Source organism: Cydia amplana, chromosome Z (genome assembly GCF_948474715.1).
Source record: "Cydia amplana chromosome Z, ilCydAmpl1.1, whole genome shotgun sequence".
Classification (NCBI taxonomy): Eukaryota; Metazoa; Arthropoda; class Insecta; order Lepidoptera; family Tortricidae; genus Cydia; species Cydia amplana.
In genome coordinates, this window is record NC_086096.1 from 3,325,040 (window position 1) to 3,453,766 (window position 128,727).

The 128,727-nt window shown below is 37.6% G+C and overlaps 2 protein-coding genes across 2 annotated transcripts; both read left to right on the forward strand.

Annotated features, from left to right (window-relative positions):
- Positions 1 to 5,396: 5,396 nt before the first annotated feature.
- LOC134661734 (titin homolog) lies at positions 5,397 to 94,562 on the forward strand. Its single transcript, XM_063517914.1, has 38 exons — positions 5,397 to 5,526; positions 19,930 to 20,044; positions 20,451 to 20,618; positions 24,677 to 24,857; positions 25,834 to 25,958; positions 26,156 to 26,325; positions 26,806 to 26,964; positions 27,808 to 27,950; positions 28,602 to 28,769; positions 28,879 to 29,091; positions 29,275 to 34,920; positions 36,727 to 37,419; positions 37,516 to 37,596; positions 38,217 to 39,488; positions 40,037 to 40,711; positions 41,475 to 42,371; positions 43,023 to 51,245; positions 54,288 to 54,635; positions 54,839 to 55,174; positions 55,476 to 58,855; positions 59,281 to 62,050; positions 66,565 to 66,813; positions 69,884 to 70,357; positions 70,687 to 70,859; positions 74,952 to 75,045; positions 75,480 to 76,098; positions 76,381 to 76,547; positions 76,798 to 77,007; positions 77,188 to 77,408; positions 78,288 to 78,355; positions 78,943 to 79,075; positions 79,321 to 79,489; positions 82,436 to 82,475; positions 84,715 to 84,847; positions 87,979 to 88,135; positions 91,913 to 92,032; positions 92,816 to 93,241; positions 94,387 to 94,562. Exons 1-37 carry the CDS (start codon positions 5,405 to 5,407, stop codon positions 93,232 to 93,234), a joined length of 29,331 nt encoding a protein of 9,776 aa, XP_063373984.1. The 5' UTR covers positions 5,397 to 5,404; the 3' UTR covers positions 93,235 to 93,241; positions 94,387 to 94,562.
- A 17,913-nt stretch (positions 94,563 to 112,475) lies between these two features.
- Positions 112,476 to 114,184, forward strand: LOC134661735 (KIF-binding protein-like). Its single transcript, XM_063517915.1, has one exon. The coding sequence runs from the start codon at positions 112,565 to 112,567 to the stop codon at positions 114,182 to 114,184; it is 1,620 nt and encodes a 539-aa protein (XP_063373985.1). The 5' UTR covers positions 112,476 to 112,564.
- Positions 114,185 to 128,727: the final 14,543 nt, after the last annotated feature.

The window sequence follows — 128,727 nt, forward strand, 5'->3', positions numbered from 1 at the left end:
AGTTATTTGTACAACAAGAGAGAAGTTTGATATTTCTTCGAGTGCTTATTTTGAGTCCCGTGCAAGCGAAAGATTCTATAGTAGATATAATTTAGAATCTTGAGCGTAGTAAGGGACTCAAAAGCGCACGAGATGTAAATAACTTTGATCTCGTGTAGTTCACAAAACTTTTCACCTCTGCAGTGAGAACGTATTAGACAACCTGAAAAATGTAATGTTTTTTTTAAGATATACTAACAATTAAGATTAACTCAATCAAACACAACACAAAACTTAATAAATTTTAGTAAAATAGGAAACAACAACCATCAATTGATTGACACTTCAATCCACAACTTTTTTTTGTAAAAAAAAAAACATTGTAAGATACGGTCCGAATTGCGGATACTTTTACTATTTGTAAACTATAGTAGAGATTCTTAAAAGTATAATTATTAATTTTACGTGATATTCTGTGTATTTTTTGAGTTCGTTATTTTAATCGTACAATAAATTACGTAAATATAGTGTTATTATCAGTTTTTATCAAATCTTAAATTTTATTTTCATTAATTACCTAATCATTAAGAATTCATACTCGTACGTGTTTTGGAACAATGCGTTCTGACGTTTTTCGGGGGTCTATTATATACCGTTAACATACCGTTGAATGTCGTTTGAACTTTTTTGTCTCTTTCTTTTTGCTAACGACGTGAAAGGGACAGAGATAATAGAATCCAAGTATTTAGAACTTTTATTAGACCCCGCATGTTAAAATGACATTTGAATATTAAGGTCACTTGAATGTCATTTTGTCTCACTTAGTGAGCAAAATGCGATTTTGTTCACTGTTTTTAAGTATCAATCGAGCTGCTGAGGTGAAAACATTATTTTTAATTTTTCATGCTCTGAAAGTGGGTCGTTGTAACGTTGTTCTAAAAAGTGTGCAGAAAATGATAATCCTACCAAAAACATTTTCATGTAAAATGTTGCCAAGACGAAACCATAAAGCTCGCACTGACAAAAAGTTATCAGATCTCTTGTAGAGCCAAGCTTCTAACTCTACAAGCCCTAGATATGAGCGCCGCGCCGGCGCGCCGCCGCCGCCGACAATATTTTCGCGCCGCCGCCGCCGACGCTGCGCTATCGGCGTGGCATCGGCGTGACCTTGGTAATTACTACTACTTTCGGAATCAGATAATATATTTTTAATCGAGTTTACATCATTAACGGCGCCACTTCGAATAGTTTACAGGCATTCAAAAGGTATTTTAGGCCCATATAATTAAAAAATATCGAAGGCAAATGCAAACTTATCTGTCTAGTAAGCGCGCTACTAGTCTTGGGGAAACGAAATTATTTAATATCAATTTTAACATCAATATGCTTGTAATAAACATACTGATTTCCTTCCATTTTTATTGTGGAACGTTCCACATTACAATTTATAGATTGTATATATACACTAGACATATGTCAATCACAATGAAAAAATTAACTGTGATCAACTCTGGCTAACGTGAGACTCGAACCCACATCTTTGGATTACCGATCCAATGCATAACTAATTTTTCCAGCTAACCATCCGTCATTTACCGCGAATTTAACCATTGCAAGCATGGTTAAACGTCTTTAAAAGGTATTAAATGTGGTTAATTTTGAGATATTAAGCGTTTCCACGTCCAAATATCCGGCCGTTGGCTTCGCAAGTTCGCACGGAAGGGCGTCAGAATCGGGTCTCAATTAAACTTGGCCACTGTTCAAATTTCAAGCTTTGCTCTCTCGCAGCTCAATCTTTGGCCTTGCATCGCTCGCATGGAATTAAGCCGCTATCGGAACCTGCAAGTTTTTAGCACTGTTTGGAGCTCAACTTTCGGCCTGTTTTAAAACGCTTGAGCATAGGTCCTTATCCGATCTTAGCTCCATTGCGGCCTTTGGCGTCGCACGAATGCGCCTGCAGGAAAAATCCAGATCTTTAACACTATGGCTTCAGTCTTTATCGGCCCGCACCCTCGCTCTGCTCTCTTGCAGCTCGGCCTCGCACAGAAGCGCGCCGCAATCGGCGCTCCAGGCGTTCGGCCGTCAGCCAAGCTTACACTTGGCGTTCGATTCTTAGCTGTATGCTTACCTGCAGCTCATCCTCTGGCCTCGCATTGGGAGGCGTCGAAATCAAGTCTTCGGTGTTACATGGAGCTCGGCGTTGGGCCTCACTTTTTGACATAAATCGGTTTTGTTGAATCGATATTGGTTAATGACGGAGCTCGATTTTCTTTGGACTGTCGACAAGACGTTTCCCTGATACAGTCAATCCGCAATTTTTTAACTTAGCACAAAAGATAAGGGCCCCGCTAAGATCTTCCGGCCAGAGCCTCGCCAAGATTAAGACCGCCTCTGATGCCGCGCGATTACCTTACCTACCTATTCCTTACCATTACCTATTCAATAAATTATCCTAGAAAATAAAAAATGCATTTATTTCATAACTTTCTTACAGCAAAAACATGTTTTTTCGGTAAAATTTTGGTTTGGATTCTTCTTTCATTAATCGAAGGTGTTTCAAGGTCACGCCGCCGATTCGCCGCCGCCGCCGACCAATTTTGACCGGCGCGCCGCCGCCGGCTATATGCCCATCGGCGCTCATATCTAACAAGCCCTAACTTCACAAACTCTACACCTTAGTCAAAATATGTGGCTTGACCGTTTTGCTACTGTCACATGGACGTAAGGTGAAAAATGTATTCACTATTCATTATTTTTTATACTACAATAGTTCTTGGAGTAACGAAACGGCCAAGCCACATATTTTGACTAAGGTGTAAAGTTTGTGAGGTTAGGGCTTGTAGAGTTAGAAGCTTGGCTCTACAAGAGATCTGATAACTTTTTGTCAGTGCGAGCTTTATGGTTTCGTCTTGGCAACATTTTACATGAAAATGTTTTTGGTGGGATTTCACTTCTTTTTGTAAGTTGCTTCCATCCCCTAATTTAAAGGGTTGCGCGTGTGATTTAAGGTATTATTAAAAATCTTGAAATACGTACCTCGGGGCATCTTTTATACAATCTGCTTTTTACTGATTCCCCATACAAACTTCAACCCTCCTTTTACCCTAACGCCCCTTTCCACCCCCTTTTCACCCTTACTGGGTGATTTTGGGGTTGAAAACTATTCAATGCCATTCCCCATTACAAAAACTATCTACATACCAAATTTCAACTAAATCGGTTCAGCGGTTATTGATTTCCCATACAAAATTCCACCCCCCTTTTCCCCCCCTTAGGGGCAAAAAATTTCAAGTTTTTGAATTATTTTGTTGTTTGTGTACTAATACTATCTTACATACCAAATTTCAGCTTCCTAGGACTTCAGGAAGTACCCTAGAGGTTTTGATGATCAACAGTGAGTGAGTGAGTCAGTGACGAAATTGGGGTTTTTTAGATATGAATAAAATCTTAAGTATAAGAGCTATGCAATTGAAATTTTTTTTGTTTAATAAGTCCACTATTGACATCATATCCCGCGAATTTTGTTTATCTGGTATAATCCAAACCCAAGTTATGAGAGTTCAAAAAAACGACGAAGCGCTTCGAGAAAAGGTAGGTAGTGCCCTCGCGCTTCGCTTTGCTCGTCTTGGCGGATTTTCTGCTCTGGAGCACTGTTCTTTAAGTTGTTTTTACAATAAAAAATTTGGTTTTTCAAATGGATTTGTACAGTTTCCATTCTGATAAAATTAACACTCATTCCATAAATAACGATATTTTTGCAGAAATTGTTTGGTAGGTACATAATTGAAAGTATGTACCCTCAAGAAATACTAACTGAAGTTTATACCTAGCCGTGTTTTCAAAATGAACTATATATTTTACTTTCCTCGTATTCGAAATGAAACTAGTGTTTAACTCTGGTGAAAGGCACCATTTCAGTCTCGATCTATTGCTAAACTGCCTCGACAGAGACGTGCCTTTGATACCTTGGACAACGCGAGGAAGATGATGAGTAGTCAATTATGTAGCCACAGTAAATTTACTGTCATCTTTCGACAGAAGATTAAAACTGTTAGAACGCCATTTTACTTGGATCCTTATTCTTTCACTGACATGTGTCTATTTGTTAAATGTCAAATAATAAAGCTTTCTCGTAAGTGAAATCACATAGCCCCCCTCCCCTTTCCTTTATCAATGCACCCATTCCTAACACTTTCTTCACTATCGCTAACTATACTACTACTAATCGCTCACTCTAAACTATGACATCATCCAAGGTTCCCGTCTTCCCGTTTAACCAAAAATAAACGTGTTCTCTATTAAACAGCGCCATCTAGTTTCATCAGCCGGTATACCGAAACAGCGCCGTCTGTTGATAAACGTGTAAACAACCAACTGTTTATCTTTAGCCTATTGGTTGTAGAGAATGCCTTACGGCTCGGCCACGACATTGCGCGACTAGCGGAACAATTCACTTTAATTTGTCACAGACCAACCCCTAGGCGGTTTTCTGTGTTTACATTTCACTCTAGTTCCCTTTAATCTATCACGAGAAAAACGACCTAAGCGTCACCGACAACGGTGCCTCATTGTACGTTTTTCCTCTGAGCCTGTTATCTCTCTCATCGGCTGATAAACAGCCTATAAGTATCATGTTTTTTCTCGCGTTATCCCGGCATTTATGCCACGGCTCTCATGGGAGCTATGGGGTCCGCCCAGGCTCCCATGAGCCGTTGTGAGCCCGCACGTCCTGATTTGATCGGACAATTTAATCAGATTGGCGAAAAATTGTTTTCGTCTGGACACGCCTTTAAAGTTCACTAGAAAAATGATCTCAGCGTCTACCAAAAAAGTTGATCTTTCCTCTAAGCCTGTTGTCTCTAACACCAGCTAATAAACATACTAAGTATCCACTGGGTTATTGGCATTTCAAACTTTACCATTTCACGACAGTTCCTTTTAAAAGTTCACTAGAAAAACGACCTTAGCGTCAGCGTCAACCAAAAACCTTGACGCTTAGCACGTCTTTCCTCTGACCCTGCTATCTGTAACATCAGCTAATAAACATCGTAAGTATTCACTACATTATTAACATTTCAAAGTTTTCCGTCTCACGTTAGTTTAAAAACGTTCACTGGAAAAACGACCTAAGCGTCCATCAAAAACCTAGACGCTTAGCACGTCTTTCCTCTGTGCCTGCTATCTGTACCATCAGCTAATAAACAGCCTAAGTATTCACTACGTTATTGGCATTTCAAACTTTTCCATCTCACGTTAGTTTTCTTTAAACGTTCACGAGAAACACGTCCTAAACGTCCAACGTTTTTGGTCGAAATACGACTTTTTTACTTTGAGAGCTCAGCTGCGTCCGCGCAAGCCCGAGGCATCTTCAAAAATAAACTAGTCTGTCGTCTGCCGAGGCAGCAGAAGCTCGCGATGCGCTACCATGGGTAGCAATTGCTGTAAGGCGGACTCCGGTCGAGTGGTCCGTGGCTCGTCAATATACACCAGGTACCTGGTACTAATACTACAAGAGTTGTTCGGGGTTGTTTGGGTGCTCAGAATATCGTACGTGCAGTGAAGTGTCAAAGTGTTGGTGTGCAGGTAGTAACTAACGAAGTTCCGAGCTGTGTCATATCATTATTAATTGTTTAGATTTTAGTAGCGAATGCCTGTTACATCATTTTGTATTTTATGTTTAGTCTTATTAGCATTTTGGTGGCGTAGCGTACTTATATGATTCCTTGCAATTTTATGAGAAAATTAAGGTATAAGTAGCTTTAACTTTAGCACATGTAATTTTAAACTAAAAATTTCCAATGAAATCGGGTTTATTGGATCCTTAATTATATTTATATATTATCACTTAAATGCTACCAAATTACCAGTATAGTTAACAAAAGAAAAATGTAATTATATTGCAACATCGATATTAAACTTTCGTGAGACATATTTTAAACTGCGACAATAGCGACTAAAAATTAAAGTGAGTGAAACCGTTGTCGTATAAACAGTTTATATTGCACCATTCACGAAAAGAGGCAAAAAACATATTTTGCGCTTTCAATGATTATAAATCAGTAAAATCGTAATTAAAGCTACTCAGTAATAGTGATGTCAGATAATTCGTCTCCTACAGCCTACAGCGTATTTTTCAATACCTAGTTTTGATTTTGCATGGAGTAAACTATAGTTCGCTTATGAAAGCAAATGAATGTAAATAATAGTATATGATTCATTAATCATAATTGTTACATATTTGCCGTGACTTTATTTTCAAAAGTGTTTTTCAATAAAAAGACACGTCAAGATTGTTTACCTTTTTTCTAATGCTAAAAAAACGTACTATACCTACTTACATGTTTCGGGCCGAAACTTTCAGCAGAACGGTTGAGGTGATGGATTGCACACAGTAGTACATACAGCAAGTACAATTGCACAAAAGTACTGAATGAATGAATGGGTGAATGTGATTTAGGTGTGTGAAATTTAAGCTGTCAGTTCATTGGCTCTCGAATTTGTTACGGCATCTATCGGTATGAAAAAAGAACACTGTAAACTCTCGCGGCGAATGATGGTTCCTATTCCTATGACTATAATCACTAGAGTCTGTGCGGAAAGAGAAGAGTCGTGCAATGTATTGGGCCCCATACAATATATGCCACGACTCTTCTCTTTCCGTACAGACTCTACATAGTATAAAACAAAATCGCTTCCCGTTGTCTGTCTGTCCCTAATGTCCCTATGTATGCTTAGATCTTTAAAACTACGCAACGGATTTTGATGCGGGTTTTTTTTAAATAGATAGAGTGATTCAAGAGGAAGGTTTATTTACCTACCTATAATTTGTTAACCCGTGCGAAGCCGGGGCGAGTCGCTAGTTATAACTATAACACAGCGTCTTCAAGAGGCTAGGTCAGCATTTCCCAAATTATGGGTCCCACCAATGGGTCGCGAGCAAATATTGGCTGGGCCCTGAAACTATTTCCCCAATTTGGATTTTGTGTTTATTCCGACCAGAATAAGGAGCTTTTCAAACCTACCAATTTTAATCGAAATTCGACAAAAAGATGGCCCATATATTCTTATAATAGCATCAAACCTTCCGGCCGTTTTCACAACTGCGATTCGCAACCAGGTGTGAATAAACAATATTTATTTTTTGTTCACAACCAGTTGAGAACCAAGAGAACTTTTTCTTTTATCGGAACTTGGTTGCGAATAAGAACTTTTTAAACTTATCAGAGCGTAAGGTTGTCACTGTACTTATGTACTTTGTCTTTGCTACATATCCGAGCTACATATTTACCTTACCTGCATGTTATTCTCAATGATATAGTTGAGTATAGGCGAATAGAGGACTAGGGTGTCTAGGGTTGACTTGCAATTTCGCAGCTCACTGTACAGTCACCACACGGGATTGTTTACGCCATTTATGCTCCTAGCTAAATTGGCCGTTCCGTACTTACGCTATGGAATCTCCAATTTAACTAGAAACTAGAACCCTACATGGCCTAACAATCACGGAGCGTGACTGACTGACTGTACTTTTTATGCCGGTTTCTCACAAGCCATTCGCTAAGCGATAGCAACACGGGGTCTTAACTTAAGTACCACAACAAAGGTTCACTGACAATAGAGTTTATTTCCGCCCGAAGACGCAAACAGTGGGGGCAGTCACTACACACTAGGTACAGTCAGCAGCAGAAGTTGATAAGCGGGCGAGGTGTTCAAAATTACCTTGACTCGCTCTTATTCTCTTAACAATAAAGTCGCGTCAAGATCTTTTTGAACACCTCGCCCGCTTAGCTACTTCTGCGGATGCGGATGCGGATGTGTAGATAATACCATAAAAAACGTCAAATATTAGATTTTAGTAATTTTTATTTAAAAAAAGCGGCCAAGTGCGAGTCGGACTCGCGTTCCAAGGTTCCGTACATTAAGTCCCACTCACGCTTTACTGCTCATTTCTAATAGGTTTTTTTGGTTAATGACTAAATTACCTAGCAGTCTATAGCACTTACGCCGATGCTAAGACGTTCCTGTACCGACCTGTTCCACATCCGCATCCGCATTAAATCCGCATCGATTTTATGCGGATGCGGATGCGGATGTTGAAAATAATGCGGAAGTTCCGCGGATGCGGATGCGGATATACGCAACATCCCTGATTGTGACTGATGTTGGGAGTGGCGCCCCCAACGCAGAATATTCCCTATTTGCGGCTGTCATGTATATTGCAGACGTCACACCCGTACAATTCCAACTTTCATTGACTAACACACAATACGTTTTGCCACCAACGTGAAAAATCTTTGGCTCACAAGCCCAATGACCATGAAACCGATAAATATAGGTCGCCGGTTTTTATGAAAGCTCGCCCAAGGCTCGGGCACAAACATATTAATCATTCGAATACGTTTATCCAGAAATAAGAATCGTGTGGAATGTCAGTTGCGAATAGTACAGTCAGCAGCAGAAGTGGCTGAGCGGGCTAGAAGTTCATAATTACTTTGACGCGCTCTTATTCTCTTAACAATAAAGTCGCGTCAAGATTATTTTGAACACCTCGCCCGCTTAGCAACTATGGCTGCTGACCAGTGGGGAGACACTCCTGACTTCGGGCAAACTCGGCTCCGTTCGGCTCAGCATTGCTCCGAGCAACACTACTTGACGTCCCTTTGCGTGCACCACAGATAAGATAATGGCTTGAATTTTGACAACCCTATATAGCCGAAAGGGTTAGTGCCATAAGTTAGGAATCGCTGGTGGCCTAGCGGTAAGAGCGTGCGACTTTCAATCCGGAGATCGCGGGTTCAATTCAAACCCCGGCTTATACCAATGAATTTTTTGGAACTCACGTACGAAATATCATTTGATATTTAACAGTCGCTTTTCGGTAAAGGGAAACATCGTGAGGAAACCTAATAAGGCCTAATTTCCCCTCTGGGTTGGAAGGTCAGATGGCAGTCGCTTTCGTAAAAACTAGTGCCTACTTATGTCAATTCTTAGGATTAGTCGTCAAGCGGACCCAAGGCTCCTATGAGCCGTGGCAATATGCCGGGATAACGCGAGGAAGATGATGATGATGGTTAGTGCCATAAGTTAGAAAGGGGTATCATGATTCGACCCTGAATTCCTGTCAAACTTCGGTTTTGTAGGAAGTGTCCTTTCTGCACGCTAGTACTATTACTTATTCTGTGGCCAAGGTGCTCACAAATATCTGAACACGCCTCTATTGTCAAGGCGTTAGAGTGCGTGTTCAGATATTTATGACCTCTGCCGCTCCGATATATCTGATTTCGACTGTTTGTTATCTACTTGCTTGTTTCTGTTGACGGTATAGTCGAGTTCACAAACATCTTTACAAGCCAACGTTCTAAAAATAATTATATTTTCACCACACCAGCTCGGAAAGGCTTACTTTGCACTTCAAAAACTGATAGCAAAGTTGCATTTTATTCACATGTGAGGCAAAGTAATCAAATGCAAATTTTGAGTTGTTTTCTTATGTTTGCCGGTATAATTGACTTTTAAATGATGATTTTGGATGATAAATATTGATTAACATTCATTTGAATTTGATTTGGTTTGATTTTGTTTGATATTTTACATTTTATATTTGCTTCGGGTTGGTGTGGTGAAAATTTTGTGTTTCACTCGGGGGCAAATTTTGTTTAACCCTCGTGCTTTGAAACCCTCGCAACGCTGAAGATTCCAATTTTCGAAGCACTCGCTACGCTCGTGGTTTAATTTTGGAATCTTTTCTAGCTCGGTTATCAATATTAGCACGAGCGGTTAAACAACAACTTTGCCCCCTTGTAAAACAAATAAGCCGTACCGTTTGTGAAATTGAAAAGATAAGGTATTAATAACATTCTTATTCCGAATGGTCACGTTTGATAGTAGTCTGGTTATTGACCTATTTTCCTAGCCCGTCATCACGCGCGCTATCTAGCGCATTTGCGCAACTTTCGATGAACGCTGGGCAGCCGCCCAAGGCATATGTAGTGCCAATAATGCATACAGTGTACGAGTAATAAATAATACACAAATCGCTTTGGGATCGGAATTGTTACGCCATCCGATTGAGAAATTTTCCCGCGATAGCAATAAAGGTATTTTCACTCAATGAAACATTTTTTTTATATGCCTATACCACAGAGAAAAAAATACATAGAGTGCTCACTCCATACATCAGTTTTAGTACCAAAAAGACTATTAGCATCTAGCATCGAGTAGCGGAACTATCAGTACTGCTACTTGACAATAGATGTAGCAGTACTGATAGTTCCGCTACTCGATGCTAGATGTAGACACTGAAATTAATAGTCTGAACTGATGTATGGAGTGAGCACTCTATGATTTTTTTCTCTATGCCTACACTCTAAAAAAAATTTGGTTGGCCCTATCAATATCTTGATAGTCGTAATCAAGCATCTTGATTCCATACGAGCCTAACAAGAACTTAGACACATCAAATAAGGTAATTCTGATTGCTATTACTATATCTATGTAACTGAACCAATTAAGATCTTGTTCAATATTTACACGAAAAATAATTATGCTAACTAATTGATCCTAGCAAGATCAACTAAGGGCTTGATAATTATTATCATCATAAGTTACTGTACCAACTAATACAAACAAGTCAGTTTAACTAAGATGTAGGTCAGTATTAACATGAAGAATTACTGTATTAACTATTTGACCCAAATAAGTTCAACTAAGAACATGATTACCTCGACTAATGCACCTTATTAGCCTGAACTAAGATATTGTTAAATTTGAATCTCAATTGTTTAATCATTTCAACTAAGATTTAAATCAATGTTAACATGAAGAATTACTGTATCAACTATTTGACCCTAATAAGTTCAACTAAGAACATGATTGCATCGACTTATGCATCTTATTAGCCAGAACTAAGAAATTGTTAAATTTGAATCTCAATTGTTTAATCAGTTCAACTATGAAGCTTGTCTAGTACAATATACCATTCTTCATCAATTGTACTAGTACAATAAAACACAACAACAAACAACAAGCTTCATAGTTGAACTGATTAAACAATTGAGATTCAAATTTAACAAAGTAAAGTTTTATGAAAAGGGGGTAAATGAATAAAACAAAAAAAATATATAATAAGATGTTATTTATTCATCTAAACATTCAGAAAACTAAACGTTTTACATTTAAAAATAGAACTTTCTTTTACATACCTTACATATATATTATAATTAACATTTAAAACGGGCTACAAATATAATGACCGTTTGGCGTACAACCGTCGATTTCCCCCTTATGGGTACCCGTTGGCGGCAGGCTCGGGGACGTCTGTCGCCTACACGAGGGTCCCTGGGATGGCAAATGCGCAAAAAATGGCGCACTCTTAGAGAAGTAAAGGGAAACAGTTCCTCCGAAGTCGAGTCCGCAGTTCGGACAGCCGCTGGCGGGGTTTCGGAAGCATGCTCCCGATCGTTTCCCGTGCCTCGCCTTAAAGCCTTGAGGCGGCCAACAGGGGTTTTACTGGGTAGACCTGGGGTCTCATTAGTCCACAACAGGGATTCCCACATAACCATCCCGGCCCGTCCCCGCGCCTTTTATTCCCGTCGCCGCGATTATCACTTGCTCCATGTTGCACATACACTATTATACATTAGGTACACAAAGCAAAGGTAACACGTTCACTGTTCCAGGCTTGCCGTGAAATAAAGGCACAAGTAAAGTTTATTTCGTTGACGCGTTGACGCTTGAATGACTAAGTAGTTGAATGTTGAACGTCGAGGCTGAGCTGGCTGAGACTGACTCCCCACTCGCACGGTCACAGGCGCCGCAGGGGCGCGGGCGGGGAGGACCGCGGGTGCACCGGCGCCCCCCTACTTATCTCTTGATTGAACGGATTAACTGATTATTTAATTTAATTATGAAGAAAATCGATTTAACAAATAATTCTTAATAGAATGGAATATTAGTTTCGTAATTAATACAATAACTTGATCATAATGGGATTGAATGTTTTATCTTCGTTGTTCTAAATATTATATGTTTAGTTGATTAAAATACCAAGTCTTATGTAAATCAACAAAGAGAAAATAATCACATAAACTATTAAAATGTTCATAACTATTAACATATTTATCTGTTTTAATTAATTTGTTAAGGATTGAATCAACCTACGTTACATAATTATGCCAACAAGTTAATGATAGATGCAAAGTATACAATTGTTAGGATTAATAACATACCTACTTTATTAGTTCAATCACAGATACACTTATTGTTTTAAGTAATCAGGTTTCTTTGATTTATATAAGATCGTTATTGTTATAATTAACTTAACGTCAACTAAGAGAAAACTGCTCTTAGTTGGTCTTCATTTTTTAGAGTGTATACAAACACTTTGTTGCATATACAATGTATATATAGTGACATAATTGTATTCCATCGTATTTTTTCGGAAACGTTCGTACCTATTTGTTATGCTACTTCAGTCAACTTCTGTACTTTTCGTACCGTGACTGACTGAAATAGCATTAAGACATACGTTTGTACGTTTCCGTGAAAATACGCTGGAAAATAATTAGGTATGCTCTACATCTGTACCTACGTACAGTCCGTGGCTTTTATGTACTAACAGAACGGTTGTAAACTAGAACACCAACAAACACCATCGAAACCATACGAGCACAGAAAACTCAACTGTATATACTTTACAGCGACACGGTTTCAAACACGTTGTTATGACATACGTCAATGTACCGTCATATACACGGAAAACTGACATACGGTCAACCTTATTGCGAAGGCATAAGATCCATTATTGAGCAGTATACGTTTCTCTTATAATTAGACCCGGATATTTATCTGTGCTGACGACTTCCCCGTCCGATTTTCCGGACCGCCTGAGACATCAAACAGTTCTGGGGATAGCTGAATTTTTATGCGTGGAAAAGAGGAGTTTTTTTATATTATTCGCATACAGAGCGATGGTGACCTAAATTACATTGAAATAAATAATTAGCTGTACTCAATGAGTAATTAAACAATTATATACACATCAGTATTCTAATTCACTTTTTGCTAACCGACCCGTGGGCCGGTGTAACGCAAGTCCCAATTATGGGTTCACTAGTCAGACTTCCATAGAGCTTTGCTCGGAAAACATATGAAAACTCAAAAATGCGCGATTACCCAGAGATATGACCTAGCTAGATCGATTTTACGCCCCCAAAAACCCTCATATAACAAATTTCATCGACATCGTTAGAGCCGTTTCCGAGATCCCCGAAATATATAGGTAAATATATATACAAGGACTGCTCGTTCATAGGTATAAGATATTATAAGATTAACCTAATCACTCCACTTTGTCAACCAACGACTTTACAGTCAAGTGGTTACCCAAAGAAATATTAAAAGGTTGCCGAACTTTCTCAAAATAACTTTCTGAATTCAGCCCGGGTTTAATAGATAAATTATAGACGGAAACATTTGGGATTAACAGACAACACATCTGGCTATTATATTAGGAGAAAACAGTCATAAGAAAATCCTTGTGTTATTATAGGTTCAGCGGTCATAATGTCATATGTCATTTTAGGGATACTTTTGATTATTTACAGTACATATGCTGCTACTTTACCGCCCTAGTGTGGTAATAAGCACAATACGTGCTTATGTGGAAAATTTAAAGAGCCATATGTACTGTAAAACGTTGTACAATGTACAATACACGTGCGAAAAGGTAATTCGCGACTCGTATCGATTTAAAACACTCCGGTCGTGTTTCAATTTATCGCCACTCGTTGCGAATTTTCTACTTTTCGCACTTGTATCGTAATGTACCTATTAAATTGGATAAGATGAACTTTGTCACAGAATTTTCTGTTGAGCTGTTAGACATTTGGTTTACTATTTCTTGATAATTTGAATATTTTCGTACCGTATGGAAGTTTTCTGCTTCGTAGGCAAGTTCCCTGCCGGCTAGGCTAGTAGGTAGGTACCCGTACTTACCATGAGTCACTGACAGTGTCAAAACTGACATACGCTAACGTCTGCTTAATTTACTTTCTATTCATCTCGCTCGCACTAATATGTCAGTACGAGCGAGATGCGTGATGTTCATACTAGCGTTTCTGTCAGTGCCATCTGGTGGTAACTCAGAGCAACCGAACATGCCCGAAGAGTGAAGCCATGAATCTAGTATTTTAACTGGATAGGGCATGAGTGGTGGGTATCCCCACACAGTTATCACTGACAGAACGAGATAGTCTTATGTATTTTTCACTAGGAGTAGCAGAGAAAGCGCTATTATTGTTTGTCCTTGTCACAGTCTCACATTTTTTTTATTTCCCACCGTAAATTTAGTATGGATTATGGTGGGCAGTAAAAAAAAACGACCAATCATAGCGTCGCATTGCTTATGTTTTGTCCCTCACGGAGGCACGCGTAGACCACTTCTATAGGATCCTACTTTCTATGAGTGAAGCCTAGTATTAGAGCGAGCAAGTTATATATAGTGGTGATGTGATGACAACAATGAATGGACTCTGTTGGCATGTGTCGTATTTAATTTATTACGCATGCGAATATATATATGCTCCATTGATCTCTGCTGCCGACTCTGCCTATAACTATTGAAACTGTATTTTAATTAAAATTAACCTTCAAGAGGTAAAGCCAAAAAATTAGAAGGAAACATAACATGCGACGGAAGATATGGCCGTCGAGCGGGCTCGCTACGCTCGTGAATCTAGTATAGAATCTTTCTCTTGCACGGGACTCAAAATAAGCACTCGAAGAAATATCAAGCTTTGATCTCTTGTTGTACAAATAACTATTGCTCTTGTTAGGTATGACTTCGATTTTGTTTATAATTTTAGCTGTTAGATGTTGTTTAAAAAAAGGCGCTGGTGGCCTAGCGGTAAGAGCGTGCGACTTGCAATCCGGAGGTCGCGGGTTCGAACCCCGGCTCGTACCAATGAGTTTTTCGGAACTTGTGTACGAAATATCATTTAATATTTACCAGTCGCTTTTCGGTGAAGGAAAACATCGTGAGGAAACCGGACTAATCCCAATACGGGCCTAGTTTACTCTCTGGGTTGGAAGGTCAGATGGCAGTCGCTTTCGTAAAAACTAGTGCCCACGCCAATTACTGGGATTAGTTGCCAAGCGGATCCCAGGCTCCCATGAGCCGTGGTTAAATGCCGGGATAACGCGAGGAAGATGAGTCAAATTCACCATGACCTTGAGTCAAATAACGTGGTGTAAATATACCCCGACCCGACCGACCGTCGCGCCAAGCGGGTTAGATGGTTATTGTTAGCTCTAGCCATAGAGAAATATAGTAAGACAAGAGTGCTCACTCCATACATCAGTTAGACTATTAATTTCAGTGTCTACATCTAGCATCGAGTAGTGGGACTATCAGTACTGCTACTTGACAATAGATGTAGCACCGACCGGAAAATCTTATCTCAACAGCATAAGACTTTCCGGTCGTAGCACTATCTCAAGATCTATTGTCAAGTAGCAGTACTGATAGTTCCCCTACTCGATGCTAGCTAGATGCTAATAGTCTTTTTGGCACTAAAACTGATGTATGGAGTGAGCAATCTATGCATTTTTTTCTCTATGCTCTAGCCGTGTTATTGCGAAATCATTTTACATCACCTATTCGGAAAAGGGATTTTTCTTCCCTGCTAGGAGGAATAAAAGTGGCGCTTTTTGAAAAGGGCTTTTTCTTTCCCTGCTAGGATTCAAAGTGGCTCTTTTTTACTTCTAAAAATTGCTTCCAGAAAATGGTTTGCTAACGTATTTTTTGCCAAATTGCATGAAAAAATTGGTTAAAAATAATGGTAATCTAGATAATATGTACTTGCCGAAATAAAAAAATATTGTTTTACCAATCATTATTATTTTTATTGATATTTTTAGTTTGTTTTCGTATAAATAACAAAGTTTTAACAATAAAAATAAAAATACGAGTAAACATGAGTTCGATAAAAAACAACATTACGCATATTTAGAAGTAATTTTCATGCTATTAGCTTTGGTGATGTTTGGTGCAAAAATAGTAACAATTTAACAATAGTAACATTTTAGGCCTTTGTTCGTGATTTTTTTCTATCGACCGATATTTGTTAACTATTAGTAATCAGGTTTAAACTGTTGATGTTACCATAGAAATGCTATCCATATTTATTGGAAACCGTATTATGTGTAGGGCTTGCAATTCGAATATTCGAATTTGTCGAATATTCGACCTGTTTTGATATTCGAATATTCGGCCGCTCAGGTTTCGAATATTCGAATATTTTTTATTACTATAAAAAAATCTATTTTATCCGCTGTAGTTACAGTTTCTGTGTGTTTTCCGGGTAGGTATTTACAGTGAATGAGGAACGGTAGGTACCCAAATATGAAGGTAATAATATTTTTACTGTATCGAGAGGAATACAGTAAAAATATTATTACCTTCGTATTCTTTCTATTAGACTTCGTGAATACAGTGAAACCTAACTCAATTTGAAAGAAAACGGAAATCAATAAGCATGTTATTTTTACGGTGCGTAAGTACATAAAGGGTCATTCTGTTTATTCAGTACAAGCGTACGTTATTCGAATTTTTGAAGTCTAAACCTTGCCACTTATCGCAATTCTCAAATTTGATCATACCAAACCTGCCCGACTAGGTAATCTAACCATGCACCTTTAGCTGACGAATAATTCACCCAGTAGTCAACTAACTTTTTCCCTTAAATATTCCAATATTATATAATTAGCCGACCATTAGGAATAAAAACTTGCCAAAACAAATAAAGTCAATAAAGATTCAAAATTCAATGGAATTAAAGGCCTTTTTACAGGCCTCTGAGTGACTACAAGTTAATTTAAATCGGAAAATAATTACCTAATAAAAAAAATTAACATACCTCAGGTGTTTGGATGGTTAAAGTTATATTATTTCACGCAACGACGCATTTATAATAAAAGTTTTATCTAGAAGTATTGAATACGTTTAATTTTGGCGTTTTACTTGTTTTTATAAAATGTGGGCATCTCATAGTAGGATGATAAAATCTAGTCAATTAAGTAGATTTCTGCAAAATATCTTTAGTTTTAGCAATATGTGAAAAAAGCTTTTGAATAAAACGATAATAAACCGATTTCTCGTTCCTTTTCTTATTTTTTATTATATTCGAATAATTATTCCAATATTCGAATATGTCGTCAGAAAAAGACGAATATTCGAATACCTGAAAGTTTCGAATATTTGCAACCCCTAATTATGTGTCACTTAACTTCAAACTCGGCTACAATTCGACCCTCTCAGCAAATATCTACCCTATTACCTTTTATTAATACCAAAATCGCATAATCTGATACCACCAAAAACATTTTCACGTAAAATATTGTCAAGACGGATCCATAAGGCTCGCACTGTCAAAAAGTTATCAGATCTCTTGTAGAGCCAAGCTTCTAACTCTACAAGCCCTAACTTCACTAACTCTACACTTTAGTCAAAATATGTGGCTTGGCCGTTTCACTACCGTCACACATGGGCGTGAGGTGAAAATGTATTCACAACTTATTCATTGTTTTGTATTATACAATAGTTCTTCTAGTAACACTAGAATTTACACAAGGGGTTCTGAACGCTCGTAACATTTACCATAGAGAAAAAAATACATAGATCGCTCACTCCATACATCAGTTTTGGTACCAAAAACCACATTTTTTTTCAACCGGAAAGTCTAATGCTCAACAACATCAGACTTTCCGGTCGGTGCTACATCTATTGTCAAGTAGTAGTGCTGATAATTCCGCTACTCGATGCTAGATGTCGACTGTGAAAATAATAGTCTTTTTGGTACCAAAAGTACTTATGGAGTGATCACTCTTGTCTTACTATATTTCTCTATGCTTTAACATAACACATAACTTAGTTTGTTTAAAAACATACTTATATCCTTTTATTATGCCCCTTTCAAAGTCTCATAACATCTAAGTCCTGCCCTAGTAGCACGGTCGCATTTTTATCATTTATCACCATGCCTGTCACGTTCTAACAAGTATGTAAGTGCGAAAGTGACGGGCTTAGTGATAGTGGATAAAAATGGATCCGTGCTGAGCCCGCTGTAATAATAGAAAAATGTACATAAACCTGTTTACTAAGAGTCGCCAGTAACCCGACACTATTGTCTGTCCCACGCTTGTCTGGCCCTTTGCTAAGTTCAGAGACTAGTGCAAGATAAGGACTGCCAACTGCATCAAACCTCTGACCACCTCAACGATAAGACGAAGTAAAGTCATCAGCAGAATTTGTTAAGCGGGCGAGGTGTTCAAAATGATCTTGACGCGACTTTATTGTTAAGAGAATAAGAGCGTGTCAAGGTAATTTTGAACACCTCGCCTGTCTTGCAACTTCTGCTGCTGACTGTACATAAGACAATCGATGTCACCACAAGTAAGCGCTCCCGTACAATTTAGTAGATATGGCAGCGCGACCGCTTACTTCAGTTGCGTCAACAATAAATTACGACCAGGGGCCCATTGCATAATAAAATACAAGCTATAAAAATATAAATAGTACCGTAAACCGGGGTGACTTTCAAATGTAGGGGCGACTTCGATATTTCAGTTTTTCAGCCGTTACATATTTTTATTCGGATTTTTTAGTAGTAGGTAAACAAGTATGTATAATAATCTAACTTGTTACATGAACAGTTCGAGAAAATAATGAATAATGATAATTTAGTGGCAGTTTTAAAACTATCAAAGTATCCCCAAAATTTCCTAAAGTCACCTCGTTTTACGGTATTAATAAGGATTATGTATGTTATATGGAGTTTGTCTAATGTTACATAATAATTGTCAGTCTATTTTGATTTTGAGTTGCGTATTGATTTCCGCTTCTAAGTATTTATTTATTTAAACTTTATTGCACATAAAAAAAGTACAACAAGGGGACTTAATGGCATTCTCTACCAGTCTACCATAGGGCACAAGGGCAAAACATAAATGCGTCAAATACGAAAAATATTGTATGGTATTGGCAGTCTTTATTATTGACATATCTTCTTTAACTTCAACTTAAAGGTGAAAAGAAGTACCGTCAGCGGGGTGAGTAGGGTCGGGAGGGGGTGAATAGCATCTATTATCTACAGTGGATTTAGATTTTCGAAGGTGTATTATTTAATATATAATGATATACATATATTTATTTACGTAGGAAATATATTTTATATTTTGTGTCATGTTTATTGTTTGTAAATTGCAAACGCACACAATACATGCATGAATGTTAGATTAGTATTATAGAATAGAATATATAGCAAATTATGATAATAAATGTATCATGAATTTATTACAGTACAGTCGGTTAAATACTATCTTGTACGGTCGAATTCACAAATACCTTTACAAGCCAACGTTCCAAGAATATTAGGTATTATTATGTATTACTTATGTTTAAGTCACCCTAGGCCCGTAAGTGGGATTTTCTCCCCGCTACGCGAGGAGTAAATCTCACTTCCTGGCCAAGGCAAGACGTAAAACTTTAGACAAACCACGGGCGGTAATTCGTAAAGCCCCAGATCGCATATTTATGGCCCTCACCTTCAGTTCGGGCCACAAACACCTGCCATCTGGGGCATTCACGAATTCACCTCCTCTACATACCTAGGTATGTAATGTAGTACCTACTATTACACGACCTTATTGTCAGTGTCTTTGAAATTTAAAATTTATTACAAAGATATGAAACGCTAGAAAGATGAAATTTGCATACCAGGCGCGAGTTCGCGCGAGTCCATATTACAGTCAGGTTACTATACATAATGTTTACAAGAGATAAGAAGCGATTTTGAGAAATTCAACCCCCAAGGGGGTTAAAAAGGCATTATAATTCTAAGCATCAAGCGTTAATATCATGTTATCTCCCTCTAACACGTACTGTATGTACAGGAGCAGAGCGGGAGCGTCCCTAGATTCCCGCTTCACCGTATCCGAGGGCGCGGGCGGTGTGCGGCTGACCGTCACCGCGGCGCGAGAGCAGGATGGCGGCATTTACACGCTGCAGGTGAGTGCCTTTCTAACTTATACGGGATGGGAGCGAACATCCAACTAAAAGCATATATAAGATTTAAGGGTTATATACCTAAGGGCCACTTGTACCATCCCATTAACCCAGGGTCAACCGGTTAAACCATTAACCCAGTGTCAAATTGTACTGGTAACCATGGTAACTCCAGGTAACCGGTTAACCCTGGGTTAGTAATTGGTGCAAGTGGCCCTAAGGGTAAAGATATAAACAAACACTAAAACTCGTTCTGGGTGGTTCTGGGTCCAAAGATCACACTATCAGCGTTACCCCGCTGTATGGCGATGGACTAGCTGTTGGACAAGCCATGACTCAGAACGGGGGTCATTCCCCTTCTCCCTTAGGCGCTTGCCACACACATTAATATTTGACGTTACTACTACAGGCTAGCAACGCAGCAGGCAGGGACACAGCTCGCGTGCGGCTCGAGGTGACCGACGAGACGAGCGGGGACGACCCGCCCACGTTCTTGCGAAGGCTGCAGGACCTCACAGTCAAAGTTGGCACCAGGACAAGGTTCCTTGTCGAGATCCTCAGCTCTACTGATTGCAAAGTAAGGGTGCTACTGAGCCTGCCGAAGCACTATGCGTCTGGCATGTTTGCCAAGGTGAGGGCGTACGACTGCAAAGTAAGTCGAGTCGAGTGCAAAGAGGGTAATCCTCAGGAGGTCCTCTGAACCATAGAGAAATATAGTAGTCTTTTTGGTACTAAAACTGATGGAGTGGAGTGAGCACTCTATGTATTTTTTTCTCTATGTCTGAACCATGTATAGGAACCTAAAACGTTTTTTAGCATAATCGACGTTCCAAGGATGCGTAAAGACTCTCAAATACTGAATTGATAATTAGTTATTTTTACACATCCAAATATAGAACACTTCACACACTCAAGAGGCACCTATTTAAAGACTACTTATACGAATAAACAACATACATAAACACATTCCAATTACTATAGCTGTAAGTATACTTATACATATATATGTCGGCGGCCGATCGTAAGATCAGGCAGATCGTAATGTTCCTGTGTAATGTTTTGACGATAGTGACATTAAACCAATATATAGGTAGGATAGGTTCGTTAGGTTGCTTTAGATGCCCGAAGGGCAAACTGCCCAGAAATAGGAGCCCCGCGTAGCGTAGCGGGGCTCTGTCGACTCAGGGAACGGGTCAAAGATTTTCACGTTTCACGATATGCCTAGGAATTTCACGATATGCCTGATCTTACGATCGGCCGCCGACATATAGATTGTATTCTCAAGACTCACTAGACTCACTAGCTTTTACCTAGTGTAAAAAAAAAACAGTAGCCTTACCACGAGCTTAATACCGACCTGACACTGACATATTCGCTGTGTGCGTAACTTACTCTTGTAATATGCATCTTGCTTGCATCGTACTGGCAATTAGTGCAAGCGAGATGTACCTATAGAAAGTAAGTATACGATAAGATACCGATCTGTCAGTGTCAAAAGTGACATATCTTCAACCAAAAACGTCTCTTTTGACACTGACGGATCGGTATCGTTACGCGGTGAAATCTTATAAGAATTGTTCGAATTAGGCCGTAAGCCTAAAAACTATGGCTTGACCGTTTAATAGATAAACTCACACTCGTATATTACTCGTATTAATGTTTTTCATTATGTAGCAGTGTGGAAAAAAAGTATAGTAAAGTACCCAACTAGCAAAAAGCGCTCTAACAACAGTCTCTAGACTACAATTTTTCGCTCTTATATTGATTTTATATCATCGACTAAGCCCGGATTTGGGCACAACTTATAAGAGTATTTATTTTAATATCGTTCTAATATCAGTCTAATTGAATGTTGTTTGCACTCACAGTAATCTTTTTCAAAACTAAATTAAGCTGCCTTAGGCTAATATCGCTTTTACGTAAGTATCTTGTAAGCCTATAACTACATAGGCTTATATTGGTCGAACGTAAGTATCTTGTAAGCCTACATATGTAGACTTATATTGGTCGAACGTAAGTATCTTGTAAGCCTACATAGGCTTAAGTTGGTCGAACGTAAGTATCTTGTAAGTCTACATAGGCTTATATTGATTTGTTTGTAAGGTCACACAGTCTCACACAGAGATTTGAAACATTCTATTTGTGATGTATAAAATATACGGGTGAAATTAACTGCAACGTGACAAACATATATTAGTGTAAGTGTTTATGAATTATGTTAACTATAATAACGTGCTGTTTATCATCGTGTGTTTATGTTATGGTAAGTATTCACATGGGAAAATTTTATTTACTGTCAAGTAGACCCTGTTTTACACTTCAAACTTCATGCGCCTAATCAAATATGGTATTTGAATATTTTTATAATTATTTTATTTCTTTATTTTGTATTGATAGTCAGCCATTGCTGTAGCTGTATTTTTCAAGAGCACTATTAGAGTCTTATAAGCATTCTGAATACAAATGATATGGCCATGTTGAATAAATTAAGGTTCCTTGCTTTACTTATACTTACAATAGTGTTCCCAAAAACGATTTAAGATCAAACCATCTTATATTGATCTTCACTTTTGTGATATAAGTGTCTTAATCCTATATCACTCCAAAATCTTACTAAAGTGCTGCTGTTGATCTTATTATAGCTTTGAATAAGATCAGAAAAGTACGTACTTACAGTGTTCTTATGCTATGCCGATATTAGTCTTACATTCTTACAATAGCATTTAGAAATCTAATATAAAATTAAATGAACTTAGAGAATGGGGATATAAGACCAGGTACTCTCAAGTTCAATGAGACTTCGTAAATGTTGTTGTAAGAGCAAGAGGATTAAAATAGTATTATGCCATGTTGATATTAGTGTTACATTCTTACAATAGCATTTAGAAAGTCTAATATAAGATCAAATGAACTTAGAGAATGGGGATATAAGACCAGGTACTCTCAAGTTCAATGAGACTTCGTAAATGTTATTATAAGAGCAAGAGGCTCATAATAATATTATACCATGCTGATATTAGTCGTACATTCTTATAATATCATTTAGAAAGTCTAATATAAGATCAAATGAACTTAGAGAATGTGGATATAAGACCAGGTACTCTCAAGTTCAATGAGACTTAGTAAATGTTATTGTAAGAGCGAGAGGCTCATAATAGTATTATGCCATGCTGATATTACTCTTACATTCTTATAATATCATTTAGAAAGTCTAATATAAGATCAAATGAACTAGCTTAGAGAATGTGGATATAAGACCAGGTACTCTCAAGTTCAATGAGACTTAGTAAATGTTATTGTAAGAGCGAGAGGCTCATAATAGTATTATACCATGTTGATATTAGTGTTACATTCTTATAATAGCATTTAGAAAGTCTAATATAAGATCAAATGAACTTTGAGAATGTGGATATAAGACCAGAACTACTCTTAAGTTCAATGAGACTTAGTAAATGTTATTGTAAGAGCGAGAGGCTCATAATAGTATTATGCCATGTTGATATTAGTCTTACATTCTTATAATAGCATTTAGAAAGTCTAATATAAGATCAAATGAACTTAGAGAATGTGGATATAAGACCAGGTATTCTCAAGTTCACTGAGACTTAGTAAATGTTATTGTAAGAGCGAGAGGCTCATAATAGTATTATGCCATGTTGATATTAGTCTTACATTCTTATAATAGCATTTAGAAAATCTAATATAAGATCAAATGAACTTAGAGAATGTGGATATAAAACCAGGTACTCTCAAGTTCAATGAGACTTAGTAAATGTTATTGTAAGAGCGACAGGCTTATAATGGTATTATAAAATGCTCTTATATACATATATAAGACTAGGTAATAAGACTAAACTTACTAAAGTGCGTATTAGCTTGTCTAAGACTAATATAAGAGCGATGATATGTTCAAAACAAAAATAAGAGCGCTATAAGCTCACTACTCTTATAAAGTGCGCAATCTGAGACTTTTTTGCTAGTTGGGTAATCAACTATCACTATATGTACTTTCCGTACACCCATCATTGTCTCTACACACACACACACTCACACGTGCATACCAAAATACCATTACGCTCGAATCACACAATAAACAACTCTACACCGATGACATAACGGTCACTTGCGCGCATTGTGATGTTTGTTCTTCAGTTTTCATGTGTCTTAACGGACGTGTGGAAATAGAATTATGTCATTCAGCTGAATTGGACATTCCTAATCCAAGGTCTGAGGGCCTACAGCGAACCACGAAGTTTTGCCTCTCTTTTGCACTTGTGAATTCGTACGTAAGTGCGACAAAGAGGCAATTAATAATTAAAAAATCCCATATAAATAGGTACTAATCGGTTCAAGTAATAAAAATCTTACCTACATCATCTTCCTCGAGTTGTCCCGGCATTTTTTGCCACGGATCGGGAGCCTGGGGTCCGTTTGGCAACGAATCCCAGGAATATTAGAAAGCGACTGCCATCTGACATTCCAACCCAGAGGGTAAACTAGGCCTTATTGGGATTAGCCCGGTTTCCTCACGATGTTTTCCTTCAACGAAACTGGTAAATATCAAATTATATTTCGTGCATAAGTTTCGAAAAACTCATTGGTACGCAAAATCTTACCTTATCTCATCTTTTTCAGGTAACATGGTACCGCAACGAACGGCGCCTACTCGAAGCGGAGCGGGTGTCTCTCGTGCGTGACGGAAACTTCTGGTGCTGTGACGTCGCTTGTGTCAGCGTGGACGATGCTGGACGCTGGACGTGCGCGGCCGAGAACAGAGGCGGGCGGGCGAGCTGCGCGGCGCATCTCAACGTGCTGGGTATACATGCCTCATATCATTATAGTCATTAATGTGATGGGTACATACTTCATGTATACCCTCGGTTTACTCGGAGCGGAGCGGGTGTCTCTTTCATGATGGCAGATTCTGCTGCTGCTACGTCGCTTGCGTCAGCGTGGACGATGCTGGACACTGGACGTGCGCGGCCGAGAACAGAGGCGCGGGCGGGCGAGCTGCGCGGCGCATCTCAACGTGCTGGGTACGTACCTCATATCATGCTGGGTACATACTTCATACATACCCTCGGTTTACTGATGCTGTGACGTTCTTGCGTCAGCGTGGACGATGCTGGACGCTGGACGTGCGCGGCCGAGAACAGAGGGGGGCGGGCGAGCTGCGCGGCGCATCTCAACGTGCTGGGTACGTACCTCATATCATGCTGGGTACATACTTCATACATACCCTCGGTTTACTGATGCTGTGACATCGCTTGCGTCAGCGTGGACGATGCTGGACGCTGGACGTGCGCGGCCGAGAACAGAGGCGGGCGGGCCAGCTGCGCGGCGCATCTCAACGTGCTGGGTACGTACTTCATATCATGCTGGGTACATACTTCATATATACCCTCGGTTTACTGATGCTGTGGCGTTCTTGCGTCAGCGTGGACGATGCTGGACGCTGGACGTGCGCGGCCGGGAACAGAGGCGGGCAGGCGAGCTGCGCGGCGCATCTCAACGTGCTGGGTACGTACCTCATATCATGCTGGGTACATACTACGTACATACCCTCTGTTTACTGGTGATGCGACGTCGCTTGTGTAAGCGTGGACGATGCTGGACGATGGACGTGCGCGGCCGAGAACAGAGGCGGGCGGGCGAGTTGCGCGGCGCATCTCATAATGTGCTGGGTACATACTTCATACATTTCTTACATCATATAAGGAAAATAGCTCACCCCCGCCGACCTCTGATCATTAGACGCGAGATTTAAGACTTAAATTAGGTTTTTGTTTCAGTGCCCAAGGCCTACAAGCGACCGGAGTTCGTGGAGGAACTACGGGCCATCCTGACTGAACAGGGGACTGTGTCATTAGAGTGTAAGGTGGTCGGCGTGCCCACACCGGTTCTGAGGTGGTTTAAGGTCAGTTAACAGTATACAAAAAAAAAACAACCAAATAAAAGAAAAGGTTCTGGTCGTGTCATACCAGAAGGTTAAATTCCGAAAAACTCATTGTACGAGCCGGGGTATAAACCTGCGACCTCCGGATTGCAAGTCGCACGCTCTTACCGCTAAGCCACCAGCGCTTTCACTCATTACTTTATTTCTTTCCCCAACAGGATAGCCGAGAAATCAAAGCGGGTGATGTGTTCGCGCTAACAGCAAGCGCAGAAGACCCCACTTCGCTCGGCACATACACTTGTGAGGCCGTCAATTGCATGGGCAGAGCCTACTCTTCATCTAAAGTGCACGTCACGAGAGGCCGCGATGAATCGAGACCGAGTTCTGCGTGAGTATTTTCTTCTATAAATGCGTAATGGTGCGCGCACGGCCGTCCACTCACTGCTCAGCGAGCGGCGTTCAGAGAAGGACCTGAACTCACTGCATCTTAATATCATCCCGAATAATACCTACCATTTCCCGCGTATTTAATACATGATGGGCCATCATACTGGCCCACTAGGATGGGCCAGCGTGTATAGACCAGTGGTGTTGGATGAATTTTGGCGCGGCGGGATGGCGATAGGATGGCCACACCGCGTCGGTTTTTCGTCCACACATCAAAGGTAGTGGGCCAGCGAAGGTGCGTACGCATCTACGTGGCCCATTCCATAGTGCGTGCTCTCAACCATCGCATCGCCATCTCGCTGGTCCAGCGCTGGGCCATCGGAGCCATAATACAATATCTTCACTTTAAAGTACAGTCTCCAATAAAAGTATTTTTTAAAATAACTTTCTTTGTCATGCTTGTAATAATTGTCTTCCACAGCGTCACTCCCGAGCCGCCTCCGATCTTCACCAAAGAGCTCGAAGACCAGTTCGTCAAGATCTGCGATCACCTCACACTGAGCTGTCACATTGTCGTACCGCCGTGGCCGAGGAGCGTCGTCTGGTATAATAAGGAGGGCAAAGTCGAGGCTGGAGAGAGGTAAGTAACAAAGTCGTGTCAAAGTAGGTATTTAAGGCTTAGAACGCACTGCGATTAATTTCTTGCCGTTTTAACATTATTTAATACGGTAGTATTACTGACTTAATATAAGAAAGTTCTTTATTCTATATCAATGGGTAGTATAGCCTGACCAGTAATATATGATAATTGTCAAGAGGGCGCTGTTATTCTCATGTTATAGGGTGACAATTCAGTGTAGTATGAAAAAATTAGTGAAATTCCGCAACATGGCGCACCCTCAATAGATCCTGGTTCACCTATATATACTTGGTCAACCAAATCTTGTCAGTAAAAAAAGGCGCGAAATTCAAATTTTCCATAGGACGATATCCCTTCGCGCCTACATTTTTCAAATTTGCCGCCTTTTTCTACTGACAAGATTTGGTTGACCATCTATAGTAATACAATTACGGTACAGATGCATTATTGTTGTCTATCGCATTTTCTCGAAAAAGTTCGTATTTGTCATGCTACTTCAGTCAACCTCTGTACTTTTTGTACCGAGACCGAGACTTACTGAAATAGTGAGACACGTTCGTACGTTTCCGTGAAAATACAATGAAAAATAATTATGCACTACATCTGTAAAAACATTTATTAAATTATTTTTTAAATTAAGCCCAACCAAAATATACTTGAAATTGTCATGGACCGTCTTCGACGCGAGAGGTATACTTATGGCGTTATTCATAAACGGCTGCTAACTTAATCAGTTGATTATCGTCGTTTGTCCCTATCTATCGCTATGCCATAGAGAGGGACAAACGACGATCATCAGCAGCTGATTAACTTATGAATAACGCCGTTTATCTTTATTTTCAGGTACCATGTAACAGAGGACGGTGTTGGCGGCTACCTGCTAGAAGTACAATCGGCTGAGTGGCCTGATGAGGGCGAGTGGAAGTGCGTGGCTACCTCGGCAGGGGGCAGGGTCGGCATATCCACCTGCCACGTCATCATGGATGGTAAGTGTTTGACGGCTGTCTTTGAATTTACTCTGTGTTTTTGTAAATTATTTCCTGAGAACTGGAACTTCGCAATGTAAGCACTCATCTCCAACCTTTTCCGCATATTCGAAAGCAAAAATTTACGATTCTTTGAGCGAAAATTCTTTGATACGATACGCTTCAATAGCATATGTCCGCTGCTCTGCTGACCAGCGATCCGATGTCTCCAATCAAACCGTTACTCACGAAACTAAATCTTCGTGTTCAAATATTATTTGAATTTGCAATCGGAAATCTGTCGTTTTACTCCCTTTATCACGGTGTAGGAACACTAGGAACTTATTTAATCTAGAGTCTGTGCGGAAAGAGAAGAGTCGTGGAATGTATGGGGTGCAATACTTTCCACGACTCGATTCTCTTTCCGTAGGTTGGCATACGGTTTAACTTTCATAATTGAGTCCAGTTAAAATACTTTACCAGCCATAACTGAAGAATTGAACCTTATCACTCGCCATTGGCAGAGTGTCCAACCTCATTTTTAGAATGCTTGGTGAATTGAAGCAGCTGATAAACACGATAAAATGATCGCAGGAACTTTGTAAAGAAGCACCTTATAGGATTAACTATTACTTGACTCATGTGTGATAATTTGATTATTTGTACCAACAGTCCCGAAGAACTACAGAAAGCCACGTTTCATGGAGAATCTCCAGGCGGTGCTCACTGAAGAGGGTCTGGTCTCCTTCGAGTGCAAGGTGGTCGGCTTCCCAACCCCAGTGTTGAGCTGGTTCAAGGATGGCCAGGAGTTGAAGCCAGGAGATGTTTACCAACTGACAGGTATATAAATTATCACCATATTTATCAATAGACGTATGTATGTGAAAGCGTTAGGTTCTTCCAAATGCAAATATGGCGTCAAACCCCTAACTGAAGTATTTTTTTCTAGGCACCAACTCCCTAGGCTCGTACTGCTGTATCGCCCGCAACTGCATGGGTCAGGCCAGCAGCTCGGCCGAGCTGACAGTGGAAGACATCCAGAACCAGCTAAACGAGGAGGAGAGGCTCCAGCTGTTCACGAAACACCAGGCGCCCAAGTTTGTCCAGGGCTTGCAGAGCTCTGAAGCGCGGATTGATGAGCCATTCCATTTTACTATTAAAGGTATGGGACTCTTCTTCGACAATATCCAACAATCGAATAGCTGCCACAAATTTACCATAATAACATTGTTTTTTGACGTTTGTAAGTTATTTACTTGAAATTTTCATTTTCTATGTAATCTTTACAAAAATAAAATATCATAAATCATACCAAAACCTGGTTTAAAAATCGCCATTGTTGCAGTTGCCATTCCACCCGAGCCGACGGTCCTGTGGTACCGAGACGACCAGCCCGTGGACGAGTCCCCCCGTTGCCACCTCGCCAAGGAGGACCGAGGCATCTTCACCCTCGACATCAAGAACTTGGAGTTCCTCGACCAGGCCGAGTGGAAGTGCGTCGCCATGAACGAATTCGGCCACAGCGTCACCTCCTGCTTCCTCAAACTGATCATCCCTAGACACTTTAAGAAACCAAGATTCTTGGAGAACCTTCAAGCTATTCTCTCTGAGGAAGGCGCTGTGAACTTAGAGTGCAAGGTTATTGGTGTACCACAACCTGTCCTCAAGTGGTATAAGGACGGTGAAGAGCTCAAGCCTGGGGATATACACAGAATCATATCTGGACAGGATGGTACTTGTTGTTTAGGCACATACACTTGTGAAGCGCAGAATTGTATGGGAATCGCCGCCAGCTCCGCCTCGCTTCTCGGCTTCGACGACTCAATGAAGGCCAAGAAGAAAATAGCAGACGAACAAGCATTGCAAAGAAATTTGTCGCTTAGTACGATACACGAAGAACGAACGTCGCAGATGTACGATACCCCGGTGGGAGATATAACTCTTGACGATAAAGGAGAGATTTCATTTTCGTTTGATGGAAAAGAAGTCTCCGTATCGTTGTATGAGACCCCGGATTTAACTGAAGAAGAAGCACTTCAAATAGTCGAGATGTATGCTGATCAGCTATCCGAGAATGTTACTGAACATAATGTAGTCGAGCTACCACCGCTTAGGTTTGTTAAAGAAACATCAACTTCAGGTAATCTGCTCATGGAAGCTATCATAATTGATGTGTCTCCTGAATATTTTGCATCGCCTGAAGAAGATTTAAGAACGGAAGCCGATGTAGAAGATATTTCAATAGCAGATGAAAATGGCGCACCTCAACTATCACTAGACACAGATTTAGGCGAAGACTATTTAGAAAAAACTATGGCTCTATTATCGGATGAAAAGTCTGATGTGCCTAAAAAGGTAGCTAGAAAGAAGTCAGATTCTCTAAGAAGTGGAGAAGATTTCTTCAGTTTATCTCGAGAACAATCAATCTCTGAAGATAAAAGAGATGACGATACGCAAGTTATGTCTGAAAGTGATTTGGCTAGTTTTGCCAGCGCCCGAAGTTACGGTAAACATAAATCTAAATCTTCTCGAAGATCAATTGATGATGGTAGAGAATCGTCAGAAACGAAGACCATTTTACATAAAGTTGATGTAGAAGAGGTTAGAGAAGTTAAATCAGAAATTAAAGAAATCAAGACCGAAATACAAGAAACTGAACAGAAAATAGCTGAGACGGAAACCCCTGTAATGAAGCCAAAGCGAGAACGACGAAGTAGTCGGGGGTCTCGACGTTCTAGCTCAGGTAGCGAGAAGTCTTATAGCAAGGCTAGAGAAGAGCTGTTACAAGTAAGGGCAGAGGTAGAATCCAAACCTAAAATGACGCATGAAGAATTCAAGAGCAAAGTAACTGAAGTTAGTTCAACAATATCTAAAGTTATTAATGATGTACAAATCATTGAACGAGATATAATATTGAAATCAGAGTTAATGTCATCTGCTGCCACAGCTTCAAGAAGTTTAGAGATCATAAGCAGTCTGATCACCCCTCTATCTGAAATACACAGTATATCAGAGGCTGCCAAGGAATCTCTGCAAGCTAAAGAAGTTACTACTATATTCAACAATCTTCCTTTATCGATGAAAGCATTACAACAATCCCTAACCATTGTAGAAAAATGTATCGATATGGAAGGCGAAAACAAGACTTTAGTAAAGAAAACATGTGTGGCATTTGTAGAGACGTGTGGAAACGAAATTCAGAAAGTTATGTCGGATATTAACTCCGTCACCTTGACAGACTATCTACAGGCAGACGAAAGCGTAATAAGAGAAATTCAAACTTTAACAAAAGAAATGACTAACGTTATAAAGTATTCATCAGATACTATTAAAACAAGAAATCTTTTAAGTGAAGCAAATGAAATAAAGACAGAAGAAACATCAACAGATGCAAAGCACCTTAAGGACACTCAAAAAGCTGTGTTTGAGTTAAGAACCCCCGTTAACTCCTTGCTATGCATAGCTGAGAGTGCAGAAAGTGGGAAAATTATAGATGTAACGAAAATAAAAAATAGTGAAGTAATACTCAATGACATGTCTGCCTCGATACAAGACTTACAAGTAGCTTTAGAGCAGATAGAGTCACTATCAGTTAAAGAATCCACGACCTCATTAAACAAGTACAATACGGAAATAATTGAAACCGTTATGGATTCCGTTCTAAAACTGAGGATGTCATTTGAACAGTTATCAACGGAAACAAGAAGTGAAGACGATAAACTAGTTTTGCAACAGGCTTTAACATCTATAAAACAGAATTTAAGTGAGATTTCAACACACATTGATAGAATAGAGAGTAATGTTGGAAGATTTGATATCCTACAAAGCGACAATAAACTGGAAGTCTTACAAAAAATGGCTCAAATACTTATAGCGTTAGAAAATAATTTACCTCGTCTTGAATCTTTACCAAATGTCAAGCTACATTTGGACGTATTCCATAAAAACCTTACGAAAGTTTTGGAAAATGTAATTGAAAGTAATGAAGCTAAGAAATATTTCTCTTTGACAGAAATATGTGATGTTGTTAACAGAGTTAACGCAGCCATCAAAACTATAGATTCGGACAGCATATTGTCTTTGGCAAGTCTTAATAATACGATGAGGATAGTCCAAGATCACTTTATTAATAATATATTTGATTCCGAGTTGAATTGTGCTATACTGAGCAATATTAGTGATGTATTGGTAAATATACAAGAATCTATTAATCAAGCTGATGAAGTCAGCTTACACATTGACTCGGAACACATTATTACACAAGATATTTCGTCGTACGAAACTGGTAAAGCAGTTGTTGCTTTAGAGCGTATAGAACACACCATAGCAGCTATAAATAAAGTTAAATCTCTTGAATGTGCACAAGAACTCAAAGACGCCATTACACCAGTTTTAGAAAATGTATGTCCAGCTTTAGAAGAGCTTAAGCGAAGTGTAGCGTCCATAGCCTCAGGACGGGTTGAACAGGATGAAAATGTTTCTGAAATGTCTGATGTGCAGTCAGTAGCGCAGACTTTAGCCACGCCTCTCTGTGAACTAAATGAAAATATTATGATTATAAATCAAACAATAGTAGAACATATTGAGAGCTTGAAGGAAAACAGTGAAGTATTTGTAACAGTGGCAGAACCACTACACGAATTGCACACAACACTTGAGACATTACAGCAAGTTGTTATATCACAATACGGAGAAGATGTGACGCCATATGCAGTAAGTGTGAATATGGCAAATGCTGTACAAAATCTTCACAGCTGTATTGTAATGATCCGCGAACAAGGTGGCATAGAAATTGCTGACGAAATGTCGACTCTAGAAGACATATCGGGCATAAAAACCACTGCTGATACTTTACCTTCAGACCGGTTAGTATTACCTGAAGCTGCAGAAATAACAGCCGAGCATGCAGTTAGTTCTTTACACCAAGACATTGTACCATCTGCTACAGCTCAAGCATTACAGTCTTTAAATGATCACATCACAGTTTTACAGAATCCTGATGTTATTGATGCTTTAGACACATTATCTGAAGTTAGCGATTACTCAAGCTTAAAATCTGTTGCGATAGGCTTAGGAGAGCTTCATTCTGGCATACAAGAGATCTTACATCCCTTTATTTTGGAGACTTCAGATGAAATGGCTCATTTAAATACGTCGAAGTTAATGGCCATTGCAGAACCTATGCAAGACTTACAGCAATGTTTGTCTGTACTAGATGTTACTAATATACCAATATACGAACACATTCTTGAAATGGCATCAGACAAAATACATTCCGTTTTTCAAAGTATCGCAGAATTCAAAGAAAATCTCGATAAATGTATTCATGCTGTATTCCCTGCGATGGAGACTGCCGATAAAACGATTGAAATATCAAACAAGGTAGAAAGTTTACGCGCTGTGTGTGAACATCTGAAGGATATAATTGAAAATACCAAGGCTATATCAACTGAAGCACCAGTTAAACAAGAAGTTATTGCTCTTGAGGAGACATTAAATAACTTACTAGATGCAACAGATGTGTCTAAGGGAATAAGGATAGAACAAGTCAAATCAGTTACTCAAGAACTGTATGAAAATGTAATGAATGTACAAGAGGAACTCATTCAGTTTACACCTCAGGCGCCAGAAAAATTAGCCCAGGAAGCAAACTTGATACAGGTTATGGATAAAGTTGAACGAAACATAGCAGTTTTAGAAGAATATGATTTTGTTGATTTATCAAGAGCTTCCGACATGTCGTGCGCTTCGCCCCAGATAGCTCTTGAGATAGAAACAGACGCACTGATGCAAATGGATGATATAGTACAATGTGCTGTCGGTATTATTCAAGATTCAAGTAATGAAACACCCGTAGCCGACTTGATGATGGTAGAAGACTTCTTCAAAAACTGTAAAAATGAGTTTTCTCTGCTTCGGTGTTTGTTGACTAAAAAGCTGAGCCATAAAAGGATCATACGGCTATTACAGGAATTTAATGCTTTAAAGCAAACTATCAACGATTTCAAAGTAAAACAAAGCGAACTCCACCTAGCTGAAGATATTAGTAACTCTCTTAATACATTTTTTGGCTATTGTAATGAATGCCTGAACAGCGTTCAAGACTCACTCATTAAGATAGTTGATTCGCAATTTGATTTACTTTTCAAGGCGCCTATTACTAAGCTTGATGCTACAAAAGAGGTTCTGAGTGAAATTCTTGTAAGCAGTAAATTTACACCTTTAGAAGATGTAGCCCAACGGTTTGTCAATATCATAGAAATTGCAAAGCCTTGTCTGCAGAGAGTCGAAACTGTTATCCACGAAGAAATTAAATTTAATGCAACAGTTGTTGAAGATAAAGCTTTACTGGCGGCGATGGACGATGCAGAAACATTTATAGAAGAACAAATACTAACCAAGTCTGAGATCACAGTAGAATCTAGAGAAATATTACAAAAAGTTTTAGACTGCATGCAGAAACACCACGATTATAAAGATGCCACAGGCACGGGTAAAACGCTCATACTCCTTAAGTGTCTTGCTGAGTGTTCTGATATTTTGCAAGAAAATATGTCGGAATCCAAACTAGAAATAAAAGAACACAAATTCGAAGATACAGCTTTAAAACATGTGCTAGCAGAAATGTTGATTCCTCTTCAAGCATTGCATCATCAACTCCTGAATATACAAGAGCAAGTATCAACTGGAATGGAAGATGAAGTGGTGTCAGTTGATCTGACCTCAACAGAATCATTTGCACAAGCTATGGGTGAAATACAACAAGATATAAAACAGTTAGAACAGCACGTGTCAGAGGGCACTGTAGTCGATAGCGCTGAAAAGACAATGATACTGGAACTGGATAAAGAAGTTCATACAATACAAGACAGTATAAAGTTAATTGAAAATGTTACAAGTGAAGACAAGGAAAAGGTTTCTAAGCCGATGGCGGAAATAGAAAATACTTTGAAAACATTGCTGGAGACGGAGAGTAAGGCAGCGGCAAAGGGTACGTATTATTTTATAAATATACTTAGTAAATCTCCTACTACAAACCTCTTGAACTATCTTCTAATTTATCCTTTGGAGCTCGTAGTTCTACCTTAATTATAATAAAAACGTTGGACAGAAAAATAATTACCTATATTTATGAGTCTGTGGGCTCAGCACGGTTCCACTTTATCGACTATCACTATGCCCGTCACTTTCGCACTTATATACTTGTTAGAACGTGACAGTGACAGCCATGGTGATAAACGATAAAAATGCGACCGTGCTACTAGGGCTGGTTTTGTAATGGTCGATAATGCATATTAAATAAATGTGTCTAAACTTTCTATTGTATTGCTATTTGTCAGTTATGAATTCGTCCTTATGATATGAAGCTAAAGCTAGGTATCAGTTTAACGGTAGGTCTTATTGTCGTATATATAAGGGTTAATAACTATCAAGTAGAAATTCATTCGCCGTGAATACTATATTGTTCATAGCATTGCCTCGACTAAAGGTTGACCCACGCACTAATTCCTTTGTCGAAAAATATATCATGCATACCGCGTTTAATATAATTAATTAATTACAAATTTATAACAACGTTTACGTATACCTACGTTTAAAACTTGATGCTTGATGGAGCAATTTGATATAATTTTATTGTATGTTTTACAATACCTTTCAATAACAAAATAATTATTTTAGTGTAAAAAAAGGCGTCTGGACAATTAATTGGCGAATTTTTAATGACACTGTGATATTTTATACGGTTTCTTTAGTTTCATACATACCTATCTCGTCAAATTGCATTATAATAACGTTCACGATTTAAAACTTGTGAGCAATATTCCGAACAAAATAACGACAACATAAAATATATTCGATATTTATCAAGTTATATTTAGTATCATTTAAAAAGGTGATATTAGTTTGACACTTCTTAACAAATAAATAAATAGACGGGACAGGGTAGCTTTTAAGTCCATATTATTAAGCTATGAACATTTTGGTAAGTTACTTACATTGGCCATGTTTTTTTATATACTAATTTATGTTGGTAAAAAGTTATAAGTACCATATCCCTTTAAAGTGTCATCCGACGAGGAAATAGTGCGGGGGCCTCCATACAACGACCCGTCAGACTGGCTTGTCGAACGTTTTTTTACATTGAAAGCATCTTGTCCTAATTACCAAAACTGGCTTACTTTGTAGATATAAATTCCAATATTGATTCATTGGAATGCGCCTTAGATCGGTTTTTGACCATTAAAAACGATCTTACCGACGCATTGACTTCAATAACTGGGCTTGACTTCAAAGAATTAGTTGATATTGCACAAACAATGAAATGCATTGAATCAAAAGACGACTATAAATTGATTGAAAATAAAACAGAGATCATATCCAAATTGATAACAATACTATCAAAATTTGATTGGCTCAATGAAAGTTCTAAAAATAACGATAATAGATTAAAAGATGTATTTTTGTCAATACACCAACTATTGAAATACTTACAAGTTGATAATGAAAAATACGAAGCGATTAAAAAAGGTAAAATAAGTGTTGCTTTGCAAAATGAGATCGGCTTCTACACATATGCTAGTAGCTTTTTGGGACTGATTTGATAGCGTTGAAAACTGAATACAACGTTTTGACAGATTTGGCTTTGTATATTTGGCATTTTCGCGTTTTTTACGAGAACTATACTGAAAATATGAAATCAATACCTATAATTTTTGAAAGAGCGGTTACAAAAGTCAATTCAAACCCCTAATTTTTGTAACTCTCATTGCAATATCTTAAACATTTTATCTTACAGATAAAACTTCTGATTTGGTGCAAAGTGTTGACAAGTGTATAGAACTCATTGAAATTGTTGAAGAAATATCAACCATCATGAAAATTGATAATGTTACTGAATCTGCAAAACTTGCTCAAGAATTACGTGAAAGTGTAATCAGTAGTCAAGTTGAACAACTGGATGCCACAAAGGAGCTTGGTGAAGAAAGTAAAGAGATAAGTATGCAACAAGCTAGTATAGCTATGAAATTAAAAGATGCGCTCACATCTATTCAAGTGCAAGTTATAGAGAGTACAAAGGAGTTAGAGCCTGAGCTTAAAAATCAGGTTGTACTTCGAATCGAGCAAGCTGCTGAACAGTTACAAGATTTAGTAACAATGGCAGAAGTTAAGGCCGAGCAACCAAAACCTATCGAGGTTTCTGCCGAATCAAATAAAACTGATACGGAAACAGGTAAACTTCCAGTTGAACAAAGTCAAACAAAAGTTATCGAAGATATAACTGAGACGACTGTGATTTCTGAAATAAAACAATTAGATGAACCTAAAGGAGTTGACGAAATGATTATGGAACAATTGGACAGTGAAAAAGCTCATCAAGTTGAAGAAGATACATCAAAGGAAGTATTGGAAAAGACCCAAGTGGCAGATGAAATAGAGGTATCTCAAAAATTGGACGCTGCAGAAGAAATTAAACCAGCGCCAGTGATTGGTGAGACGTTCGAAATTATAACGATAGAACAGCTTTCAACCATTGAAACTTGTGTTTCAATTATTGTTGAGGGTAAAATTGACCAACTTGTTACAGAGGCTGAGAAAGCTAAATTAGTTGAGGAAGAAGATAAAGCAGCTGCCATAAAAGAAAAGAAAACGGTGGTATCTGCAGTTGGTAAGTTACGAATTCTTTACCGAGTGGAGCCTGTAACAGAAGCAAATATTAAAAATGTAGGCTGTACTCCTGAAACAGATTAACATTTGCTTTTGAAACAGACAAAACAGACTTTTGATATAACTTGTGTTTTAATTTTTAGTACACTTTAAAGTTTATTCTAAGACGCAATGTATTGCGAATTTTGTTATGTTTAAAGCGTGACAAGCAACGTCAATTACAATGATGATAGCATTAATTGAAAATAATATTTAATTTGTATGAAAAATAGAGACTTCATAACTTTTATAAAAGTTATTGTACAAAAGTGTCATCTTTTGAGGAGTACAGTCTATGTTTTAATTATTTGCTTATGTTACAAGCTCCACCCAGTATAATGATATTAATTTAGTCGCGTGTTTGCATTTTTAAGTTAAGTCTACATATATAATTATTAAATTTTCCTTTTTTTTAATATGAATTAAATTTTTTGGCGTGGTTTGTAAACAATTTTGCCCTTTTCTTATTTTTTGATAACGGGACAGTGAAGTCGATGCACACGGAACTTTTGTCTTTTGAAATTAGCTTTAGTAACTGCATGCAAATGGGAACAAAGACTACAGGAAGTATTCCCATTACAGAACTTGTGCAACGCATCGATGAATATCTCACTCAAGATTTGGAAAAAACTGATCTGGCCGTGGACATTAATGAAAAAACTAAAATCGTTAACGTAGCTAACGAATTGCGAGAAATTTTAAGTATTGCTGAAACCAGTGAACAAGTGGAACTAATGAAAGAGCTCCATGATTTAGTTATTAAACAAACTGAACATGTATTGGCGTCAATAACTGACGTCAATGAGCAATCATCTAATGCTACAATACGCTTATGTGAAACTTTAACTAGTGTAATAAATGTTTGTCAAAAAGATATTGAAAAACAAGAAGAAATAACAGAGCTAACTAAGGAAGTAAGTAAAGACATTGGCAAGGAATTAAAAGGAACTATTCAAGAAGAAATATCTAAAGAAATGACCCAAGAAGAAGACGTATGTACGGAATCAGTTATTGAGAAAATTGACTATAGCTCTACTGAAGAAAGCCAACAAATAGTCGACGTAACTGTAGTTGATCAGGAACATAAAATCAAAGAAGTTGATGAAGAGGTAAAACCAGAACAAGGTCAAATTACTGAATCTCATGCAGCTGAAGTAAAATTGATGGAGCCCCCGATTGAAACACATGAGCTTGTATCACTAGAATTTGCATCAGAACAATTGACTGCAACTGTTGATTCGGAACAAAACAAATTAGAAAGCGCTAGCGCTAGTGAAAAAGTTATCACTGTTGTAGATGACAAAGAAGTCATCCAGCCAGAGGAATATGCTGAAACAAGTACTTCCTTCGTTGAATTAAAAAAAATTGATCCTGTTATAATTGAGGAAAAAGATAAGGTTATAGCAGAATCACTGAAACTAGAAACATCAATGGACAACCAAAACGAAGAAAACGAAATAAGTTCAGTTCAAGTCCAGCAAATCGAAGACAACTCCCAAGAACTCGGTGATATTTCCACAGTTGAGCCTATTCCAGAAGTGCAAGAAGCCATTTCAGCTCCTGTAGAAGTGGAAGACGATAAAGTAATAGCTTCTAAAGCTGCAGAAATTTCAGAAGTTGCTCCTGATGAAGTACATGATGAAGTTATGGAAACTAGAGAAGTTAAAATGCCGCAAACTATTGAGCCTATAGAAGTAACTGAAGTGGGCCTCGAAAAACCTGTTGTAATAGAAGCCCGTGAACTAGATACAAGCATTTTGCCAGAACTCCAAGTTGTAGAAGCATCGGAAGAAACCATACGAGATCTGGATGTATCTACTGTTGAAGATACTCAAGCGCTTGCAACGTCTATAGGTAATATTAACGTGACTACTCTCAATGTATCGTGACTAATTTTACTTTTTACAATGCGCACTTAAGTAAAACTTGTAAATATTATTGATTTCTCAAACATGCTCGGAAATTCCCATATTTAGTAGGTGAATAAAACACGGGAAGTGCCCAATATCTTTATACATTCTTATAATAAACAAATGAAAATCCATTATTGGCCGTGGCGCATAGATGGAAATAGGGATTGCCTGAGCTTGGCCTTGGCCTGGCCGCCTCGACAGGCAATCCCTTAATTTACATCCCTTGGCAATATAGTACTTTTTAACTATTAACCTGTCGAATCCCACGATATGACGTCACCCATAAGCGTTCTGGCTCAAATATGAGCCGCTGGGAGCTGACAGATTAAAAAAAAAACTAGTTGTATACACACCTCCTCAAACAAAAATAGCAATCCCATACTCTAAAATTGTCTATAATTGTTTTTACTCGTAATACCTAACTCCATCAAAACATTTTCCTACTTTTACCCATTAGTATACTATTCTTATTCCATTAACGACTTTCAGAGACACTAGTAACACACTTAGATGAATTCATAACGGAAAGTTGTAAGACTGTCGATGTCTTCGTTATGAATAAAGAATTGGAAGAATCTTTATCACTCGCGAAATCATTGGAACATGTTCTCAAAGATAAGAATGAAAAGGAAGTTATTAACGAAATAGGCGAACAAGAGATCAAGTTATTAATTGAACTAGAAGAGGCCTTGAACCGAATAGAAATTGCTGCGCTTGAAAATGTTGGAGAAGTAGTAAAGACAGGGGAATTAATTAAAAAAGTAGCAGATGTTACTGACGTTTTAAGATCTGATTTGGATGGTATTATTAAAATTTCACAAGTAGCCATACAGGATACTGAGATTAATGGAAATGATCAAGCTATGCCTCGTACTGGAGAAGAAAGTCAAATATATAAAGAATGTGTGGTTGAGAGTGCATCTGCAGAAGAAACCGTGACAATAACAGATCATTCAGTTCAAAATGTACTAGAACTGACAGTTGACACTGATGAACCTGTAGTAGATGCTTGTGAAAGCAAAATCAAACCTGAAGAATTACCTGAAAAGCTAAAAGATTCTGAAACTGTAATCATTCCAGAAAAATCGGTAGATAGTCATACAGCTGAACAAAAAGACATGGCAAACGATTTCGAAACGAAAGAAATAGTTATTCCTAGTCTCGGTAAATCATGTTCTATATTTAAACATCGCGCTTTTAGAAATAGTTGTGATACATGCATAAGATATTTTACAGTACATATGGGGCGGGGCTACTTTTCCGCACTAGTGCGTAAAGTAGCACTTTTCGTGCATATGTCGAAACTTTAAAGTGCCATATGTACTGTAAAACGTTGTTCGATACACGTGCGAATAGGTAATTCGCAACTCGTGTCGATTTAAAACACTCCCTTCGGTCGTGTTTTAATTTATCGCCACTCGTTTCGAATTTCCTCTTTTTCGCACTTGTATCGAAAATAACTATTAATCATTCAATTAATATTATCTCTCTCTGAACAATATAACACCAAATTTGTATCTTCCTCGACAAAAGCCAAACTAAAGGGGTCCACTGATTAACAGTCCGCCGGACGGTATCGGCCTGTCAGTTAGAATAAAAATTTGACAGTTCCGAACAACTGACAGGCCGATACCTTCCGGCGGACTGTTAATCATTGGGCCCCTTTAAGAGAAATGAGTGCAAAGTTCTTACCATCAAACATTAATAAATAACTAACCCTCAATAATTTTTGGCAAGTTTTTGAGTGGCGCACTGCAGTGTTCTTTAAAACTGTGTGTAGTGTTTTTATTGCTAGGAATAGCTTAGCCATTTGATACATTATTTTAAACATTGAAAATTCATACATACTACCATCGAATTGTTTTTAAACTCATCAATATTAACTCACACGCTGAGCGTTACTAAGTTTCATCACTGTAATATAATGTTTACAGTTGTACACGATTATTTTCAGGAACATTAATGGAACATATTAACGAGTATGTATCTGAAAATGTGTCAGATATTTTACATAAATTATCAAATATTGTACAAAGCGAGGCGATGACACAGTCCATAACAATAGCTAAAGAAGTGCAGGAAAATTTCCATAATACTGAAAATATTCAAGATTTTGATAAGAAAACTGTAGAAAAAATAGAACTTCTTGAAAAACTCCAAAATGCATTAGTAGTTTTACAAGTTTACACTAATGATGCCACAGAAGATCTCAAATCGAATCTTGGAGAGGGTTTATCTGATTTGGCTCAATTAGCAACACACCTTAGCGCTGATTTAGAATCAGTAGTATCTCAAGCCAAATTCGTGTTATCTGAAACAAATACAGGCAATTCTACCGAAACACTTGTAGTTGACCAATTTCCAGAAGAAACTACATCAAAAGATTCTACTGAAAAACAAACTTCTAAAGATATTCATCAGTCTGATAAGTTAGATAAAACAGACTTATCGGAACAACTTAATACTCAAGATCAGCCCAAATCTGATCAACCCGTACTCGAAGTCACCAACATTATCGAAAATGCGCCTACTGCAAGTGAAGCTGAAAGCATAGATCAAGTAGCATCACTAGAATTATTAACAACATCAGTAGGTGAAGCAACAGAAAGACTGGCGGCCATATTGACACAATCAATCATGGACGAGGAATTACAAAAATTCCAAGATCAAAACGAAAGCCAGCCAATTGACAGTATAGAATGCGTAAATGACACAAGTCTTAGTGCGATTACCTATCAAGTCCAGGAAGAAAATGTAATCCCGACAATAGAGACGAATGATATGAAAGATGAAACAGCTGAAACTAAAGTGAAAATGCCAATTGGTAAATTGTTTTTCTTGACATCATCATTCTTAACATACTAAAGAATTCATAGTGTGTTATTTCTGAAGCATCTTTAATTCCATATGGACTTACAAAACTCATTGCTTTGACAAACCAAAATCACATTTTTGTTGAGTAGCTTACAAAAATGTGACAGGTTTATTCAACTACTTGAAGCGACACCTAGATTCAATTTATACGTGACATTGACGCTTTTCGTATCTTGGCCACTACGGGTCTATTTCCCTAACACAATTTAGTTCCAATATATCATAATGTGATCATAAAAAAGAAATACTCTTATTTATTATCCCACCCCATTATTTTCTCATTTTCTCTTTCTCTCCCTCCGCATTACCCTCTATCTTTCTTTTTCACCCATTCACTCGTATGTGTTTTTTTGTTACGGCTTGTGGAGTGACAAAAAACTGTAACTGAAGTACATAGGTAGTTATAATCTTCCATAAATTGTACTATGAGGAAATAAACTTGCCGAAGTTTACTTTAGTTTTTACATTACATCCGTACAGAATGTCATTTAGCGAACTGCTAATTTTATTGCATTGATAATGTTCCTATTAATAAACTTTAGCAATATTTTGCAGATTATGATGATATTAAATTAAATATATGGTTTGATTCTAATTTCAGAAACACTTTTGCAACACCTCAATGAATACACAACTGAAATCACACACACACTACAATCTATACCAGTTGATACTGAAATCGTCGATGAATCGTTACATTCGGCATACGATTTAATCATGATTATTTCGGATATCGATGCTGTTGAAGAAGATCATGGTAAATGTCATGAACTGACTGACATGGAATCTAGTCAAGACATACAAGTCCCTTCTAAGACAGAACATGTTGATGGAGATAGTGAAAATAAAGTAACTGTTACAAAGGTCGATGTACAAAAAGACCAAACAGACGTTATAGAACAGACTAAAAGTATTGTTGCCAAAAACACTGCAGATATACCAAAACTTGCTACGAAACTTCAAACGGCTTTGAGTGTCATCGAAAAATATGTTCTAGAAAATGTCGCAGAAAAGCCTGATTTAGAAAAGTTAACTGCTATCGTAACAAACTTAAAGTTGGATTTAGAAAATCTTGAACTTACATCTATTACAAAAGAACAAATGGATGAAAACGCTAAAACTTCGAATACAGTAGAGGATATTGATAAAGCGTCAGAATTGTTGTCAGAAGTGAATATTAAATTAGAAAAAAGTCAAATAAGTCAAGTTAAGGAAACAGATACTGATACTGATCTTTCCATTGTTTTGGATAAAAAAGATAAATCCATAACTGAAATGAACGTGCAAGAATGCATTAGTGTTACAGATAAGGAAAACACTGAAATTAAAACAGTAGATAATAAACAATATTGTGAAAAAGAGGTTACAAAGGTTGATTTTGATTCTGCCGCAGACTTATTCGAAGATGCAATTGTCATAGAAACTCCTACCCTATTAGAATCAAATGCTGATGAAAAAGATGTTACTGTTGAAACACCTGTAGCATTGGACACTACTTCAGATTTATTTGAAGATGCTATTTCTATAGAATCACCAACAGTATTGGAAAATTCGGTCAAAAAAGATGAGGTCATTATTGAAACTCCAACAATTTTGGAATCAGTTACAGAGGTAGAATTTATGACTTTTAAAGATATGTTACCAAATGTATCAGAAACTCCACACCAAACGGAGCAAGTTGTAGGTGAGACAGCGGCAGTTTTAGAACCTGTCATTAAAAAAGAAGATCTAGGTATATCCAAAGTAGTTTTAGAGCCTTCCATTGAAACAGATGCTTGCATGTTAAGTCCAACAATCTTGGAAACTTCAACCGATATTTCAGAAGAAATTACGCCTTTCACACTCACAGCTACAAAAACTGCGATTGATAAAGTTGAGATTAAATCTTCTGCAGTATTAGAAGAGCCTGCTGTCTCAGTTGTTACAGAACAACATGCAGCGGAATCTGTAAACATCTTAGAAACTACTGCTATTGTAAAAGAAGAGGAAAAACCAGCAGATATGACTACATTAGATATTGTTCACGTAGCAATTACAGAAACGCCTGATATTTTAGAAACTACCAAGGATATTCCCGAGAAAGACCATTTGGTAGAGTCGGCTGTTATAGAGAATTCGCTTAGTAAAGAAGAAGTTTTAGTAGAATTACCTGACATTGTACAAACTGCTGCTAATTTGGAGCTACAAGCAGAAATAAGTACATGTGAAATTTCCGAAATGACCACAGAATTGACAGAAAGTTTGTCTGCCACAGAACCTACAATTACAACAGAACAAGATCAAACAGTTAAACATTCCGAAGCGTTAGTAATAGAAACGCCTGATATTTTAGAAACAACGGCTGATGTACCTAAATATGAACGTTCACAAGAAACACTCGTAACTATGGAAAACACTATAGAAACAGAACCAATTTTAGTGGATTCAGTTAATATCTTACAATCCAGGCAAGAATTAGACAAAATAGAAGCTGAAAAAATGCAAGCTGTTATGGAGTCACCAAATGATTTGTCAGAAAAAACATTAACAAATGAAATTCACAACTTAACGGAGCCACTTCTAGAAACACAACTTAGTACAGAGGAATCGAACGATATTGCAGATAATTTAACTGATATGGAGCGAACAGCAGAACAGATTGTTTCAACCTTAGAGGTTGCAGAAAAATTAAATGATTCACTAGAAATGGTGATTGCAGTAGAAACAGTAGCTGTAACAGACATTAATTCAGAGCAAGTTACAGTAGAACCTACTACGGTATCTACTATGGATATAGATAAAGCGATCATAATAGAAACAGCTGTTTTAGAAACAACAAATGAATTGGTGGATAACGCGTCGATGATTGAGACGCCAAATACCGCACAAAGCAGTATAATTACAGAACAGACTATAGTAGATACACCTACTGTATTGGAATCTGTCAGTGATTTGGAACAATTGGATGTGACTGAAATTACTGATGCTGTTGAAGTAAGCTCCGATTTGAATCAGGCTACTATTACAGGAACTCCAACTATGGTTCATCCAGATGTAGTAGAACCTACTATGGAATCTACTATGGATACAGATAAAGTAATCGTAATCGAAACAGCTGTTTTAGAAACGATGAATGAATCGGTGGATAACGCGGCGATGATTGAGACGCAAAATACCACAGAAAGCAGTATAATTACAGAAGAGACTATTGTAGATACACCTACTGTATTAGAATCTGTAAGTGATTTGGAAAAACTAGATGTTACTGAAACTACTGATGCTGTTGAAGTAAGCTCCGATTTGAATCGGGCTACTATTACAGAAACCCCGACAATGGTTCATCCAGATGTAGTAGAACGTACAATGGATATCGATAAAGCGATCGTAATGGAAACAGCTATTTTAGAAACAAATAATGAATTGGTGGGTAACGCGGCCATGATTGAGACGCAAAATACCACAGAAAAGAGTATAATTACAGAACAGACTATAGTAGATACACATACTGTATTAGAATCTGTAAGTGATTTGGAAAAATTGGATGTGACTGAAACTACTGATGCTGTTGAAGTAAGCTCCGATTTGAATCAGGCTACTATTACAGGAACTTCAACTGTGGTTTATCCAGATGTAGTAGAACCTACTATGGAATCTACTATGGATACAGATAAAGTAATCGTAATCGAAACAGCTGTTTTAGAAACAACGAATGAATTGGTGGATAATGCGGCGATGATTGAGACGCAAAATACCACAGAAAACAGTATAATTACAGAAGAGACTATTGTAGATACACCTACTCTATTAGAATCCGTAACTGATTTGGAAAAACTAGATGTTACTGAAACTACTGATGCTGTTGAAGCAAGCACTGATTTGAATCAGGCTACTATTACAGAAACTCTGACAATGGTTCATCCAGATGTAGTAGAACGTACTATGGATATCAATAAAGCGATCGTAATGGAAACATCTGTTTTAGAAACAACGAATGAATTGGTGGATAACGCGGCCATGATTGAGACGCAAAACACCACAGAAAACAGTATAATTACAGAACAAACTATAGTAGATACACCTACTGTATTAGAATCTGTAAGTGATTTGGAAAAATTGGATCTGACTGAAACTACTGATGCTGTTGAAATAAGCTCCGATTTGAATCAGGCTACTATTACAGGAATCCCGACTATGGTTCATTCAGGTGAAGCAGAAACTACTATGAATACAGATACAGCGATCATTATGGAAACAGCTGTTTTAGAAACAACGAATGAATTGGTGGATAACGTGTCGTTGATGGAGCCCCAAAATATCACAGAATGCAGTATAATTCCAGAACAGACTATAGTAGATACACCTACTGTATTAGAATCTGTAGGTGATTTAGAAAAATTGGATGTGACTGAAACTACTGATGTTGTTGAAGCAAGCACTGATTTGAGTCAGGCTACTATTACAGAAACTCAGACTATGGTTCATCCAGATGTAGTAGTACCTACTATGGATACAGGTAAAGCGATCGTAATAGAAACAGCTATTTTAGAAACAACGAATGAATTGGTGGATAACGCAGCGATGATTGAGACGCAAAATATCACAGAAAGTGTAATTTTAGAACAGACTATAGTAGATACACCTACTGTATTAGAATCTGTAAGTGATTTAGAAAAATTGGATATGACTGAAACTACTGATGCTGTTGAAGCAAGCACTGATTTGAGTCAGGCTACTATTACAGAAACTCAGACTATGGTTCATCCAGATGTAGTAGAACCTACTATGGATACAGGTAAAGCGATCGTAATGGAAACAGCTGTTTTAGAAACAACGAATGAATTGGTGGATAACGCAGCGATGATTGAGACGCAAAATATCACAGAAAGTGTAATTTCAGAACAGACTATAGTAGATACACCTACTGTATTAGAATCTGTAAGTGATTTAGAAAAATTGGATGTGACTGAAACTACTGATGCTGTTGAAGCAAGCACTGATTTGAGTCAGGCTACTATTACAGAAACTCAGACTATGGTTCATCCAGATGTAGTAGATCCTACTATGGATACAGGTAAAGCGATCGTAATGGAAACAGCTGTTTTAGAAACAACGAATGAATTGGTGGATAACGCAGCGATGATTGAGACGCAAAATATCACAGAAAGTGTAATTTCAGAACAGACTATAGTAGATACACCTTCTGTATTAGAATCTGTAAGTAATTTGGAAAAATTGGATGTGACTGAAACTACTGATGCCGTTGAAGCAAGCACTGATTTGAATCAGGCTACTATTACAGAAACTTCGACTATGGTTCATCCAGATGTAGTAGAATCTACTATGGAATCTACTATGGATGCAGATAAAGTAATCGTAATGGAAACAGCTATTTTAGAAACGACGAATGAATTGGTGGATAACGCGGCGATGATTGAGACGCAAAATACCACACAAAGCAGTATAATTACAGAACAGACTGTAGTATATTCAGCTACTGTATTAGAATATGTAAGTGATTTGGAAAAACTAGATGTTACTGAAACTACTGATGCTATTGAAGCAAGCACTGATTTAAATCAGGCTACTATTACAGAAACCCTGACAATGGTTCATCCAGATGTAGTAGAACCTACCAAGGATACCGCTAAAGCGATCGTAATGGAAACTGCTGTTTTAGAAACAACGAATGAATTGGTGGATAACGCGGCCATGATTGAGACGCAAAACACCACAGAAAACAGTATAATTACAGAACAAACTATAGTAGATACACCTACTGTATTAGAATCTGTAAGTGATTTGGAAAAATTGGATGTGACAGAAACTACTGATGCTGTTGAAGCAAGCACTGATTTGAGTCAGGCTACTATTACAGAAACTCCGACTATGGTTCATCCAGATGTAGTAGAACTTACTATGGATACAGATAAAGCGATCGTAATTGAAACAGCTGTTTTAGAAACAACGAATGAATTGGTGGATAATGCAGCGATGATTGAGACGCATAATACCACAGAAAATAGTATAATTACAGAACAGACTATATTAGATACACCTACTGTATTAAAGTCTGTGAGTGATTTGGAAAAATTGGATGTGACTGAAACTACTGATGCTGTTGAAGCAAGCACTGATTTGAATCAGGCTACTATTACAGAAACTCCGACTATGGTTCATCCAGATGTCGTAGAATCTGCTATGGAATCTACTATGGATACAGATATAGTAATCGTAATCGAAACATCTGTTTTAGAAACAACGAATGAATTGGTGGATAACGCGGCCATGATTGAGACGAAAAATACCACAGAAAACAGTATAATTACAGAACAAACTATAGTAGATACACCTACTGTATTAGAATCTGTAAGTGATTTGGAAAAATTGGATGTGACAGAAACTACTGATGCTGTTGAAGCAAGCACTGATTTGAGTCAGGCTACTATTACAGAAACTCCGACTATGGTTCATCCAGATGTAGTAGAACCTACTATGGATACAGATAAAGCGATTGTAATTGAAACAGCTGTTTTAGAAACAACGAATGAATTGGTGGATAACGCAGCGATGATTGAGACGCATAATACCACAGAAAATAGTATAATTACAGAACAGACTATATTAGATACAACTACTGTATTAGAATCTGTAACTGATTTGGAAAAATTGGATGTGACTGAAACTACTGATGCTGTTGAAGCAAGCACTGATTTGAATCAGGCTACTATTACAGAAACTCCGACTATGGTTCATCCAGATGTCGTAGAATCTACTATGGATACAAATAAAGCGATCGTAATGGAAACAGCTGTTTTAGAAACAACGAATGAATTGGCGGATAATGCTGTGATGATTGAGACGCATAATACTACAGAAAATAGTATAATTACAGAACAGACTATATTAGATACACCTACTCTATTAGAATCTGTAAGTGATGTGGAAAAATTGGATGTGACTGAAACTACTGATGCTGTTGAAGTAAGCTCCGATTTGAATCAGGCTACTATTACAGGAACTTCAACTATGGTTCATCCAGATGTAGTAGAACCTACTATGGAATCTACTATGGATACAGATATAGTAATCGTAATCGAAACATCTGTTTTAGAAACAACGAATGAATTGGTGGATAACGCGGCCATGATTGAGACGCAAAATACCACAGAAAACAATATAATTACAGAACAGACTATAGTAGATAAACCTACTGTATTAGAATCTGTAAGTGATTTGGAAAAATTGGATGTGACTGAAACTACTGATGCTGTTGAAGTAAGCTCTGATTTGAATCAGGCTACTATTACAGGAATCCCGACTATGGTTCATTCAGGTGAAGCAGAAACTACTATGGATACAGATACAGCAATCATTATGGAAACAGCTGTTTTAGAGACAACGAATAAATTGGTGGATAACGTGTCGTTGATGGAGCCCCAAAATACCACAGAAAGCAGTATAATTACACAAGAGACTATTGTAGATACACCTACTGTAATAGAATTTGTAAGTGATTTGGAAAAATTGGATATGACTGAAACTACTAATACTGTTGAGGCAAGCACTGAATTGAATCAGGCTACTGTTACACAAACTCCGACCATGGTACATTCACTTGTTGAAGATATAATGAATGATGACGAATTATCTATTGTCAAACAAACTGTTAAGGATTCAATTCAAGAAACAGTCGAGAAAGCATTTGAAGTTTCGGAAATAGCAACAGATCTTCATGAAAAAGTTTCAGTTATCGTAACACCTACTTTGACGGATATACCTGCTGATACCGAACAAGTATTAACAACCTCAGTTCCCATTGTACAATCTCCTATAGTAACCGACGGAGCTGTTATGGAGATTCCAGATGGCTTGGAAGCAATCTCTGATATGCTAGAAAATGTAGTGTTAGTCGAACCCCATAGTGTTACTGATGAAAATATAAATATGGAACAGATTATAGTTGAATCCCCCACTATTTTACAATCAGTTACTGATATGGAAATAATTGCTACATTAGAACAACCTAATGTGGTAGAAACATCACTTGATTTGATAGAAAAAGTCTCTATCAATGAAACTCCTACTGTCTTAGACCCTGTCTTAGACAATGAATTGACAAATGAAAATATATCTGATATCAAAGAATCTGTCACTGATTTGATACAAGAAGCTGTTGAGCAAGCATACCATATTATAGAAACAGCGACGGATGTACTACAAAAAGCTTCTGAAGATACACCTGCTCCGGCTGTGATAGACTCCACATCTGTTTTGAAATCTCCTATGGAGTCGGAGCATGCTGTTGCACCAGAAACTGTAGATGTCCTAGAATCAACCACAAGTCTGTTAGAAAATGTGATTCAAGTCGAGCCCCAGACTCTTGTAGCTAGCAACATAAGCGAAGAGCAAATTGTAGTTGAACCACCGACTGTGTTACAATCCACAACTGATATAGAAAAAATAGATGATATAGAAGCATCTAACGCCACAATTACGTCCACAGATAAGTTTGAAAACGTGTCTATCATGGAACCACTATCCATCTTAGAACTTATCGATGAAAAATCTGTGCTAGATGAAGCTATTCTGGAAACGGCAGCAGTCTCAGAAGAGATGCTTGACAAACAGCAAGCTGACAATGAGACTCCAATTATTGTTAATGATACTTTGAATATAGATACTAGTAGCGCGGCTTCGGCGAAACTTACTGAAGAAACATTAGAATTAGTAACGAACTCACAACCAAGAACAGATACTTTGAAAACCGCTGATTTTCAACAGGAATTAACTGTGCCGGTTGAAATCAGTGAAACTCGGTCAGAAGAGGATATCCAAAAACCATTTGGTAAATAATTTCAAAAGTCAGCTTTGCTAAACTTAACAAAAAGGTCGATGTCTTATGTAAAAACAAGCAACTTATTTTGGCTTTGGAAACATATTATGAATTACATTTCAATTCAATTATTCAAGACAAGGTACGCAAGCTGCAGTCAATAGGTACCTATTCTATATAGATTTTCTATTAATTTACTTGTAAGAATACAATGTTCTAATTACCTTTTTAAATTGGCTATGTATTATTGCAAATATAATTTAATTTGATACATTATTTAAAAAAATCGGTTCCAAAGCCAAATGATTAAATTTTTTATGTGTCACAATAGTATCTAAATTCTAAATTAACACAAAAATGTATAATTTAACATTGGCATTGTCGTATTTTGGCCATAGCTTACAATATATATTAACAATAATAACGAAATAAATATATGTAGCGTTAACAAATAACTACTACACGCATATTTTTATTTTACATACCTCACTAAAGTATGCGCAAGAACGTACACAAATATATACCTACCTAATACTAGCTGTTGCACATGACTTCGTTTGTGTGGATTTATAGTAGTTTATGTGACTGCTACATAATGAGAGGCATTAAAATACGAGTGTGGGTTTAAGAAACGAAAGTTTCTTAATAGGATCACACGAGTGTTTTAATGCCTAATTATGTACAGTTACATACACTACTTTATCTAAACACATATTTAAAACTTATTTAAAGATAAACTGTACGTCAAATGGCGGCGAATGAAAAATTTTTTCACGCATGTCACGCACCCATTGTTTTTTTTAATTCTTAGACAAAAGAATGAAGTCCCTATTCTCATGTCACTCGAGATCAAATATCGTGCGGTTTATATTAAAAAACATACTAAATTTACGTTTCGTATCGATAACTGTTTTAATATCTAGGGATACTAGAATAGAGACCCACTTGAGTTTTGACTGCTGTTCCAAATATAAACTCATAACGATACAAAAAAATAGTAACGTTATAACTACTTATAACAGTTATAACATTACAGTAAAAATGTTCCTACTACCACAGATAAGAAAGTTCTCATAGTAAAATTGGTTGTAATAAAGCTGGTCATTTCCTACGGTTTCTGAATGCATTATAGAGCAATAATGACACGTGTGTAGATAATAGTAGTTTATGCAACAGTGATATAATAAGGGTTCTTAAAATTCAAGGGTCGAAGTTACAAAACGAGACGTAGTCGAGTTTTGTAAAAAAAGACCCGAGAATTTTAAGAACCAATTATGAGCTGTTGCATACATTACTTTTTCTATGACAGCTGCAGCAAAAAAAAAAAAAAAAAAAAAAAAAAAAAAAAAAAAAAAAAAAAAAAAAAAAAAAAAAAAAAAAAAGTTATTATAAAAAAAAGAGTTATTATTAAAAAAAAAAAGAGTTATTATTAAAAAAAAAGAGTTATTATTTAAAAACAATTGAGTTATTATTTAAAAAAAAAAAGAGTTATTATTAAAAAAAAAGAGTTATTATTGTAAATGAAAACATACCTCTTTCAATCAAGATGATCGGAACTTGTATCTTTAAAAAAAATTAAGCAGTTGTATTATACTCATAAGATGACTGCTAGCAGTCATCTTATGAGCCTATAGACAAAGCATTCAAATGACATTGCTTTAGATATCACTGTCAGTCATTTAATTGACACATTTAAGTGCTGGAGTAGAAAAAATAAATAGTATTCCTCGATAACACCCCTTAATTAGGGGATGAATATATAAAAGCACTGAAATTCGTTTTCTTACTTCTTACTTTCTTACTTTGTATTTTGTGTTCCTACGAATTTCAAGTCCCTACTAAAATCATTCCCTTATTTACGAAAATAATTATGTCATCGATAAAATTTAGGCATTCGAGGCACAATATTGGGGACAGTAAAAAATCATAGGGACTTTACTTCAATTTATTTGTTTACAGCAAGTAACGTATTACGTAAGCGACCAATCCACTGACACATCTATTTACATGTGCTATTTAGGCAGTTACTGTTAAAACACATTAACCTCATTTGCGTCGCACAGTCGGGCAATAAAAACCTTCTGAAACACAGATTAGATTGTAAACATACACTCATAACATATTACACATAATGTGTACACCATACAACACTAAACAATATTGTAACAGAAACAGAACCACAATATTTGTTACCATAAAATGTGCCTAAATGCCTCCACTGGGTAAATATGAAAACTATATCACAATCTCATTTTAAGTGTTACAACATGATAGTATATAGTGATGGTCCACGTCATTCGGCATTTTACCACAATATAATAATTTTGGAGCAAAGAAGACACTTTTTACGGTACTTTTAAACGTCCGGGGAAACAGATTAAATAGTTTCACAAGTTATATGTGATAAATCGTAGTATTCGTAGTATAAACACTCGTATCAAACATTACATACTAAATTATGTTCTCAATGATTAAATTTAATGCTTTATGTGTTCACTATAATATTTTAAACGATATATGCGCTAAGATGATCTGAATCAATTTATGTCTTTTAGCAGTTATTTAATTTTAGTTGTATACTCGCATGTGCAAATAACCATTTTTCATATTTAGTTACTAATAATGTTGAATTAGCTGTAAACTTATATTTATCCAATCAATGAATAGTCATAATAATTTAACCAGCTTAAAAAGTTACAATTTTTAAGGTAAGTTGTATCGCAACAGAAATCAAAATGAAGAATTAGAGCCAGTTGCACTAACCACAATTAGCCGTATGAATATGGACCAACGCCACTTAGCAGTCAACCGTCGTTTTACTGATGGTGAATCAGTGGTGAATGCATTTGCGTAATATGCTGATATTGCTGCTACAAAGTGTTACGAATCTTACACATGATTAGGGTTTGCAATCCGGATCCGGAATGTATGAAATTATCCTGATCTGGATCCAGATCCGCGGATCTTCCCATACATTTCAGATCCGTCGTACAAACCCTACACGTAATAATTGTATGTTCTCCAAAAAATATTCTGTTACCTATTTTTTTACAGAAACGGCCACTCTTGTTCAGCACATAGACGAGCTAACTTCAGCTTCTATTGCTGAAACCGTCGAGGTTCTATCGAAAGTCATTGACGTCAGTGAACTTAAAGAGTCAATAGCGGTTGCGAATGAATTAAAAGACAGTTTCATTGAAGTTGAGAAAGTTAAAACAGAAGAAGTTTCAAAAGAACAGGCCAAATTGGTTGAAAAACTTCAAGGAGCTTTAGAAGCTTTTCAAGCTATTGTTGTAGAAAATACTGAGAATATTGCTCAAAATTTGGATGTAAGCGAATGGGCCAAAGTAAGCGAAGTTGTTACACATTTACAAGATGATTTGGCTAGAGCAACTATTACAGGTTAGTGTTCAGTATTTCTATTAAGTAAATTAAAGTTCAGATGACAAATATGCGTTGCGGAACATAAAATAGTTCGAATTCATAAGCGAAACAGTTTTTTAAATTTTAAATTAAAGGACATTTTCATCACCTCGTGGTGAAAATGTCTTTTTCATTTCATCAATCGGCTTTTTTTTCTAATGTAAATATTTTTCATTTTACAGAACCAACGACAGAAATGGCAGGAGAATCAATGCACCACCTCGAAAGCTTACTCCAAGAGGTCACCGACAAGATCGGAACCACGGAGCGATCTTCAGACGACACAGAATCATTACGTGATAATCTCGACGAGATCCAAACCGTTATCATTAAGATGAAGAGAGATTATGATGGTGCATCGAATGACACGCTCAATGAAACTCTAGAGGACTTAGAGTGCAGTGTGAGGAGTGTCCAGCTGCAGATCACTGAGGACAGTCCACCGGAGCTGTTGCAAGAAGCTTGTGCAACATTACAATTGTTGGTTAATAACATGAGTGCTACAGAAGATATCACAGGTATTTTTCCATTGAAATTGAATAGTAGCCGTCCAATTCTTTCTTTATATATCCTTTGTGTAGAATTACAAAAATATCTGTAAAATATAGGCTTGTAGTAGAGGAGAGACGGTTATATCATACCAATCTTTACTTGAATGACCTTGGTGCCTCAGCCCAGGTGTAAATAAAATAAGTTGTTTAATGGGAAATCTAGACGTGGTACTATTTAAACAGCGGTATAATGAAGCCGACTTTTCCCCTAAACGTTTAATGTGGTATTTATTTTAAATACTAATAATTACTTAATTTTTTTAAACAGGTACCGTAGTGAAGGAAGTAAATACAGATAGTTTACTAGAAAAATGTTCCGATGAAACTGAAGCAACGGTAAAGTTACTAAACATTGCAATTGAAAATAAAGGAGATTTGTCAAAAATTGTCGAAAACCTTAATGTTCTAAGAGATGTCATGCAACTTCTCAGACACAATTTCCTAAAGGACGCAGACACTTTGATTGACAAAGGCGTTGAAGTCATACAAAGTTTAGATCAGGTAGAAGAGAAAGTGTTTGCTTTAGAAAAAAATATTGTTGATATACCAGAAGCGGTAAAAGAAAGTATATTTAATGCGGTACATTCTGTATATGGCAGTATCTCTAACATGAGGAGTACTGTTCAAAGTATACAGAAGAGATACATGCATGACAACTACGGCAAACCATCTGAAAGTATATTGAAAGCACTAAAGAATGTACAAACAAAGGACTACAAAAACTTTTCGAAGTCACTTCGAAAAGTTCTGAATCACTTTGAAGATATAAAATTTTATATTAACTTGGATAAAACTGCAAGATTACCGAGTGATGCTGCATTTACAAAAATCATTCTAAGTGAATTAAAATTAACTATAAATGAAACTGTTAAACCACATTCCATATCAAGTCCAGAGGTTGCTAGAACTTACTTAGCAGCTATAAAAGGCATAGAATCTAATCTTAATAAGATAGAGTCTTTGACTACTTTAGAAGTAAAACAAAAAATACCAATTTTTAAAGAAATAGCAACACTTCTACTTAAAATGACTGATGTAATCGCTAAATCTTCTGAGAAAGAAGATATTGTTTTAGAAGACAGCGCAGAAGTTAAGCCCGATGTTGAAACTCTCGAAAAAGTTGAAGTGACACAATCGAATGAACTAGAAGATAATAAATTGGCTGACACTGTGCAGTTATTAGAAAGTACTACAGAAGAATTAAAGGTTATAGATCAGCAAATAGATCATTCAGCAATTAGCAATGAAGCAGAAATTGTAGTAAGTGAAACAATTGACTCCTCGAGTGAATTAAAAATGACTGCGGAATTAGGCGCTGAAGCAAAGACGGATACTACAACAACAGATAAAATTACTACAGAGGAAAGTATCAGTGAAAGTCTCAATGAGGTTTTAAAAGACAGCGTACAGGAAGATACTGCAACTTTGGCAAGTAAAGGCGAAGAAACTCAAAAAGCTGATCTTTCTGTAAAACTAGAGTACCCTACAATTGAGCCTCAGCCAAGTACATCAAAACAGGAACATATGGAATCAGGGTTATCAATCGGTAAAGAAGAACCAAGTGAAAAACAAGAACTGGCTGCTAGTTTTGAACCAACTGAAACTAAAACTCAACAAGCCAGTTTCAAGGCGGATGCAAGCATAACGCAAGACCATATGGATGAGATTCCGAAACCAGAAGATAAGGACATTAAAGGAGAATACAAGGCAGATGTGTTAGAAAAGAAAGGAGAAGAACGAAAAGCAGAACTGGAAAAACCAGCAATATCTAAAAAGATCAAAAACTTAAAGCCAAAGAAAGACGAAGAAACGCAAACAGATGATGAAGAAGAGGTAAATAAAGAATTATCCAAGAAAGCCCAAGAGACAAAAATACAAAAGTCAAAAACAGATCACGGTGCCGAAAAAGCTCCGTCTGAAAAAGCACCTGATGCCGAGCTTCAGGTGAGCACCTCAGAAACAGAGGTTTCTATAAAGAAGGAACTAGAGGATAGTAAAGATTTACTTCAAGAACAAAAACCAATCACAGAAAACCAGGAGGTTGTAGTAAAGCAACAGACCGAACAAGAAGAAAAAGACAATAAGGTGGGATTATCACAAGAAGAACGATTGACACAGCAAAAAAATGAATTTACAGCTCATGAACAACGAGAAACACAACAGGATAAGGACATTGTAGCTCAACAAGAAGTAAAAGATAGTGAGCTGAAGGAAGTCCTAGAAAATAAAGCTGAAGAAGGACAAAAAGAGCCTAACCTTAAGGAAGACCAACGAAACAAAGAGTTTGAGCTTAAAACAGAGCAGTTAGAAGAGATGAATCAATCAGCAGAGGTAGTTAAAGAAACTACTTCCAAACAAGAAACAAGAGCCGATGATGCTAAACCTAAAGACACGAAAGATATGCAAACTGAGGAACAAAAAGTTGATAAGGCTAACCATGACAAAAAACAAGATAGGGCACAAGGAGAAGAAATACAAAATGATTTGAAATTAAAAGAACACGAAGAGAAAGAGGTTCAGAGCATGAAAGAACAAGACGAAAAGGAAGCCCAACTCAAGAAAGAACAAGAAGAACAAGAAAGAAAATTGAAACAAATAGAAGAAGCGAAAGAGGCTCTGCTTAAGAAACAAGAAGAAGAAAAAGAAGCTAAACTTAAGGCAAAACAAGAAAAAAAAGAAGCTAAGCTAAAAAAAATACAAGAAGACAAAGAGGCTAAACTTAAAAAAGAACAGGAAGAAAAAGACGCTAAAGTTAAACAAGAACAAGAAGAGACTGAAGTGCGACTTAAACGAGAGCAAGATGAAAAAGAAGCAAAACTTAGGGCCGAAGAAGAAGAACAAAAGCAGGCCACACTTAAGAAAGAACAAGAGATAATGGATGCTGAAGTTAAACAAGAAGATAAAGATGCTCAGCCAACAAAAGAGCATGGAGAGAACGAAGCGAGCCTTAGAAAAGAGCAAGAAAATAAAGAAGCTAAACTCAAACAGGAAGAGAGAGATGAAAAGACTGAATTACGGGACGAAAAGATTAAAATTGAACAAGAAATTAATGAAACTTCTATTCAAAAAGAAATAGAGGAGAAAAAAGAAAAGCCCCAAATTGAAGACGATATGAAAGAAGAACTCAAGAAAGAACAGGAGGAAAAAGATTCCGGTGTTAAATCAGAACAAGAAACAATTGAAGCTGCTATCAAAAAAGACATAAAGGATCAAAAAGACGAGCTAAAACTAAAAGAAGAAGAAAAAGAGGCTCAGCTCAAACGAGAACAGGTAGAAAATGCTAAAATTGAACAAGAAAAGAATGTGGCTGTTATCAGGACAGAAAAGGAGGAGCAAGATGCTGAGCTTAAAATAGAGGAAGAAAAGAAAGAGGCTAAGCTCAAGAAAGAACAAAAGAAAAAAGATGAAAATGTTAAAACCGAAGAAGATAGTAAACTGAAAAAGGAATTAGAAGAACATCATGCTAAACTTAAAGAAGATGAAGAAAAAGAAGAAGCTGCTCTTAAGAACGAAGTTATGAAGAAGGAAAGTCAGCTTGAACAAGTAAAAGAAACACAAGAATCACCTAATAAAGATACACAGGAGAAAATGTCTGGTCTCAAAGAAGAGCAGAAGACAAAAGATGAAGAGCAAAAGCAGGTACTAAAGGTAAGTTTTAAACCTTTTTAATTGTTACAAACGACAAATAGCTTTGTCACTATGTCATTTACTCGTACATGACATTTATGCCTATAATTTGGCACATAATCTTGGAATATATTCGAATCATAACCAATAATATAAATGAACTGTCAAGAACCTAGAACCTGGTATGTACAACATTGTTCTTTTAACTGTGCTAATATTGTCCTCTTGTCTCTTCTGATTCTAATTATTCAGTTTGTATATCTCTATATAGGTATATACTTTACTCTTTATCTCTATGTTTAAACAGCATAGTTATAGCATCAATAAATTGCTCTGATAAGTAATTTATGATAATCCGTATTAAAGGAAATGCCTATTCCAAAATGCTTGTCGCTAGTCTGCTTAAGTGTACTCGAATAAATAACATTTTTACTTTGTCTTTGCAGGAAGAGATTGAGCTTATCCTCGAAAAGCAGGATGATTCTGAGCGTAAAAAATCACAGGATGATACAAAAACCAAGGTTGAGGATGAAGTACATAAAGATACATTACATCAAGAAAAACAAGAAGGCATAGAAATCAAGTCGGAACAAAAAGAAACAAGTAAAGGAGAAGCTGAACTTCAAATACAGGAAAAAGATAAGGATATCACACCTGATACGGATCAAGAGAACAAAGATGCTAAACTAAAACAAGAAGAAAGAGAGGCACAGCTCAAGAAAGATCAGGAGGAAGACGACGCCAATCATAGGATACAAGAAGAAGAAAAACAGGCAAGGCTTAGAAAAGAACAAGAAGAAAATGATTTAAAACTAAAGAAAGAACAGGAAGAGAAAGAGGTTCAGATCAAGAAAGAACAAGAGGAAAGAGATGCTCAACTCAAAAAAGAACAAGAAGAACAAGAAATAAAATTGAAACAAATACAAGAAGCCAAAGAGGCTCTGCTTAAGAAACAAGAAGAAGAAAAAGAAGTTAAACTTAAGGCAAAACAAGAGAAGAAAGAAGCAAAGCTTAGAAAAATACAAGAAGACAAAGAAGCTAAGCTTAAAAAGGAAGAAGAGGAAAAAGATGCTAAACTTAAACAGGAACAGGAAGAGAAAGAAGCTCAGATAAAGAAAGAACAAGAACTGGAAGCTAAGCTTAAAGCTGAACAAGAAGAAAAAGAGGCAGTCATTAAAGAAGAGGAACAAAAAGAAGCAAAGCTTAAGAAAGAACAAGAGGAGAAAGAAGCCAAGCTTAAAGCAGAACAAGAAGAAAAAGAGGCGAAGCTTCGGAAAGAACAAGATGAAAAGGACGCTAAACTTAAGTTGAAGAACGAAAAGAAAGAAGCTTCTCTTAGGAAAGAACAAGAGGAGAAAGAAGCATCTCTTAAAGCAGAAAAAGAAGAAAATGATGCTAAGCTCAAAAAGGAACAAGCGGACAAGGATGCTAAACTCGAAGCGGAGGAAGAAAAGAAAGAAGCCTCTCTTAAGAAAGAACAAGAGAAGAGTGAAGCTAAGCTTAAAGCTGAAAAAGAAGAAAATGACGTTAAGCTCAAAAAGGAACAAGCGGAAAATGATGCCAAAGTTAAAGTAGAAGAAGAAAAGAAAAAAGCTACTCTTAAGAAAGAACAAGAGGAGAAGGAAGCAAAACAATCACAGAAAGAGGCTCAGCTCCAAAAAGAAAAGGAGGAAAATGATGCTAAACTTAAATTAGATCAAGAATTGAGAGAAGCGAAACTTAAGAAAGAACAAGAAGAAGAAGACGCGAAACTGAAGGCAAAGCAAGAACGGAAGAAAGCTAAGCTTGAAAAAATACAAAAAGATAAAGAGGCAAAGCTTAAGAAGGAACAAGAAGAAAAGGATGCTAAACTTAAGCAAGAACAAGCGGAGAAGGAGGTTCACCTTAAGAGAGAACGAGATGAAAAGGAAGCTCTACTTAAATCGGAACAAGAAGAGAAAACAGCAACGACTAAGAAAGATAAAGAGGAACAAGATGACAACGTACAAAAAGAACAAAAGGCTAAAGCCAAAAAAGAAAAGAGGGGTTCGGAGGAAATAGAAGACAAAAAATCTGTCAAGAAATCTGAAGCAGAAAAGCTTGAAGAAAAACGCGCGGAAAAGAAACGTGAAAAAATGGAAGAAGAGCACACAAAAATAGGTACTAAAACGGTCCAAGAAGATATGGATGAGAGATCTAAAATCGGAAAAGATAAAATCAAAAGAAAACCGAGTGCTTCCAAAGATGATGAAAAACCGATGCTCTCTGACACATATAAGACAAAGGATGAAAAGTTGAAAAAAGGTGAAAGTGAAATCGATATTGAAAGGAAAAGACGGACTTCAATTGACAAGGATAAGGGAGAGATTAGAACCAGAGACACTCGTCGTGAAAATGGGGATATGTATAGAGAATCACAGAGAGATAATATTAGCTCGTACAGAGAGAGGAAAGCAGAGAGTAGGGTTAAATCAGACTCACATCAACAAAGGCACGATGAAAAGCGTACATTTGTAGACTACAACGCCAAAGACTATACCTCAGAAACTCACTTACAATATCACAGAGACGATGAGAAACGTAGATTCGTCGATCATAGTTCCAGAGACTACACCTCCGAGTTTGCAAGACCGTCCAACTATAGAGAAAAAACTTATGAGCCTGACAATTTCCATCTCGACACAGTTGGTAAAGGGATGACTATATACAAAGCGCTAACTTTAGTGTTAGATGCAGAACTGCGTTCTGGCCCGCTTCCGGATTTGCGTTCATCCGTACCCCGTCTTGATTCTCGAAGGAGCGAACCTACAGAGAGAAGAACAGATTTCAAACACAGAACGAAAGCGGTCAGTGAAGCGAGAAGCGTTTTGTCAGAAAAACGCTCAAGCATGCCTCGAGATGTGAGGAGAAAGCCCGTGTTTTCTACTTATTTGACTGACAGGACTGCCGTGGAAGGATCTAGAGTGAAACTGACATGTAGCGTACTTTCGTCCGCCGAACCTACCATCACTTGGTACAAAAATGGCGTGTTGATTGATAATAAACTAAAGTATAGAACCAAGTTCATAGATGGTCTTGTCACGTTGGAAGTTTTGAATGCAGTACCAGCGGATTCGGCAGAGTATAACTGTACGGTGGAAAATGAAAATGGATCCGTCAGTAGTACGGCCACTTTGAAAGTGTATCCCAGTTTTGAGGCGTCGCCGATACCGCCGACTTTCACTAGATCAATCAGAGGTAAGTGTTATACATAACTCAAATACTGAAGCAAGATATTTAAATAACTTCATTACTTACCGTCATTCCTTCATGCCAATCCCTACGCTATCACTAATAAAGTATTCGTGATAGTGCCCGGCCCATATTATACATATATCAGTATAATATGTACCAAAATAAATATATTAGAACCTCACTAGGTACATTATTATACAGCGTGTATTTTTAATATTACCTCAAACCGTAACCAAACGTAGGTTTTAGTACTATGAGCCGATATTGCAAGGTAATTTTAAGTTAGTCTTAACCACTAAAGCGTAATGAATTTTTGAAAATTTATCGAGCAGCAATGTATTGCGTACACTTATTTGACACATGGAAGAAAAGGATCTAGTATTGTTTAGTTAGTATCGTTACGCATTTCCTACATGAGACTGCTTGGCAGCCAAAACCGAATCCTTATTGCGCTTAAACATTTTTTTTTATGTTAATAATATTAACTAGCCAAATTAAAGGCAAAGATTAGAAAACAATCATGACAATACTTACCATTTTATTACAACGTTGTCTTGCAAGTCTTGCAACGAACAAATCACATAATGTTTCATCTCATACTACATTTTTTTTAATTCTTGTGAAATTGCTATGAAACCAATGATTCTAATATTAAATTAGCATTATTTTAAATTACTAAGCACTGTAAAGAAGATAGTAAATAACTTCGATCAACACGGAAGGGATGCGGCATTCGCACTATTTCCCCTCTGCCTAGGTAAGATCAACTGTACGGTTACCATCAGTTTGTCACTGATATAAACGCCGTCGAGAACGTAATTTACTTTCTATACATCTCGCTCGCACTCGTATATTAGTGCAAACGGGATGTATAGAAAGTAAATTACGTTCTCGACGGCGTTTATGTCAGTGACAAACTGATGGTAACCGTACTGATCTAGCGCGGGTAATAAAACTAGTTGCGCTCGGATTTTTAACTAGACATCTTCATAAAGAGTGTTTTTTCTTTGTTTGTGGCTCTTAAACTATACAATAATTTAATAAATAATGTATGAATGAATCATAATATATTTAATAACCTTTCGTTTGATATAGCACACGTGTATGTATGACTCATGGTATAGTTATAATTTAGATTTTGCGAATTTCGGTCGTGATTATCTGTATGACGTCATTATTCGTTACTCAGAGGCAATAGAGATGGTCTCCCGGCGGTTTTAGAATCCAGGTCATATTGCTAATAACATACTAGATGCTTATGCGGATTATCCTGAAAATGAGCAATTTCGATTTTTTTAACTTTAATGCATTTGTACTGGCAAGTACCTACATTTTGTTGCATAATTTCCACATTTTTGGACAATTTTTTTTTTTTTTTTATCAATGTATGGCTCGAGATGCCATCTTTAATGTTGTTGTTGTTGCTTTGATGTCCGACTTTTGGTTCGGTTGTAAAACCCAAATAATCGAATATTTTTTTACATCATTTTTATTTCTTTGTAAATTTCTCTTAAACTGTCGTTTATTTCGGTACGCACTGTACAAATTAAATGTAATATATTTAATTAGCTTTCATTTAATACCCCACACGTGCATGTGCAACGCATAGTTTGGGTGCAATATGCAATATTCGCAACGAGGCGGGAGTTATTTTTATGACGTCATTCCGCTGAAGTAGATGGCCAGCGCCACTGTCTCCCGGCAGTTTTGGAGAACCAATACCATGCCCAACAACATACTAAAAGTTGGAAGCGGTTTCCGGATCTGAACTATCTCTTCGACCGTTTCCCATAAGGCATAGTACTAATAGCGTTACAGGTAGCGAGGCAAATAGTAGGGTACGAGGGGCGTTCAATATATAATGAGAATGAGATGCAAACTCTTTAAATATTAGGAAAGTAAATACTGGCCGGTAAAGCTAATCTACCTAGCTGATTGCCATGAAAAAAAAACTAACTGTTTTTTGTTTTAAAAAAAAATACGGCGATTTCTTTGCGATGCTGTTGAGTACGTTAGCGAAAATGGAGAAAATTGAACTGCGCGCCGTTATTAAATACTTGTGTTTGAAAAAATTTTCTACGGAGCAAGTCAATTTAGATTTACGGGACACTTTAAGGTCTAATGCTCCTCCGTATTCGACAGTTACACGTTGGTGCGCCGAATTTAGACGTGGAAGAACATCGACCATGGATGACCCCCGCTCCAGACGCCCTACTACAGCAGTAACTGAAGAAATTGTGAAAAAAGTTGAAAACTTAGTTTTGGCGGATCGTCGTGTCACGGTTCGTTTTATTGCTGAAAATGTAAAGATTTCAACGGGGAGCGTGCATAATATTTTACATGAACGCTTGGGTATGAAAAAGGTATCAGCGCGTTGGGTACCCAGAATGCTTACTGACACGCAAAAACAAACTAGAGTCGAGATTTTTCAAGAAGCTTTGGACCTGATACAGCAAGACCGGGAACTTTTTTTGGCGCGATTTATAACAATGGACGAAACATGGCTCCATCATTACGACCCTGAAACGAAACTGCAGTCTATGACATGGAAAAGGCCATCATCTCCAACTCCGAAGAAATTCAAGGTGGGCCCATCTGCCGATAAGGTCATGGGCTCTGTTTTTTGGGATGGTAAAGGGGTCGTAGTGATTGAGTATCTCGAGCATGGAGCCACTATTACGGGCTCTTTATATGCCAAACAAATAGCAACATTGCGCAATGAGATCCGTGAAAAACGGCGAGGTAAACTCTCGAAAATTGTGTTGTTCCATCAGGACAATGCACCGGCACACAAGTCCGCCTTTGCAATGGCTGCAATACGTGATGCTGGTTTCGATATCCTTAAGCATCCTCCGTATTCACCAGACCTCGCCCCTAGTGATTTCTACCTATTTCCGAGATTGAAGAAATACCTAAGAGGCAAGAAATTTGAAGACGACGACGCGGTAGTCGCTGCAGTACAAGATTTTTTAAGTACTCAAGATAAAACCTTTTTTAGAAATGGAATATTAAGTTTAGAAAAAAGATATACTAAGTGTATTATGCTAAAAGGTGACTATGTCGAAAAATAAAATAACATTTAATAAAAGTTGTATATAACATACTCATTCTCACTTTTTATTGAACGCCCCTCGTAAGTACGTTTACAAACTTAAATACAAAACTCAATGTCGGCTATTATTGACAGCAGTTAAAAGTTCAGTTATCAGTTGTGACGTCACGCCAGTAAGGCAAAGTATTAGCGATACATTGCGTGCTGAATTATTTTGTATGGGAAAAAAAAAGAATAGTTAACGAGTTTTTTTCTTGCAATATCGGTTCATAGCACGAACGCCTACGTCTGGTTAAAATTTGAGGTAATATTAAAAATACACGCTGTAGATTTTCGAAGCAATTATTTACAAAAGTACTTAAAATTCTTAGAAATAAGTAGCTAGGTAATATGATATTATAGTATTTTATGCAACCGTTGTTTAAGAGGGGTCAAAAAAGGCGAGTGGCGTGAGTAACAATTTGAGGCGAAGCCGAAAATTGTTAATAAAGACGCCACGAGTATTTTTTGACTCAGTTAAACAACGTTGCATACAATGCTTTTTCTACGACCAAGCACTTACTTTGAATAAAAAATTGTAAATTTAACAAATATTTTTCATTCAACAAAAATAATACTTTAAACAAGTGGAATCATATAGGACATATATGTAGGTACTTAAACAAACCAAAAGTATACAGCTAAGATACGCGACCCGGCCACCGCGCCCCGCGCCCCACGGCCGGTTGGTCAGCGACACCTTCTAGTAACTCATGAGGCCCTGGTACTTGCTCTTAGTTAAATTACAATTTTGGATAGTTTTTTTCTCGATTTTGGCCACAGTAGCCTATGGAGACTAACAAGCAACGCTAAGCGGTGTTCGTAGTCTATGGATCTTGCTATATTACGGGTGTCACATGCGCGTTTCTGACTTCTGAAGGAAATTTATTGTTTCTACTAAGATAGAACCTAATGAATATTTTGTAAATTGGCAGCAATGCACTTAGTACTCATCTGTCAGAGATGACAATTAAAATTAGGTTGGCAACAATGTATTTCATACAATATTTTTTAAGTGGTGATTACACGAAGTATCGTAAAAGTACCAAAAAGATACTGCGTGTATGCACAAATACTTTTTTGGGGAATAGACTAAAGACTTGTCTTGACAACTATAACATAGGGGTTTAAAGGTGTGTGTACGACCTTTTAAACGTAATATTCCCGTCATTATCATTACGGAAGTAATGCATACCTACACATATAAATTATAAACCATATCATAAAAATTGTTTCCCTATAATAATCTGAAAATAAAATAATAAAGATATATATTTGATACAGTTTTAACACCCCCTGGCACTGATTAAAATAACCGACTTGGTTTCACATTACATCTCAAAACTTTTTTGTAGTAGAAGCGTTGCGAGACTTGCACCTTTTTATATGTATGTAATGTTTTTGATGGGATATACCTGTTTCTCAGACAAGTACCACCTCGCCGAAAACGAGCTAGTTCTCGAGTGCCGCATCCGCGGTCAGCCGCTCCCCACCATAACGTGGCTCAAAGACGACCGGCCAATCACCGACGACCGTTACCAGGCCTACTACCTCGCGGACGGAGTCTGCCGGATAGCTATAAGCCGTCCGGTACCGGAGGATAGCGGGAAATATACATGTAAAGCGGAGAATTCGGTCTGGTGCGATCAGATTACGCATGTCGTCAGTTTTACTGGTAAGATTTGTAAGTTTTCCCTGTGTATAAGTATTTATTTCGTGAATGCCCCACTATGACCTGGCTGAAAGACGACCGGCCGATCACCGACGACCGTTACCAGGCCTATTACCTCGCGGACGGAGTCTGTCGGATAGCTATAAGTCGTCCGGTACCGGAGGATAGCGGGAAATATACCTGTAAGGCGGAGAATTCGGTCTGGTGATCAGATTACGCATGTCGTCAGTTTTACTGGTAAGATCTTGTAATTTTAGACACTTTTATTTATCTTCACAGCGTATATTTGTTTGTACAGTCAACATGAAAAAGTACTCTCAAGTACTATGTTTACTTGGCTTTGTTGTTCGCCTACGTAGTATTACGCTGCCTTTAGGCGGCGCACGTACCTACACTTTAAGTCATTAGCAATATAATATTTTTCCATTTCAAGAATAAACAAAATAATCCTAATTAAATTTAAACTCATTTAGACTATAGAGTATAGACTACTTATAGATGTTAGTTAAAGAAAAGTATTTCTATTTTCCGATAAAAAAATGTGTAAAAGTACTAATTATTAGTCCGACTCGGATAGTCTCATTTGTTGTCGGCAATTAGTCAGCGACTAGTCGGAAAAAAAGGGCCGAACAGTTGGCACTTTATTTAGTGACAGAAAAACAGGACAAAAATATATTAAACACCTAATATTTAGGTACCATATGCTTCATACTTACCTATTTTACTCAAATATCTATTCAGAGTGCATACGAAAACTTTTGTTAATATTATTGACCGGGTGACCGACGTCCGGTTGTCTGTTGTTCTCCTCTACAGGGCGCGTAGCCAACGTGCAATCGTTAACGTTCGGTAGCGAACGAAACGCAACTGTCATGGCTCCTCTACACGATGGCCCAGCGCTGGGCCAGCGAGATGGCCATGCGATGGTTGGAACGCAACTACACGATGGCAACATTCAGTTGTGATCTATCCGGTTTCCAAGATGGACGTGGAAGCATTAGCCGTTGCAGCAATTTATCTATACGCCACGTACCAATATTTTCTTCAAGTAATTAAAAAAAATGGCGTAGAAGCTGCAGGAGCTTTTTGATGATACATACTTCCCGAAAAAAAATGAATGTTAGATATGTATTTTTAAAGAATTAAATTAATTAAATATCTTTTTTAATTTCATGTTACCATACAATTTGCTTAAATTATTTTAGATCATAAATTATAATTTTGTTACTAACTTACCAACATAGCTGTGCAAATTGTGCAGTGTAGGTACTTACTATGTATAGTTAGATATGTATCTAATATTCATTTATTTAACTATTAGTATGTATTGTTATATTTATTTATTTAAATTATAAATGTACTGTCTGCGTAAATTTCCTATTCCTTCATTACTTCCATAACGAGGCCACGTACTCATCATTTTTAATAAGAAAAACCGTAAATTGATACTGAGCGCAAACGTCCACACTCGACCGCGTTCGAGCGCGCACTGTGGATTGGGCCACGTGTAGATGCGTACCGCCATCGCTGGCCCACTACCTTTGATGTGTGCCGAAAAACCGACACCACGGCCATCCCATCGCCATTCGCCGCGCCATAACTCCATAAGCCAACCGACACCACTACCCTCTCTACACGTTGGCCCATCATATTGGACCACTAGATTGGGCCAACGTGTAGAGGAACCATCACTGTCGCACTAGTGTGGAAGAGTGATAGAGAGAGATGACTACGATACGCTTTTTGTCCGGGGGAGGACCTGAGGCAATGATTGAGGACCCTTGTGATAGGCATTTGAATCTGCAGGAAACACACGCCCAACTATACAGGTTTAAACTTTATTCACCAGTTATACTCTGCGTAGTGAATTTATAGGTCATACTGAACAACGTAATTTACGAAAAAAAATCTGCTGTTCCATAGAAATCAGCAGCATTACATCCGCCGGAATGTATTTTTTATACATACATACATTTTGGCCTTTTCGGCCAACATTTTTTTTGCGATTGGTCCCATAATAAAAGTTGTACATAACCTATAATTGATTAGGTACGCAGTGTATGGCTGGTGAATAAAATTTCATCCCGTATGATGAATAGCGCGACTGTTGGGGCAAAACGATTGTTTTTCAAGTGCATCCGTACTTAGACGAAACTAATCGTCTGGCCGACTAGCCGACTAATCGCAAAATCAATAGTCGTTAGTCGGTACATCACTACTAATTATATTATAGTTATTTTCGATACAAGTGCGATAAATAGGAAATTCGCAACGAGTCGCGATAAATTAAAACACGAACTAAGGGAGTGTTATAAATCGACACGAGTTGCGAATTACCTATTCGCACGTGTACCGAACAACGTTTTACAGACATATGGCACTTTAAAGTTTCGACATACGCACGAAAAGTGCTATTATACGCACTAGTGCGGAATAGTAGCCCCATATGTACTGTAAATTACATTTTTAAGACTTCTCTAAAGACCTTCCTAAGATTCGTATTCAAGGAGAGATTATTTATAGAAAATCAGATTTAATTATTCTCTCCAATTGTTCCCAAGTAAAATGTGAAAAAATCGGACGCGAAAACATCCAGACGCGTGTAGATAGATTTAGACTTGGCGCCCCGGGCCAGTTAGATTTGCCGTCCCATTAACTGATGATAATGTATTTTTCATTTAAGTAAATAAAAAAACCTGTTTTGTCGCCCCTTGCAGCCTGCCGCCCCGGGCCATATCCCCCTTGGCCCTAGGGTAAATACGCCCCTGCGAATGTCTAAAAGAGTTTGTTTACTGAGAGGTTTGATGACGGGGTTTATACAGAGTGTTTTCGTTAGGGTTCGATTATGGCCCAAAGAATATGGAATTTCTAAAACGCCGTTATTTCAAGATCAGATTTTTTCTAACCAAATGTAAGAATAAGAATAAGAATAATATTTATTTAAAAGAAAAAACAATACATAATGTCCAGTGGCCCCACACTAGGCTATTTACACACGTGGTTAAATTTTGCAATCGTTTGCTTGCTTGGGTATCAAAGTTAGCACGAGGAGGTAAAAATAACTATTTTCCAGGTAAAGAGACCCGTCTGAGTCCCAACATTCAGACGATCGAGCGTTCCCGCTTCACACGCCAAGCCATGGAGTCCCGTCGCCCCCACTTCACCAACGTTCTCACCGACTATAAGGTCACTCGAGGGGGCACTATAGGCCTCCAAGTCGAAATCCGTGGATGCCCAACAAGAGTCGAATGGCTCAGAGAAGGGAAATCTGTCACAGATGTGTACAGAAACGCTAAGACTTATGTGGAGCAAGGATTGTACACGCTAGCGTTGTCTGATGTCACCGAAAAGGAGTCGGGTCTATATACCTGCAGGGCGTGGAGTATGCATGGGAATGTGGATATGAACGCGGCGATAACGGTGGTGCATCCGGAATTAGATGGGAAACCGGCTATCATTGTCGGGAGACCAGAAAAGGATGTGCTGATATCGGTGGGAGAGGACCTGAATATTTCTTTTAGGGTGCAAGGGGAACCGAAGCCTAAAGGTAAGTTAAAGCTATTTATAGTTTGGTATGCATATTTTTTTACAAGCTTTTATTTTTACTTGCAATGTTTGTATGTATGTATGTTCGGGTCAAATCTTGCAAACTACTCGTAAATTAGACCCACTTGCCATTATTCGATTGAGCTGAAACTTCACACACATATAAAGTGGCAATAAAACAACGCCACCTAATTGTGTTTGGATTTATTAGAATTGTCGCGATGAGTATTATCTAGTCGCCTGTCGAAAGAAAAATCAGCGATTAAAGCTTACCTACCTATATAAAAACATTTTATTTTGCCATAAATTGAAACTTTGTACTTGTTGCAGTTGTCTTCATGAAAGGCACCCGCGACATCACCAATAGCCAACGCGTCTGCAAAATGACGTCCGACGATTACGTCAAGTTCACCGTCAAGAGGTCTGTCGTGTCCGACGCTGGCACGTACTGTATATTCGCGAGGAACGCGTACGGGTGTGATCGCGCCTTCGTCACAGTTGTGGTAAGTTTACTGGCAAAAATAACTGACTTAAACGTAAATGTGAAGACTCAGATAATATTATCGTCTACATGCACTTTCGTCGCTTCTACTTCTTGCGTTTGTACACGTAGGTACTCTACTTATTTTTACGGAAACGCACGAACGTGTCTTGCTATTTCAGTCAGTCTTGGTACAAAAAGTACTGAGGTTGATTGAAGTAACCTTCCATTGTCGCTGAAGCGCAGACTAGTTGACATGTGTATTCTGCCTGTTCTAACCTACGGCGCCCGCACTTGTTCACTCACAGAGATTCAGAAGTCCAAACTGAAGGCCTGCCAATGCCAACGCGCTATGGTAGCATTCTAGGTGTTAAACTAACTGATCGCATAAGAAACAACACGCTGCGCTCTAAAACCCGCATTGCTGACGTAGGCGAGAAAACCACTAGGCTCAAACAGGACTGGGCCGGTCACGTCTAGCGCATGAATCCGGAGAGGTGGGCTAGCTTAGCCACCAAGTGGATGCCGTTAGAGGGACGTGGACGAGGTAGGCCCAAACGGAGATTGCGGGAAGACCTGGACAGCTTCCTGAACAACTGGCCGGAGGAATCACCACATCTGAAGTCGTGAAAATTAAGGGGGGCGCCTTTGCCCAGCAGTGGAACACTCAGATAGGATAGGAAAAAATAGTCGTACTAAGATTTTAAATAAACACTCTTTATTGGATCACCAACACGTAATAAATGTTTAAAAAACTACCATCGATTCGGGAAGAGAGATCGTAAACTCTTGGTAACTCTGTATCTCTTTAAAAACCCTTGAATAAGTTTTTCTCATGTTCCTTGGTCACCTGAATAAGCATAGAGCAAGGAACCGTCGTCAGGTACTCATTGTACGCAGTGGACACTCCTATAATGGTGCACTCCACCTCTTCCTTCGCATAATTATTTGTCTCGGCATTCATTGTCATCTCACGCATTACAGACAGGGCCACAGAGCACGGCATTCTACCCGTGACGGTTCGGTTAGAATTGTTTATAGACAGAGTACAATTAATCAAATCTTCGTGGATCGGATTGGTCATATTCCTTCTGTCATAATATGGCCGGCTGGCACGCATATTCCATAATGCTAAGCTTGATACCAGTGGACCGACTCCAACACCGTTCGACACATCTACTGTTGCACTTTTCGTTGAATGATCTGGAGGTACATGAGGCACAAAGAAAACCTTCTGTGTATCTTGACTGGAAGTTTTTGGTGTAGTTGACGTTCCAGGAGTTGGGCGGTGCGATGGATGCTCTTCGACCGGTCCGTAGTTCCCAGGATCGTAGCTGGGATACGAGGACGTTGCAGCGTCACGGTGCCACTCCTCGTCGAACTTAGGATGTTCCAGTTGTTCATTGATCAGGGGATAGCTGATGTTCATTTGTGAAGACAGGTCTCTGACAGGTCGCGATTTTTGGGTTGATTGATCGTTTGAAGGGTGAAATGTCTCATCATCTGATGAAGGATAGCTGCTATTCAGCGACGATTCATTCTTAAGTTGAGCTGTTTTACCTTTGAAGTATTCGCGGTTGAAAGCCGATCCATTCCATATACCAGCAGTATTATTATTTAGATTTGAAGACAGATCTCTAGGATGAATCTCGTGTGTCTTTAGTGTCTGCGGAGCACCGAAGGCAGGTAGTAGTCTCTCAGCAGCAGGACCCAACTGCCGAAGTACCGGAGCGTTAGCCAAGTTTTCTGGGACAGCTGGTTTAATATTATGGTCGTAAGAATGCACGATACGGCTGCTTTTTCTGCCCAAGCTCTTTCTTATTATCGGGTAACTACGTGCTTCGCAAACGGTGTATAAAATCAGGAGAGTGACAAGTATTTTAGTTTTCATTTCCACTGTCTTCCCTTAATAGTTGTGTCTACAGACCTCTTAGTCTTGTTAGTAGATCAAAGGTAGAATTTTATGCGTAGATATTATTTACCTTGACGGTGACTGTCGGTGGTCGATGGTCGGTGGTAGACTGACTGTTGTCTGCGTGAAGTGAGAGCTCGCCAGTTTGAGTTCTCCATAACACAGATACCGAATTAAACACATCACTTCACGCTTCATCGCTGTACAGGGTGAAGCGGATGATTTAATCACTCAGTATGGGAATAGGTTACATAACGGCTAACTTAATGAAAAATATACCGAGCGCGGATCTCATTATGCATTTTTGACACAAAGTTTTGGTCATAGCCTAGGAAAATCAAAGATTTTCGTTTTGCTTTTGAAAAAGGTACCAAATTGTAACGTTGTTATTCATAACCGTCTGTCAAGTTAATCAGCTGATGATCGTCGTTTGTCCCTCTCTGTGGCATAACGACAGATAGGGACAAACGACGATCATCAACTGATTAAGTTAGCAGCCGTTTATGAATAACGCCATAAATCATTACCGTCGATCGTATGTTTTATGTGGTTTTATGGAGTACGTAAACGTTTTATTGTTAGTTTTATCCATGGCAAAAATAATACCTAATGATTTTGTCCTAATTTAAAAACTTTAAATAACTGCTTCATATAGAAAACTGTCGTATTACGTTTTGTTAAAAGGTTTATTGGACTGGAAAACTACTACCTAATACAAATTATAAACATAATATATTAATGAAAATTAGACATGTTTTCGTGATTTTTTTCAATCGTGCTAACTTTAACCCCTTAAAATTTTTTGCTTTGAGTCTGCCCTCGCAAAAATAGTCTAGTTTCCGTGTGATTTTTTTCATTGTATTTACCCTTGAATAAATAGTGTAAAAATTCACTATATAAACAAAAAATGCATTGACCCCTCCCTCTTAATAATGCTATAATTAGCACTGCGTTACCTTTCAAATCTTTCAATGCACCCTGTATAAGTGAGTGATTGCCGTTTGGGTCATCTGAGTAAGGACTTATGTAAACTATCGGCTGGCTCACGGTCTGTATATCATTTGGAGGCGCATTCTGTTCGTAATAACAGGTTACCAATATGATCTCGATAACAACAATATCTGACATATCTGACGTTTCAGGTTGAAGAAGTAATTTTGGATACTGATAGGTCATATTATCCATTACCAATTTAGATCAAGTTCATAACCCGTTATTAAATCGGAATACGCCTCCAGTTTTGGTTTATACCACTCCAATTACGCGAGGACAGGTGAAGTTTAAAATAACTCGGAACGTTTTTATAACAAAACTTGATACCTAAGGATGACTCACGCTAGCACGATCCGGGTCCGGGTCGAGGCTTTCGACATTTAGTTTTGACTGTAATCGGTTATCACGTGATGCTTTCTACAGAAAACTGAAGTGATTCCAATAATAATAATAAAAATATCGAATATAAAACCTAATCTGAGAAGATAAGTAAATAAATAATAATAAAAATATTTTTATAGCGTATTATTAACGAAATTTTCAGAGGCGATCTGGAAAACTAGTTCTAAGTACCTATAGTTCGTTTTATGCATTAGAAATAAGTTAAGCGGTCGTGACATGTCTATTTTTTCGAATCACCATTGAAAAATAAATCACAGCAAATACATATCTTACAATTATAAATCAATATCTGGGTGACCGAGCTTCGCTCGGCAAACATAAAAAAACTCGAAAATGCGCGTTTTCCCAGAGATAAGACCTAGCTAGAGCGATTTATCGCCCCCAAAAACCCCCATATAGCAAATTTCATCGAAATCGTTAGAGCCGTTTCCGAGATCCCCGAAATATATATATAAATAAACAAGAATTGCTCGTTTAAAGGTATTAGATAGATAGATTAGATAGATAGATAGATAGATAGATAGATTAGATAGATAGATTAGATTTACCTACGATCTTTTACATTCTTTTGCTTTCATAAGTACATACCTAATATAAACTTTTTTTTTAAAGCGTTTTTCAATATTATACAACCTTATTATAGTTTGTCAAAGGACTGTCTCATTACAAACATAGACAGAGAGAATCATACTGTCTTTGTCTTACACTAGTACTAGCATCCAAAGAAAAGGATTGAGTATAGTTTTCCTGGTTCTTACTGACTGATAAATTGGTTTGACCAACTATAATTACGTTTATTTGTTACAGGTGCGACAGAGAGCGTCGTCAGAGAACCTGATTTCGGACTGGACATATCCGTTGGATGACTCCGCCATTTCTTACGGCAGTCGGAATTATGACAGTAAGTGAATATTATAGGTGAACCAGGATCTATTGAGGGTGCGCCATGTTGCGGAATTTCACTGTAACTAATTTTTTCATACTACACTGAATTGTCACCCTATACATGAGAATAACAGCGCCCTCTTGACAATTATCATATATTACTGGTCAGGCTATAACTATGAAAATGTGCCTACTTTGCTCCAAAATCCAAAGTATAAAGTTCTTCTAGTTAGATAAGCAATTTACAAAATAACGGGTAGGTAATTATTGAAGTTCTCTAACGCACCTTAATTATATTACTGTTGATACCTATATAAGATTTTTAACTACCCAACACATCGCCAAATTGGCATCTAATCCCTAATTCGCTATCGGAAACCAATAACACTGGCACAAAAATAGCTGGCAGTTGACCAAGTATATCATAAGGTCACATTATATTTGTTCTAGCCGTGCCGCGGATACCGAGCGAGCCCAGTGTCGTGGACGGTGGAAACAACTGGGTGTCGCTAGCCTGGCCGAAACCCGACACGACCACCCCTGTCCTTGCTTATAAAGTTGAGAGCTGGCTGCTTGGCAAAGAAGGAGGCGCGCGCTGGACTGAGCTGGGAATAACCCCAAGGAATTGCTTCGATGTGTTTAATTTAAAGCAAGGGGAGCAGTATCACTTCAGAGTGACCTTGAGGAACCGCTACGGCTGGGGTGAATCCGTTCAAACCTCAACACCCATAGGCGTCGGTCTGACCGGCGACCGTCCCGAGTTCGTCGACATACTCCCAGGCCAACTGAAGGTCCTCATTGGAACGACGGCAAACTTGAGTTGTAGCGTGAAAGGCAAGCCCGTACCTGAGGTTGTTTGGATGAGGAATGGTCAGGAGATCGAAGACGAGCGAATGAAGGCCTCCTTCAACGGGTACGAGTGTAGCCTGGTGATCAGTGACATCAGAGGGGAGGATGAGGCCAGGTACAGCTGTGAGGCGAGCAACGAGCACGGGCGGTCGTCGACGTACGCTCGGCTGTCGGTCGTTACGGATAAACTGTTGTGGGAAGCTGATGCGAAACTGAAAAGGTATGTTGATGTTTGAGTCTGATTGAGTTAACTTATAGTGAACGGCCAAACTTGATATGTAGAGTAAACTGGTTTCGAAATTTATATGACACATGTACATACAGTGCTTCATGAAAAAGGCGAAATATGGTGGCAAAACGAGTTGACTTGTCACAACAATCACATTTTTGACATATTTTGAAAATATTTTGAATTGTCTTTGTTTCTGTACATTTATTGTAAATGTGGTGTGCAAAAAAGAGTATTGTATTGTATTGTATTGTAACTGACCTCCGTTTTCAGAGAGCGCTCCTCCGACGTATCAGGCGACTATCCTCCCCAGTTCACGATGCGGCTCCGTGACCGGCGCGTGCAGGCGACGTATCCGGTCCGACTCACGTGTCAGGTCGTCGGGTGTCCGACGCCGAGCGTCACCTGGTATAAGGACGGCGAGGAGGTGTATAAAGACAGTAAGTAATGGCTCCGTGACTGATCCAGTTCCAGTACGTATACGATCCGTCTCACGTGTCAGGTCGTCGCTATGTCCTACTTAAACAGGTCTCCACTAATTTTATTACTCCTTGCATAAACCAGAAACCTTGATATCGATGATTTTGTATTACGTTGTTTGTAATGGCGCAAATGACATTAATATTAAGGCCCCCTTAGTTCCACAAATAGTGTCATATTACAAAGGTCTTAACAAACTTTTCTCCACAGATCGCCATACGCACTTCAAAGATGAGCTATTCCACACACTAGAAATCGCGCCGTGCACGCTAGAGGACGGCGGCGTGTATTCGTGCACGGCGCGGAACTCAAGCGGCGCGGTGTCGTGCCGGTGCAGTCTCGTGGTCGATAAGGGGATCCGCGCGTACGTGGCGCCCGAGTTGTGCTGCGGGTTGGAGCCGCTTTACAGGCTCCGGGAAGGTAAAAAAAAACATGATTGATTAATGCGCGTCCATGTGGTGGTCATAAAATCATGAATTGGGATATTTTTGGGATCGATCAAGATCAAAAAGCGTGGAATCGATAGCGTTGTCGTAGTTCAAACAATTGTCAACTTGGCTAGCCCCCACGAAATCATTACATCATTCTTTATCTGCTCAGGGGATGAACTCCGAATAACAGCCGTAGTAGAAGCCTACCCATCAGTCGGCGTGACGTGGTACCGCGACGGCATCCGTCTCCGTCCCTCCCGCCGGGCCGTCATGACGCTAGACAGAGACGGACAGATAGAGCTTGCTCTGGCGTCGGTGACGGCGCGGGACGCGGGGGTCTACACGTGCACAGCGGCCAATGAGGTTGGGAGTGCGTCCACGTCTGGAAAGGTGAGCTTATACAAAAAAAAACAGTCAAGTGCGAGTTCGCTTAACTTGCGCACCGAGGGTTCCGTACAACAAACCAACCCAACCAACCAACTTTCAATTTTCTCATGTAAGAAAGACTTTTGACCAGAAGCACAATTGCAATTGCTAAGCATAATTGTGTACAGCGCCATTTATCGGCAAATTGGCTAACTAATTTGCGCGACCTGTATGTATGTTGGTTTTTCAAGGATAATTTATTTATCATGTGATCCGATTCAAACAATTTTTATTTTATTTAAAAGCAGGTGTTTTAATCGTCATCTCATAGAAATTTAAGGTAAATTTCGGCGTTGGACCCATAACCGGCCATCCCATCCCACCCATCCCATCAGTCGGCGTGGTTGGTTGGTTGGTATGGTTGCTGGTTGGTTGGTTGGTTGGTGGTTGGTTGTTCAGTAAACCTACATATTCAGTCCTTAGAGTATGTTCAGACATAACAAAATCATTCTATATAATATATATCAGTATAAAACTTACAGTTGTAGTAAACAATCCTTTGCCATCGTATTTTCTCGGAAACGTCGTTCATCCTACTTCAGTCAACCTCAGTTTTGTACCGAGACTGACTGAAATAGCATAACACGTTCGTGCGTTTCTGTGAAAATACGATAGCAAAGGATTATTCACTATATCGTCTATATTTGTAAACATGTTTCTCTGCTGGTGTTTCTGTTTTCTTTTTGTATTGTTTTTATTTTATTTATCATAACATAAAGTACGACAACAATTTTCTAGCTTTTCTTTTATTGAGGTGTCTGTGCAATAAAGAGTATTTGTATTGTATTGTATTTTATAGTATTGTATTGTATAGTATTGTATTGTATGTTTCCTTTTGTAAAGGTGGAGGTTATAGAGGGACCAGTCGTCGAGAAGAGGGCACCGCCGACATTGGTGGGTCCTGACGTTCCGTAAGTACATTTTTACTAATAGTATACCTATATTATAACTTTCGCGAAAAAAAGATATAAGCATTCGTATTATTTTACGTATGTCTTTAATATGCCATACCTACTAAGATTAGGTGGGGTTAGAGAAACACCTGTAGGGAAAATAAACAGTTAGAAATAATTAATGTCATTAAAAAATAAAATAAACTATGATTATTAAAACGAATGCATAAATAAAATTAATTTAGAAATACTTACGTAGAAGGATTTTCCTCATACAGTTACTCTTGTCCTGAGCAAAATAAACTATGTTATTGCCATGGCTCATTACGAACCCTTACGTACTCGTATTTAAAGTTTCATTACAAACAAAATATCAGCAGGCAGTATTCATTTAAAATAATCCCTATTACATATATGTAGGTATACTTACCTATAATAAATGCTAAAGTACCTAACTCTACCTGTCTGTTACCTATTCACATTTAAACCGCAGAACCGATTTAAATGAAACTTGGCACTAAGATAGTTTGAGGCCCGGGGAAGGACATTGGGTAGTATTTTTTTCGATCATTAAAATTTCTTACGAAGGCCTCCACATTGTACAGGTATTCCAAAGAGCCCATGTTCATCCGAAAGCCTCGGTCCAGCGAGGCCTACGAGGGCGACACTGTCATCATAGAGTGCGAGGTCACGGGTGACCCCAAACCTGACGTCTACTGGTTGCGAGACTTCCTCAAGGTACCAACAGAACCCCTAGTGTAAAATTCATTCGATAGCGTGACGAGCGTTCGCGTTTGGCGCGTAACTCTGGTTGTTGACATTGTACAATTCAGTGACCGTAAAACATATGGCGCAGTACAGCGCCATCTAGTTCGGCTGTTAAATTAGGAGGCAGGTTTTTATCCCAGATTTCACCCCTCTATTACCCTCTATAACTTGTTGTTTTGTAATAAACATTCACTAATACCTCATCCCTATTCCAGCCGGATTACTACCGCGACGCGAGCCACTTTAAACGAGTGGGCGCCGGCCCAGAATACAGATTTGAGATCCCACACGCCAAACTAGACTACACTGGCGCCTATTCTGTCGTCGCTAGGAATGTCCACGGGGAAGCTAAGGCTATTATTTCTCTGCAAATCTTGGCTAAAGGTATGTATTCTGTAGCCCAAATATCGCCAGGGCAGGACATAATTATAGCGAGGCCGAAATACCTCACCTATTAGGCTTGGAGTACAGATTTGAGATTCAACACGCCAATATAAACTACACTGGCGCCTATTCTGTCGTCGCTAGGAACGTCCACGGGGAAGCTAAGGCTATTATTTCTCTGCAAATCTTGGCTAAAGGTATGTATTCTATGGCGAGGCCGAAATACCTCACCTATCTGGTTTATAGTACTAGTACCGGAATGCAGTGTTGGCCGAAACGTAAATGCAATTGAGCATTTTTGACAATTAGGTAACCATTATAAATTGAACCGTAAACTGTAACCGTCCGTTACGGTTTACGGTTCAATTTGTACAGCTTAACGGTCAATTGCAATTAACGTTTGACCAACACTGCCGGATTGCCTGCAACTTAATGAGTCTACTTTGTTGTCGCTAGAAACGTAAACTGTTGAAGCTAAGGCTATTATTTATCTGCAAATCTTGGCTGAGGGTATGTATTCTTTAGCCCGGGTACCGCCAGGGCAGGTCATATGGCGAGGCCGAAATACCTCGCCTATCTGGCTTGGAGTACCGGGTTGTCTAGAACTAAATGAATGAGGGCCTACTCAGTCGTAGCTAGAACCGTCCATGGTTGAAGCTAAGAATAGTATTTCCTTGCAAATATTGGCTAAATATATGTATGTTTATAAGTATCATATGGCAAGGGCAAAATTCTCACTTCTCCGCTTTAAAACTATTGGTCGATCTGAAACCAAACTTCTCTTGAGCTTAAAAAAATTCGGCTATAGGTATAACCAAAGACAATAGATAGTAAGGTATAGAGGGGTCCTGTCATAGTAAATTTTGTAGTCACAGTAAATTTATTGCCAATACTGCCATATATGGACACACGACTAAATCTCAAAATGAAAATGTATAAAACTATACCTATCAAAAAAATGTATATAGTTAAATGAATAAATGATTTTATTATTTTTATATCATATCGACCCATGTTCTTTCACTGATAGAGACAAACCAAAGAAAGTCTGCAGCGCAATAATTTGACATCGAATTAAAAAACTACATATGGCAATGTTTTTTAAGCAGTCAGTAAACGTCATGCACTATGGTATATGTTTGTCAAAATCGTTTAAATATTCATTGTGTTTTGTGATGAACGGAATAAACATGGAGAAACCTTACAAAACCGGCGTGCGGGATTTACTTTTCCGCATGACGAATAATTTTACACTTGTAAAAAGTCAGCACGAGGCGATTCAAGCTGAAAAACGACAATGTTTACAAAATTTGGAGTTGATGACGGGTAAGTGGAATGAAACATCTTAATACTTCACCATATGTACCTACTTAGATAATATAATATTGGTTTAGACTAAGGTTTCACAGCAAATTGAACACACCTAATAGGTATAGGCATACTTATGAACTTCCTCTAACATTTCGAGAAACTCATTGGTACTAGCCGGGTTTTGAGCTCGAACCCACAACCTCCATGCTTATGCTCACGGCATGGGTACCTACTAGTTAAAGCTAAAATTAATTTTTAATATATGTTTATTGTTTTAATGGTTTATTTCGTTTTTCCGAAAACTTTAGTTTGCAAATTGCGGGCAATTTCTCTGTCAATCTAATTACGCCTTAATGGGAGTAAAAGAGAAAGATGCTCGCATATTGAGAACTTCGGTGTTCGCGGTAGGCCCTCTGTACCTATTTACCGCCGTCGCGGATATTACAAAAGCTTATTAATTTTGATGAAGCCAAATGTCACATTCTCCCAATATTATTTATCAATATTAGTATATGTCTACATATTAATAGTGACATCTATTGTTGGAATGAAATTTATTTTACCATAAAAATTAAGCTGTGCATACAGCTTAATTTTTTCATAGACGGTAAATATGGTAGAAATTTCACAAGTATCAAGACTATTTAATCCATTTTCTGTGGTGTTGTCGCATACTGATTTTTAAAAACTACTTTTAATCTAGCGCTGCAGACTTTCTTTGGTTTGTCTCTACCTACGTATCACTGATACGTGTTAAAATTGTTAAATATCTAATATAATTATAATATAATAGGTAATTATATATTTTTTTTATTGTCAACACCATCTAGCGGAGCATAGGCCAAAGGTGTGTGCACCCATCTATACGAGCCGAGAATTACCTACTTTTTCTTGATTTCCGAAGCACGTTTTTAGGGTTCCGTAGCCAAATGGCAAAAAACGGAACCCTTATAGATTCGTCATGTCTGTCTGTCTGTCCGTCTGTCTGTCCGTCCGTATGTCACAGCCACTTTTCTACTACTACTAAGATTTTCACACAAAAATAGAAAAAAAAAACAATAAATTTTTGGGGTTCCCCATACTTCGAACTGAAACTCAAAATTTTTTTTTTCATCAAACCCATACGTGTGGGGTATCTATGGATAGGTCTTTAAAAATGATATTGAGGTTTCTAATATCATTTTTTTCTAAACTGAATAGTTTGCGCGAGAGATACTTCCAAAGTGGTAAAATGTGTGTCCCCCCCCCCCCCCTGTAACTTCTAAAATAAGAGAATGATAAAACTAAAAAAAATATATGATGTACATTACCATGTAAACTTCCACCGAAAATTGGTTTGAACGAGATCTAGTAAGTAGTTTTTTTTTATACGTCATAAATCGCCTAAATACGGAACCCTTCATGGGCGAGTCCGACTCGCACTTGGCCGCTTTTTTTCTTAGACTTTATTCTGCGTATTATAAGCAGTTACATAAATATTATGTCTTTGGTATAAGTAACTGAACCTACCTTGGATTCTAAACGTGATTACGTAGCAGGTAGTTACAATTCAAGTAGCTACGATTTAAGAATATTTCATTTGTATGCCTATTTGCTTTTCTTTTATGAAGTATTTAATTACCATTTCGTTTTCAGATCTCACGTCAGGGGATGATTCTCACAATATCAGATACGGGTCAGTAAAATTTAGACTAAAATAGAATATAATACCTATATTTGACTATGTAGGTATATTCGGGTGTGAAATCCTACAAGGGGATTATTAATATTATGTTTCAGACTTATTATTTTACGGTGTAAAAAACAAACTGTTTTTGTTAGATATCTGCGAATATGCAAAATTACTTAAATATAAATAAATTCCTAGTAGTCCTATAAGGGTCGTTCTCGCATTTCGTGCAAATCGGTGTTTTCGGAAATTTACCAAAAATGTGGTGGCGTTTTCAAATATCTGTTAATGCAAGGTTGTAACATAGGGCCTAAAGTATATGTCTCTCCAATGAACAATTCTAAAAAGGTATGTATTTTCTTTATATGTACAATTAACACCCAATTTTTTCATTCATCTCTACATGTAACGTGTGAAGATATAACTTTGACCTACATTTTAACCTTAAGATACTACTAATAGAAAATTCGTTGTTTGTTCAATAAATGACTTATTTAGTTATGTTTTAAATCGTATAATATTAGAAGCTAGAAATAAATAATAAAAACTATACAGCCTTATAAGTGTATGGTTCAAGTAATTTCTTCATTACCGACGTGAGAAATAGATTAGCTATATTTTGCTATATAGCGAGGGTATATAGCGCCTACCGCCGATGCAACACATTGTTCGTCAGTCAGTTGCCCGTGTGATCTCGTAGTGGACGACCGTGTGCCGCTGTTAGCGAAAATATATACGATCTCTCGGGTCGGGAAGGAGTGTGGTTCTCGTTAGTCTTCATCGCCATCGCGTGATTTATACAGTAAGTAGCAAGTGTACATTATTACAATTATACGTAATGAAGTGTTTTAGTGTCGCCTTTCAGATGGTTTATTCTGCAAAATTAAGGTCTGATGCCAACTGATGTAGGCGACAAAAACTTCCAAAACTTCATTCATATCGGTTTCATTCACTTCTTTTCCTTCCAATTTTACTGGGGAAGGTAATGAATGACTTAAGAAGGTAATGATAATATATTCGAGGCAGTGCATTTAATGGAAAGAGGCTTAGTTATTATAAATATTACGTTGTTATAAACATTTAAAAATGTATATGATAATAGGGGAGCCCAACCGGGGAGCCTTTGTAGTCTAAGATGGTCGACCTTCACCGATATGTCTGACGTATGAAACTTACATATTATGAAAGAAAATATGTTCCTGAACATAAATAAATAGGGTTGCTTAAATAAATATGGTCAAGACTATTTTTAATTATTTTTTGAAAAAAAAATTTTTTCTTCAAATTTCACCGATCTGTCTGACAAACGAAATAAGTTCCAATGGAAAGTATACAACTTGTACAATATAAATCAACTAGGTTGCCTATCTTTTTCCGGTCACTACTATATGGTTGTAGGGTTGCTTGCGAAAATCCGGTCACAAATAAGGGTTGCCAGGCTTTTAAATAAAATAAGAAGGGAAAACTTTTAGCGATAACTCATAAACGGCTTAACTTATCAAGTTTGTTTGAATGAGATGAGAGAATGAGAGAAAAAAATTACATAGGTACAAAACGCGAATGATTTAAATATATTTTGTCTATGCTAATTTTTGAAAATTTGAAAACTATGTTTTATGTGATATGGTGCGCAGATGATCAAACCGACTTAACAAACACTTGGGGTTGACAATCTCGACTTATAATGATGATAAGTAAATGGTAAATGTACCATCTAGCTTGAACATTATAAGTTGAGATTGTCAACCCCAAGTGTATGTCAAGTCGGTTTGATCATCTCCGCAGTGCTTAAGACACATGTTTTTAATATTGTTGATTTTAATTGGTGTTAATTTTCTTGAAATGCAGTTTTTTTATGTTCGATTTCATAAGTTTGTTTCATTACCGTCCACTGATAAAATTACCATCTCGGCCGAATTCATTACCAGCGCGTAGTTCATTACCAGTAGCCTTATTAAATGAAAAGTAATAACGTTACAAAGGTGCCTTTAGCAGAAAAATGTTAATAAATGAATCCACAAATTGACGAAACTCAAAAGTTTACCATTTAAAAGAAAAATTACAAATCGAGAGAATCTCACCGATTTGCACGAAATGAGAGAATGACCCATAAATTCTGCATATGAAATAAATAAATACATAAAGATGATGTTATATGGAGGTTGTTTATTGCCATAAATAATATATAAGTGTACCCTATAAACTATAAAGGGCTAAATGACTAAGCTTAATAGGAATTTTCCAGCCGGGTGGACGTCATACCCCGCTTCGAGCGTAACCTCAACGATCTGTTGAGCTATGATGGTGATGCTGTTGAGTTCGAGTGTCGAGTTAGCGGGCATCCAGAGCCTGACATCAGATGGTACCACTACGCTGAGGTGAGTTACGCGACATCTGTTGAACTATGATAGTGACGCTGTTGAGTTCGAGTGTCGAGTTAGCGGGCATCCAGTGCCTGACATCAGATGGTACCACTACGCTGAGGTGAGTTACGCGACATCTGTTGAACTATGATGTTGCCGCTGTTGAGTTCGAGTGTCGAGTTAGCGGGCATCCAGAGCCTGACATCAGATGGTACCACTACGCTGAGGTGAGTTACGCGACATCTGTTGAACTATGATGGTGACGCTGTTGAGTTCGAGTGTCGAGTCAGCGTGCATCCAGTGCCTGACATCAGATGGTACCACTACGCTGAGGTGAGTGATAGCACTACCAAAACATTCAATTGTTATGTCAAAAAGTTAAAATTTTCAAATTTCGTGTCAATTTAAAACACTCCCTTCGGTCGTGTTTTATTTATCGCTCTTGTATCGTGCTTTCTGCACTTGGATCGTAAATAACTACCTTTTTCCATCTTGTCTGCACCTACGATTAAGTACCTACACTGATTAGAAACAATAATAATCATTTGCAAACAATAAATTAACTACGACAACAATATGTGACGTTAAAATATTTGTTACATTAGGTATTATTATTATCGCTGGAACGAGCAACACCTATGTTCACCTCTGCCAATATCCCAGACGATTATTTACTTGTAAAATTAACGCGTTGTTTATTTCGTGTTATCGTTCATTAAAAGTATATTCTTAATTTCTAGGACATTCTATGGCAGATGCCATATTATTCTATTCATTTATTTTATTCATTGCGCGTGGGCGTCGCTTTTAGGCTAATGGATTTTCTAATGATATTTTGCAAAGAAAATGCCATTGTGTACGTTTACCTTCCATATTGTTGTGATCTTATGATGTCATGTGAAAGTTAAGAGGTTATTGTAATGTCAGACAAGATTCTGTTTGGCCTTGAGATAGATTTGCCACAAGCTTACATACAGTAGAATCCGCAAATAATGAAATCGAAGGGAAGTGACAATCACGTCATAGTAAGCGGATGTCACACAGAGTCTGTGCGGTAAGAGAAGAGTCGTGGAATGTATTGGGCCCCATACATTCCACAACTCTTCTCTTTCCGCACAGACTCAAGCATAGTTGATTAGCAGGGGTCGGACAAAAAGTGCGGATGACGTCAAACCACTTATAGGATGATTTCAAATAGTATTTTTGATTTTCATAAACAATTATCACTTATCATTTATCAACCTCTTTATTAAACGATATCGCCACTTGAAATGAGTAAGTACGTTTTTGACTGACACATTGTCAATCAGATGAACAATAAATTGACTTCGTTATTGTTTAGGTATTGTATCTTCACGATTATATTTAGCTAAAATTTATATTTTCTAATGTATAAGAAAACGCTCTAAAATGTCATCTTTACTCGAATATTGTGGCAAGTTTCGTGAAATTTATTTTATTCACTACATCACCCTACCACCTGTATTATTAATTCCATGGATTTATTTACGATTATTTTGTTACTTCATTAATACTACTTTGTTACTACATGTCACACGGAAGTTTAAATACAAACTCAAACATCATCCTGTGTGCAAGATTACGTCATTTTTACGTCATCCGCACTTTTTGTCCGACCCCTGTTGATTAGCTTTTGATTTTTAGTGTTCCGTACAAAACTTTGTTCACGCAACACTTATGGGATCATTTCGGTCTCGCAAATCAGTTAAATGCGTTTTTGTAAGTTGTAAGACTAATTTCAAAACATTGTTTATTTGAATATTTATGCTCCTTCGACCTTTTATTGATATAAATGTTTTATTGTATTCAAAATATTTGTTATTGCACCTTTGCCAATTTATCGGCATTTTTGGGGTGAAATGGTCAATAATTGCGAAATATTTTCTTCTTGTTATCATCGCTGAAATACGATGACTTAATTAAATTAGTACCACTGCACATCCGCAACATGGCGACGGCCTGATAAAATTCTCTCACAGTTGCTATAATTTTCAATGTAGGTATGTACTTGGCGATTATATATTTTTAGAGCACTAGGTATATAGTACAAAACTGTTCACGGAGCAGCCGGCCTAGCCAACGTGACAATCGTTATCGCTTCGACAACGAAACGCTTTGTGTCTCTCTATCACTCTTCCATATTAGTGCGAAAGTGACAGTTGCGTTTCGATCGCTACGGAGCGTAAGCGATTGGTATGTTTGGCTACGCGGCCTGTTATGGGGACACTTCGGTCTTGGAAATCGGTTACTTGCAATTTTCTCGGAGACCGTTTGACATAATTTGGACGATGCAGCAGTTTGAAGAGTATTACCTACGAGTATCAGCTCTTTCCCAATATGATGTAAGGTATTTTTGGCATAAAATGAATTCTTTTGGCATAATGCGTAGGTTTTCATTTTTTTTAAATTTAATAGATATTGAATAAATTTACGATTTAGACTCACTTATTGTTTTAAGGGGCCCACTGAGTTGCCCACTGATTAGCAGTCCGCTTGACGGTATCGGCCTGTCAGTAGTTCGGAACTGTCAAATTTTTGTTCTAACTGACAGGCCGATACCGTCCGGCGGACTGTTAATCAGTGGGCCCCTTTAGTCACTCGCGTGACTTGTTTCTTGTAAAACACGTGAGTCTAGACATTAAGATTATTCAATGTTAGTATGTCTCACAATAGTTTAAATTTAATACTTAGATATTTTTTGTGAAATAAACATGAATAATGAAGATCTACTCGTGTCAACTACTCTACTATAAAGCGAACATATCCAAGCATTATTGGAAAAAAAAATATTTGAGATTTTTACAATGAGCTATCATTTGATATAACACGTAATCGTTTGATAAACTTTATTTTTTAATTTGCTCATTTACCCCCAAAAGTGGCCTTCATATTTAAAATTCATTTGTTTACGTTACATTTCCGTCTTTGGGTCACAAACTTACATATGTGTGCCAAATTTCAACTTAATTGATCCAGTAGTTTCTGAGAAAACAGGCTGTGACAGACGAACAGACAGACGCACGAGTGATCCTATAAGGGTTCCGTTTTTCCCTTTTGAGGTACGGAACCCTAAAAACAAATTAAGTACCTAGGTACTATGTTAACCAAATTCTATGTTTGTACAGTTGATCCGCGACTGTCCATACCTGGAGTGCACGTTCGAGTCCGGCGCCGCCAGGCTGAAGATTCACCAGGTTACGGCGGATGACGAAGGCACGTACACCTGCGAGGCCTACAATAATCTTGGCAAGGCCTCCACCAGCGCTTGCCTGGTCGTGTACCGTGAGTATCTATGCTCGTGTTTTGTTTTGTTACAGTTGGGTTAGTGTAAGGCCTGAGTGGACGCTCGGAGCGGAGCGTTCGGCGGGGCGTGCAGCGTGGCGTCGGGCTCACAAGGGATTTGAGCAGCGTGCACTAAGGCCGCCACTATACGTTTGCATTTGTTTGACATGCACGCCGCACGCCCCGCCCCGATCAACTTTTTCTTGTCACACGTTGCTATGGTTACGGTCTCCTGAGTCACTCTTAAAATTCTAGGTTTTTCGTATTGAAATGAACCAAACTTGCATTTATAAGACCTTTCCATAACGGGACATCTACTGAGCATGTTAGTAGAACATGGTACAGCAGTTCTTCTAACAATCTATGCTACTATTGTCTCCTCGCTGATGGGACAGAATAACAACAAAAAATAGTTGATTGACCCAGTTAATATTTTCAATCGGGTTGGTGTGTGAAAATTTAATTTGTGTTTCACTCGGGGGAAACATTTGTTTAACCCTCGTGATTCTCACCTTTGCAATGCTCAGATTCTACTTTTCAAATCACTCGCTACGGTTGTGGTTCAATTCTGGAATAATATTAGCGCGAGCGGTTAAACAACAACTTTGCCCCCTTGTAAAACAAATAACTATCAACATAGGTTATAGGTACAATATGTACATTGATTGGTCTTACCGACAAAGCATATTTCGATCACCACGTTTTGAAGGTAGCCGTACGATATACGAGGTTAAATTAAAACAATACAGTCTTTATATGACATCAAGTAATTATTTTATTAAGTATTTTTTATTATAGTCGTAAAATGATTACTACTGTACTGTACTCTGATATTTAATACTTAAGAACCCACTTTTTGTTTAGGTAATAAGACTTATATGGTGTACTACCTATAGTTTATAATTAAGTAAATAAGTAATAAATAATTAATATTGTCATTTGCTGCCTGAAACACAGGGAATCCTAGTTCAGGCATAATTTGTAAATCACTTGTCTTTATAAATTCTTAGTATCTTTAAGAGCAACCACAATACTTTTCTCAATAAATTATTTGTATTTATAAGCTGGAGAGAGGTGTATGTATTGTCTAAAATATTGTTTACTACATTTTAGTAGAAAAACAACCCTGGTCGGAAAAACCAATTGATAAATATAATAGGCAAGTGTTTATCGTAAAATTCTAAATAGAATAGAATATAATAGAAGAATAGAAATATTTTTATTCGTGAGCACAAACACAAAATAGAAAAGTATACATAACAAAGAATAAAAGGATAATGAAGTGCCACGAAATGTAGCATTTTATCTTGTAAATAATGTAGGCATTACCTACATATATTATTATCAGAGATCGGACAAATTTGCGTCATTGTTCGCAATAATGTGGACATGACTCCAAAATAGATTAAATAATTAATCATTTAATTAATTTCTTACCTGAGGATTAATTTTGATTCCTAATCAATAAATAACACAAAGAGTTCTTATAATGTAAACTTATTAAAAAAAAATCAGCATGTTTCCCAATTTTCTGTAGGTACTCATTTTTAGGGTTCCGTAGCCAAATGGCAAAAAACGGAACCCTTATAGATTCGTCATGTCGGTCGGTCTGTCTGTCTGTCTGTCTGTCCGTCCGTATGTCACAGCCACTTTTCTCCAAAACGATAAGAACTATGCTATTGAAACTTGGTAAGGACATGTATCCTGTGAACCGCATTAAGATTTTCACACAAAAATAGAAAAAAAAAACAATAAATTTTGGGGGTTCCCCATACTTAGAACTGAAACTCAAAAAATTTTTTTTCATCAAACCCATACGTGTGGGGTATCTATGGATAGGTCTTCAAAAATGATATTGAGGTTTCTAATATCATTTTTTTCTAAACTAAATAGTTTGCACGAGAGACACTTCCAAAGTGGTAAAATGTCCCCCCCCCCCCCCCTGTAACTTCTATAATAAGAGAATAATAAAACAAAAAAAAATATATGATGTACATTACCATGTAAACTTCTACCGAAAATTGGTTTGAACGAGATCTAGTAAGTAGTTATTTTGAATACGTCATAAATCCCCTAAATACGGAACCCTTCATGGGCGAGTCCGACTCGCACTTGGCTGCTTTTTTTATATCAAAAATATATTTAAGTGCTATTTATTGACTAGGGAACAAAATTAAATCTCAGGTAAACAAATTATTAAAATAGTTAAATGATTAATTATTTAATCAAATTTGGAGTCATGTCCACATTATTGCGAGCAATGACGCCAATCTGTCCGATCTCTGATTATTATTTAATTGCTTAAAAAAAACTGTTTTTATGTTCCATTTCTTTCCCAATATTATACTTGGACAACACGCTGTAGTACATAAGTACAGTCAGCAGCAGAAGTTTATTGTCTTACAAGAAAGTCGCGTCAAGATCATTTTGAACACCTGGCCCGCTTAGCAACTTCTGCTGCTGACTGTACGATATGTTTGTACTTTTAATAAATAAAATGATACTTAGGATGGCCATTTTATGTAAAGTTGTTTTTTTTTTTTCAAAATTGGGATTTTTTATGTATTTGTACTCAGAAACTCTAAATGAGCTCTTTTGATCCTATAATAGGAGAAAAAAGTGTCCCAAGATTTCCATACATTTCTCGATCTTTCCATTCCGAAACCGATATAGGTACAAAGTCTATGAAAAAATGGTAACGGAATGGGAAAAAAACCTTGGGACACTTTTTTCTCCTATTAGGATAGAAAGAGCTCGTGATTCTGAGTAGAAATAACATATAAATTCACAAATTAAAAAAGCGGCCAAGTGCGAGTCGGACTCGCCCATGAAGGGTTCTGTATTTAGGGGATTAATGACGTATTAAAAAAAACTACTTACTAGATCTCGTTCAAACCAATTTTCGGTGGAAGTTTGCATGGTAATGTACACCATATATTTTTTTTTTTAGTTTTATCGTTCTCTTATTTTAGAAGTTACAGGGGGGGGGACACATTTTACCACTTTGAAAGAGTCTCTCGCGCAAACTATTCTGTTTAGAAAAAAATGAAAAGTGGCTGTGACATACGGACGGACAGACGGACAGACAGACAGACAGACAGACAGACAAACATGACGAATCCATAAGGGTTCCATTTTTTGCCATTTGGCTACGGAACCCTAAAAAGAAAGTGTAGGGGTCAACTTTAAATAAAATGGCCCAGGAGTGAGATGACGTCAGACTGTTTTAGCCCCCGACGCAAAAAAAGGGGTGTAAGATGAGATAAGATAAAGATAAAAGATAGTTTATTCAAGTAGGCATAATTACAATGCGCTTATGAACGTCAAATAAAGCTAGGTAGACCGGCTCCAACCCTACACCTCTGCCCCGAGAAGATTTAAATCCCCCCTCAATTGGAGGAGGGTATCCCATTATGGGACCGGCAACAAACTCGGCGGGACACATCTTTTCAAAAATAATTACGTCTTATAATTAACATGCATTACGAGAAAATAAGGAAAAAAAATACAATTTAAATCACTATAGAATTCATGCAATTATACACATAAGGTGTAATAGAAATTTGATTTAGAAAATATACATATGTACATGGAATCATACAAATTCGTAGCTCTTTCAGAAAACATATCAAATTCTTACAAAAGGAAAAGAAAATAAAGTTATTAAAGTTATTATGTTAGTTAGTTATGTAGGGCAGAAACGTATCACTTTCAGCCCGCTTCATAGATAAACAATGGGCCACTTTCAGAGCATGAGATATGAACGTAATGTTTCAGCGCCCGGCGAGCCGAACACGCTTTCAGCGCGCCTGCGCCGGCCGATCTCCGCAGCTTCCACCCCCCGCTCCACGCCCCGCTCCACCCCCGCGCGCTCCCTCTCGAGGACCACTACCCCCGGTGAGTATAACGACTTGGCGCCATTTTTACATTTAATTAATAGTTATTTACGATACAAGTGCGGAAAAGAGGAAACTCGTAACGAGTGGCGATAAATTAAAACATGACCGATGGGAGTGTTTTGAATCGACACGAGTTGCGAATTACCTATTCGCATGTGTATCGTACAACGTTTTACAGTACATATGGCCCTTTAAAATTTCGACATAGACACAGAAATACCTAATTGCCGCACTAGTGCGGAAAAGTTTTTGTTATCATGCGCGTCTCGCTCGCGCCAATACATTTGAAAAGCTTTATATATTGTTGCAAAAGTGCATGTCCATCAGAGAAGGATCCTTAAGCAAATGGAGCTTGGAACGCCACAAATAGGTTTTCGCAAAGCTCGTTTAAAACTTATTATAAATATTGACATATATCTAAAGACGCTTACGGGCAATAATAATGGTTAAATGGTGTCACGCTCACGAATTCGAGCCGCTCGTGCAGTCTAACGCCACAACGCGATTGGTTGATGAGTTCGCATCAGGCGCGCGATTGGTCGAATTTGTGAGTGACACCGCTGAACTAGCACCATTCTTAGTGCCCGTAAGACCCGTCTTTAGATATATTTCAATGATTATAAATGAGTTTCTAAGGTGTGAGCACGTGAGTTTCTAAGCTTACTTATTTCTCTATGATAGTAGTTACCTATTATATAAATGACCATTAGGTATTGGCTTCAAATTGTATATCTTAGGCATATCCTTAGACATATTATCTTACCACCATTTTATTCACCAGCACCGGACATGAAGCGCCTATTCAGCCCGTCGCGCCAAACGGCGCCCAGTTTCTACACATACCCCTTCAACAAGGTGGTCGAAGAGGGTGAAACGGTCGTCTTCCAGTGCGCCGTCAGAGGTCTTCCCTCCCCCTGGGCCACGTGGGACAAGGACGGCGTTATAGTCACCCCCTCCTCTCGCATCACCATCAAAGAGAAAGAGGAGATAAGGAAGCTTGAAATCGAACATGTGACTATTGAAGACGTGGGTTTATACAGAATCAGTATTGAGAATGACTACGGTAGAGCGGAAGGCACAGCGAGGTTAGAAGTTATAACGCAAAAGGGGAAATTCCATGCTGGTGTAAGGGCGTACAGCGCGTCGCCGCGACGCTCGGCGCCCTACAGGAAGCGAAGCACATCTATATCGAAAGACTGAGATCGGAGTGAGTGTCATGCTTTGCGAATTTTGGGTACCCATTTTTAGTCGAGCCGTGCGATCGCTATTTACTCGTGGTATTTATTTGCGATGCGATTTTTTGCCACATTGGAATGTTCGCAATAGGGAATGGTCCCGTTACTGAGTTTGTATGGCGAGAACCGGGAATTCCTCCGGTACTGTATTTTGTATAGAAAAACCAGTAACGGGTGCACTCCCTACCCTAGTTCGTGAGAAATGTTCACACGGCGGGAAAGCCGTCGAGCCGCGTGAACAATTTTAAAAGATGGCATACCAGTTTTGTTGTCACTACGGTATTCGATAAAATCCCTACGGTATACGGGAAACATTAGCGCCGTGTGAACATAGCCTTAGTATAGCTCATACTATACTTGGTCAACCAGATCTTGACAGTAGAAAAAGGCGGTAAATTTGAAAAATGTAGGCGCGAAGGTATATCGTCCCATAGAAAATTTGAATTTCGCGCCTTTTTTAGTGACAAGATTTGGTTGACCAGCTATATTTATCGTTAACCGGATCCGGACGCTCTTAGGGGCATTCCAGAAAATTGTGTGTGACGTTATTTTTTGAAAACTTCTGGTAAATCTAAAAGGCCGATATTTGGCAAGATAACGTTTGATAACTTAACTTTGATATAATATATAAATATAGATTTCTGCGTTATTAAGGTAGCTGTCATACGCGCCACGTCACCGACCAAGTAGACCTTTTTGTGGATCCATTACATGAAAATAACCTCCGATTTGTAATTGACGAGGTTACCTAATAGAGGTGGCTTTTGTATAAATTTGACTTTCTAACAATAATATCGATATTAAAAACGTGCTGTCCTATATTACGAAGCTAGTATAATAGGCTTTATGTCCATGAGTTCAAGGTACAAAATCAAAAGTTATACGCATAAAAATAAATTTACTTTTCGACTTGCGGTGCATAGTCCAATGTGGTAAGACGTGATTTCCCCTTATCGGCGTTATTCATAAACGTCTGCTAAGTTAATCAGCTGATGATCGTCGTTTGTCTCTCTCTATGGCTTAACGACAGATAGGGACAAACGACGATCATCAACGGATTAAGTTAGCAGCCGTTTATGAATAACGCCATAGTTATTATTATTTTCCTTATTTTCAGATTGAAACGGAGCTGCGAGTGTTTTTTTTTTTTTCAATTATTTATCTGTGTATTTTACTTCTAATTGACTTTTCGCACGGCCAGTCACAAGACCTCGAGATTCAAGCATGTTATTAGATAGTGAACTCTGTTTACTGGTAAATAAGGTTGATTTTTATTTGTTACTGGTTTTTTATTTAATTTACGATACCTATACTAAATACCTATTATTTTCCCTCTTGTGTATAAGAGGAGGCCTGTGCCAAGCAGTGGGACGTGTAAAGGCTGAATTATTTATTGATTTTGCTTGAGTTTTGATGAATTCTGGTCACTGGCCGCATACGAGGTAGAAACATGTTAAGTTTTTGTTTTACTTGTTAGGTAATTGTGTCTCTCGCTTCACACATTTTCGTCAATTGCCTATCGTATAATTTCAGTTAACTTAAAATTTGTGTATTCTATTAAGTTGTATTTAATTATCATTCGGATGGTCTTAAAAGTACTCCCGATCTTAATTTCTTTGAAACTTATTGAAACAGCTATTTTAATAAGTAGTGATTTTATTACCTCAATATTTATTTTCTGTCATTCATATATCGGTCAGAATCATACGTAATGAAAGATATCTTATTTGTCTTAGTATTAGTCTTATGACTTTCAGATAAGATTATTAAAATTTAACGGACGGGAGGAAAAATTGTCAAATCGAAGTACAGTTTTGATTGGACTACACGTACGGCTTAGATGTATTGTGTGAAGTGACGTTCCTGACTAATAGCTTATTAGATACATATTTTGCCAATCCAAAGTTCGATAAGTACGTAAACACCAATGTTTACGTAAATGTTTACATTGGTAAAAATAGATAATTTTGGGTACCAATTACATAGATAATATATGAATAAATCGACACACAGTATTTAAAAAAAAATTGGTTTAAATTCGCTTTGGATTGGCAGACGTTTTAGGAGCTTTGGGACAATTCCTGAATATTATTATGTTAGAAAAATATTGAGTGCTAGCACACTAAGCAGAAAAACACCGGGACCGGCTACGAGCGTAGCGCTACGAAAAAGTATTGACTCCGTCGATATTCATTAGTTTTATCTTATTATGTGCTTTTAAAGCACTAAAATTAAAGGGGAGTGTAATAAAAAACGTAATAAGTTGTTTTTCGGAATTGTCCCAATGCCGTTGGTTATAATATAAAGTGTTGCCTAAGATAAATAGAACCAGAAACCCGGGGTATTGTGAATACATTTATTACGAGTTTGATGTTTGTTTTATTTTTTACCCCAGTAAGTGTCATTTTTATAGGATTTTGAGTCTCCAAAACATCCCGCTTGGCGGTCTTTTCAAAATCCCACACAAAAATAGACAACTTATATAGACATAAGTACCTATATCTTATCTTTGTTTTAATATCTTGATTACTTGCCGTCATTATTTTTGTCGTTCTTAATTCCATTCCAATCATTACATTGTCATTCGTGCGTATCAGTATAATGTCATTCCATTGTCAATTCTCCAATAGACAATACAATAGACCTACTAAAGCAAAATAATTTAATTTACTTCATTACTTACCGTCATTATTTCATTCCAATCCCTACACTGTAACTAATCATGAAAGTAATGTCAAGTCGCATGCAAGTTCGCGCGTCTAAATGAAGTATTCATAAAGTTGGATTAGTTTCGAGAACGATTTTTCTGCTTTATACGGTGGTAGTATTTTGTGGTTTGGACCCACGATTTTTGTCCTCCTGAGTCCCCCTTGTCATTATTGCAGTTTTGAATTTAGAACCTTCTTGTTTTCCATTTAAATTCAAAATTCGATTGGAATTAAATACTTTATAAAGGCCTCAGGGATCCAGGAGGATATGCAATGCACTAAATAAAACCAGCAAATGTATACTTTATTTTATTGACACAGTGAAAATTATAAACTACTTACATCTAAGTACATGTAAACAACTATTACAATAGTACATTATTGTCGAGGTTCGGAAGTAGCTACTTGCAGGCTGAGGATTCGTTTTAAACGGACGACCTTGGGAGTTAAATAATTGAATAGTTATTTTCTCAAAAATGGTGCAAGAAATACAAATATTTTACAGAAGCAACGTTCTAATTGTCACAGAAAAAAGTAAAACCATTAAAAAGATTTGCTTGCCGCCTTTAAAAAAAAAGTGTATTTTTCTGCTGAAATTACGCCAACGTATTTGAGACACCTAAATAGTCGCGGTACCAACATTATAATAATAAGTGCTGATCATCTGTTTTGGCTGTTTAATGGACATATGCCTTTATTTGATATGGCCATTTAAAGTTTTAAAAAGTTTGGAACTCGTTAAATAATTGAATTTGTATGCAACATTGCAGTCCCGAAATCGAGACTGCAATGTTTTTAATATTTTAATATTTTGAATGACCATAAACTACGCACTTCGCGACCTATTTTTTAACCGGCAACGTCGACTTTGCCGTCCATTTTTGAGATAAATAAATTTAAATAAAACTAAGAGAGAGGTCAAAATAACATGTTGAATAAGTTTTGTTTTTGTGTAGGTACCGTCGTTTTATAATTTTCAATTTCGTTTATGGAGCCGTGCAGGTTAAACCCCGCGAAGGCACCATAATAGAAAAAAAATAAAAACTACAATCGCAGTAACGCATCCGTAAAATGAAAGTAGACATTTACATTCAATTTCGTCTTGATTGCTCTCTTCGTCGTCGCTCTGATTCACGTTCTCTGTTTGTACGGCTATGGAACATAGTTGATTGTCATATTCGGTACTATTCCCATAATTAGCTAGGGAATAATGGTCCATTTCTGTGCGTGCCGTGGTATCTTTAACCACGACTCTTATGTAAATGTAAACCTTAGCTTCTTGCAAAGCGCTCTCTGAATGAGGAACGCTGCGTTTCCAACAATGTAAATCTACTTCTACAACAATTGATTCAACAAACGTCAGTATATTGGGCATTCGTTGAAACGCGCAATTTTTCGACAATAGTACTTCGGAATTCAATATGTGCTCGGTTACTCGTTTAGCGCTACCCGGGGTACACGTGCAATACTTGCGGCCGTGAGTAACATCATCCCCCACGATGAGATATTTTTATCCATTAGGTCCTACCCGACCTGTCCTAAACATATGACACAGTATTCATATCAATGCGACATATACTTATAAAAATATTACAGTCCGTGGCCAACGATTTACTGCTCTAATAACAGTAACAACCATGTGGTAAATAACAGAACATTTGTCATTTTACAGCAAAGGTGATAAGTGATTTCGTCCAAGAAAATTCATGAATCATGGGCTTTCACAAGGTGCCACTCTAGGATCTGTACTTTTCAACCTCTATATACACACTAGAAAATTTGATTCATTAGTGCTGACGATATCGCCCTCGCTAACAGCACAAACCAGTATTCAAGAGTTCTAGTGTATAATATGATGGTTTTAACTTAATCCATAATAATCACCGCGGATCAATTAAGTGTAAATTACAGTACCTATATACAATACCGATCAACGTCTAATTTTGTATATATGTACCTATAAAAAACTTCCGATAGAAGAGGTGGGTAGATTAACTAAGAAACACTTTGGACTTATGCACTGAAAATGATGATATTTTCATTACGTTCTGCTACTAAGTACAAGAAAATTTTAGACGAATTTTCCCAGGCAAAACCACGCTAAACCTTTTTTTAATGGGATTTACCCATTTTCTCATAGTGATTTCATTTCGCCGCTATACTTACTCAACCTCGTATCTGCAACACTCATTTGATGACAAAAACACCCGTATTCCGAATGAAAGAAAAGCGACATTTCCATCAAATGATTGTTGCAGATATGAGGTTGAATAAGTATAGCGACGATTTGTTGGAGCTATTAATGCAATCATATAAATATTATTTATTTATAAGTAATTAATGGATATAAATATACTTATTATAATAAAACTGAAGAGTAGGTAGACGGAAAGAACAGGTATAGTAATTTTTTTCGAAAAATGAGATTTCAGACTCAAATTGCAGAGCTCTAAATCAACTATTACTTATATCTTCTGTTACCACTGTGTAGGGCTCATTTAGACGGCGCGCGAACTCGTATACGATTTTAGTTACATTGCGGACCATTGAGGTTACATCAATTAAGCCGACCGATCAAATGACGCAATGTAATGAAACTCGCATGCGAGTTCTCGCACCGTCTAAGGGCTCATTTAGTGTAACCTTAGGTAATGGTCCGCAATGTAACTAAAATCGTATACGAGTTCGTGCGTCGTCTAAATGAGCCCTTATAATATTAACCCAGCTTTATTTTTACGTTAAGAAAACCTCACGGAATAAACGTACATTTTTACTTTCTTCTAAACTTTGAAAACGCGATTACTCAAAAACTTACTAAAGTGACAAGACTTGTCCTTTCCGTGTACCGTTCACTCTTCCCCTAGTGTAAATTACGTACGTACGCGTTTGCATTAATGTCAGTTTGTATGGGATTTTTAGTTTCCAAAACGTCCCGCTTGGCGCGCTGTTCAAAATTCCATGCAAAAATAGACATAACGCAAACGCGAGCGCTCGTCACACTATCGAAGGAAATTTACACTAGGGATTCTGTACCTAAATGTCAGGTGAGAACATGTTTGGGCCATACGCCACAAAAGAAGCAAATTAAAAAATATTTTTCGTAAAGTTTTATATATATTTAGGACATTGAACTTGGCACATATGTTTATTATTTATTGTACCGTACAAATATTTTGAATAATATAGTGGTAATCATGAAATAAAAGCATTTTTATTATTGCCATACCTATCCGGTTTGATGAGTAAAAATGTTATTCGTACAATGTATGACATGATTGACATGACACAAAGTGTTATACCACAACTTTTGTGATAATTTGTAAAATCATGAGTAAAATGCGGATATGGCACAACATTTTTGAAAAACATTTTTTTAAAGCCAAATAGGTAGTGTCAATTATAGCATATTTTTTGTATTTTAGAAATCATTAAAAATCGATTCTGCTCAAAAATGGATATGGCTCAAACGTATTCTCAGCCTGACGAAAAGGCCAGTAGCCAAATCTGTTCCGTTAGTCAGCAGAGAGACCGCTAGCAGGTAAGTTTCGGCTGGAACTGAGGTGTTCGTGTTCCGCTCTCCGCGTCCAGCGAGTGGCTAAAGTTCCTGTTGCCGCCTTAGCCACTCGCTGCCCGTTAAAAAAACTAATACATGGGTCAAAAACGTACCGAAAATTTATTTCTTATGTACATAATATGTCAGCATTGTTTTTCCATATTTCGGAAACATGATCAAGGACTCAGAATTGATTAAACAAATGGAAGCTATCGGCTTTCAGTCTATGGATCCATAGAAGAAAATACCACGTTGACTTGACTTGAGAAGCAAAACGTGTAAAATATTCTTGGCCAATAACCAACAGGCAATATTACAGCCACAATTACATTGCAGCTCATGAAGGCGATGGCCTTCCATACAATAATCGGTATGGACACAAGTATAAAGAAACTGACAAGCGATCAATCGCACTCGGTTCCGAAGCGGTCAAAATAAGAAATAGAACAAAAAAGTTCCTTGGTACCTATAGTTAAATCTTGCATTATAGACTAAGGCAAAGAAATACTAAGACGTATAAAATAGTGATAATATCACGATAATATGGATATGGTTGACTGGTAGAGAATGCTTTTAGGCATTAAGTGCGCCATTTGTACTTATTTTTTTATATCGCGCAACAAGCTTTAAAATTAAAATAATGTAGCCACAAATTTATAGTCGAAGTTGTGATTATATGCAAAAGAGTGACGTTTTCCAAAAGCGGATCAAGCTAACAATGCAACCTAGTATCACACGTGTGATACTAACTCCATATTATTATGGGTTCTGGGCGCTCCACGGGTTAATGTGGAATTTCTATGAAAATATGACATTTGTAATGACACTTCCTCACTTCGGACACAAGGAGCCGCGTGTTCAGCCAGTAGTTTTTGAAAAATTGTAGCGCTTGTTTACATCTTTATACGGTTGCCTAGAAATATGAATACCAATCTTGAGGCTTTTCTCTAGTAACTTCGTCGAATCGGATTATAAGAACGATAAGAATCGATCCGCCTAATCTCGTTCGTCAGCAGGGACACCTCTAGCAGGTGAGATTAGACTTGGACGGCTAAGGTGATACCGTCCCAAATACTACTAAAGACACGGGGGTTTACAGTAAGCAATTATTACGCAAAACTCTGCGTATTTGTATTAAAGTTAATATAACTTTATAATTAAGGGGACTAAGTCTCCTCAATAATCTGTTGAATGAATAAACCAAACGTTGAAATTTGTGCTTTCAGTTAAATTAAGTTTGAAAAGGTTGACTGGTAGAGAATGCCTTATGGTATTAAGTTAGCCTTTTGTACAATGTTACTTTGTTACTTTGACGACGTTGTATAGCCTATAATCAGCGGACAGTTAGACGATTTGAATGGCATATATTATCGTTTGTCAAATTATAATGAGTACCATAGAATTAATATGACTAGAACAACTGTCAATCTTCAAAAGTGCGACCAAAAATGAAATGCAATTGTGTGCGTAAATTGTCTATGTGAGATCGAAAATAGTGATGTCATGTTACAACATATTAATAATCTGTCGATGTTTGATTGCTTTATCGACTACTTTTTCAAATGTGTTATTTTAAACGTTAAAATTCTACGACATTATGACGCATAAATAACACTTGCACTGCGTGTACTATCAAAATCGTTGTAGACTTATCTTAATGTAACTCTTACTGTGTTGGAAAGTGAAGTTTAAATTTACCGCTAAACATGAGCACCTTCAAAAAGGTATAACAATCGTTATTATTTGAAGTCGGTTATAAAAGCTAATATCTTAATGATGTCTTGTGAAGAAATAATTACATAGCTATTAATATACCGACAAGTTATCGATACTGTCATATGAACATTGTGTCAAGCCCTAGCGTAAAGTAACAGGTTATGTTTTTACACAAAATATTTTAAATTATAGACTAATATGATAAAATATTAGCACACAAAGGAAGAAAAACTTATAATGAACTTTATAAACCGGCTTCTTACACTTTTTACGCTGTTAATTTGACAAAATATCGTTATGAAAATTTCGCTAGGAATATCATAAATCCTCTGAAATTAGTGTTTGCTTGGATTATTTGGCACTGTAACACTGAAATCCGGCACACTACAAGACACAATCTTCACTGAATTACTTTATTTAATACTTTTCGTCCTAATCCGTGTATATTTTTCAATTTGAAAATTACTGTGATACGCTGTTGGCCGTCCGCGGCCGTCGTCAAAGTCAAAAGTGGTCACGTTTTCTCATTGGTAGTCTGACTCTTTCGCACTCATGGTATGTTCATATACGTGATGGCTTCCCTTTCGCACACTTCAGCTGTCTGTCAAGCGCGAGCGCGAAAATGACAAGTCTGTGATGAGTACCTACTTTAGAAGTTATGAGGGAACCCACATACATACCGGTCAAAATCATAACCCTTCTTTTGCGTTGCCGTAGTCGGGTAATAAGTAATCGTCACAAGTTATAGTCCTACAAGAAATTGTAGAAATTAAAAAGTGGCAATATTGTAGTGTCGTCCCGTTCTCTTAGATTGATTTGAAAGGGACGACACTACTATGTTGCCGGTTTTTAATTTCTACTATTTCTTGTCTTACAAGTGCTTCGATTGTGGGGTGTTGGGCCATTTTTTTCGGCTGATTGCAAATCCAGTTAATTATATTGTACATCAATGTATTTACAGTTATAGTATCATTGGGTTTTTGTTAAAATTAGCCACTCGTTGTCCTTACTGTGGCATTTTTAGAGAAAGAGATCTTTTTGTATAGCACTATAAATACCTACAAATTGAATAATATGACATATAAATTATATACTAGTTAATATTAAAGATGTTAAACTAACTTATTTTTAACCATTAAAAGGCGCAAACTTGTGTATCTCTTTCTAGTTCTTTAAACATACTTTTAGACTAAATAGCATTATATAGCATTTTTGTTTTTTAATTTTGTGCGTGTTTTATCATTTTTTTGTATTTTTTTGCCTTAAAAATCTAACATCATAGGACTTGCCAAATTGCCTTATTTTATTAAGATAGCGCGTCATTCTTTTACCTTAATTAAAGTTATTTTTAGTCTCATACATTATTTAGGTAAGTAGTAGTAAATAAATGTATGTAAAATTACGCAACGCATAGCCATTATAGAATAGAAATAGATTGAAATAACTACGTACTCGCTTAGTTATACTAAGTATTATAAATAATCTTAATCTTTGTAACTACTTAAATATACCTGACTATAACCTTAAGTATATTAATATAAGTAATTATCAGCTTGTTGTCACTGCGTTAATAATAAATTAATAATAAACATTAACTTAAAAAATATTTACCTAAGGATCAGGGTGATTTTTGAATTAAATCAATTTCCTGTTCAGTAAGTGTTGTTGTTAGTTAGACCAAGAAAAGTCTGCAGCGATTTTGATAGCCCACGCAGTGCAAGTGTTATTTACACGTCATAAATTCATAGGAGTTTGACGTTTAATATGACACTTGCACTGCGTGGGCAATCAAAATCGCTGCAGACTTTTCTCGGTCTGACTCTATAAAAAGACAATAAACAAAATAAAGTTTTTACAATTAAATACCAAACGTAACAAAAAAAACCATAGAGTCTGTGCGGAAAGAGAACAGTCGTGGAATTTATGGGGCCCCATAGATTCCACGACTCTTCTCTTTCCGCACAGACTTTAACATTTTTTTGTACTCTTATTCGAAAACCACCCTGGGTTGGCTCTAAAGAGACCGAAAAGGGTCCGTTTAGAGGGCAGGGCCCACTCTGTTGAAGCAGGGAGACCACTTGCCGGCGGGGCCCCACTTGGGACGTTCAGGTGCAATCGCACATGGTTTTTAATGGTATCTCTTTGTGAAGTGTGACCTGAGCCCGTACCATGAGTCACTGACAGTGTCAAAACTGACAAATACCTACGCTATAGAGAACGTAATTTACTTTCTATACATCTCGCTCTCACTAATATGCGAGTACTAGCGAGATGCATAGAAAGTAAATTACGTTCTCGATGGCGTTTATGTCAGTGCCAAACTGGTGGTAGCCACACAGGGGGCCTAGGGTGACAATCGTAGATAGAAAATGCCAATCGCAACCTAATCGCCATTATGCACTTCAGCTCGTTCAGATTACAAAATGATTGTCTGAAAATTGCTTTTATGGTTTGACGGAAATTTTTGGAGTAAATAGGTACATAATTATTAAATCAATTAGAATAATTATGTAGGTATATATATTTCTTGACAGCATCTTACTATTTTATTTCCCAATGACGTTTCTTCTTCTTCTTCCTAGCCTTATCCCATTTACTATTAAGCACGCATTTACGGCAAGCAAAGTGTGGAAGTTGCAAAAGTCACCATAATACGGTAAACTTAATAAATTATGACCAGGCATAGATTTTTGGCACTGTATGCTCCATGCCATGTGGTATCGAACTGTCAAAAAACAATGTGAGTTCGCACCCCGGGTCTTTCCGTCCCCATTCTCCCCTTTAAGTCCGTTAACTAGGACCTCCAAAATATAATCTCTTTATGATGTCACTTGTATAGTTTCCTCATATAAAGTAAGGTATATATATATTTATATATGTATATATACCCTATACGTATATAATTAATATGAAACATATTATCTTAACCATTAAAAATATTTAAAACTACTCTTAGACTTTAAAATATACTTTTAGACTACTAAAATAGCTTTTACAGTACATATGGGGCTACTTTTCCGCACTAGTGCGTAAAATAGCACTTTTCGTGCGTATGTTGAAACTTTAAAGTGCCATATGTACTGTAAAACGTTGTTCGATACACGTGCGAATAGGTAGTTCGCAACTCGTGTCGATTTAAAACACTCCCTTCGGTCGTGTTTTAATTTATCGCCACTCGTTTCGATTTCCTCTTCTTCGCACTTGTATCGAAAATAACAATTTTTTTATTTTGTGCGTGTTTTATTATTTTTTTGTATTTTTATGCGTTCAAAATCGAATACCATAGGACTTGCCAAGTTGACTTATTAAGATAACGTCATTCTTATACTATGATTAATTCATTTTTTAGTCTCATAAAGTAGTATATAAATTTATTTATAATGACGCATAGATATTATGAACTAGAGTAAATACACGTAACTATGTAGCAGCTTAGTTATATGAAGTATTAAAATATCTACGTAACTACTTAAATATATATCTGACGGAGATTTATAAACTAAATTAATATCTGTTCAGTAATTGCAAGACAAAAAGACAAAAAGACAATAAATCAAGATTATCATTTATCATTATTAAAAACCAAGAGTAACCAAATAAAAACAAATCATCTCTTATTCGAAGATCACCTTATGTAGGCTCTAAAGGGACCAATTATGGGTCCGTTTATAGGGCAGGGCCCAATTTGTTGAAGCAGGGAGACCATTTGGTTACATCCTCCAAGACCGCTCGTTCGAGTTTTTGTAATACGAATAGGACGCTCTGCTGAGATCGATATCGGTTTATAAATATCTATATGTTTATTTCATTTTATTGAGTGTCCATTTTAAATTATCTTTTAGCGAACGATGAAGAGAAGCAGCACCGCCTAACTATAAAAACGATGTGAATTTGCACCCCGGGTCTTTCCGTCCCCATTCTCCCCTTTATGTCCGTTACCTAGGACCTCTAAAATATGAACACTCTTTATGATACCACCTATATATAGTTTCCACGTATATTAAGGTACCTACATAACTTCTTGCTAATATTTTTAAATCTTATTGTTAATCATTTATATGTTAGGTTTTTTTTAGTTTTTACTTTTATCCTTTTTTTGCCTTACGTCAATATATTAACCTAAAGGACCGATAACACCAAGCCGTTGAAAATGCATAACATAGAATGTAGTCACAATATGTACCTAAATACCTTTTAATTTTAAGTGTTAACAATAGTCAATGTTGAGTACCTACCTGCCTAGATAGAGAAATATTAAAGCCATCAACCAAAGTACATGATTTTTACAGAAAATCTACTTAATAATAAGAATTATACGGCCTGTCTGATCTAGTGGGTGGTGACCCTGCCTATGAAGCCAATGTTCCCGGGTTCAAATCCTGGTAAGGGCATTTAATTGCTTAGAAACAAATTAAAAGTGGAAAAATTATGTCTTGGGATTTCTCCGCTTATATTTAGCATCGTTCGCAGACGTTTCTGGGGCCCATTTCTCGAACGGTATTAGACTAATATTATTAGTCCACGAACTGTCAAATCGTATGGGTTACCATGGCAACACACTAATAATATTAGACTAATACCGTTCGAGAAATTGGCCCCTGCTTGATAAAAATAGTTATTTGTTTTACAAGGGGGTAAAGTTGTTGTTTAACCGCTCGTGCTAATATTGATACCCGAGCAAGCGAAAGGTTTCAAAATTGACTCGCTACGCTCGTGGTTCGAAACATGGAATCTTGAGCGTTGCGAGGGTTTCAAAGCACGAGGGTTAAACAAAATTTGCCCCCGAGTGTAACACAACATTTTTCATCACACTAACCCGAAGCAAATATTAAATGTAAAATCAAACAAAATCAAATCCAAATGAATGTTATGTGAATAAAATGCAATTTTACTATCAGTTTTTGAAGTGCAAAGTAAGCCTTTCCGAGCTGGTGTGGTGAAAAAATATTTGGCTTTTATGTGTGTGATGAGCACAAATATTAGTTCAGCGAGTTATGGGTGTTAAATAATAATAATAATTAGTAAGCGGTTTTGACTTATTACTAATGTTAGTGGTGGTAGTTGCTATAACTGTTCCAAATTTTAGCTATCTACGTACGTCAAACGGTCTCTGAGAAAAACACATTTAACTGATTTGCAAGACCGAAATGATCCCATAAGTGTACCGCGAACAAAGTTTTGTGCGGTACACTAATATACGATAATCTACTTATTTACTTATCTTAACTATTTTTACATAAATATTTACAATTTTTCCCACGACGATGACAATCAGGTGTACCTCCTGATGGTAAGTGCACACCGAAGCCTATAGACTCTTGCAAGTCTATAAAATCAGGCAAGCCACAGCGTCAGTACCGCCAAAAGACTGTTTTTTTTGTCGGTTTCCTTTGGTTCGTCAGATTTTGTTTTATTTCAAAATTAAATAAATTCAGCTTACCGTCTCAACCCCCCTAATTTTCCCCCTAAAATAAAAAAATAAGCGATTTTGACTTATTTAAAATATTAGTGGTAGTAATTGCTACAACTGTTCCAAATTTTAGTTATCTACGTGAAACGGTCTCTTAGAAAAACGCATTTAACAGATTTGCAAGACCGAGGTGATCCCATAAGTGTTCCGTGAACAAAGTTTTGTGCTTAACACTAAAAATACGTTTCTATAGGCGCATTACACTGTGTCTATGCTAATTTTATTCGAGTTAGCTTAGACTTAGGTTAGGCTTTCGGATGTGGTCTTGTGCAAGGAGGCACTCCCTATAGGGCTTCAGAGGGCCTGCTACGAAAAATTAATAATATCGACATTTCGTTATCGAGGCAGATAAAGAAATCAGATTTCCATTTTCGCGGTGGGCCCTCGGAATCGAGCGAGATGATTTTCGCTGTGCCCTATCGTGGTCTTGGACGTAGTTTAAGGACATACCCGGGTCCGAAATCTATTAAATCACACCCTTATAAAACAAAGTCCCCCGCCGCGTCTGTCTGTGTGTATGTATGTTCCCGATAAACTGAAAAACTACAGAACGGATTTTCATGCGGTTTTCACCCATCAATAGAGTGATTATTAAGGACGGTTTAAGTGTTTAATTTGTTAAGGTTTTGTGTAAACTTGGTGTAAAAACTTGTGTAAAGGGTCGCTAGTATACACAAAAAACTTTACCGTAAAATGCTTAAATGCGTAAATATTTGCTCTGAACTGGGTAATAATGCTCCAACAGTTATATATATATATACATTAAATTACACAACCTGATTAGACTGTTATAATTATATGCGTATGCGATATAATAGTAGCATAGTTTTATTTCATGAGTAACCATCGCAGTAATCGAAGACAATATTCTCAAGGAACATGATTAAAGAAGAATACATAAATACAATTATGTAACAAAATTGGGTAAAAAACCTTACGGAAACCGGTGCACAAAGAAAATTTGGTTTTTAGGTTAATTTATCGAATGATGTCCACAGCAGGAAGCACTCATATTAAAAAAGTTTCTGACCCATTTTTTTTAAATAACTTACTAGAGTGCTTGAGAAAACCTCTGTTACATATGCTTGCAAGGAGTTGACAGCAATTCTTGACATTTTCTGGATATCCGTGTCCTGTGAAAAAAAAAACTTACATTAGGAACTATCTCTGACATTTGTACTAATTGGCAGTAGTATTGGCAGTACTAAAAGTGTTCAAAAGTAAAGATAAACCCGTTCATATAGGTAGTTCCGGCCGAACATTCTCATTTGGTGTGCCTCGGTGGATTTTTTTATAGCGGCAACAAAAATACATCATCTGTGCAAATTTTAACTGCCTAGCTATCACGGTTCATGCTGAGACAGCCTGATGACAGACAGACGGACGGAGTCTTAGTAATAGGGTCCAGTTTTTACCATTTGGGTACGGAAACCTAAAAAATTGTGATAATCTCTTTTAATTAAAAAAAAAAATTCCTATCAAATAAATGTTTGGTCTTTACTTACTTCTTTGCTTTTACAGAGCAATTTTCATTTCTTAAGATCGTCGTTTTGGTTACTCTTCTTCTACCTGTGGTAACTTCAAAAAAGTGTCCTTGAAATAGATCAGTTTATGAAAAACATTTCACACATTGTCTATATCGCAAGCTTTTATGTTCTTATGTTAGTTTGTCTTCAAAATTTTCAAACAATATTTCGCTGACTTGTTGGTAATTTTTTAGAAAAATATAATTATGATGATTTCACAATTCCGATTTATTTTCCTTTCATTCTTGTATCTTCTAAATGTATTATTTGTAGATAGTTCTTAAATTATTGCTAGTTTTTTAATTTGAATTCTAGACTTTTCAACTGCGGTGAACGTCCTCATTGGCGAGTGCGCTGCAGCGCGTGCGGCGGGGCGTGGAGCGTAGCGTCGAGCGTCCATGGGACACAGCGTGTCTCTTTCTTCTTGATAACGATGATGTATTTCTCTTATCCCTCATTAGGGACATGGGACTAGCAGAATAATTTTTCATTTGTCACGATCTTGAGTGGCTCGGGACCCTGCTTGGACAGGTAGTTGTCCGGTCCACGGAGCGCGTGCCCGATCTAACGCCATTTCCTTGCAAGAATTACTCGCCATAGGTTTTGGTCGGTCATTTGCCACAGTCTGACGTCATTTTGTTCACGGCCAGTAAATTCCGCTGCGTCGTCTTTTGTTTTTTTACTGATGGTAACTTGATTTGTCATTTGTTTTTTCTTAGCTTACTGATATTGTTTTCATAACTACACGTGTTTAATACTAGGTATTTGAATCATAGCGCATGATTTCCTATACACACGTAATTCTTTGACTTGGACCAAATCCAGGTTTTGTTTTTTCAGACACTTGTTGTGTCTGCCTACCCTCCTCCTTTCTCATTCGGGCTTGGGACCGACAATGGCGGAGTTACAGTAGTCTGGTGGCTAAAACATTAAGAAAATACCTACTGCAGTTTGTCAGTTTCAGGCGGTATTTTGCGGAAATCTATATCAATCAAAACAAAAGTAGATTACTTTGCTAATCCGCGAAATAATAACGAGCAAAAATACGCAAGTGAGTATGTTACAGGTTAGCACTAATTGACTAGCACGTTATTATTTCGTGAATCAGCTACATAGGGTACGTAATTTGCCAGTAACTGGCCACCTGGTAGTATACGTATATAAGGTGGCTAGTTATTGAAGGCTGCTTATACTAATATGAATTCTGTTTAAAGGCGAATAGAATCATTTTTAGTTTAGCGTGGCCAGTTATTGGCCGGTAGCCAGTTACTGGCGAATTACCCTACGTACTTTTGTTTTGAGGCAATCTTGTACAGTCAGCAACAATAGTTGCTAAGCGGGCGAGGTGTCCAAAATGATCTTGACGCGACTTTATTGTTAATAGAATAAGAGCGCGTCAAGGTAATTTTGAACACCTCGCCCGCGGTAGCAACTTCTGCTGCTGACTGTACATTGTACTGTGGTGGCGTCTCCTCCAGCTGTCACTGTCGACGACTTGCCACATAATTATAACAGATGGCGTTAGTGAGGTAGAAACCTCAGAGACTTGTAATTGTCGCATTCTATTTCTATGAGAAACCTACATCGCACTTACGGAGTTTCAAATGTCAATTACTATATATACTCCTTCTGACTATCTCTCAGTAGACTTCGGTCCCCAGGCATAACACCCGCCTGGAGAGAGTACTCTCTATATTCCTCTCTCTACCTTTCCTAAAAAACTGGTGATCCCGACGTGATCTGTGGTTAAAACGCCCATACATACGCCAAGGAATCTTAAACGACCACCTGTGGCGTTAAGGTGGGAGGCGGATCTTGAAACTATTAGAGACGGGGTGGGTCTGTGGGCGGTATTTAAGAAGCATTCTGGACCAGCAAAAATATTCTCTGATGTATATTTATGTTGGCGGCCGATCGTAAAGTTCCTGTGTAATGTTTTGACGGTAGTCACATTAAACCAACCCTTTCGACGCATAATGCCAAAAACGCAAAACGCCATTCATACGCTAAACGCCAAAAACGCAATAGACCAAATTCTCTTAATGCCAAATACGTATAATACCAAATCTGTAGAAATACCAAATACGCCAAATGCCAAAACTATATAAAAGCTAAATACGCACAATGCCAAAAGCTAAATACGCATAATGCCAAAACCTAAATACGCATAATGCCAAAAGCTAACCTATGACAAACACGTATATAGCCAGTATTTATATCCACACAATCTATTAAAAGTGAAATTGCTGTATCATCATAATGTTCTATATTTCACCTACCTGAGGCAAATAGATGAATTTATCCTAAATGTTATTTTTCTATTGTTTCCCCATGATGCAGAGATCGGCTTGATAAAAAGAATTTCTATCACGCCTTGGTAACAAATAACATTTTTTATTTTTTATTTAACTATCGCAATATCCCGATACTATTTTAATAACATATTGTTAGGGATGCTCCCTGGAAACATGGCAATTTTTTTTAATATATGAGGATTTATTCCAGTCGAGTTCATTAATACATATATAGTAGTAGTAGTAGTAGTACGATTTAGTGCCTGTTGCCTGAGCTTGCATAGCTTTCTGTTCGTGTAATTGTGATGCTGGTTTCGCGACATAGTACCGCAACGCCGCTAAACTCAGTTTCATGCATATTTCGCGAGCTTTCTGGCCACTACTAGATAAAAAGTACTGAGCAACAACTTACATTTTAGTGCAAAATTAGGAGTACAAATTCTTCCTGTTAACATAATTAATTATGTTTAGCGTTTTTGTCATTCTGCGTTTTTGGCATTATGTTATGGGGGATGCTTTTCTTCAATACTCGAAACGTCAAAATGGCGTATTGCGTTTTTGGTATTATGCGTTTTTTGGCATAAAGCGTTTTTGGTATACAGCGTATTTGGTGTTATGCGTGTTTTTTTTTTCAGTACGCGAAATGACAAAATGGCGTTTTGCGTTTTTGGCATTATGCGTCGAAAGGAAACCAACAGGTAGCTTCAGATGCCCGAAAGTCAAACTGTTCGCGGTCTAGCATGAGCTGCAGAAGACAGAGATATTTTCCAATTTGCACTTGCTACGATCCTAAGGCCAATGTGGCTAATTTCGTCATAGGGGGGCTATTTCATCTACGAGCGTATACCTATTTTTTTTTGTTCAATTGTAGGAAGCCCATCTTCTTTTGATTGCTGAAACTAAAACGTAGTGATTATATTCTCTTTGGCTGAAACTAAAAGCAATCGCTGCTTTGTCGATGAAATTAACAATATTGTTCGTTGTTTGAGAAAAACGCCAGTTCCAAGATTCTGTCAAATTGCGACCAAAATCGGAATGATGTCAAGTGTCATTGGAAGTATTGAATTCATAGTTTGTCAAAGGACTGTCTCATTTCAAACATAGACAGAGAGAATCATTCTATCTTTGTCTTACACTAGTACTAGAGTCGGACCAAGAAAAGTCTGCAGCGGATTTGATAGCCCACGCAGTGCAAGTGTCATTTATACGTCATATTTTCATAGAAGTTTGACGTTTAAAATAACACGTGCACTGCGTGGGCTATCAAATCCGCTGCAGACTTTTCATGGACTGACTTTAGCACCTAAAATAGTAATATGTGATTGCGTGATTGCGTAAATTATTTGCTTCATAACAGTATATTCTGAAATATAATCATTAATCACCCACCGTATCTGCTGAATTCAGCTTTTCGTATTTTCCAGTCCGCTAACTTTACGTTTTAGCGGCCGCTATGAATCTCTAAAGTGGTCTCGTTTTTTCATTTGTAGTCTGTCTCTTTTCCTTCCCTTCAGCACACTTTAATTTACAATTAGTCAGACCAAACCTAACTTTGCATGGCATTTGCAAATTCTTTGATTTGTCATCATTAATGACATTTTTTAATGAAAATATGATGTTTGTAATGAATGTAGAGTCTGTTCGGAAAGAGAAGAGTCGTGGAATGTATTGCAAATGTATTGGGCCCCATACATTCCACGACTCTTCTCTTTCCGCACAGACTCTAATGATTTGGTAATGATAATCCTTGTTCTGTTCAAGTCGGTGCAAAGAAGAGCTAGAACCAAAACTAGAACTTGACTAGAACATAGTATCTTTGGCCCAAGCGTATAGTGTAAACATAGCTTAAGTAGAATATCGATTTTTTACTCTTCCATTCTTATTTAAGCTGGCCTGCAATAAATCACTTACATTGACGCATTACATCATATAAAAATCAAACAAAGAACAAAAATCAGAAACCAAAAGTCAAATTATTATTACAATCCGTATCTTAGAATCGAAATTGTATGTAAAATAAATCACATAATGGAGTTCCTCGCAAGGATAAGCAGGACATTTGAAAATATAAGGACCACAGTTAAATGTAAGGACAGCGGAGACAAAGTCGCTGCCTTGAAGAGAGATATCCACTCACTAGCGGCGGAACTCAAGGTTCTTGGTAAGCAAACCCATGAAGACTTCGTCCGGAGTCTCGCCATGGAAGGGTACTTAGCTTTATTGACCGCTAAAGTCCTGCCCATTTCCATGGTCGAGAAAAGAAATGTCCTCCAGGTAACTTTCGAGAAACTCAAGCCTTACGCTCTTCGAGACGAATGCCTCTTCATTTACCTTCGTATTCAAAACCTTTTATGCTATTACCTGATTAATCTGGAACAGTTCCAACTCGCACGAGAAATCCTCGAAGCGACAGAAGACATATATGACAAGATAAGTCCGAAAGCTAACAAATACCTGGATGCCGAACACATGTTTACGTGCGACCCGCTTCCCAACGTCCGTCCTATCAGCCCTAACAAAATTGACAGAATTATCACTAACAATGTTCAAATGCAAGCATTTTTGTACAACAAAATTAATATACCTGATAAGTACTGTCTATACAATCATACGGCGCTTCGGAGACAGTTGGATCTGAAGGATGGGACGCCGCAGGACTGGGCTTTGAGAGCGGCGAGATTAGGCAACTACTTCACCTATTTACATCAACTAGGGAACGCTCGTCACCACCTCTGCGCCGCGTACCACATCCTTCGAACCTGCCACGACAACTGCAAACTGATGCCTGAAGAGTTCGTGCTGCAGAAAGCCGATTTCGAGATTCATTTCCTCGAAGTAGGTCACCATTTCGTCAAATACGGTTTGACGTTATTCAAACTATCCAAGAAGCATGTTCTGGATAAGTATTTTGCTGAAGGAAATCCAAAGGCTGATCTTTGGAAAACGGTGAACATGGAACCGGAGAAGTCTGAGAGAGAGATTGAGAAGTCGCAAGGGGATATGCCGTCGGACAATATTTTCTGTTTCGGTTCACTAGATTTAAAGGAGATAGAAGCGAGGGTGCCTGCACAGTTTGTAAACAGTATAGAAGAGGCGCGCAAGCTATTCTCTTTCACACATAAATGGATCATGCGCACGAAACACTTTTACGACTTCGAGCAGCACCCGACGCAGTACATATCCTGTTCTCTCCAGCTGGCTGAGTTGTACGAGCACTTGGCGTTCTTCGAAAAGAATATTGATAACCAATACAATATACAGAAGCGCCGTGCTGAAGTGCTGGAGACTCTGAACTCCCTTCTCAAGGCCGGTGATACCGTGATGTCCGTTCAGATTGACGTGATTCGCGAGTTGTCGCAAGTGCAGCTAGAACTGATGGCGTTGAACCTCCAGAAATTGTGGAGAGAGGAGTCTCAGACAAATATCTTGAACTTAGACGAGGACGCGGATTCCATCATCAATTCCCTGGACTCTGCGTCTAATAAAACCTTGACAGAGAGAACGCTGAACACGTCTTCGAAGAACATATTTCTGAGGAAGATGGAGGCCGCCACCGCTTTGAACGGGAAATTGTTTAGACTCAGTGGCCAGCTCGGAGAACCGAAAGTATCTGAAATGAGTCAGCTGAGCTTTGAATGGTCATCATAAGAGAAGACTTGATATATTGCAGGTGAAGTAAGAATAACTATGCCTGTTTTTCAAAATAAGGGCTCATTTAGATGGCTCGCGAACTCGCATGCGATTTTAATTACATTACAACAATTCAACCGACCGATCAAATATCGCAATATAAACTCGCATGCGAGTTTACGCACCGTCCAAATGAGTCCTAAATGCATCAGAATGATTCGACAAAACACTCTTCCAAGACATTCAAATTTTTTTGTGAAGAATAAAATAGTTTCTGATGGTTTTTAAAATAAAAATATTTGTAACACATGTGGTGTTTAAATGGTCTTTTATTTGCATGTCTTTTAGAGAAGTAACCAATTCCAAACCTTTTCTTTCATGCTTTGCTAGCCTTTACCAAAGTTGGCGTGTGTGGCGTACAGTCCACATCAATAGTAGCGGATGAAACAACACTCAAAGTATCTGCCATCCTGGAATTATTTTCCAAATAGACACACCCCTACATATATCTATATATCTTGCGTTCTAAAGTTTGTCAAGGAGGGGTCCATCCACCAGGGTGCGGCACTGAGCGCCACGAGCATTTTTGTATTGAATATCTGAACACGCCTCTATCGGCAAGGCGCTAGAGTGCGTGTTCAGATATTTTTGAGCACGTAGGCCGCTCCGGTATATCTGATGGCGAATGCACAGTCATACGTTTTAATTTATGACCCATTATCGTACCTTGTCACAGTGATAATCAATATGAAAGTCGCTAGAGACCTCATGCTATTGTCACTGTGACAAGATACAAAAAAGTGGCCAAGTGCGAGTCGGACTCGCCCATGAAGGGTTCCGTATTTAGGGGATTTATAACGTATTTAAAAAAACTACTTATTAGATCTCGTTCAAACCAATTTTCGGTGGAAGTTTGCATGGTAATGTACATCATATATTTTATTTAGTTTTATCATTCTCTTATTTTAGAAGTTACAGGGGAGGGGGGACCATTTTATCACTTTGGAAGTGTCTCTCGCGCAAACTATTCAGTTTAGAAAAAAATTATATTAGAAACCTCAATATCATTTGAAGACCTATCTTCCCATGTAGATTATCCATAGATACCCCACACAGGGGGTTTGATGAAAAAAAATATTTGAGTTTCAGTTATAAGTATGGAGAACCCCCAAAATTTAGTCTTTAGGGTTCCGTACCCAAAGGGTATAAAGGGACCCTATTACTAAGACTCCGCTGTCCGTCCGTCCGTCCGTCTGTCACCAGGCTGTATCTCACGAACCGTGATAGCTAGACAGTTGAAATTTTCACAGATGATGTATTTCTGTTGCCGCTATAACAACAAATACTAAAAACAGAATAAAATAAAGATTTAAGTGGGGCTCCCATACAACAAACGTGATTTTTGACCGAAGTTAAGCAACGTCGGGCGGGGTCAGTACTTGGATGGGTGACCGTTTTTTTGCTTGTGTTTTTTGCTCTATTTTTCGTTGATGGTGCGGAACCCTCCGTGCGCGAGTCCGACTCGCACTTGGCCGGTTTTTTTTTTCTAATTTTGTGTGAAAATCTTAATGCGATTCACAGAATACGTCTACTTACCAAGTTTCAACAGTATATATAGTTCTTATAGTTTCGGAAAAAAGTGGCTGTGACATACGGACGGATAGACAGACGGACAGATAGACAGACAGACAGACAGACATGACGAATCCATAAGGGTTCCGTTTTTTGCCATTTGGCTACGGAACCCTAAAAATGGGTCATAAATTAAAACATGTGACTGTACCGCACGGTGCCGCACGCTGTTGGAATCCCGCCTTCACAGTCTAATTGTTCTCTATACGGGGACTTATACATATAAGTCTAAATTACTGATAAGGACAAGCGATTAACAACGGTTTGTTAGATTTGCCTTAACGTTTATAAATAACGCAAAAAAGTCTCGACTTTCAATTACATTTCTGACCGCAGCTGCACTACTGGTACTGAACGCGTCGCTGTTACTGTCAATTTCCATAGTAAAATGAACAGTAGTGCAGCTGCGGTTGGAAATGGACTGTCACCTTTAGGGTCACCTCTAGTTAGTGTGCTCACAACGGGGCCCTACTTAGCCCTACTTATAAAGGGGCCCTAATTTGTTAGACAGGCCGTGGGCCCAAACTCCTATTATTCACATTCTATGTGTTTGCTATGGGCCTTTGTACCTACGCAACTATAATAATGTTTACCAAATTCCTAGACAATTCGCAGGTTCGCTTCGTAGCATATTAAAAGGAAAGGGGGCGGCCGCTTCTCCATATAAAAGTAGTACCCATTTTCCTCTCTGAATATTGATTGTACATAATTTGATGTAGGTACCTACCTAAATTAACCGGGGACGTTTGACTGTTTTCATTTTTTTGGGTTGTAAAAATTAGGAGCGAAAAACTGATTTCATTAAAACAATTAAATGTTCCTAAATCTTATAATAAATCAAAATTCTAAGAAAACAAACATAGGGGCATTGCTGTGGCTAATAGGCTACATGTCTAATTTTCATTTATGGTATCAATCGATCGGGTTTGTTTTTAGGATCAAATGTCTATACTCATTGCATTAAAGTAACACAAAAGTCAGAAATTGTAGTCAAAGGCCGGTAGTCGCACTTCACTCGCGAAACGCCCTAGACAAAACGATAAGGGAACGTGACGTCAAGGTCTCTGGGAGCCCATCTTGTAGTATGGACAAAACAAGAAAATTGCGTTTTTGTCGGTGAAATATTGCGTTTATATGTATATACTATACAATATTTTTTTGGATGAAATGTAAGGAATCGAATGGTACCCTTACTTTTATCGTTTTTGGAAGTTACAAAAAAACTTAAATTTTGAAACTTTCAGGTCCCTGTATTTTTGTAATTTTTCAATATTTTATTTTAATATCCACATTATTGTGATAAATTACTCGTTTGTTATCTATTTTACTAGATTTTGTTATAAAATTCAACATGTGTCATCATTCCTATTGTGTCACAATATCGGGAGACAGAGCTTTGCTCGGAAAACATATAAAAAGTCAAAAATGCGCGTTTTCCCTATATCGATTTTTCGCCTCCGATAACCTCCATATTTCGTCGATATCGTTAGAGCCGTTTCCGAGATTCTCTAAATATATATATATATATATATATATATATAACACACAACAATTCTTGTATATTTTTTCATATATATATATATATATATATATGAAAAAATATACAAGAATTGCTCGTTTAAAAGTATAAGAATATCTTATTAAGTTTTACTTATTTCCAATTCGCCATACTCCCGGTTCGTAAAACGAATGCAGTGTAGGTAGATGTAATCAAAATTTCCATCGTATTTTCTCGGAAACGTTTGTACTTTATGTTTCGAGACTGACTGAAATAGCAAAACATGTTCATACGTTTCCGTGAAAATACGAAGGAAAATAATTAAGGTAAAGGGCCCCTGTTTCGGCAGGTTAAGGCTCTTGAGAGTTTGTATATTACTAAGCATTTTTTTTTAAATATTACTAAGCATATCAATACCTTGAAAGCTTTTGAGTAAATTATATTAGTTCTTTGTTAATAATTTAATGTATAAACTATAGGGTTTTAGTTGAAACTTTTTTGTATATAAATTTTTTCGTGAACCTCTTATTTGGCTCCCATTTCGTGATACAAATTTAGCTCAGCTCCTAAGTTCGTGAATTCGTGTCCCCTGTTTCGGAATAAAGTTTTCTTAGAGTAATTGGTGATAATTTGCTGATAATCATTTAAATTATTTAACGGTCTTACCTACTTACGAGTAATTGTAAGGTCAAATTAATAATAATATTTAAAAAAAATGTTAAATATTGAGAGCTAGCTTAAAATTTTTGTACTCGTCGTCTTTAATAGTTGAATTAAGACTTCATAAACCATATGGGTACTTTGTTACTTGATTAAAAAGAATAAAAAAATTCAAAAAAAAAAAATAGAAAAAAAAATTATCTTATACGTTAAATATACTTGGTCAACCAGATCTTGACAGTAGAAAAAGGCGGCAAATTTGAAAAATGTAGGCGCGAAGGGATATCGTTCCATAGAAAATTTGAATTTCGCGCCTTTTTTTACTGACAAGATTTGGTTGACCAGCTATATAAACATAAACAAAAATAAATCAAATAAATTGAATTATAAATAAAATTGTGCTAGTAGTTAATATGAGAATATACGTGGAATATACCTTAAAAATTTAAACTCGGGTCACATTCAAACTCGTTTTATGAGAATTCTAGTGAAAAAAACATATACCGAATTTCGCTCATACGAAACTTCATGAAATACATTAATTGTTTTCTAATTTATTTTTTTAATTATCTTCGTTGTTCTATTTAAAAACAAGCACTCAAAATGTATCTAGAAAATCCTTGATTCGTTAGTGGCACGAAATAGGAGACACACGAAAAATAAAATGACCGCTATTTCGTGAGTCGATTTATTGCAATTTTAAGGTATTTCTATGCATATATTCAATATTTTTTCTTATCAAATCAATTACTAAGGAACCCACAGAAACACTCCCAAAAACTTTTATTCGAATGGGTTTAGCTTTTCCTTCCTATAAGCTTAACAAGTGAGAGCGCGCACCTTACGCCTAAAAAAAGTGCACGCATACAACACAGCTGTTCGCGGCCGTCTGACAGTTTCAACCGTCGTATTACTCTCAGTTTAATCACTAAAATATTGGTTATTATTTTATTGAAGAGATTAAATAATACAGATTTTTTTCATATGTATAATTTAAATAAACAATACTTGAATTCCTTATTATTTGCGCCAGAAACAAAACTAACGAAATAACGTACTAACACGAACTTGGGGCCCTTTACCTTATGCATTACATCTGTATTGCAAACTTAAAGTGATACAAGGCAAGAAGGTATCAACGAAAGTGAAATTCGACTGTAAATTCACTAACCCGCGACTTCTGCGTAGAATGATGCTTTCTGTAATAAAAACTTTCCTAATCCTTTCAAAATCAAACTATGTCCATACCTAATTTTAGCTGCTTTTTTAGTATTTACAATTTTTTATTGGATTACTCAGTATTTGGATTAAAAATAACTAATACAATTAAACCAAAAATTTAATTCAACCAAGCACCCGGTACAGCTCGCTCGTCTTTTAGAATAAAATATTTTATTTAGCTTTGTAGTTTATCAATTAATTTAACATAAATATTTAAGTTTTTTATGATTAACTTCATCTGCTGAATATTTTTTTAACATTAAACCAAAGCAATTAGTTTTAGATTTTTTTGAAAACCACACCATCTAAATGTTGATATCGCTACGTGCGCACTTCTCCAACCTTTTCCGCATAATAATATTCCGAAATTAATGCAAAGCTTACGCCTTGTTACTAAGTGAAAACCCTTTGGTACGATACGTCTCAGTTAGATATAGATATTATGCTCTGCTGGCGACAGTGGCGACCCATTTTTACGAGTCAAGTCAAGCCGCAACACACACGAAACTAAGATACTCTTCGCGTCTCATTGCACTTTACGATATAAACAAAATGGAAATTTCTATCGAAAGCCGCTACACCCAGTGCTACACCCTGTATATTTAGATCAGAAGCACGCAAACTTTTTTGCGCTGAGCATAAACTTTTCACTCTTATTTTTACTTTTATCGCGTAGATACTTATTTGCAAAAAGGCTTTGGATTTTTTTGGTTGTTTTCAATCCTTTATTTTAGCGAAAATAATAAAGCAGTAAATATAATGCACCGTATAACGTAATATTATGTACCTCAAATATCTATTTAATACCTAGGTACTTATAATATTTTCCGACTATTTATTTAAAAGGTTTTCTCCTTTGACGTGTATAATATAAACTTAATTGTGCCAATATTCTTAATTGCAAGTCTACCATTTAACTGAGGGAGCTTTAAAATAGTAATTTTCGATACAAGTGCGAAAAAGAGGAAATTCGAAACGAGTGGCGATAAATTAAAACACGACCGAAGAGAGTGTTTTAAATCGACACGAGTTGCGAATTACCTATTTGCACGTGTATCGAACAACGTTTTACAGTACATATGGCACTTTAAAGTTTCGACATACGCACGAAAAGTGCTATTTTACGCACTAGTGCGGAAAAGTAGCCATATGTACTGTAATAGTTATTTTCGATATAAGTGCGAAAAAGAGGAAATTCGAAACGAGTGGCGATAAATTAAAACACGACCGAAGGGAGTGTTTTAAATCGACACGAGTTGCGAATTACCTATTCGCACGTGTATCGAACAACGTTTTACAGTACATATGGCACTTTAAAGTTTCGACATACGCACGAAAAGTGCTATTTTACGCACTAGTGCGGAAAAGTAGCCCCATATGTACTGTAAAAGTTATTATGACCGTTACGGACTGGTAGAAAGCTTGGCTGCAATCAATTCGATTTATATTATGTTTAAGTAGTAAAGGCGTAATATATAAAATAGTTTTAGCCAATTCTCGGCGTGTATTGCGGACACAACGAACTAGAACAACTATAGAAGTCTGACTGAGGCTCGAAAATTAACCCACGTATATTGTGCTGCAAGCAACTCACCCTGTACTACGCGCATGTTGTCAACGTCGAATATTGTAATCACGTGCAAATTGTTTGACTTATGTACCTATCTGATTTTATTTTATAGCCAATCAATACTTTTAGTGACCAATCACAATTATAGTACATTACATACCTAGGGAGGTGAATTCGTGAATGTTCGTGAATTCGGTGTTAAATATGCGATCTGGGGCCTTACGAATTACCGCCCGTGTTTGTCTAAAGTTTTACGTCTTGCCTTGGCCAGGAAGTGAGATTTTCTCCTCGCGTAGCGGGGAGAAAATCCCACTTACGGGCCTAGGGTGACGTAAACGTTTTTTATTGTGTATGGGTGTGATCTTCAGAGCTGTAAAAGTTTTGGATATAAGAGATAACTGTCAGCGATACGTGCTGTTAGTTTTAACTAGATAAGTTTCACTCACTTGGAGTGTTTTTTTGAAGCCGAAAATGTAAGAGATTCATCTATATTATACTGGTTGTTTCCTGTAACAGGAGCAATAAATTAATCAGTAGGCTATACTCCTCATACTAACTAACATTTATTCAGCCATTTTTAAAAATAACTTAAGATTTTTATTTTTATTACACTTTAAAGTTTATTCTAGGACGCAATATATTGCGAAGTGTGTTACTGCTGCGCACAAATATTTTTTTTTCACAAAGAAACGAAAAAAATTTGGTAATACCTGCTTTGAAGAATCTTTATATTGGCGCCATCTACATTTACTTGCTGGAGTTTAGTTTTCGTAGGTTAATAACAGATAGCGCTTTAAATACTTGGTATCAAAGATTGGTATTCATCTTAGAAGAGTTCAACGCTTGTGATACTTATTGTAGTGTGTACTGTGAATCATAGATGTCGCTTCTATCGTAACAACCTAATAAAATAATCATAGTGACCGTGCGCGTGGCAGGCTTTGCCATTACATAATAGGTAGGCCACATGGCCTGAATCGTGACATAATGGCAGACCCTGCCACGCAATTTATGAAATATAAACATAATGCCAAAGCAAGTGCTGCCATCTACCATTCTCGTACGTTTTCTGGTAGGTTCTGCCATCTTGTGGGCTACATCAGAAGCATAAACTTCACATCTCCGCCTCGCGCCAAAAATCTGACGGCTCCAGCCGGGCTAGCACATGATTGGCGCGACAGTATCTCGCGGCGAGATAGGCTAGGCTAGGCGTCCCTCTTTTATTAACATAGTCAGAAAAAGACGGGTAGTTTATCTCGCCGCGAGATACTGTCGCGCCAATCATCTGATAGGGGTGCTGTGCTTCCCCCTATAGTGCATGAAAGCTCCCTACACCGAGTCAATACGGGTGTTCTTATTTAAGGTACTTACTTTTAATACGAGTAGCAGAAAAATCACGATTTTCGTTTGTCCTTGACATGTTCTCTCTTTTAAAATTCTAAGTGGCAACTCAAAATGGCAGACCTGACCTCTCGCTTTTCCCTGCCAAAGCTTGGCGGGCAACAATAATGGTACGAGTAAATGATGGTTGTTGGCAATATAAGTACCTGTGTTTAATTTCGTCCCTTTACGACCTTTACGTATATGTTCAGAGCTTCAGAGGCGGTATCATAGTTGCATTTTTATCTCTTGTCATGTCATGCGTCACATTCGCACTTACATACTTGTTAGATCGTGACAAGCATGACGACAAAATGATAATAAACCTACCTGTTATAATTAAGTACTTTATTACTCTTTGGTTATAATACCTTTCCAATTGATACCTTTATTTTAGGTACCGGTATTTTGCCGTATTTATTCGGATACCGTTACTGTTGGATACCTATTCAATTGATACATTTATTTTAGGTTACCGGTCTTTTGCGGTTTTTCAGTCCCTGGTTATAAGTACATATTATGTACTTGCTTTTAGCTTAGGTATTAAATTCCCTCAATCTATACATTTTTAAATGTTTCAATCGCCTGTTTTTCCTTTCATATTCATAATACGTTTTCACCCTTTGGGTACGGAACCCTAAAAAGGAACGGGAAGGATATAAATAACACAACACAAATGTATTTTTCGACGTTTTTATAACAAGTAGTCCCAATAAAATTTTACAAGTTCTCTTTGTACAAGAATGGAGAAATCTCCGTGACAAACGAAAAACAGATAATTTGTGGCATAACATTATTTGGGATAGTGCTTAAACGAAGATTCTAGCGAATCGGATATACAGTGTGTGGCCAAAGTGCGTTCCCGCGGGCGCACCGGACCGGACCGGACTTCGGACACAAGCATATACTCTAAGTGCTCGCTACCCACCATTGTTGGAAGAACTTTACTTACAATTTCTAAGTTATTTAAGCCAGAGCGGCTCCTACTGAGGGAAGGACGCCTGGCAGAAGGAATTCCGTACATCGACCCGCATGTTCCTATCTCGTGCCATAGAGAAAAAAATACATAGTTTTGGTACCAAAAAGACTATTATTTTCATAGTCGACATCTAGTATCGAGTAGCGGAATTATCAGTGCTATAGTCAAGTATTAGCAGCACTGATAATTCCGCTACTCGATGTCGACTATGAAAATAATAGTCTTTTTGGTACCAAAACTGATGTATGGAGTGAGCACTCTTGTCTTACTGTATTTCTCTATGCTCGTGCATAATCGCATAGTGTCATTGACCGCCGGCAACATGGGCGCCAGCAATATAATTACGCGCGTGAGATAGAGATAGGAACAGGCGGGTCTATGTACGATATTCCTGGTGCTAAGCGTCCTTTTAAACAAGTGACAGTGACAACCATATACCGTTGTCGGGGTAACGTACCAGTGCTCGTAATTGATTCAATATCGACTCAAGTGTTATCGATATCGATAGCGAGCAATTTATAAATCATAATAACATGTGACTCATCCGTGAAGTAAACAATATTAGAATGTTAGTCCCTTTATTAGCTATTTGCAAACCTCCTTGAATTATTTTCGTTGCAATTGTCAAAATCTGACATTTGACATTGGCTCTTCATTCTGCCAATATTTACAGTTAGATCTAATAATAGTTCAGTACATTTTATTGTGAAAGCGTCTGTAATACATAAAAATTATAACGGTACCGTCTTAATTTTATCGACATCGAATTAATTGTAGTAAGCTTCACTTGTCCTCGCACTTTTTAAACATCAAACAAAATTGCACCCGTCAAATCGGGGTATGGTGACAACTTTAGGGCTGTACAATGACAACCGTTTGTCGACAAATCTCACAAACACTGAAAACTAAAAAAGGTATCAAGAGGACAGATGCGACAATAAGTCACATCATCATTTATTCAATTGGCGCTATACAGATGTAATGCATAATTATTTTCTATCGTATTTTCACGGAAATGTACGAACGTGTCTTGCTATTTCAGTCAGTCTCGGTGCAAAAAGAACTGAGGTTGACTCAAGTAGCATGATAAATACGAACTTTTCCGAGAAAATACGATGGAAAATGATGTGATGTAGTACACCTGGAAACGGTTGTCACTTAGCAATAGCAAAATTGTCGCTGTCACCTTGTCTAATAGGGTCCGCCAGTCGCACTGGCCTTAATCTAAAATCCATTATAGACTTGCACCAATGCCAGAACTTAGATCTGTTAGACTTACAGCTAGGTGTACATTTGTTTGAACCACCGCCGGTAAGCGTCCAGACGGGATGATCAAATTGAGAATAGTATTGATCCTTAGTACTGATCAGAAAAAAAATTGCTTCAATCTCAGCTAGCGTCCACACGTACGCAATTTCGTAGCGGTATCGGCGAGCCAATGTCCTTCAATTTCATTTGTTCGTCTAAACCATCTGATTAAATTGACAATTTAATCAGATTGGGCGAAAAATTACCTTCGTAGCCGGGCAGGGCCGCTTGTGCTCGGTGCGTACCTACCAATTACGCTCAAGACACAAATCTAACAGATCTAAAGTCCAATGCAGAACGTTTCAGTCAAACCGCCTTTCGGCCTGGCGCGTCGGTTATACCTTAAATCTAACATCTTAAAATTGAGCGCTTTGTATTTAGAATATACAGTATAGCACGAATCACTTGAAACTACTCCTGCGGCGGTATCATGGTTGCGTTTTTATCACTTGTCATGTCAGAAATGATGACAGATGATAAAATGCCGACCATGTTAGCCCTACTGCTGCTAAAGATATTATATTACTAACCTGAACAGTTGAACACCGAAAAAGGAACACTGATGTTATTCCAAGCGACATAAATGGTGAGTGATTATTTTCTTCAGGCTTTAAGCCTTACGGTTCATAATTCATAATTATCTACCAAATCAGACGTTATTCATATTTGGATAGGTAATGAATTTCAATGATTTCGATTTAGAAATATTTGTTTGTAAATTGTAAATGCACACAAGCTTCGTGTGCGTAGGCGTGCAAGTGCACGTGTGCTAAAGTGTAGGAGCCATGCACGCACACGTCACGCAAGCAATATGCCGTCTCTTATAAGGATGTATATATTACAACGCGCACGTGCACTTCTGCTCACACGCATCCGATGTGCACAGTCCTTTCATATTCATATCCATAGTGAAGTCATTTGCCGGTATAATAATAAATTTGAAGATAGGTACCTACTCAAAATATCCTACTCCAAATTATCCGAGTCTCATTTCGTACAGTCAGCACCAGAAGTTGCTAAGCGGGCGAGGTGTTAAAAAGGACCTTGACAAGCTCTTATTATTCTTTTAACAATAACGTCGCGTCAACAACATTTTGAACACCTCGCCCGCTTAGCAACTTCTGCTGCTGACTGTACTTCAAATGTATGAATCCCTTTGCACCGCGGTGGCGCGGGGTGACCCATTACAATAGGCAACATAGGCAACTACTTTTTATACCATTAGATTCGGACCAAGCTAACTATGCATGGCATTTGCTATGACAAAGTGTTGCAATGTCATCACGAATGTTAATTTTCTATAAAAATATGACGTTTATAATGGTACTTACACTTTGTTCTATTGTAGGGTCCATATTAGGTCCCTACACCTACTTAGTGTATAATTATTTTCCATCGTATTTTCACGGAAACTTACGAACGTGTCTTGCTCTTTCTGAACTAGCATGACAAATACGAACGTTTCCAAGAAAATACCGTGTAAAACGATTATACACTACATCTGTATGTAATTTTATCTAACATGTTCTCAATAAATGCTTTGTCTTGTCATGTCTTGTCTTGTCTTGTCGGTGCAAAGTTAGCTTAGACGGACTCCATTATATCGTCAGGTGACAAGCAAAACTCACTAAGTACTACCACAAGTTCATAGACATACTGAACCATATTAGTACGAAAAAAAGGTTGATTTTTGTTTAAATATTTTTAGTAATTAGTGACTTTTGCTTGTCATCTGACGATATTCGATTTTTATCGTTATTTGTATAATAACCGCTGTTTTTCGTTGATAAAGAGGTAGATGGAGTAATGTAGTCATCTTGGCCGGATAATTTGTGATCAGTGGCAGTAGCACGGTCGCATTTTTATCGCTTGTCACCATGCCTGGCACGTTTTAACATGTATGTAAGTGCGAAAGTGACGGGCATAGTGACAGGCGATAAAGATGGAACCATGCTGCACCCGCAGATCGGATAAGTTGGATTCACCATTTTGCGGAATTTACTTGTATTGAAGGCCAGTCTTTTTTTTTATATTACGTCCATTCTGGCTTCAGATCAGCTCGCTTCATAGTTTATTTTTCAAAGAAAGAAAATTCACCAAAATTTTATATAACACTTTGCAAAGATACATCCGATAGACAGACGGTATCATTTTGTACTCTTCACTTGTGTATACACAAAGCATTGTTTGAAGATAATTTGACGTTTTTTCTGAAGATTGATTTGTTAAGTTCGGAAAGTACTATTAATATTTTCTAATCTTACGCTACTTAAAATTAATCGTTGCGTAGTAAAACTATTATAAGTATGACCTATCCTCTTAATTAAGCAAATCCAAATACATTAAGGAGCGTAGATAGTTGAAAGACGTTTTGGAAGAGTATCTACAGTTTAGTCAAAGGAGAGGAGGGCACGGAAGGCTGCTCGCAAGTGTCAGTGTGGCACTGCGAAGCCGGTCATTTTTATCGCCTGTCACTATGCCCGTCACTTTCGCACGTACATACTTGTTAGAACGTGACAGGCATAGTGACAAGCGATAAAAATGCGACCGTGCTACTACCGCTGGTCTGCGCAAGGCTTTACGTATCGCGTCTTCATGTTTCCACCACAGCAGACGACGTGGTAGAATATGTTCGCAAGAACACCCGTTAAGAGCTGACGGTGTTCCAGTTGCGTTCGCGCTATTACGAGTATATGCACTTCAGTTCAGCGGCGTAGCACGGTCGCATATTTATCGCTTGTCACCATGCCTGTCACGGTCTAACAAGTATGTAAGTGCGAAAGTGACGGGCATAGTGACAGGCGATAAAAATGAAACCATCTGCGCCCGCAGCTCGATCGTGGTGCACGTGTTTGTGCACGTGCTGCGGACTTTTGGCCGAAGGGTGTATTGCGGCGGTTACATGGTTGGTTGCTCAAAGGTTAATTGGAAGAGATCCCTTAAAGGGATAAGTTCGCCTTTGTACTAATGACGAATGTTATTTTTCCTGCTTTGTTCTGATTTTTGTACAATAAAGTGTTTTACTACTACTACTACATGGGAATCTGCCGAATCATATACCAGAACAGGTTAGACAGCAAAAATCTGTTGTGCTGCCAAAATGATTATTAGCTTTTAAGATTACAATTATTATATATGTTAGTCTGTAAAGTCTATGTGCTATCTGGCGTTTGTGGTCTGACAATAAATTATTTTTCTTTTTTAGGAAATCCTATAACTCCAAGTTTTTTCTGCTAAACTGCAGATACTAAACCAAATCGTCAATATATTGTCAGTTTAATTATTATTAATTCTATTACATTGTGTTAAAGTCCACATTTCGTTCAAAAGGAGTCCACACTCGTTGGTTTGCGACTTATTTATTAAAAATGCTAGAAAAATGTGCCAAAAGACACAAGTACACAGCCGGTTCATGGTGTCTTTTTTAGCTATCTACGCTCCTTGTGTGTTAAAAGCCTTATATTTTAAGAATCAAAGACGACAGGTGTGAAATATATGACAGAAGTTTCACATTAATGGAGTTAGGTATTTATTTATAGTCTGTCTAAGCCAGCGGTTCTCAATCTTTTTTTTTTTACGGAACCCTCTTGGAAAGCGAAATACTTGATGGAACCCTACAATACGGTGGCGGCATAGTAAAATTTTTCGAGGCGACTAAAGCATAGTGTTCTAAATTCTTGCGGAACCCCTACAGGGGTGTCGCGGTACCCTAGGGTTCCGCGGAACACATTTGGAGTATGGCTGGTCTAAGCTAACTCTGACCCGACTTGAATATAACAAAGTGTAGCGGTGTCATTATAAGCATCATATTTTCATAGATTTTTTACAGTGATGATGACATTGCCACACTTTGTCATTGCAAATGTCATGTAGAGTTGGCTTGGTCCGATTCTATGAGGCGAAAAGGAAAATGACACGACCTAGCTTTTCTACCTAATAACTAAAAATATCTTTTGATTCGTAAATTATATCTCCGTCGTAGAAGTTAATATTTAAAGCCGTTTTTCAGTACATATGGTGCTACTTTACCGCGCTAGTGCGATAATTAGCACATTAGGTACGTTACTATGTCGGTAATTTAAAGGGCCAAAAATGTACTGTAAAACGTTGTACGATACATGTGCGAATAGGTAATTCGCAACTCGTGTCGATTTATAACACTCCCTTAGTTCGTGTTTTAATTTATCGCCACTCGTTGCGAATTTCCTATTTATCGCACTTATATCGTAATTAAATGTACTATTATGCTGCTTTTTGCCTGATTTATTTAGGCCCGGTCTCCCCTAAACTGTTTATGCATGTAAGATATTGAT

Coding starts and splice junctions, on each gene's coding strand:
- LOC134661735 (XM_063517915.1), top strand. CDS start 112,565: ATGGAGTTCCTCGCAAGGATAAGCAGGACATTTGAAAATATAAGGACC.
- LOC134661734 (XM_063517914.1), top strand. CDS start 5,405: ATGGGTAGCAATTGCTGTAAGGCGGACTCCGGTCGAGTGGTCCGTGGC. Junction 26,326..26,805: donor GAATCGAGACCGAGTTCTGC/GTGAGTATTTTC, acceptor TGTCTTCCACAG/CGTCACTCCCGAGCCGCCTC. Junction 77,008..77,187: donor GCTTTACAGGCTCCGGGAAG/GTAAAAAAAAAC, acceptor TTATCTGCTCAG/GGGATGAACTCCGAATAACA.